This window comes from Ovis canadensis, chromosome 3 (genome assembly GCF_042477335.2).
Source record: "Ovis canadensis isolate MfBH-ARS-UI-01 breed Bighorn chromosome 3, ARS-UI_OviCan_v2, whole genome shotgun sequence".
Taxonomy (NCBI): Eukaryota; Metazoa; Chordata; class Mammalia; order Artiodactyla; family Bovidae; genus Ovis; species Ovis canadensis.
Window position 1 is genome coordinate 79,478,455 of NC_091247.1, and position 143,521 is coordinate 79,621,975.

The 143,521-nt window shown below is 48.5% G+C and overlaps 2 protein-coding genes and 1 long non-coding RNA gene across 4 annotated transcripts; 2 read left to right on the forward strand and 1 right to left on the reverse strand.

The window, feature by feature from the left end:
* The first annotated feature begins 3,121 nt into the window (after positions 1 to 3,121).
* SIX2 (SIX homeobox 2) lies at positions 3,122 to 7,648 on the forward strand. 2 transcript variants are annotated; one of them, XM_069583419.1, is made up of 2 exons: positions 3,122 to 4,274; positions 6,377 to 7,648. In XM_069583419.1, the coding sequence occupies exons 1-2, from the start codon at positions 3,715 to 3,717 to the stop codon at positions 6,705 to 6,707; spliced, it is 891 nt and encodes a 296-aa protein (XP_069439520.1). In that variant the 5' UTR covers positions 3,122 to 3,714; the 3' UTR covers positions 6,708 to 7,648. The 2 variants fall into 2 exon arrangements, with proteins under 2 accessions (XP_069439520.1, XP_069439519.1); XM_069583418.1 differs by having other exon boundaries at positions 3,393 to 4,280.
* A 17,292-nt stretch (positions 7,649 to 24,940) lies between these two features.
* Positions 24,941 to 55,233, forward strand: LOC138436983 (uncharacterized). The gene is made up of 3 exons (XR_011255704.1): positions 24,941 to 25,061; positions 35,806 to 36,003; positions 52,720 to 55,233. It is a non-coding gene; the product is annotated as an uncharacterized lncRNA (long non-coding RNA).
* A 10,028-nt stretch (positions 55,234 to 65,261) lies between these two features.
* SIX3 (SIX homeobox 3) lies at positions 65,262 to 68,060 on the reverse strand. Its single transcript, XM_069583417.1, has 2 exons — positions 67,279 to 68,060; positions 65,262 to 65,454 (listed from the first exon to the last, which is right to left on the reverse strand). The coding sequence occupies exons 1-2, from the start codon at positions 68,058 to 68,060 to the stop codon at positions 65,262 to 65,264; spliced, it is 975 nt and encodes a 324-aa protein (XP_069439518.1).
* Positions 68,061 to 143,521: the final 75,461 nt, after the last annotated feature.

The following is a 143,521-nucleotide window of genomic DNA, read 5'->3' on the forward strand; positions in this document are numbered from 1 at the left end:
GCAACGAACCCCTGCCCCCTTCTCTGCTGGCGTTGGAAATAGCCAGCTAGCATTTCCTTCTCCTTAGCACCCCCTTCCTTCCAAAAAGCTCCAACTCAAAGTGAGGGGAGCCCTTGGGAGGCTGGTTCCTCTGTTTTCTCCCTTTCTCTGAAAGTCCCTGGAGTGGGCCATGTGCCACCCCTGGGATGGGCAATGGGTGCCATCTGTGGGTACCCAGCCCCAGACTGTCCCTGACCAAGAGTCATGGGAGGGGCATTTGGTCAGTGTGGGCTCGTTAAAGAACACCCATCCATACCTGCGGCTGCCTTCCAGAAAGTCTATCCCAGGGGACTTCCAGCCTACTTGGAGGTGAAAGAGACATTTCAATAAGACCCAAATTTCCAGAGGTCTACAGAAGTTTTCTCCTCCGCAGCCATGGAGCTTCTCCGATTTGTGCGGAACTCTCGTGTGTCTTAGGGGAGGAATAGATTGCATATTTCATAGATTCCTTGGATTGGTGGGAAGGGGTGGCAGGGGAGGAAAACCCAAGGCATCTGGCAGCCTCAGGCTCTCCAGTGGGTGCTCTGAGCACTGGAACCTGGGGCTGAGATTGCCTTAGGGTCAGGCTGGCATCTATCAAGTCCTGGAAGACCCAGACACCTGCCAGTTGCTCTATCCTGTGGAGCAAAGGCTGACAAGGAGGGATGCAGAGTGTAAAGAGGCCCTAGCTGACCTCAGTAGCCTTTTTTAGGGCAGGCACTCAGGTGCTGCTGTTAGCAAAAGGTTTTAGCCCAGACCTGCTAGAACCAGTTTCCTACAAATATGGAGAAAGGGAGAGTGGCATACGGACATATATGCATGCATTGGGTAATGGTGATACAGGATTTCTGTGCTTACTCTTACCATATGACACACACAGTATTGTCCAAGATGGCAGGTGCCACGGGTGTACTCCTGGCAGGTCTGACTTGGGCTCAACACCCAGAGGCCACAAAGAGAGCAACACTAGAAAGGACAGTAAGTCTGAAGCTCCAGAAAATCTGCCTTAGCTGAACATGGGCAGGACCCACTTCCAAAAGAAGTTCAATCTTGCAGCTCCAAGGGGCCACAGAGGGGCATATTCCCAGTAGAAGCTGTGGCTGAGGGGGCAGTTTACCCACCTTTTCAAGGTTAGTATTCTTAGACTCACTCCAGTAACAGGGACCTTAAAAATCACACAGGCCTTATCTAATAGTGGAGAAAATGAGGCTGTAAAATGGCCCAGAGTCTCATGCCAGGAAGTTACTGCCCAGTCCCACTCGCCTGCAAGAGACCAGGGTGCTCACCACAGCTATAGCCTGATCATGCGGTGGCCATAGCTAGGACCTGCCTACCAGTTGTTAACCCTGTGGCTGAGAAAGGGGGCTTGCAAGGCATAGGTTGCCCTTTCTTGGGACCAGTAAGGTGGGCTCTGAACCTCACTGCAGCCGGGGATATGTATTTCCCCATGTTTTCCAGAGTCCTCTAAGCCCGACTCTGAGGTGAACTCAGTGTGGCAGCGCACAAGACTCTGGATAAAGTGGCCTGGACACAGCAGGGCTCCTCCCAGCAGACAGATGCAGGCTCTGAACATGCCACCTGAACTTTTGCAGGGAGCTATGGTCTCAATACACCTGGACAAGCCCCCAGAGGCAAAAGTCTTAGGGAGACTTGGGTTCCACTCATTCATGCCTGCAAGTCCCCCAGAGGACTGCTAGAACGCTTAGAGCAGGGAACTTTGGGAAATGTTGCTAAGGGTTAGACAAATAAATAGGTGCCTTGCTCAAAACCACCACAGAAAGTCAAAACCTGAACCAGGGGTTCTGGACTCCCCCCCCCCCATTCCAGTGTTCCTAGCACCAACTTCCGAGTAAATTTAAAGGGGTAGGAACCAACCGAGAAGCGTGACCTAGACAGACTGCACAGTTCTAAACTGAATGCCAAGCCCAGGCTGTTTTGGCTTGGGTCCTGGCACTGGGAGCCAGCGAGACTCCAGCCTCCAGGCGAAGCGGAGGTGGAAAGGACTACTCAGTGAAGGATCTAACCCCGGGGCTTTTCAAAACCGTAGAAACAGCCACAACACCCACCTCTTCCATCCAGCTCTCCCAGAGCTCTCCCAGCTCTGCCCTTCTCGAAGAGAACCAGCAGCACGTGTTTACATATGCGCCCTGACAAAGAAGTAAAAAAGGCAAGATTCCCTTTTTAAGCCCCTCATTCCGCTCATTTAAGCTCAGCGACCGGGTTCTCATGTTGGAGTTGGCCAGAGCCGAGTCGGAGTAGAGAGGCCAGAAGGGGGGTTGGATCTTGCCTCCACTCGGTGCTCCCCGACCACCCACAGGGGAAGCGCCACGAATTCAAGATTCCCTGCCCTCGCCTTCCCGTGGGCAGACCACCGGCTCTGCCCACCGGAGTTAACTTCCGTAGAGGCCGCACGGAAGTGCCGGGCGCATTTCGGGAGGTGGGACCCGTGGGGTTAAATCTGTGTCCCCGCCCAGGGAGAAGCAGAGAGTGCTCAGCCGGGCGGTACCGGCCGCGGGGCAGCCGGCCCGGTTACGAGACGAAGGAAAGGCGGGATCCTCCAAGAAGTAGATTGTCAGGCGTCTGCCTGTGGCCACTGCCAAATTTTCCCTTCTCTCTCTTACTCCCTCCCCCTTTCCCTAGCAGACCGGTCGGGTCCCGAGCTCCTAGGATGGGGGTGGAGCACTGTCAGCAGGAAAAGTCAAATATTTGAGGGGCGCCCGAGAGCATCCAAACTCTTCCACCCCACTGGTCGGCTCCTGGGCACAATCCACCCGGCAAACAGCTGCCCCAGAAACGGCGTGATGACCCAGGAGGCATCCGGAGAGGCCTTGCAAAAAGCTGCCCTAAGTTTCTTCCCCATCGTGGCTCCCTCCGCCCCTCTCCCTCTCCTTCTTCCCGGCACCCCCTTAAACAGTCCTCCGCCTTCTCTTCTCCCCTCTTCCCTCCCCACCACGGTCCTCCCCTTTTCTTCTCCGCGCGTCTCCTCTCCGCCCCCCCCCCACCCCACCCCGATCCAGCACCTTCCTTGCTCTTTGGGCGTCCGCCCCGTCAATCACCGCCGCCGCCAGCCCCAGCCCGGCCCTCACCTCCTCCCCGGCTTTTGGAGAGCCTCCGGCTCCTGTCTCGGGCCGCCCTCCGCTCTGCGCGGAGCCCGGCGATCTGTCAGCGGAGCCGGCCGGGGGGAGCCGCCTGGCCCGCCGGGGCTCGGGTTACCAGTGACTGACAGCGTCTCCATGGCGAATAATTTGACTCCGACTATTGTCTGGCGCGGGCAGGCCCCGGGTCAGATAACCAGACCAATCAGGGCTCGGGCCGCAGCGCCTCATGCCCGCTTAGAATAATATTATTAAAAAAGCAGCGAGCAAGCTAGACGGGAGGGAGAGAGCGAGAAGCGAACGAGAGAGAGGAGGGCGGGAGGGCGGGAGGGCGCGGAGCATGCGGAGCGGCGCCGCGGGCGGCCCCCGGGCTTGGACGAGGGCGCTGGCTAGACACGCGGCCGGCGGGGGCGTGGGGCGGCGCGGGATCCACGGCCCGCGCGGGGACGTACTACAGTGACTCCGAGTTCGCCGGGAGCCAGCGCCAGGCCAGGGGCCCCCAGTCCGCCTCTTGGCTCAGGAAGGTCCGGCGGGGAGGCGCCCATGCCGGACCGAGCGGCGCGCTGAGGGCGCGCGGGCGGGCGCGGGAGCAGCCGGCACCATGTCCATGCTACCCACCTTCGGCTTCACGCAGGAGCAAGTGGCGTGCGTGTGCGAGGTGCTGCAGCAGGGCGGCAACATCGAGCGGCTGGGCCGCTTCCTGTGGTCGCTGCCCGCTTGCGAGCACCTCCACAAGAATGAAAGCGTGCTCAAGGCCAAGGCGGTGGTGGCCTTCCACCGCGGCAACTTCCGCGAGCTCTACAAGATCCTGGAGAGCCACCAGTTCTCGCCGCACAACCACGCCAAGCTGCAGCAACTGTGGCTCAAGGCACACTACATCGAGGCGGAGAAGCTCCGCGGCCGGCCCCTGGGCGCGGTGGGCAAGTACCGCGTGCGCCGCAAGTTTCCACTGCCGCGCTCCATCTGGGACGGCGAGGAGACCAGCTACTGCTTCAAGGAGAAGAGTCGCAGCGTGCTGCGCGAGTGGTACGCTCACAACCCTTACCCCTCACCCCGCGAGAAGCGCGAGCTGGCAGAGGCCACGGGGCTCACCACCACGCAGGTCAGCAACTGGTTCAAGAACCGGAGGCAGCGCGACCGGGCAGCCGAGGCCAAGGAAAGGTACGAGTAAGTAGAGCTTCCACACCAGCTTCCCCAGGGCTCGAGGGAGAGGGGGTCCCGGGACCTCGACTCAGCCCCTGGAGAGGTCTGAACTGGGCCCCTGGCCCCAGCCAGGGCCCTGTTGCGGCCTGATCTAACACAGGCAGCTCTTTCGGGAGAACAGATCAGAAATTTGTCTAAAGCGGGCAAAGCAATCGGGCAATCGTCAACTAACTCCTTGGTCGCTTGTGCGCAAACGTGGAGAAGCAGCGAGCCTCGGGGTCAAGGCAAGACGGTAGGCCTGGATTCCAGGCAAGGGGGGCGAATACCGCAGGCAGAGCCTGATAGTTCGAAGGTCGGAGAGCTGAGAGGTTTGGCGAGGACTATCGGGGTTGCGGGTTTTAAGACTGCATGCGAGAATTCACCAGCTCTTCCTGGAACTTTCCGTCTGCCTCACTGAGCAGCACCAGGCCGTGTGATTAGAGGTCAGGACTGGGATTGGAACTTTCCTGATACAGCCTGGATGTAGAGGGGCCTAGAAGAATGTTCCTTGTCTGGATAACGGGGTTGATAGGGAAAGCCTTTTGTCCCGCATTGAAAGGACCAAGAGGCAAAAGGCTTGGGGAGGAAGTGTCAGCTCCTGGAGAGAAGAAAAACACATGTCCCCTTTTCTGCCTTGTTGGACCGAGCAGCCTTTCCCTGGATTGCCAAGCCTTTAGCTCCTCTCTCCTTAGACTCTACCCTCTCTGGCGGGTAAGTAGGTAGGTCTAGGGTGAGCTGAGAGCAACAGAAGGGCTGGGAGTCACTCGTCCTCAGGGAAACCCAGACTTCCTAAACTAGCCTTGCAGTTGACAGTGAGGCCCCTGTGGCTTTGGCCTCTCAGAACCCCAGTTCTGGAGGAGAAGATGGGAGAGAAACTGTGGGAACAGACTCCAACCTGAGTGTAACAGCAAAACAAGACACCTGGGGTCTGTAGTACTGGGTGTGTGCAGCCCAGAGTGAAGGGCGGGGGTCAGACTGGGGGTGCTGAACAGTATAATCTGAGGCGGGGAGGAGGCTTCCAGCTGACCCTGGTATCTAAGACCATGAGGTTGGGGTATCCACAGTTGTAAAGATTCAGCTGCCAGCCCTGTGGAAAGTCCTCTTCCAGGAAAACAGAAAGAAAAGGCCCTGGAAAGCCAGTACAGAGAGAATCTACCTAAGAATTCAGATTTCCAAATCTGGGTGAGGGGCTGTTGGTGAAAGACCCTGCCGGAGAGGGGTTCTCCCTGTGGAGGTCCCCCCCCATTCAGACTGGCGTGTATCCAGAATCCTGAAGAACTAAGTGCACAGACCAGCCCCCAGGTGAAGGCGGAAGAGTCTCAGGTTCTGGTATGGTGGGAGAATCTAGGCCAGGATTAACAACCATCTTCCCTCTCCCTTCTCTCAGAAGCCACCCTCCACACCCCCAGCCTCAGGCCCCAGCTGAAGCTTCCACTGTGCCACCTGGGAAAGGGCACCTTTGCACCCTTCGGGCCTCCTTCCGTAGGCCCCACAGGGAAAACTCTAACGCAGCCCCGACAATTTGGAACTAGAGGGAAAAGACCCTTCGCTCTGGAAACCTGTCCCTCCGACAGACTTCCCTCAAGCAGAGGAAAGCAAAGGGAGATGAGGACCTGTGAGATTTCTCAAGCTCGAGGCCTCAAGTGGACCCTCAGCTTAAAATCTAGGGTTCCTGACTCTCCTGGTACCAGTTCTCCACGACAGATCCTGGCTTTGTGTTCAGCCAGGAGTGATCTGAAAATCCAGGCACCTTCTCTCCTTCCCTGTCCCTCTGCTCTGGAAAAGAAAGGTTAACCACTCAGTGGGGGCAAGCAGGGAGGGCAGACACACGGAGAGCAGAAAGGTATTCCTGAGATTAAGAGCTGGAGAGGTGGGGAGACAGAAATGATACAGGGAGAAAGTATAGAGAAAGAAATCGGGTCTGGAGAGACTAAGAGAACCGCAGCCCAGACCTGGAGGAGAAAATGGTAGAAGCCGAAAACACCCGCAGGCTGCGCGCGGCGGCTCTGGCTCCCGGCGACACTGCGCCGAGCGGCCTCGGTTTCCCCGCTGACCTCGCTGCTTTGCTCCTGCTCTTGCAGGGAAAACAGCGAGAACTCCAACTCTAACAGCCACAACCCGCTGGCGGCGTCGCTGAACGGCAACGGCAAGTCGGTGCTAGGCAGCTCGGAGGACGAGAAGACGCCGTCGGGGACGCCAGACCACTCGTCGTCCAGCCCCGCGCTGCTGCTCAGCCCGCCGCCGCCCCCGGGGCTGCCGTCCCTGCATAGCCTGGGCCACCCTCCGGGCCCCAGCGCCGTGCCCGTGCCCGTGCCGGGCGGAGGCGGCGCGGACCCTCTGCAACACCACCACGGCCTGCAGGACTCCATCCTCAACCCCATGTCGGCCAACCTCGTGGACCTGGGGTCCTAGAGCCCCTCCTGCCTCGACGCGCTTGCCTTCTGGCCTGGGCGCTGGGGACCCAAGAGGGACCGTGTCCGAAGGGCGGCCCGCGCCGGCGGCCCCACCAGGTACTGAAAGGCCTGCGCGCTGAAAGGGCAAGAACTGCCGGCCCGGGTAGGACGGATAGCTCTCTGGTTTAGTCTTTGTTCGGGATTTTTTTGTTTTTGTTTTTCCAACAAGTTGCTTTGAAGGTCCTTTGGAGGCTGGGACCGGGTCTTGAACCAGGGAAGGGAATAAATTATACACCATTCTCCTACTCTTTCTAACTGCCTTCTCCTCCCCTCTCTTCTCTCTCTTCCTTTGCCTTCCTTGCTCATTGGTTCTTCCTCTTCCTTCCCCTTCCTTCTCTTTTCTCCTTTCCCTTTCTTCTTCTTTCCCCTTTTGCACTGTTTCCCTCTGTGCCTCTCACTAGATTTCTGTTACTCTGTTTTTCTGTCTCCTCTCCTCCAGCCTCTTGCGCCTGGCTAGCTGTACCCCTCAGTGTTTCTCCTTATGCCTGGCCATCTATGTGCCCTCCACCTATTCCTCACTTTCCCAGGGTTGGAGTGGGAGGGGAAAGAGCAAAGAAAAAACAGGGCCTTTGAACCGGGCTTTCTCCAGAGGCCCTTCCCCGAGGTGTCAGCTTTGTGCCCAGTAACTTAAGTGAAGGAGAACGGGCCACGGAGCAGAAGCCCCTGCACGCCCCCTTGCCTCCAGCCCCTCTGTCTTGGTGAGGCCCCGCCATGCTCTCTTATTCCTCCCCGGACAGTGGCCACCCGGCTCCAAGCGGAGCGTGCCTCCGGAGCTGCGGACTTGCCATCTCCCTGTTATGCCCTCATGTGAATGTTCTTCGGGAAATATTTCTGCTTTTATTTTATAATAAAATTAGAAATCATAAATATAAATATGGATATATACCACAAGGCCTGCCAGCCGGACGTGCAGCTGTGTCTGATTTCCCTACAGGGACTCAACACCCCGGGTGGACCGTTCTGGGCAGCCATGCCCCGTAAGTCATGGAAACTGGGAGATGCCTTCCCACATACACAACCTATATCAATAGCCAAGTGAAGGGACTGAATACTCTGAAACCTCCTGCCCCAAATCTCTCTGTCCCTTTTCTTGTCCCTGAAGCTCCCCGCAGGAGTGAGGAGGAGGCAGCTGTTCTTGGGGACTCCTCTGCCCCCACCAGCCCAGCAGTGTCCTCAGCCGACTCTTTCTTCACCTGGGAATGGGGGTAGGAAATGAGGGGCTGTGTGTGGAATGTGGGTACATGTGTTTGAAGATACCAAGACTGGGGAACAAGTTGGGCCGTGGAGTTTTCCTAAAGGGCGGACTCCTTAGTAGTGACCGCAATGCCCAGAACCAGGTAGAAGTCACTGGGCAGATGGGCAGCCGCTGATCCAGCCGTGAAGCCGGGATCAGGCGTGTGGCCGTGGAGCAAAGGTCTCCATACTTCGAAATCTGTTGGTTTGGGGTGGAGTCGAAGGGGCCTGGGGAGGAGGGGAGTCCTGGAGACTGGACAAGCCCGGCTCTTGGAACCCGTGTTCTGAAAGGGAACAAGCAGACGCCAGGACTTGGCTGGTCAGATCGAGGAGCCCCTGCCATGTGTGGTGCCTCTGCATCCATAAATTAACCAGCACTGCCCCCTCCCCTCTCAGGGATCCAGCTTCCCCGAGCCCCATTCAGCGACACGTCTAAGCCGGTCCTGGCAGATCTGAAGCAGGCGGGACTCCTCGCCAGGGAAGTTGTGGCTTTTTCGTGTCAGGTCTTGGGGAGCTGTTGGAACACTTGCCAGGACACCTCTGTGACCAGGACACTTTTAATTAGATCTGGTGGCCCTGGATGAGAAGGGATGGAGAGAATGAAGCGTTCTTGCAACCCGTGATCCTGGAGCTCGGGGAGTTACTTCTCTGGCACTTGACTCTTTGGTGAAATTACCACTAGAGGAGAACCCTTTTGCTCCGACTTTAACTACCAAGGATATTTCCCAGTAGAGACCCTTACAATTCCAGCAGCTGGGCATCTAATTTGGAGCAGGAGACTTTGCCCCAAACTTCGTTCTGTGCAGGCGTGGGGGTCAGGTTTTACCCAGCAGGGTGAGACAACATCAAGCATCCAAAGATCCCTGAACCCCAAGAGGAAGTCCAGCCCTGGCAGCTCCTGTGGCCTCTCCTGGAGGCTGTGCTCTCCGCCCAACAACTCAGATTTTCCTCGGTGGGAGTGGCCCCACCCTCACTGCCTGGCAGGGTGTAGAGCTGAAGATCCAGAGAGGCTCGAGGGATCGAGAAGCTGTCTTGGGTCAGCCAGCAGGTCGGTGATTATTTCTGGAAGGGAGGAAAGACAGTAGTCCCTGGAGCCTGAATCACCCCTATTGCCCCCCATTTTCCACACTCAAAATCACAGACAAACACACTCTACACCAGCTTTCACAAGGACACATACATATTTACAATTCAATTCACTGTGCTATGCACTGTGGCTAGCACAAAAACACTCACCCGCTCACACTTGGTGGCTACACAAGGAAATCCATCACACAAAACTCCATCACACATATAGTTCACATGCACACGAACAGAAACAAACACACATAGACACCCTAACACATGTCCTCAGGTGAAACACTCTCCTGCACAGATGTAAGTAGTGAGGTACCTACACAAACGAGCACTTCTCTCACGATGTATTCATGCACGCGAACACAAACCTCTGCTTCTCCTCAGAAACCTGCCTATCCACCCCTGTAGCCAGTACCCTTGCCAGCAGCCAATCCCAACACATTGACCTGCTGGGGCCAGAACACAGCCTTGAACACAGCTGGCCGGGAGAGCCTAGGCTGCAGGAGCTGTGGCCCAAAGAAAGAGATGATGCTAACCCATCATCTCTGCAGGTGGTCAGGGCTCCCGGCTGCAGCACCCTCTCTCCCCAGACCCGGATGGGATCCATGGAGTTAGCTGGGAGCTCTGATTTGGCCAGTAGGGGGCGGGGTGCCTGTCCTGGAGCTTTATTCAGGCTTAGTGGCGCTACTTGTTGCAACTTCCCTCTTTCCCTCCGCCTTGGAAAGTTAAGCCCAAAAATATTTATTTAAAAAGGGAAACTATGCAGAAGTTCTGAGAATAAACCTAAGCAGCTACTTGCCCACTGTATAAATCTATACAAGCCAGTCCTCCACTCCACACCGCACTAGATCTACCGCACCAACTGTACATAACTTTTGCACAGACGTTGCCAGGTGAATACAACCATTCCCTGTCCAGGCCTTCACCAAATGGGGTTCTCAATGACTTGTCACCCCTCCCCTCTGCCAGTAGTCGCTGAAACTGAGAGTTTTGCTCAGGCCACTTGAAGGGAGGCAGCAACTAGAAGCATGAGTCTCCCTTTCTGCTTCCCCAACCGCGCTTGCTGTTCATTTATTCCCAGCCAGGTTCCATACCCATGCACCCTTGAAGGTAAAACTCTAATGAAGAAGGTAGAATTTAGGCCTTGAGAGCAGCTGGCCTCTGCTTGGGGGACTTAAATGCCGAGGGCTGGATATGCTGCCTCCACAGTCTCCTTCCATGCCGGGCACTGGGCAGCCCTCTCCAGGCCTCAGGTCAGGCCTGGACCTGATGTCCCATCCTGAAGGGCGTCTTGAGGGAGTGACTCGTCTACCTAAGGAGCAGGTGGTGATGGTGCGCCACACAAGAAAAGGTTAAACAGAGCCAGGGAGATCTGGGGAGGCTACAAGTCCACTCAGTCTTCAGTTTAACCCAGTCCCTGTAGGACACACCATTTCAGTACCTGACAAAAACCGGGACCAGTCGAGCTGGGGTGCTGAGTCAGGACACAGGGAATTTGGCCTCCTGGATTCCAACAGCTCACACCTCTTGCCCAGAAGGGTGCTGGGGGCGGTGGAGGGGTGGGGTGGGGGGGGCGGTAAGGGGAAGCCAGCTTTGGACAGGCGATATGTGAAGTCCTCATATTGAGGGGTGGGTGGAGGACGGAGGGCTTGGGCTCATGACTGGGCCCCTTCCTTTTTTTCCACACCGCCCATTCCAACGCTGCGTCTTAAGTACCCTTGGCTGCGTCTTAAGTACCCTTGGCATTCGGAGCTGACTAGGGAGGCTGGAAAGGAAAGCGACCCAGTGCGTGAGGATGTACTGCCAGACGTGAGAAGGCTCATAAGAGTGCGTGAGCTCAATAGGGTGGAAAAAAAGCGCCGGTGGGCCTTGAGACTGCAGCTCTTTTGAGTACATAGGTGCGTGGGGGAGCCACTGAGCTGCCCAGGACGCTCGGAGGAGCCCAGAATGCGGCTTGTAAATAGAGGCGCCTGGGGCTGGAGGAGAACCAGCCTCTCCTCTCGCGCCGCGGGAACCCAACCCTGCCCGAATTGGTCCTGATTCCTGGACCCGCGGCTGGACGCAGGCAGCCTGAGTGAGGAGGAAAAGAGGGGGGCTGGGTTGCTGCTGCCGGGGGTGGGGGGGGGGCTCAGTGGAGCCCAGAAAGATCTGGAGTCCTTGTGTCAGGGTCAAGGCCTCGCGTGCGTCTTCTCCGGAGCCTCTTCTCGAAACTCCGTGGGTCCCTCCCTTGAGGCTGAAACTCAAAAAAAGGTTTCTCATGGGTTGTGGGGTAGAATCGGAGAGGAGAGGATCCGAATGGGTGCTCTTCAGAGGGGTGAGTTTTCCCTCCGTTTCTCCTCAATCACAACAGCAGGGTTGCTCCCGCGCTAGGTGAGAGATTAAAGAAGACCATGTGGATGGATGCGCCCGAAGAAAGACCCCGACAGGCGGCCCTAGTCGCCCCCAAAGGCTCCCTTTCTTGAAGGGCGCACAAACCCGACAGGCTGGCACAAGGGACGCCTTCTTTAGGATGCTAAGTCCTTTAGGATTTAGCCCCCAAAGGGCAGGGCTAAATCCAGAACTACCAGCCGCCCGGCCCAGCCGGAGTACCCCGTGCGTCCTCACTGTTTGACTAGCGCGCGGCGGCTGGGACTCTGGCAAGCTGCTCCGGGGCGGCTGAAGCCTTCGAAGACCCAGCCGCGCGCTTGATGCCAGGCCGGGAGCGACCGGCTTTCCCAGACAAGTGACCCGCGCGCTGCTGGAGATGACGCGAGGCTCTGGGGCCTGAGCTGCGGGGAGCAGGGGCCCGCGGGTCTGGGCAGCCCTCTTTCTCTGGACCTTGAGCTGGCGGCGCGGGTAGGCCCAGGAACCGGGACGCTTGGGACGCGCCGCGGGCGATAAAACCATGCGCAACTCCGCAGCCATCCGGGCTCGGGGCTGGAGGGTGGGAGGGCGCCTCAGCTCTGCGGGTCCGGGGCACTCAGGCCCGGCGAGCCCCCGCCTGAGATCCTGCAGTCTGCAGGCTCTGCTGCCTCGGGTGCCCCAGCCGGGGAGTCAGCCCCGTCGCCCGAGGTCCTGTAAAGGGAGCGACGGGTCAGACAGGAAGGCGAGAGCAGCCGTGGGGGCGGGCCTTGAAGAGCTGCAGGCCCTCGACTCCCTTCCTTCAGGGTTTTTCCAAGGGTTTGTGTTGGCTTCCCAGCCAGGACCTTTCATTAATTCCAAAGCTCATTGCTGGCAGAATCATCCGGGTAACCCGCCCTGGGCCATGGAGACGCGGCTCGATGTTGGTGACTTCCCTAGTGCCCAGAGTAACAGGTCGTACTTTTCCTTTCTTGAATGCTCACTCCACATCAGGCACTTTACACACCTGGTATCTGTTTAATTCTCACAGAGGCCACACAAAGAAGCTATTATTACTGATACATGAAACTGAGACGTCAGGTTCGGGAGCTTGCCCGGAGTCAGACACGTTTACAGCGGTGGGACCGGCATTTGAACTTGGTGCTTGCCAGTATGCAGCGCATGTTTGCGCGGGGCCAGGGATTGGAGATTGCGCGGGGTCCCTGGTGGCCCGGGGGGCGCAGATGCTTCCCAGGGCATGGAGGCAGCCCTCTGCCGCGGGAGCGAGCTGCGGCATTGGGGGCTCGCAGTCCCAGGGACCCGCCCAGGTCCGGTGCAAGCGTTTATCCCTTCAACCATCAGCGTAATTACCCCGTTCCCTCACTTGCGCTCGTCTATGTAGTTTTGAAGCACCATCGAGTACCACAAAGCAGATTTCGACCAGCGCGGGTCACTAGACAGAAAAGATAGAACCTTGGGATCCTAGGGTCAATCTGCTGCCGCTTCCCTCTTCGCCCTCCAGAGACTCCGGCCTCTTCTCTGCCATTCTGATAGGGACATTGAGGCTGACTGGAGACCCTGAGGGCTAAGACCTGAGTCTTGCGTGGGACACTCTACTCTTTGTCCGCCTTCAGCCCCACCTCCATTAATCCTGTGCTGCGGACAGGACTCTCTGGTGGGCTGTAAATAAAAAGCATCGTTCAATTAACACAGGTTTACTGCTGGGGTGCAAGGAGGTTAGAAGGAGGCGGAGTCCAGACACTATTTTTCAAAGACCAGAGCGCATCGGACCCATCCCAGTCCGGCTCCTCCCGCACTTCCGCAACGCACACCCTTCGGGCCCGTCTGGAAGTCCCCATGCCCTTCACCCGTGGAGCAGTAGATGGTGCAAGCGCTCAGATTCCACCCGAGCTAGGTGATTCTGTCAGTTTCAAGATAAGGTGTGTGCAATACCCTGTTGTCCCCAAGCAGAGCCATTGGCAACCTGAAAAGCTGCCCTGAGACACCTGAACTGATGAGGGAGATTGCTAGTCCAAGTGAATGAATGGGCTCAGCTTAATTAAGGAAGCCAGTTAGGTATGAGTCACTCCTTCCTCCTGCTAAGGGAAGAGCAGGCCCTGGTGGGACAGGCTAGGGAGCTGAAGGGGATTAGAAACAGGATGAGGCAGAATCGTTTCGAAAAGCAAAATAATATAGGTATTGCTAGTGTTTGCCCAGTCCTCAGTGGGCTCAGACTCTTTCTTCTGCATTCTGTTGTTGAGGTGGCTTCTTGAGTTTGGGGAAAATTGTTGTTGTTCAGTCACTAAATCGTGTCCTACTCTTTGTGACCCTGTGGACTGCAGCACTCCAGGCTTTCCTGTCCTCCCTATCTCCGGGAGTTTGTTCAGATTCATATACATTGAGTCAGTGATGCTATCTGACCACCTCACCCTCTGCCGCCCTCTTCTTTTGCTCTCAATCTTTCCCAGCATCAGGGTCTTTTCCAATGAGTCAACTCTTAGTATCAGGTGGCCAAAGTACTGAAGCTTCAGCTTCAGCATCAGTCCTTCCAATGAATATTCAGAGTTGATTTCCTTTAGGGGGAAAAAGCAGACACCAAACCAGCCCAAAGAATAGAGATTGTTCCCCTGGGATTGGGGAAGGGTGCAGAGAAATGGCCACCATCATGGAGCTCCAAATGCTGCTACAGAGACTTAAATGTATCTCAAAATCAGAACAAACCATCCCTGAAATCATTCAAAAGAATGCCTAACCACTGAAAGAAAGGGATCTGTTCTGACAGGCCACTTCCAAACCTTCCCCAAAGGAAGCAGGCAGAGCTGAGAACTTGAGTTTTGTTCTCTCACTGGGCCTGTCACTTAAGGCTCCCAACAAATGAGTTGTGAGCCAGAGATTTCCACAGCAGGTGAATACTGAATTTTGTGGGTGATTCCCAAAGGGATGTAGCTTTTTTTTTTTAACTGAAGAAAATGGAAAGAGAGTCAAGAGTTCTATTTACTCTGAAAGGCTAGACCTTGGTGTCAGTTCAGAGCTATAGATAAAATCAAGAGTTAGTTTATCATTTACTTATTATTTTTTAAAGAACTAGGTTAAGCAATCACCCTAAAGGCAGATAGATATTTAGTAGGAATATTAAATAGACAAGACTTCAGATGAAGGATGAAGGTCCAGAATGGGTGGAGCCAAGACACAGTATCCGGAGTTAGGCAGTCCTCCTTCCCTAGAGCTCAGGAACCAAGAGGGGGCAGGGAGGCACAAGTAGGTAATGCCACATCATCCAGAAGCAGCTGGAATGTGTTGGGCACCAAACTTGAGACCAGGAAAGAATCAAAATGTCACCGTACCTGGTAGCTATGTCAACAAAAGTGTGCCCCAGGCTCAAAGTCTATTCAACACAAGCCAGTTTCCAATCCAGATGGAGCTGAGGCACAGCCCAGGAAAAGAGACTTTATTACATATGTTTGTAGACAAATCCCAAAACAAGAGCTTATTTCTCATCCACATTCATAAGAGTCTGCTGCTAAGTCACTTCAGTCATGTCCAACTCTGTGCGACCCCATAGACGGCAGCCCACCAGGCTCCCCCATCCCTGGGATTCTCCAGGCAAGAATACTGGAGTGGGTTGCCATTTCCTTCTCCAATGCATGAGAGTAAAAAGTGAAAGTGAAGTCGCTCAGTCGTGTCCAACTCTTAGCGACCCCATAGACTGCAGTCTACCAGGCTCCTCTGTCCATGGGATTTTCCAAGCAAGAGTACTGGAGTGGGGTGCCATTGCCTTCCCCTCATAAGGGTCTAGTGGGATGTTTCTGGGCAACAGGTGGCTTCCCATGGAGTGATTCAGAAACCAAGCCTTCCTTATCAAGTGGCTCCACCCTTAGAGTCTTTTGTATTCTGTTGCCATATGGGTAAGAAGCATGAAAGACAGGCATGGGAGGGGTGGATGAGGTGAGGGGGTGGGTTTGGAGTGGTACACATCACTTCCGCTTGCATTCCATGGAACGGAACTTAGTCATTTGATCAAGTAAACTGCAAGGGAAATTGGGAAATGAAGCTACCTGTGTGACCAGAAAGATATCCCAGGAAACAGATTTACTGATTTTTTTATGGTTAATCAGTCCTCAGTGATTTTAAAACAAAGAGATCTGTATTCTGTAAATTTTCCCTTTTCATGCATCTATATTTATTTTTTTTACAATTATGAGTTAGAATACAGTTTTTTGTTTTTTGCCTTGCTTGTCTTCATTTTTCTGGGGTGAGGAAATACACATGGAGATACCACTCTTACATTATAGGTCACTTCACTTCTCTGGGCCTCAGTTTCCTTATCTGTTTCATAGTATATTAATTAGGGCAAGGTTCAGCTAAACATGATTAAAAAAAAAAACCCAAATCAGAATGGCTTAAGCATAATAGAAGATCATTTCTCTCACAGATTAGCATCTATGTAGGCAATCTAAGATTGATGCAAACCCAAGCTCTTCCTACTTTGTTGTTGTCTCTGAAGAAGTCTAGACATTGACTTATAAGATGGACACTGTAAATCACCTGTTTTTAACATTTGTGTCCACTTATTTATGGCTGCGCTGGGCTTTCTCTAGTTGTGGAGATCAGGGGCTACTCTCTAGTCGCAGTATGCGAGCTCCTCATTTCAATGGCTTCCCTCACTGCAGAACCCAGGCTCTAGAGCACGGGCTCAGTAGTTGTGCTCCATGAACTTAGTTGCCCCTGGGCCTGTGGAATCTTCCCGGACCAGGAATTGAAACCTGTGTTCCCTGCACTGGCAGGTGGATTCTTAACCTCTGAACCACCAGGGAAGTCCTAAATCACCCATTTGAAATATGCTCATAGAGCTAAAAGAAATTATATCTAAAGAACTAAAAGAAAGCATGAGAACTATGTCACACCAAATAGAGAATATCAATAAAGAGATCAGAACTACAGAAATAAATTATATAGAAATTTTGGAATTGAAAATTACAATAAATAAAATGAAAAAATTTATTAGAGGGAGTCAGTAACAGTTTTGATCTGACAGGAGAAAGAATCAAAATTATCTAGTCTGAGCAACAGAAAAAAGAATGAAGAAAAATGAACAATGTCTGTGAGACCTGCAGGGCACCAGTGAGCATACCAACCTATGCATACTGGGAGTTCCCTGAAGAAGAGAGAGAAAAGGGCAGGAAGACTATTTGAAGAAATAATGGCTAAAAACTTTCCAAATTTGATGAAAAACATTAATTTACATATCCAAGAAGCTCAATAAACTTCATGTAAGATAAATTCAAAGAGAGCCACAGTGAAACATATCATAATCAAACCGTCAAGACAAGGAGAATCTCTTTGGATATACTGTATGCAGAATCTTAGTTCCCCAACCAGGAATCAAACCCACACCCCTGGCAATGAAAGCGTGGAGTCTTACACACTGGATTGCCAAGGAAGTCCCAAGAATTTTTTTTAAAACTGAAGTTTAGTTGCTGTACAATATTATATGTTATAGGTGTACAATACAGTGATTCACAATTTTTAAAAGTTATGCTTCATTTATAGTTATTATAAAATATTGGCTATATTCCCTGTGTTGTACAATATACCCTTGTAGCTTATTTTATACAGAATAATTTGTACTTCTTAATCCCCTATCCCTATCTTGTCCCACCTCCTTCGCCCCTCCCCGCTGGTGACCACTAATTTGTTCTCTATATCTGTGAGACTGGTTTTGTTGTTGTTATGTTCGCTAGTTTCTTCTATCGTTCAGATTCCGCATATAAATGATATCATATAGTATTTGTCTTTCTCTGTCTGACATTCCATCTAGCATAACACAAGTCCATCCATGTTGCTGAAAATGGCAAGATTTCATTCTGTTTTTATGGTTGAGTAGTATTCCATTATGTATATATACCAGGCTTCCATGGTGGTTTGGGGTAAAGAACCCACCTGCTAATGCAGGAGATGTGGGTTTGATCCCTGGGTCAGGAAGATCCCCTGGAGAAAGAAATGGCAACCCACTCCAGGATTCTTGCCTGAGAAATCCCACGGGCAGAGGAACCTGGTGGGCTATAGTCCATGGTCGCAAAGAGCTGGACATGACTGAGAGACTAAACATCAACAACTATATATGGACTTTCCTAGTGGGTAAGCCGGTGAAGAATCTGCCTGCAATGTGGGAGACCTAGGTTTGATCCCTGGGTTGGGAAGTTCCCCTGGAGAAAGGAATGGCTACCCACTCCAGTATTCTGGCCTGGAGAATTCCATGGACTATACTGTCCATGGGGTCTCAAAGAGTCAGGCACGACTGAGTGGCTTTCACATATATATATATATATATCACATCTTCTTCATCCATTTGCCTTTTGATGGGCACTTAGGTTGCTTCCATATATTGACTACTGTAAATAGTGCTGCTATGAACATTGGAGTGTGTGTATCTTTTTGAACTTGTGTATTTGGCTTTTCTAGATATATACCCAGGAGTGGAATTGCAGTGTCATATGGTAGTTCTATTTTTAGTCTTTTGAGAAAACTGCGTACTGTTTTCCACAGTGGCTGCACCAGTTAACATTCTCACCAACAGTCTTCTACTGGAATAGACACTTACTCAGGATATGGATTTACTTTCCCTTCCAAAACAACCATCCATGGGCTTGTAGAATGCCTTTAGTCACCATCATGGTATTGCATACGGCGTTGCTTCTGATCAAGGAATACACTCCACACAAAAGAAGCGCAGCAGTAGATCCATGCTCATGAGATTCACTGACCTTACCGTGTCCCCCACCATCCTGAAGAAGCTGACTTGATAGAAAGGTAGAATGATCTTTTGAAGATTTAGTTACAGCACGAGCTGGATGGCAATGGCTAGGGCAAGGTTCCTGAGAAAGCCGTATATGCTCTGAATCTGCATCCGTTTATGGTGCTCTTTCTCCCATAGCCGAACCTCACAGGTCTGGGAATCGGGGTAGAAATGGGAATGCCACCACTCACTGTTCCTCCTAGTGACTCACAAGGAAAGTTTCTGCTTTCTGTTCCCACAACATGATGCTCTACTAGAGGTCTTAGTTCCGGAAGGAGAAATGCTTCCACCAGGAAACAAAACAACGATTCCACTGAACGGGAAGTTAAGACAGCCACCTGCCCATTTTGGGTTCCTCATGCCTCTGAATCAACAAGCAAAGAAGGGAGTTACTGTGCTGGCTGTGGTAATTGGTCCTGATTGCCAAGCAGAAGTTGGACTGTTCCTGCACTCTGGAGGTAAGGAAAAGGATGTCCTGGGATACAGGAGATCCCTTAGCTTATCTCTTAGTAGTACCATGGCTTGTAATTAAGGTCAGTGGAAAACTACAACAACCCAGACCAGGCAGGACTACTAAGGACCCAGAGCCTTGAGGAATCACCCCACCAGTTGAAGAACTATGACCAGCTGAAGTCCTAGCTGAAGGCAAAGCGTCAGAATGGGTAATGGAAGAAGGTAATTATGAATACCAGCTCCAACTATGTGACCAGTTAGAGAAATGAGGACTGCAGTTGTCAAGAGTATTTCATCCTTATTTTGCTATGTGTATTTTTGTGTATAATATATGCATATATATTGGGCTGCCACAGTGGCTTAGTGGTAAAGAATCCACCTGCAGTGCAGGAGACGCAGATGTGGGTTCTGTCCCTGGGTCAGGGAGATTCCCTGGAGGAGGGCATAGCAACCCACTCCAGGATTCTTGCCTAGAGAATCTCCTACAGAAGAGCCTGGAAGGCTAGAGTCCATAGATCGCAAAGAGCTAGACACAAGTGAAGTGACTGAGCATGCAAATGCGTGCATACGCACTGGCCTTCCCAGGTGGTGCAGCGATAAAGGATCTGCCTGTCAAATGCAGCAGATGCAAGGGACACAGCTTCAATCCCCAGGTCGGGAAGATCCCCTCGAGTAGGAAATGGCAACCCACTCCCGAATTCTTGCCTGGAAAATTCCAGGGACAGAGGAGCCTGGTTGGCTACAGTCCTTGGGGTCTCAAAGAGTTGGACACACCTGAGCAACTGAGCACATACACGTGCATATATATTAAGCAAATATCTTTGGGTTTTTTCCTCTCTTATTTCCTTACCATGTAGCATAAGATGCATTGACCTATATTATAGCACATAAATTTTCTTAATTTTACATCATAGTATTTAAGTTATGGGATATCAAGGAGAGGAGTGAACATGGTTCAAGGATTTTTCCTCCTCTTCTGGGGATGGGGTTGGTGCATTTTCAATCATACTCAGCATAGTTGAATCATGCTTGGAATTGTGACCTAGTTATTATCTTAATTTGCACATTAAGTTTGGTTTAAGGAGCTATATATGCCAAGTTGACAAAGGGTAGGCTTCTGAAGGTTTTAATTTCATGTGAAGCTTGGCTTGGCCACAAGATAGGTATCTGATTGAACATTATTCCTAAGGAAAATCGAAATGGCCACAAGTTATCATGTCACACTTGTTCGAATGACTATTATCAAAAAGGCAAGAAATAATAAGCACTGGCAAGGAGGTGGAGAAAAGGGAATCCTTGTACACTGTTGGTGGGAATGTAAATTGGTGCAGCCACTATGGAAGACAGCATGGAGATCCTGAAAAAATAAGAATAGAACTATCATATAATACAGCTATCACACTTCTGAATATTTATTCAAAGAAACCCCTAAAACACTCATTTGGAAAGGTGTATGCACCCCTATGTTTATCCCAGCATTATTTACAATACCAAGACATGGAAGCAGCCTAGGTGCGCATCAATAGGTGAATAAGTAAAGAAGATGTGATATATATACAATACAATATTATTCTGTCATTAAAAAATAAAATATTGCCATTTGCAACAACATGGACCTTGAGAGTATATGGTAACTAAAAGAAGTCAGATGGAAAAAGACAAATACCATATGATTTCACTTATATGTGAAATATAAAGAACAAGCAAAAATGAAATAAATGAACAAAACAAATGAAGACCAACATATAGATACAGAGAACAGAGTAGTGGTTACCAGAGGGAACTAAATCTATGTATATGATATGGCCTCCCTTGACTTTGCTTCTCTGGACAATGACAGGGACAGTCGCTCAGTCGAGTCTGATTCTTTGTTACCCCATGGACTGTAGCCCTCCAGGCTTCTCTGTCCATAGAATTCTCCAGGCAAGAATACTGCAGTGGGTAGCCATTCCCTTCTCCAGGGGATCTTCCTGACCCAGGGATCAAACCCAGGTCTCCTGCATTGCAGGCAGATTCTTTACCATCTGAGCTACCAGCAAAGCAGCTTTTTCTCTGGAGAACCCTGACAAATACACTTCCTGATGATTGTCTAAGGTGAGCCCAAGATAGACTGACCAGGTGACCCAAGGGGAAAAATATAAAGAATTATTTTTCACACTTTTTAGTACTTTGTATGTTATTGATATCATACAGTAGGCTATTAATATCAGTAGGCTAGTAATATCATTTACTTTCTGGTAATATACTATACCTTCCCACCTCAGCACCATCTGCTATTGACCCTTGTAATTTAGTCTCCACACCTTTGTTAATGATAGAACTTGCAATCTGTAGCTGGCCAAATGCTGCCCAGAATAAAGACTACATTTTCTGGCCTCCCTTGCAGCTAGACATACCACACAACTAAGTTTTAGTTAATGAATATTATTGAAATGTTGTATGTAAACTTTTGGAAGTGTTTTTCAAGGGAGAGGATCCCCTTCTTCTCCCTCCTTCTTGCTGACAGGAATATAGATGCGATGGCCAGAGCAAGCACAGCCTTCTTGGACAATGAGGCAACATGCTGAAGTTGGCGGAGCAGTCAAACAGAAGGAGCCTGATTCTAACATAACTTTGGAGTAGGTATTCTAGCCCTCAACCTCCTACTCCAGATTTCCTTAATATAAAAGAGAAATAAACCCCTATTTTATTTAAGCTCCTAATCCCGGGGGTTTCTCACATGTGTGCTGCTGCTGCTGCTGCTAAGTTGCTTCAGTCGTGTCCAACTCTGTGCGACCCCATAGATGGCAGCCCACCAGGCTCCCCTGTCCCTGGGATTCTCCAGGCAAGAAGACTGAAGTGGGTTGCCATTGCCTTCTCCAATGCATGAAAGTAAAAAGTCAAAGTGAATTCGCTCAGTTGTGTCTGACTCTTAGCGACCCCATGGACTGCAGCCTGCCAGGCTCCTCTGTCCGTGGGATTTTCCAGGCAAGAGTACTGGAGTGGGGTGCCATTGCTTTCTCTGTCTCACATGTGTAGGTATATCTAATTCTAACTGAAAACTACTTTTCCAAATCCAAAGAGTATAATATTCCTTCCTGGAACCCTATGGCTCTTTTACTTGTGTAATTTGCTTTTCTCCTTTCAATATTTCTCTGAGGTGCAGTATTTTCTGACCATGCCTATTTCACAAAAGCACAGGAAGCTTGCATTCAAAGTATTGCCTAAGGCAGAGAAGTGGCTTAACTGAGAAGTTGTAACTCCTAGCTCTCCAGGGCATGCTGTCCCATGCATTCACTTGTGAAAACATAAGTTCAGCATAGTCCGGGTAAGCAAATGAAGAAAGTTTCCAGCTACTCCTATGCCTAGATGAATTTGTCTGGACCCAAGAGGCTACCAGATATGTTCCCACTTTTATTTCAGGTCCTTTTCAGGCTGGCATACCCCTGAAAGAGATTTAAAAATACACAAATGTTCCTTAATAGCAATGGTGGGGGTGGAGCCTGTGATGAGCCTTTGGAAAACAGAAAATATTGACTTTATCCCCTTCCCAGACTTGGTAAAATCTTGGTATTCCCCAGGTTTGGTAAAATCAGTACCAAAACTATTTCACTTTTCTAAATGATCTGGAGGGCCTTGGTGAAACCGCTAGTTTCGCAAATGACACTGTGCTCTAGTAGGGAGTGAAGGACTCAGAGGCTGAGAACAAATTCAGGAAGATCTCATAAAGGCACATGAGTAGGCAGACCAGTGACAGGTAAACTGAGGCAAGCAAATAAGCAACTGGAGGTACATAATAATCTAAATTTGTGGGTTGGGGAGCTGGAGGTGAAGGCACAGGGATTATTATTAACTCCTCTCCAAAGACATTAACCAATGAACTTGTCTAGCTGAGAAGGTCAATGCAGTTCAGTTGCACAACATTGATCGAGAGTCTCTGATGTGCCAGGCATCATACCAAGTGCCAGTTCATAGACACGTGCCCGAGGTGGGCCCTGCCCTCATGGGGTGTGTGCTCTAGCTCCAAGTGTCACCATGAAGGGAATCGGAATGTTCTCCTTCCTGCTCTCTGGGACATTGTGTGCAAAATTGATCACTGTGCCCTGAATCCAAAACAGAGCTGGAGAAGGTTCAGTGAAGAGGTGGAACCAGAGGGCAGGCATCTGCCATCAGGCATTGGTTGCAGAGGTGAGGGTTCCGCTCTGACCCCAGATTATACATCACCTCCTCTGTGAAGACCTACCTGACTGTGTCCCCCAGGTAGAACTGACCTACACTTATTTTAGTTTGTAAACAATTGTGTCGTGTAACCACTCCAACTACTTTTTTTTTTTTAACATTTCTTATCTTTCCTTCCAAAATGCCTGAAAGCAAAAACCTGAAAGCAAAGGTTTTGAAATCCTTAGTATTTAGTATAGTATTCGTGTATAGTGCATGTTCCATAAATATATTTCATTGGTCTCTAAAATTTATTGTTCATATGCTATATCAGATAAAAAACATTTGATCATGTTCCATTTGTTTAAGTATATTGTATACTTATTCTGTACATTAGAAAACAAAAATACTGTGAACTGAATGGGTATAAAATTGAATACAGCATTCTAAAAATCTTATTTTTTAACAAGACATCAATAACAATAATGGATACAAATTCATATTTCAATTAGCCCTTGATAAGTTTGATTGTTTTTTTTTTTCATCTGACTGGGTCTGTCCTGATTAGAATATCATTGTTTTTACCCAATAACATAGCAGATGAAGTGTTACCAGATGAAGTGTCATCAGATAAAATGTCACTGAACAGGTGCCTGATTTGCCATTAGAATATATATATAAATTTTTTATTATTTTATTTTTTTGGCTGTGCTGGGTCCTTGCCAAGGCAGGCAGGCTCCTCAGTATGTGAGATCTTACTTTCCCAAACAAGGATTGAACCTGCGTCTTGTGTATTGGAAGTGCAGCATCTTAACCAGTGGACCACCGCAGAAGTCCCTAGAATATATATTTTTAATAAACTATTTTCAGAGCAGTTTTAGGTTCACAATATAATTGACCAGAAGATACAGAAATTTCCCACATACTCTCTTCCCCAACACAAGCATAGTCTCCCTCACGGATGCATCATTTTCACCCAGAACCCATCGCTCAGAGTTCACGCTCAATGCTGTACTTTGTACGAGTTTGCACAAGTATATATGGGTATGTGTCCACCATTATAGTGTTATGCAGAGTAGTTTCACTGCCCTGAAATTCCTCTGCAATCCCTCTATTCATCCTGCCCACCTCCTCCAATCCCTGATATTTTCACTATTGTTACAGTTTTCCTTTTGTGGAAATATCACATAGCTGGAATCATACAGTGTATAGCCTTTTCAGACTGACTGCTTTCACTTAGCAATATACATTTAAGTTTATGTATGGCTTTCCATGGCTTGATAGCACATCTTTTTAATGCTGCATAATATTGGAGAAGGAAATGGCAACCCACTCCAGTATTCTTGCCTAGAGAATCCCAGGGATGGGGGAGCCTGGTGGGCTGCCGTCTATGCGGTCGCACAGAGTCGGACACGACTGAAGCGACTTAGCAACAGCAGCAATGTTGCATTGTCTGGATGTACCACAGTTTATTTACCCACTCACCCATTGAAGGACACCTCAGTTGCTTCTGAGTTATGGTAATTATGAGTTAAGTAGCTATAAACGTCTGTGTGCAGGTTTCTGCGTGAACACATTTTTCAGTTCCTTTGGGTAAATAGCAAGGAGACTGACTGTTGAATCAAATGCTAAGAATATGTTTAACTTTGTAAGAAACCACCAAACTGTCTTCCAAAGTGGTGGTACTATTTTTCGTTCCCATCAGTAAAAATGAGGGTTCCTGTTGCTCCACATCCTTACCACTATCTATCTGCGTGTGTGTGAGTGTTCAGTCATGTCCGACTCTTAGCGACCCCATGGACAGCAGCCTGCCAGGCTCCTCTGTCCATGTGATTTTTCAGGCAAGAATACTGGAGTGGGTTGCCATTTCCTCCTCCATGGGAACTTCCCGACCCAGGGATCGAACCAGTGTCTCCTGCATTGGCAGGCAGATTTTTTACCACTGAGCTACCTGGAATGTTGTCTATGTTCTGAATTTTGGCCGTTCTAATAGGGGTGTGATATTCTAATAGTGATATCTCGTTGCTTCCTTTTCCCCCCATTGTTCTGCTTGCATTATTGTTTAGTTTTTCAACCTAAAGATTATTTGCAAAATTCTCTTGAGCTTCTTCAACCACTGGGGGTGAGTAACTTCCTTAAATCTTGCAATGAGCATCCTGGCACTCAAGCGTTTCTCTAACACAGGAAGACGAATGACTAAGGGCCTTGCTGACAGTCGTTTTGGGGAACATCAGCTCTTCCTTCAGAGGAGCTTGTAGACAGCAGGTAACATATCTCCATCTGAAACAAGATCTGAAGGTAGGTACCAGCCTCAACCTACATAATATTTTCTAAGCTTTTACTGGTTATTTATTTCTGGCTGTGCTGGGTCTTCATTGCTGTGTGGCTTTCCTCTAGTTGTGGTGAGCAGGGGATACGCTCTAGTTGTGGTGCGCTGGCCTCTCATTACAGTGGTTTCTCTTTGGAGCATGGGCTCCAGGGAGCTTCAGTAGTTGAGGCACATGGGCTCAGTAGTTGTGGCTCGCAGGCTCTAGAGCACAGGATCAATAGTTGAGGTGCATAGGCTTAGGTACTCTGCGGCATGTGGCATCTTCCAGGATCAGGGATGGAACTCGTGTCTCCTGCATTGACAGGTGGCTTCTTTACCACTGAGTCACAGGGAAGCCCCTCAATCTATATGTGAAATATTAGTAAAGTTCCACTTAAAATTTTATAGGTAAAATTAAAATATGACTGTAAATTCCGTTATTTTCTTGTCTCACCCCTAATGGATTATTTTGTGAACTGAAGACAGAATAATTTGAATAGAGAAGAAGGACGGTAGAGCTAGAGGCAGATTTAGGAAAGCTAATTTTGATTCACTAAGTGTGGTAGGTTCAAAACATGGTGGCAATTTTTTTACATCTCTTCCACCAAGAGGCGGAATTTGTCTCCTTTCCCCTAGAAACTGGATGGGCCTCTGACTACTTGAACCAGTAGGATGCAGTGGAAGGGGCATTATGTGACTTTCATGGTTGGAAAAGGCCATAAAACTTCCACCTTCATCACTGGAACCCTCACTTGTAGAGCTCTAAGCTTCGGTGTAAAATGCCCTACTTCCTTGAGGCCACATGCCAGAGTGCCAAACGGGGCTCTGACAGGTCCAACCCAGGCCAAGCAGCCAGACATACAAGAAAAGCTGCCCAGCACCCTGCAGATCAGCCCACAGCTCACCTAAATGCCACTGTAGGACCTCCGTCAGTGCCACAGAACAGAAGAATCAGGCAAGTGATCTCTGAATTCCCGACACATGAGGTCATGAGATATAAGAACATGGCTGTTGTTGTTTTAATTTTTATTTTATATTATGATACTATTGATCGAGGCTTCCCAGGTGGCACAGTGGTAAAGAACCCACCTGCCAATGCAGGAGACACAGGAGACTTAGGTTTGACCCCTGGGTCAGGAAGATTCCCTGGAGTAGAAAATGGTAACCCACTCCAGTATCTTGCCTGGAGAATTCCATGGACAGAGGAGCCTGATGGGCGAGCTACAGTCCATGGGGTCACAAAGAGTTGGCACAACTGAGCAACTGAGTACGCTTGCATGCATGGTTGATTTATAGCGTTGTGTTAGTTTCAGGTATACAGCAGGGTGACTCAGGTACACACATCCATTCTTTTTCAGATTCTTCTCCCATATAGCTTATTACAGAATATTGAGTGGGGTTCTCTGTGCTATACAGTAGAATCCTTGTTGATTATTTTATATATAGTAGTATATATATGTTGCCTCTAAATTCCTAACTTATCCCTTCCCCAACTTTCCCCTTTGGTAATCCTAAGTTTGTTTTCTACGGCTGTGAGTCTGTTTCTTTTTTCTCAGTCTTGTCTAGGCTGGGTCTCAGCTGCAGCATGCAGGATCTTTGGTCTTCATTGCAGCATGCAGGATCTTTAGTTTTGGCCTGCAAACTCTTAGTTGTAGCATGTGGGATCTAGTACCCCAACCAAGGATCAAACCTGGGCCCCCCCTGCATTGGGAGCTTGGAGTCCTAGCCACTGAGCCACCAGGGAAGTCCCTGTGAGTCTTTTTCTGTTTTGAGAGTAAGTTCCTTTGTATCATTTTTTTAGATTCCACATATAAGGGAATGTCATATGATATTTGTCTTTCTCTCTCTGACTTTACTTACTATGATGATCTCTAGGTTCATCCACATTGCTGCAAATGGCATTATTTCATCCCTTTTTATGACTATATACTATTCCATTGTGTGTGTGTATATGTATATATATATATATATATGTATGCATGTATATATCACATCTTTCTTTATCCATTTATCTGTTGATGGACACTTATGTTGCTTCCATGTCTTAACTATTGTAAATGGTGCTGCAGTGAACATTGGGGTACATGTATCTTTTCGAATTATGTTCTCCACTAGATATATGCCCAAGAGTGGGATTGCTGTAGCATATGGTAGCTCTATTTCTAATTTTTAAGGAATCACCATACTGTTCTCCCTAGTGGCTGCACCAGTTTACATTCTCACCAACGGTGTAGAAGGGTTCAACGTGGTTACTTTTTTAAGTCACTAAATTTGGAGGTAGTTGTTATGCAGCAGAGAATAACCAGACAATAAGGAAAGCATTTCTCAAAAATCATAGCTACCAAATAGTGGGACAGACCACACTGAAGGGAACAATTGTGGGCAGTATTCAGTCAGAGGTAAGAACTGGACAGACATTGCCAAGGGGGATTGGGAGGAGCTGGTCATGGGAGAGGGCTTAGCTGGAAGTCGGGTGTCATGCATACATCCTGCCACAGAGGAGCTGGAAATCCTTGGGCAAATCTATTCACCCATGTAGCTCCCGTGGTTTAAAAAGTCTTTAAAGAGATATGACATCATCGGCAAACCGGAAAGGGACTCGGCTTCCCTTGCGTTGTCGCACTACAGCCGTGCGTTGGTTGAACAGCTGTTAGGTGAATTAATTCTGAGATTCTATAAAAGGAGAGGGAGTTGTTCCTCATGTAGCATTGCATAAATGTATGCTGCTGTGGATGATTAACTGGTCAGGTTTCATCTTCCCAAAGGCAGAGTTCAACCCAGGGTGTGCTCTCCTCGCTGCCTCCCCAGCCCCCAAGATGTGAGAGTGTCAGTCAAGCAAGCTGTCTCATTCTTAAGTTGAAAATTAGACTGAAACTCTACATCTGGAGAGAAGATCTTTCTACAGGGAGAATGGGAGTGTTCAGGAGAAAACTCCAAATTTTTAGGGTGATGGAAAGCATAGTTAGGACTTGCCCCAATTCCTCCTCAGGGCTTCAGGAGGTTTAAGACAATAAATATTTCTGACAAGTTTGTTTATGAAGCTGAGATAAAGAATCAGAAGTATTGCGGGTATGGGGAGGAGAGTGATATGAAGAAGGCTGGTTGGAATTAGTTTGCTGTCCTAAGGGTTATCAAAGCCCCAAATACTGAGAAGGGGAGTCCCAGGTGGCGACTTACATTCCTGGTTTGCAAACTCAGAGCAAACTTCCCTGTCCATGGAGGCACCGGAAGGTTAAGTTATGGTGCCACCTGCTGGAGAAACATAGGCTTGCTTCCCTTTGCTGGTTCTGTTCCTCCCTGCCGCTGCTGCTGCTGCAGTCGTGTCCAACTCTGTGCGACCCCAGAGACAGAAGCCCACCGGGCTCCCCCATCCCTGGAATTCTCCAGGCAAGAACACTGGAGTGGGTTGCCATTTCCTTCTCCAATGCGTGAAAGTGAAAAGTGAAAGTGAAGTCGCTCAGTCGTGTCCGACTCTTCGCGACCGCTTGGACTGCAGCCTACCAGGCTCCTCTATCCGTGGGATTTTCCAGGCAAGAGTACTGGAGTGGGGTGCCATTGCCTTCTCCTCTGTTCCTCCTTACACTTGCCCTACAATTCAGTCCCCCAGAGACCCAAGACCTGGAAGGGAGCCACATTCCCGACAGGTGGGAAACCACAGTCCAGCTTATTAATATCCCTTCAGCCTTTCAAAACCTGGGCTCTTGGGGCTGGAGAATTAATATGTTATAGACCTAGCAGACCTTCTCAAAGGAGATGGGGACAGGATGAACATGCCCACCTCCCTTTAAAAGATAGGACCAGGGACTTCCCTGGCTGTCCAGAGGTTAAGATGTCTCCTCCCAATGCAGAGGGTGTGGGTTCGATCCCTAGTAGGGGACCTAAGATCCCACCTGCTTCACTAAAAAAACAGAATAGGAACAACAGAATCAATATTGTAACAAGTTCAATAAAGACTTTAAAATTGGTCCACATTAAAAAAATTAAAAAAAAAAAAACAAGGTAGGGCCAGAGGAGGGTTAGCTCCTCTGAGGTTGCCCTCAACTCAGACAGCCCTCCCTGTGAGCCCACCATGGTCAGGGTCCTCTTCTCTGAGTTTTCAGAAAGGACACATCTGTGGTTCTGAGGGAAGAGACATGGACCAGTGAGCCACAGAATGCCTTCACCAGCGCGGGATCCAAAACCCGTACCCACACTGATCACTTTGCCAGTGCCCCATTCTGTGTGGACCAGGTCTAAAAGGCTCCATAATGACCCAGTAATGGCCAGCAGATGCCTTGAAAATGGTTCCCTCCTCTAAGGATCATTAGAAAGCTATTAAGGGTATCTAATGATTCCCTAGTGCTAATAAAGGTGCTAATAAGCCAACCAAGTTTTCTCACTTTCATGGAGATAATTAGAAGACCAATTATTTTTTATGTACATAAGGGAGCAAAATCTTAGCTGCTGTTCCTGTAGCTGTATTTTATTCTGCACTGTGACAGAGGCTGCACTGTAGCCCTTCATTATGCATTAACAAGAATCTTGGATTTTTAAACTCCATACCACCAGCTCACCTCAGGTTAAGAGCTGGTCTGGAGGAAGTAGAGAGAGAAAACAGAGGAGGATTGATCGTGGGGAAGGGGCCACCTTGGCCATGCAGTCCACTTCAGAAATTGTGTCCTTCCCTGCTTCATGACGGAGAAGGCAATGGCACCCCACTCCAGTACTCTTGCCTGGCAAATCCCATGGATGGAGGAGCCTGGTGGGCTGCAGTCCATGGGGTCTCAAAGAGTCGGACACAACTGAGTGACTTCACTTTCACTTTTCACTTTCATGCATTGGAGAAGGAAATGGCAACCCACTCCAGTGTTCTTGCCTGGAGAATCCCAGGGACGGAGGAGCCTGGTGGGCTGCCGTCTCTGGGGTCACACAGAGTCGGACACGACTGAAGTGACTTAGCAGCAGCAGCAGCAGGCTTCCCTGATGGCTCAAATGATAAAGAATCTGCCTGTAATACAGGAGACCTAGGTTTGATCCCTGGGTAGGGAAGATCCCCTGGAGAAGGGAATGGCTACCCGCTCCAGTATCATTGCCTGGAGAATTCCAAGGACAGAGAAGCCTGGTGGGTGACAGTCCCTGGAGTCGCAAAGACACGACTGAGCAACTAATACTTTCACTCCCACTCCCACTTTATGACGCGGTTCTCAAACTTGAGCACATATCAGACCCACCCAAATGCTTGTTCAAACTCATGCTGATGGGTCCCATGCTGGTTGGTTTTTTTTAAAGAAATTTATTTATTACATTTTTACTTATTTACTGCACAGGGTCTCAGCTGCAGCATGTGGGATCTAGTTCCCTGACAAGGGATCAAACCCAGACCCCCTGCATTGGGAAAGCCCCTCACCCCGGAGTTTTTGACTCACTAAATTTTCATGGAGGGGCAGAGTTGAGGTGAGATTTACATTTTTAATAGGCTCCCAGGTGAAATACCACTGTAAAACAAGCGTTTCAAACTTGGAATACACAGATACCCTCCTTCCCTTCCCAACAAGAGATTAATGGATAAGCTTCCAAGGAGTCTTTGACTTTGGTGGGAAAAAATGACATCTTTCTCTTCACTAATTTCTCATTGAAATTTCCACCTTTTCTTAAGTTACAAATGTAAGCAGACAACCATAGCAATACTACCCATGATAACAGATACTTTCAAATCCCATCACAGTCTAACAAGTATCTTCTGTACATATCACTGCTTCAAAATTCCAATGGTTGTTAGTCCTGCTGGAAGATCTTATAATGTAATCCATTAATGCAGAAGTATATATATTACTATATCACTACTTTAAAAAAACATTTTGATCACTGTATTTCAATATGATTGGTTTCCTTTGAGGTCCTCTGGATTTTTTTTTTTTTTTTAATACATTGAAAATGTTCTTCAGGCTGCAGAGGAAGGAAGAAGGATGGGAAGCAGGAACTATAGCAAAAAAAAAAAAAAAAACCAGTTCAAACCTTCTTCTTAGGGTGTGCAATTCATTGTCAAGAAGAATTCAGAGTTTCTTTCCAGGGGAAAGTTTGAGAGAAGTGATGTTACCACTTGGATGGGCAAGGAGAGGTGTGGATCGGGTGGTGACCTAGAGGTAGGGTTCAGACAAGATGGCCATCTATGCTATTCACACTCCGATTAGATTAGGCCTCTTAAAACCTCACCAGCTCAGTTTGAAATAAGCAGTGGCAATATCAACAGTAATGCTGATGTATCATCAAAAACATGATTAACTTCTATCAGGCACCAAATGGTTTATTAAGGACTGATGCGTATGGTTTTTCCTGTGGTCATGTATGGATGTGAGAGTTGGACTGTGAAGAAGGCTGAGTGCCAAAGAATTGATGCTTCTGAACTGTGGTGTTGGAGAAGACTCTTGAGAGTCCCTTGGACTGCAAGGAGATCCAACCAGTCCATTCTGAAGGAGATGAGCCCTGGGATTTCTTTGGAAGGAATAATGCTAAAGCTGAAACTCCAGTACTTTGGCCACCTCATGCGAAAAGTTGACTCTTTGGGAAAGACTCTGATGCTGGGAGGGATTGGGGGCAGGAGGAGAAGGGGACGACAGAGGATGAGATGGCTGGATGGCATCACTGACTCGATGGACGTGAGTCTGAGTGAACTCCGGGAGTTGGTGATGGACAGGGAGGCCTGGCGTGCTGCGATTCATGGGGTCGCAAAGAGTTGGACACGACTGAGTGACTGAACTGAATTGAACTGAACGTGTGTGATACACTTTATTTGGGAGACTTGATGGAGGTCATAATTTTATGACGTGCTGAGACAGGGAGGCCGTCCACTCAATAATTGGGGAGATGAAGCTGGTTTCTCTACTCCCAAATCCTGTACCTTCAGCCGTTTGAAGGAATGGGACCAAGCGTGTGTGTCTATGGAGGTGGCAGCTGAGACATTTGCCCATGTCGTAAAACGCTTCTTTATTCCCCCTCTAGGCTCACAGATCCTGTCACTGTGGTTCCCAGATCCAAACCCAGTGTTTTTCTCCGTGTGGCATTAAGGGAAGAACCTGGGGTCTGGGGTCACTTAGACTTGAGCTCCACGCTGATTCTGCCACTGTGAATCTGGGTGATATATTTGATTTCCCTGAACCTGACTCTTCATCTGTAAAATGACTGTAGCTACTTTGCATTGCTGTTGGCACCTGCTGGGTGCTTAGTAAACACCAGCCATCATGGCTGTTTACACCTACCCTTGTTCCAGTGGCCACACACCATCACCTTCTCCCTCCCTGTCAATCTTCATTATTTCTGCCTGGCCACACCTCCTCCATCTTCTGCCCCCTTGCCCCAACCTGCTCACTCCTCCTAAATCTCCTTCCTTGCGATGCCCAATTCTGTGCATTGATGAACAGCTCACTGGATATCTTCAGCTTCGCCGAAGAGGGCCTGATTATGCCTCATTTGAGGGGCCAGGCTTCCTGCCTGAACAGAGGACTCAGTGCCTCATCAGAGGAAGAGACTGTGTCATATAGAAATCTTCCCTAGAACAGTTCTTTCCATCATATTTTTCTTTTGTTTTTAATTGGGGTATAATTGCTTTACAATGTTATGTTGACTCCTGCATGAATCAGCCATCATATACATATAGCCCCTCCCTTGTAAGCCCCCTCCCCCTGCTTCCGCATCCCACCCTTCTAGGTTATCACAGAGGGCCGAGCTGAGTTCCCTGTGCTGCGCAGCAGCTTCCCACTAGCTAGCTATTTTACACATGGTAGTTTACATATGCCAGTGCGACTCCTCGATGCGTCCCACCCTCTCCTTCCCCACCTGTGTCTACAAGTCCTTTTCTCTACGTCCACATTTCTATTCCTGCCCTGCAAATAGGATCATCTGTACCATTTTTCTAGATTCCACATATATGCATTAATAGCCGATATTTGTTCCAACATGTTTCTTAGCCAAAGATTGTCTGGGACTTGCTTTGATTGTGTTTCTTCCCTTCTCCTGTGTGGGTGTTGAGACAGGTTTCCCAAACCTGTGGCTTTGAGAGCAGCCCCCAAAGCTCTGTGTCATCCCCTGTCAACTCACTCACTCTTTCTGGCTCCAGAGAAACACACTGAAGCTTTGTCTGAGAACTGGGAGTCCCTGGCAATGTCAGTTTCCTCAGTGTCCTGCATTCCAATGTTTTAATCCTTTTATGTGCTCCGTGTCTTTAGGCAAGTCCCCTGTCCTTTCTGGGCCTGGGGTCGACACATCCTACAGAAGGAAGACACAGTCGCTCCATTTTCCTGAGTGCCCTAGAGGGGTGATGGAAGGTTCAGTTAAAGTTTAGAGAGCATGAGGGCTCTGTTGCTAGACCAAAGATTCACCGTGCTTTTCCATGGCCTCTTTCCTGCCTATCCATCCATCACTGATACCTGCCTTAAAAGAAGCAGAGACTGTGACCCTTAGGCCCTCCATATAGGAGAGAGAGACTTCAATCCTGGGTCTCCTGCATTGCAGGCTGATTCCTTACCATCTGAGCCACCAAGGAAGTCCCAAGTTAAAGTGTTAGTTGCTCAGTCGTGTCCGACTCTTTGCGACCCCATGGACTGTAGCCTTCCAGGCTCCTCTGTCCATGGAATTCTCCAGGCAAGAATACTGGCGTGGCAGCCAGACCCTTCTTCAGGGGATCTTCCCAACCCAGGGATCAAACCCAGGTGGCCTGTACTGCAGGCAGATTCTTTACCATCTGAGCCACCAGGGAAGTCTATAAACAAAAATTTTGTGCTAAATGCTTACCTGTTCAGGACTCCTGTGAAAACACTCCAGGTGCAGGTAAGCCACTGACTGACCCTTCCTGGAGCTGGGCAGCCGGACTGGGAGGTGGGTCTCATACTGGGCAGAGGGAAAGGGAGGATCCGGGGTGATTCCACATATTGGGGCATGATGGACCACTAGCCAAACTGGGGCACTTAGAAGAAGAAGCAGGCTTGCCACAAAGGACGCCGCCTTTCCTGGTAAAGCAGGCAAGAACCTTCCCCCTTTTAACATAATTTCATTCTACAAAGGTAATGTTTTTATTATAAGAAATTTAGAAAACAATAGAAGTTTACGATTTCACTACTCAAATGGAGTTATTTTGCATTTTATTATTATCTTAGTATCTTTATGTACATATATATTTTTAAACAGCAAATGTTCTATATTACTGTTTTATAATTGTTTTTGTTAAGCAATATGTTGTGATAACCTTTTTTTCTGATTATGAAACTAATCTATGTCAGAAAACTTGTGAAAATAAAAATTGTGAGTAATTACACTGCCCAAAGACCAAAAAAACACATAATCCATGAGAAGGTAGATGTGCCAGGTATCAGAAGGAGTTAGAGCTAGACTGTGACACAAGAGCTCCTGAACCCAGGGCCTCCCCGGAAATCCCCAAAGGCAGAATGTGCCAGAGGATAATAATAGACAAAGCAAAAATAACAGTTACACGAATCATAATAACCATTATTTATTGAGCACCTACTAAGTGCTAAGAACTTGCTTGGTGTTTTGCTCCATTTACTCTTAGTAACAAACCCACAAGGTGTGTATCACTGCTCTCATTTACAAAGAAGAAATTGCATCTCCAAGCAGATGGACCATGAACCCGTACCCAAGCCCTACTTCGGGACCCAGTGAGCACCCATGCAGGATCCCATGGAAGACTCCTTTAACTCCAGCTACTGGCCGAGGGACCACCAGCCACCGTGGTCTGAATGGCCCCTCCACTGTCCCCTCCTAAATAGGCTCCTAGCTTCAGTGCCTCCATCTGTAAGAACAAGAAAAAGCAGAATCATGAGCAAAAGTGAGAAAGTCCCAACTTGGGAAACAAGGCAATCAGCCCATTGGGTCCAAGCTATAGGTCCACATCCACCCCAGTGGGTTGCCCACAATGTGGGTGAGTCTCCCACAAAGAGGCAAGAAAGAGGCCAGAAAAAGTCAGAAGGGTCATCTCTCCCGCTGGAGATAGCCTGGCAACTCTGATTCCAGTTCAGCTTATTCAGACCCTCTTTAAAATTTTTTATATTTATTTAACTGCGCCTGGTCTTGGTTGCAGCATGTGGGATCTAGTTACCCAACTCCAGCCCCTTGCATTGAGAGTTCAGAGTCTTAGCCACTAGACCACCAGGGAAGTCCCCAGACCCTCTTCTTACTTGATTGGGGAATTATATATCCTTGCCAGGACCCTGACCCATTACTGAGTGGGGTACAGAGGAGCTAAAGAGATAGGAAGCAGACAGGAGCCTCAGTATCCCCCACTTTCTGCTCTTCCTCCTGTTAACTTGATGCGTACAACAGCCAAGCCACAACCAAATGTGAACATCACCTCCAACTCCACACCCAGTAAGGAATCTTCCAGTGTGTGTGTGTGTGTGTGTATTACCTCTGACATTTCCTAAGCTCCTCTGTCTTCAGCTCAGAGAGACAAGTGCTAGATATGCTAAAAACGGAGCTGAAAGCCAGGCAACAACCTAGGCAGCTGACTCCACAATCCCTGAGGGCCAGGCTAAGAGGCTGGATTCCCACGGGGTCTGGGAGACAGGCTAGACCAGCCCTGGGGGGCTGCTCCAGTCCACACCAGGTAGGGTCCTACCAACAGCTAGTAGCTTCTCCCCGAAGCAGTGCAGGTCCCCCTCCGTACACTCCCATCTCAGAGAGTCGTGTAGATTTCCTGAGGATATAAGGACCACCTTCTCTCTCCCCCTTCACTTCCTGCTTTAGGGAAATAGAGGAGCTGCTGCTGCTGCTGCTGCTGCTAAGTCGCTTCAGTCGTGTCTGACTCTGTGCGACCCCATAGACAGCAGCCCACCAGGCTCCTCCATCCCTGGGCTTCTCCAGGCAAGAACACTGGAGTGGGTTGCCATTTCCTTCTCCAATGCATGAAAGTGAAAAGTGAAAATGAAGTCGCTCAGTCAAAAGGTAAGATTGCAGTGGCTTGTGCTTACCCCAAACTCTTGTCAGGAGTCTTAGAATTTTAACTTCACACGGTCTCAGGTTTCCCATCTATGAAGTGGGACTAAGGCTAAGTAGGATAAAAAGTGAAAGTGAAGTCGCTCAGTCGTGCCCGACTCTTTGCGACTCCATGGATAGTAGCCTGCACCAAGCTCCTCTGTCTGTGGGATTTTCAAGGCAAGAGTACTGGAGTGGGTTGCCATTTCCTTCTCCAGGGGATCTTCCCGACCCAGGGATCAAACCTGGGTCTCCCGCATCGTAGACAGACACTTAACCATCTGAGCCACCAGCTCAGAGTGCCAAAGTAGGATAATACATGTACAAAGCCGACCACAGGACCTGGTCAACAACTGCTGGCAGCCAACAGCAGCTGGCGCCTTTCCCTCCCTTCCCCACACCCTGCTCTCAGCACTGCTTTCACTCTCCAGACTAAGAGTGAACAGGACCAACCAGGTCCCTGTGGCTGCTGCTGGACTGAAGTCCTAAGTCAGGTCTGGGCACGGAGTTCTAGAATTAACATTAAAAACCAGGATGTTCTATGCCTGCAATGCAGGAGACTCTGGTTTGAGAGGATCCCCTGGAGGAGGGCATGGCAGCCCACTCCGGTATTCTTGCCTGGAGAATTCCATGGACAGAGGAGCCTGGCAGGCTACAGTCACGGTCACAGAGAGTCAGACATGACTGAGCAACTAACACTTTCACATTCACCCTCAGGGAGACTGGTACTGGCCTGTAATATGCAATGGGGTGCTGCGCTTGGGAAAAGTGCTGACAGTCCCAAAGAGCTCCAAGGGGTAGATAATGGGCCCATAATGGAAGCAACAGGGAGAGAGTCATTGACTGGGAAGGAAGAGCTCTTCAGAGGGGAGTCCAGAGATGCTGTGAGCTGGCTTCAGTGGTGATGGTATATCCGGTGTTCAGGCAGAGGAAGGTGAGATCAAGACAACTGGGGGGTGAAAGAGGGGATGGAATAAGTAACCTTACTCCTTCCCTAGTCTGGAATTTCTGGGTCTGTCAAAATAAGAGGCACAATTTGAGAAGATCTCTTCACGGAAAACCTCTCTTCTGCCCAGAGTTAATGTCTGAAATTCCTTCACTGCAGATCCATTGCTTTGGGTTAAGATGTCCCTTGCAAAATGCCAGACTCCCTAGTTGGTATCACACACTGATTAATCAAAGCCCTTATGAAGGTTCTGAAGGCAGGAGGTAGGAAGCTGAGGATGAGGGACATTGGCATTACATCAACACATTTTGGGGAGTCAAAAAGCCCTACTGTGTTTTAAAAGAAAGCCAAGTATAAGCTCAGTACTGGAATGATAAATATATTGCATGCTTGGGTTTTTTATTTTAATCATTTTTGCTGATTTATTCTTACTTAGTTAAATAAGACACATCAAATATGTCTTCTTACAATAAGAAGACATATAAATACATGTATCTGATTTTATATATCCAAAGTGATAAATATGATGATAAAATACCAAGGCAGTTATAAAGACAACAGCCCAACCTCAAACATAGTATTTACCAGTCCAATCTAGAAAAAAATCCCAACACAATACATAAAAGTGCCACATATGAAAACAGGCAGCTTGTATATCTCCTCCAATACTGGGCTGATACTTGATAGTCTTTAAATACACAGTAGGTTTTTTTAATTCCCTAAAAAGAGTTATATGTGTGTGTTTGAGTATTCTCAGTCATGTCTGACTCTTTGCGACCCCATGGACTGTAGCCCACCAGGCCCCTCTTTTCCATGGACTTTTCCAGGCAACTATACTAAAGTGGGTTGTCATTTCCTACTCCAGGCGATCTTTCTGACCCAGGGACTGAACCCACATCTCTTGCATAGGCAGTGGATTCTTTACCACTGCACCACCTGAGAAGCCCTTGACAAGATGCAAGGCGGCTCCAGTTGTACCATCACTGAGGAGGTTCCTGCCCTGCCGTGGGAGAAGTCCCCATTTGACAGGAACATAGTGCCTGTTACAGGGGCCGAGGGAGGAGCCCTTTGGGAAGCATGTAAAATACACACTCTGGACTCAAACAGATACTTGTCCACCAGTTCATAGCAGTATTATTCACAATAACAGAAACCAAAAAACCCAAGTGTCCATCAGAGGATGAATGTATCAGCAGAAGGTGATACCTGCTTACAATGAATACAATGCCCACAGTGAATCCTGGAATTCAGCCTTAACAATGAATGAAATTCTGATACATGTTACAACATGGATGACCTTGAAAACATGTGAAATACGCCGACATGTGAAATACGCCCATCACAAAAGGCCAAATATCATGTGATTCCACTTATGCAGAGGTGCCTATAGTATTCAAAGTCACAGAGCTACAAAGTGGAATCGTGGTTGCCAAGGAATGGGCAAAGAGAGGAATGGGGAGTCAGTGCTTCATGGAGATAGAGGTTCAGTTAAGGGTGATGACAAAGCTCTGGAGATGGACGGTGGTGATGGCTGCACAGCCTTGTGAATGGACTCAATGTCACTGAACTGTGCGCCAAAAAATGATTCAAATGGAGAAGCTCATGTTACATATATTTTACCACAATAAGAAAATACACAGTCTGAAGTTTGGGGTTCAGACAAGCTCAGTGAGAAAAGCTGTGGGTTCTGCTTCCAAAGACATAGCATGTTGGCCCTTCGCTATGGGCTCCAGTCCACTGCCCCCCCATCCAGTGGCTGAGCTGGTGGTTGGGACCCAGGCTTTATGTTGATGGCAAAAGAGGTAGAGGGGCTTAGCAGAACCCAGTGAGGGGTTCCAGGACAAGCACTTGTGAATGAGGGGGTTCAGAGTGCCAGGGGCTATGAGGAAACTCACAGAAGCCCCACTCAGTACGTGCACAGGTGCCTGGGATGATATGAACCTGGCTGGAGTGATGGCTGCATGGAACAGAAAGTCGGTAGGTGTCTGAGGGGATAGCAGGGGCCACTGGGGGAGTGGTGGGAAGTTTACTGAGGACAACAATCCTGAAAGTCTCTCCTCACTAGGAAGAGTGATATCCTGTGGCCAGTGGGCGCTCCAGAATTCCGTGGATGGGGGGAGCTTGGAGCAAGCACTCTTTCTCTGTCCCTTGAGCAAAAGATTATTTAGTGCTTCACTGCCCCGGCTGGAGCTGCAGGCTGTGAACCATGACCCATGGGAAAAACAGAGTTTCTGCTTCAGTCAGTACCAAAATAATAGAGCTGTCTAGAACTGGAGATGGAGTGGGCTACCTTCAGAGGTGGTGAGTTCCCCATCACCTCTCCTAAGATAAGCTGTCCTCTGCAGATTCACAGCAGAGGACCCTGGGCTGCTTGGTTAGGAGAGGGGGCCGGAGATCCGCAAAAGAGGAGGTATTGTCTGAAAGAGTGGCTGCGGCTTTTTCAAGAGGAAGCCACTAATCCTCCCAGGGAGCCTTTCTGGCCCAGGGCACTGGATAATCCCAAACTGCCATTCTGGGGTTTCTTTCATCCTACTGCTTAGCGCAAGGGGCAGGGTGGCAGAGCCGTTCCCCACACTTCCTGGCAACAGTGCTGGGCGGGGGCAGACAGTCTGGCTCCCCATGCCTTTGCCCTAAATGCTGGGCTGGGAGGAGACTGGCAGCAGGATGGCAAAGAGAGAGAGGAAATGTCACCCTCACTCTCCCAAAGGATTGCTTCAGAACCTAGGAGTTGGTGGCCCTGGGCTGGCCTATGGGGAGAGGTATGGGGTGCAGCCCATTTCACAGGCAGGTGGGTCCTGGGTGGAATGAAATGAGTTTTTGCTTCCAGCGGCTTCCAGCCTTTGGAAAGAGAGAGAGACTCTACAGAAAGAGCTGCCTTGTTACGGGTTTCTGGAGGATGACACTTGCCCAGAGACTTAGGTGATGCTGCATGGTGGGATTTAAGGAGGGTATGGCAGGTTAGGCAAGGGAATCTTTGGAGGCAGAGGGAATTTTCTGGCACTTTTCCACCTCATCCTTCTGCCTGTCCTACCTGAGAGTCCATCTGGCCTTCAGAACAAACCTTGAACTGCCAGTCAGCACTTCCCAGGCAGAAAAGTGTATGTACTAGGAACATAAGGGTCCCTACTGGAAACCTGCGTCAAAATCACCTCCAAGATGTATAAAATGCTAACACTTACCTGTCAAGATTCCTTGCCTCTGAGGCTCATCTCTATTAAAAATATAGGTTCCCATAGCAAAGGGCTTCCCATGTAGCGCTAGTGGTAAAGAATCCGTCTGCCAAGCAGGAGACACAAGAGATGTGAGCTCAATCCTTGGGTCTGGAAGATCCCCTGGAGTAGGAAATGGCACCCCATTCCAGTATTTTTGCCTGGAAACATTCCATGGACAGAGGAGTCTGGAAGGCTACAGTGCATGGGGTCACAAAAGGTCAGACACGACTAAGTGACTGAGCACAGCACGCGGGAAGACCCTGGAACGAGAACCACCATCGCTGCGGAATTTTTGCTCTGCAGGGGCCACCAAGAGGACCTGTGTGTGCCCAGGTTCACAGGCATCCCATGGAGCCAGTTACTGCTCTGTGCTAGCTCCCGAGGACAGGACTATGGGAGAGGCAGAGCACACAGCCAGCAAACTGATGACTTCTCCAATTCTCTGGGTCCTGGTCACCCCATGAGCTACCACTCCAGGGCCCACCATACAACCACACATCAGCCAGGCTCCAGGGACAGCCTCAGTGGGGGATTAGTGACTCTCCAGAGATCCCCCCTCTCCATCCTTGCCCAGAACCCTCGGGCACCAACTCCTCCAAGCCTGCACTGGCCTGGGCATCTGGGGTTGGGTCATTTTGCCAGCTGATGAGTGTTCAGAAAACCCAGCAGGAGCTGTTTTCTCCCAGTGACAGGCAGACATCTGGGGGTGGACCGGTGTGGCTCATTCATACTTCTGTGGCAGTGATTGCTTCCAGCAGATTCCAACCTTTGGAAAAAGGAACAGACTGACCCCCAGGTCAGAGGTGAAGGTCAAAGGGAGTTCATTTTGAGAGCCCCAGCACAATAAGGATTGTGTCCTGATTGTATATTCCCCACAGTGGGGAATGATAGGGAGTTGGAGTGGATCGAAGTGCTCCTATTCCTAAACCGTGGGCCCTTTTCTCAGGGCTGATTAGATTTGCTAAGAGCTTAAACATTGTCACAGATGCTAGACTGTGTGACCCTGGTGCCTATAGAAAAAATGGTCTGCGGATGTTAATGATGGATGCTGCCTGCTAGGGCGACAGCTATACAACTTGATTCTCAAGATGCCTGCAATCCTGAGTAACCTTCTGATCTCTGAATAACTCAGATCTTAACTCATGCTATATTCCAACTCAGGCTCACAGAGGTTGTCTACAGCCAATGCACTGACTGATTGCCTCTGCCTTCTCTTATCAGTCCTTCTTAGAGTTCTGCCTGGTGCCTTAGTGGGGCATGCTGGGTGGACCCCTTGTAGACCAAGGCCCACCATGACCCTGTTATGGGCTTGCTTCACACATCTTCCAAAGGGCCCTCTTTTCTTGCCCCCTTACCAGCCCCATCTCCTATGATCAAGGGAGGGTAAGAGGCTAGGTCTTTTCAACACTTTAATCATAAGTCTTAAGAGACAGTGAGGATAAAGAGCACTCTTTCCTGATAGAAGTAAACACAGTACATTTTAAAATTTACAAATAGGTCCCCATGTTTACATTGCTTGGGCAGCCTCTCCAAATTCCTGCAGGGCTGAGCATTTGTCACTGCCCCACCAGCGTCACCCAGACACAAATGCCTGCAAAGATTTCTTCTCCAGGATGCCAGCAATGGCCTTGACCACTGGCTATCGGACCTCAGAGATGACTGTTGGTGACATCATTTAGCAGTTGCACATTTGGTCCAAATGCTCCTAGCTATTATTCCTCCTCTGCCCCCTGCCCTGACCGAGGAAGAGGACCCATTTCTGAAGACTTTGAAAACCACTTTTCCTCCATCTGGTTGGGGATGTGAGTGGTCTTGTCTGCCAGCAGAGGAATGGATGAAATCAGTGGGACTTTGGCTCTTACAGCCCGTAATCTCCCATGATAACCATGGGCCTTCATTCTCAGCTGCTGCTGCCACAATGGAAGCCCCTTTTCCCAAGTTACTACCAGCCTGACCACCAGCATGGGAGCCAGGGGGAATTAAACCCCAAGACAAAAGTATATACCGAAAGCCCTAAGGTGTGAGACCAGCCCACCATGCCCTTCACAGCAGAGTGAGTCCTGGGGGCTTCAGGCTCCGACCCCACCTCTTGTCACATGCCATTCACCACCCCCCCATCCCTACATCTCTGTGTGTGTAAGTAAGTCTTCATCACTCAGTCGTGTCTGACTCTCTGCGATTCCATGGACTGTAGCCCACCAGGCTCCTCTGTCCATGGAATTCTCCAGGCAAGAATACGGGAGTGGATAGACATCCCCTTCTCCAGGGGATCTTCCCAACCCAGGGATCGAACCTGGGTCTCCCACATAGTGGGGCAGACTCTTTACCATCTGAGCCCACAGGGAAACCCTGTAGATGAGTCCAATTAAACAGAACGGCCTCAGAGAGAAGAAACTGCAAAAAGATAGTCTGAGGGAAGCTGGTAGGAAGCAGTCTCTCATTCTGCTTTAGGGCTAGGGACAAAAAGAGTGGGGGATTCCGTATTCCCTGAATCCTGTGACTCTCTCAGGGGTCCTGCTAGTGGGTCTACCCCACGCGCCTTGTCTTGGGGGGACCACTAAATCACCTGAGATGTCCAATCTCAGGGACCACGACAGCTATCCCTGGCCTCCACACCCTGGAAACCTTTCAAATCCTTTGAGACAACAGATCATCAATATTTCTCAAGATTCTTCCCTGCCAGTAAGTTCTGTTTTATTCCAGGGGAAATGGGAGTATACTAACATTATTTCTCAAGATTCTTCCCTGCCAATAAGTTCTGTTTTATTCCAGGGGAAATGGGAGTATACTAAAAAGGCTTTATTTGTGTCTACCCGTTTATGCTGTGCATTCCTTTTTCAGGTCTAACCATCCACCCGTGGGTCTGGCTGCAGGAGGGCATTTGGCAGGCACCGAGCCAGGCCAACACGAGGGACGGAGATATCATCCCCTGACACCACAGGGGAGCAGGGGAGACGGGACCCTGCTTTTCTCTCTGAATCGATGGGTGAGGCACACTGTAACAAGAGCGGGGCACACTCTCAGATTCTTTGCTCTACCAACAAACCCGACATCTAGTCGGTATCAAGCTCCTCAGACTTTGCCCACCAGCTATGAACACAGAGGGCCAAGGGAGAAGGGAGGTGAAGAAGAAACTGAGGCAGGGGCAGAAGCGGGACTGGTGGGTGTCACTGCTTCCGAGGCAGCTAGGGAGGAGGTATTCCGTTTCCTGAGCTGTGCTTGTCCCATTTCAGCTGAGCAGATGGAAATATAGTTCAATGTTTCAACATCATTTGCCTTTCTCTTGCTAAAATATTGATAAGTGCTGCCCAGGCAGATGCCCCTGCGGTTCCGAGCAGTAACTGGAGCATGATGTGTACTGAAGTGAGACACGGCAAAGCCTTTAACGAGTGTTTAAAATTCCTGGAATAATGCTCAAAGCTGGCTTAGCTCATTCGGCTCCTGAAACACCCCCCCCCCCCAACCCCCCGGCCGCCTCCTAAGCGGCAGGAGGGGTGTGAGCTCGGCCGGGACCCCCTGCTGGTGGCAATTAGTGCGGCAGCTGCTCGTCTCCAGGATGGGAAACAAAGCGGGAGGTGCCTGCATCTGCCGCTGAGCCGCGCGGGGAGGCAGAGCCGCTCAGGGGCGCGGAGGCGAGGGGCGATGCTTCTGCCTGCAGGGGCCTGGCATGGGGCACTCCAGAAAGACGGGGCCCTGGACAGGGCTCTCAAGAAAGACAGGTGAGGGGAGAGCCAGAAAAGGGGAAGAGGGAGAGGAAGAGGGTGGGGACTTGGGAAAAGAAAGAGGAAGAAGGGCCGGGAAGGAGGGTTTTGCCAGGATCACCAAATCTCCTGGGACCAGCTCGCCAGACCCTGAAAGGAGAATCCAACACTGCCTCTAAGAGAGCCTGATGAGTAGCACCCCTGTCCTAGGACACTCATTTTCAGATTCCATTCATGACAAAGGCCCCCCGGATTGAGGGTGTAAAAGAAACCTACAAGAGCACCTGGGATGTCACCCCAAGACTCAGAACAGTGCTGGTTGCTGAGGTTCGGATCCCGTGGATCTCTGTCCCCACATGGAGATCGGATGGTCTAATTGTAGAGATCCCTCAATATTAGACGTCCTCAATATTTTAAGTATTAGGGTTTCAGAGTCTTGATTTAAATTAAAAACAAAACAAAACAAAACAAACCCTCCTTTGAGATCTTTGTGAGATTGTTCAGAAGAATGTTCTCCAAGGAGCCTACCTGAATCTGATCTGGGGAGAAAATGTCTGCGTTTTTCAGGAGTGACCCCATTAAAGTGCCACCCACGTGGGAAAATGCAAGGCTGTGTCCAGGCAAGCTGGGGGGCGCCCCCAAGAAGAAATTCTGGGCCGGTGGTTTAATAGGACTTAAAGCAGTGTAACTTGATGCCTCTGACCGAAGACTCCCAGGAATTATTATTGTCAATTGAATAACATGAGAGAGCTACAATGAGCTGGGAAACAGGGTCTAATGATTACGCTTTTCCTCTGCCTTCGGCGAAATCAAACTCAGTGAAGTCGTGCAACTATAACTATTCTGTTTTCTGAGATAAAAATTAAAGGGGGACGTGATCTGACACTCAAGAGGACATTCATGGGCACAAACCAGAAAACTGAAAGGGAAGGGACAAGAAAGGCTAAGACAGATATCTACCACGGATACCGGAGGCAGATTGAGTGGCTCCAGGACCCACCAGGGAAGCTGTGTGGGAAAAACCCTAATAGAGGAGGAATTGTTTGGACCCAAGACACACCATGCACTCCAGAGAGGCTGGCAGCAGTCCCATCTTGTTCTCCGTCCCGAAGCCATCTAGATGATTGAGGAACACCTCCCCTGGTGACGCAATGGTACCTCCCTCCACCCACACCTTCTGCTACAGGCACCTTCCCACACTCCTGTATTGTTTCAGCTGCTGGCCCCAGTCCAGCCATCCTCCAGCCATAAGCATCCTCAAACGGTGTGCCCGTCACACAGATCAACATCTACAAGGGCTGTTGCTGAGACCGGCACTGTAGCTCTGGGCTGAGGCCCTGGCCATGGGTCTGTCCCTCTGGCAGTGTGGTCTGTCTGTCATTGTTCCCCCGGTTTTCCTGTTGCAGAGCCTGTCCACTGAATGATGGGGCATCTGGCTCCCGTGGCCAGAGGTCTGTCAGCTCCGTGGAGCGGGGTATGGGTATGGCCAAGGTGAAGACCTGCCTGATGCTGACCACCCCCTCGAGGAGCTTATCTGCAGAAGCTGAGGGGCCTTGCCTGCAGGCACTCAGCCTGGGCACTGTGGAGGGGGAAGGCCAGCATCTGTGAGAAGACAAACAGGATGGAAAGTTCCAGGTGGCCAGAGTGACAGCAACAATAGCAAGGGCAGGGGCCAGACAACAGTAGTAGTCACCCTTCCTAAATTTTGTAAAATCCACTCTGATCATTACAACCCCGGCAGGTGTTATTAGTGCCAGTTTATAAAGAATAAAGCCAGGAGCTCAGATCAGTGAAATCACATGACTAAGCTTACAGGCCTGATTTTCCCTACACAATGTCACCTCCTCAAGGAACTAGAAACCCAGGGAGGCACTTTTTGTGGAAATCTCCTAGGGTTCTTATTAAATCAGTGTTGGGGGGATGTAAGACTCTTCAGTCCTAAGAAGTCCCCGGGTGATCCCAATGCTGCTGGAACCTCCCCCAACACATATGCGTGTGCACACGCACACACACACGCATGCAAACTGTGAGTGGCAAGGTCCTGCAGCCGTGTTTTCCTTGTTCACAAGCGTCACCTGGAGATTCTGACTCAATAAGGACTCAGGATGCTGACTGTCTGACAAGAGCCTCAAGCACCCTCAGATAAGCTTGGGAAATGCTCTTCAAGTGTGGGAAACATGAGGCCCCAGCTGGGAAGTTTCAGCAGGGAACCAGAAGCTGGGTCCCATCCCCTTTGATGGTCTCCTGGGTTTACCAGGCACCCTTCCCTCTGACAGGAGAATGCATGCCTTGACCCTGATGTTGCTTTGGTGTTCAGTCTTGAGCAAACTTCTTCCCATTTCTCTGCCTCCACACTCTCTCTGTAACATGGGAAGTGGTAGCTGAAGCCCAGCGCATGCAGAGGATACGATAGAGGGAGGCACCTAGAGAGTGGAGTGAGGGAGAAGCAGCCAGTGATGAGTCAGTGTCCTTCCAGCAAGTGGAAAAGAGATGGATGATGGTAAAAGGCAATGGGGAGAAAGCCACAGTTGTGCTGGGTGCTAAGGAGCAAAGGTAGGGGAGCGGGGATGGGGACACCGTAGCACTGGCTTCCCTGGTGGCTTAGAAGGTAAAAGAATCAGCCTGCAATGTAGAAGATCCAGGTTCAGTCCCTGGGTCAAGAAGATCCCCTGGAGAAGGGAATGGCTACCCACTCCAGTATTCTTGTCTAAAGAATTCCATGGACAGAGGAGCCTGGTAGGCTATAGTCCCCAGGGTGGCAAAGAGTCAGACAGGACTGAGCAACTAACACACACACACACACACACACACACACACACACACCACCCTGGCATTAGAAAACATGGAGCCAAAGGACCAAAGAGACTTTGGTCTCAAAAGCAGGAATGGAGAGGATTCTAGAGACCTGGACCATTTCCACCATGAACAAGTATGCAAAGCCATCACTTCTGTCCTCCATTTCACAGGAACAAAGAAGGGCTAAGGGGGTTTGGGGTGGGGTGGCCAGGGGCTCTAACTGGAATGGAGAAGAGGGCAGAGTGGCCTAGAACCAGAACGAGCCAGGGGGCTGGACACAGACCCGCCCAGCTTCCCACTCACTGGCTTGACCCCAATCCCAGTTGCCACCACCCCACCTGGGTCCTCTCCATAGACAGGTACTGAGCACCCACTGTATAACACGTGCTGGAAATGTCCATTATATCCTTAATGTTCTGTCCACTCTGGTAAGATATGTGTTCTTGTACCCATTTTACAGATGAGGAAAGCAGACCCAATGCTCAAGTACTGACATTCAAACCCAGGCCTCCTACTCTAACACTTCTGACATCTACAGTTCAGCATCTTTCTGAAAAGGGTGTTTGCACAGGGGCTCCAAACCCAGGGGAACCAGGGATATATCTATCCTTTCCCTCAAATAAAATTAAATGCATATTAGAGTGGTGATTTGGGCTTGCGGCACATGTGTAGGAACCTTTCACGGAGAGATATTGACCCACAAAAACTACTGCTTCCAATTCTAGGTTCATTTGCTGGGAATGGGCTTGCTAAGTATGTAGGCACATGGCGGTTTTTACCCTGCTGCTGCTGCTAAGTCGCTTCAGTTGTGTCCGACTCTGTGTGACCCTATAGACGACAGCCCACCAGGCTCCGCTGAGCCTGGGATTCCCCAGGCAAGAACACTGGATTGGGTTGCCATTTCCTTCTCCAATGCATGAAAGTGAAAAGGGAAAAAAGTCGCTCAGTCGAGACCCCATGGATTGCAGCCCACCAGGCTCCTCTGTCCCTGGGATTTTCCAGGCAAGAGTACTGGAGTGGGTTGCCATTACCTTCTCCAGGTTTTTACCCTAATGCACACCAAACACAGAGAGTTCATTCTCTTGTTTCCCTTCATGAAATCCATGACTTCACCAGGTATTCTGGGCCCACTCATTAACCAGCATTTACCATGCAAAGCCTACTCACCCCACACATCCACATGGAAAAAATGGGGATGTCAATTTAAGCACATATGTTTTTCCTATTTTTACAGTAAGGCAAATAGGCATGAAGATTTGAGTTTAAATGGATGGCTTTGAAATTCAATGAAGAAACTAGACAGGAAAAGACAAGATTCTAAAATTGGTCAAAATAAGATGGGTAGATTTAGAAGCAGATAAGAGCTGAGTACCACTGTCCAAACTAACCAGCTATGCTCAGACAAGGATATTCTAAGTCTCAGTTCCAGGTACTTGAGTGTGATGTCATCTCCAAGGCCCCCTTCTCCCCCTCCCCCTCCCCACCCCCACATGGCTTTGTTTCCAACACTTCAGGGGTTCCCCGCCCCTTTCTCTTGCTCTGTCCTGTCAACACCTCCTCCTTCAAGCTCCCTGGTTGCTTCTTTAACATCTGACCATAGAGAATCCTCCTGTTGGTCCAGGTTATCCCACCTGCTCAGGCTGTCCTCACCTCCACTCCCTTTTTAGGGATCTCTCTGACTCAGCATAGGGCTTCCCAGGTGGCGCTAGTGGTATAGAACCCACCTGCCAATTCAGGAGGCAGATTCAGAGGTTCAATCCCTGGGGCATGGCAACCCACACTAGTATTCTTGCCTATAGAATCCCAAGGTTGGGGGAGACTGGCGGGCTACAGACCATAGGGTCACAAAGAGTCAGACATGACTGAAGGGGCCTGGCATGCACGTATGCACTCACCGACTCAGCATGTCCTACATGGATCACCTGTTGATTTCTAGAAGCATATTCCACGGCAGCCTGGAATACCTGGCTTCGTTGTCTATGACCATGAGCTAGTATTTATCACTCACTCACTCATCAGTTCAACAAATATGTACCAGGCTTTGGGTTAGGAGCTGTGGGCAATACAAAGCTGTGTTCACTACGGCCCTGTCACACTCTAGTCAGACACAGCCATACACCCAAGGCACTGTCAGGACAGGTAGAGTGTGTCTTGGGCTCTCTGGTGACCAGGGTATCTCCGTGAAGACACTGTGTCTGTCTGGTATGCACTGCACCATAAACTTCCCCCACAGCCTCAGTGAGTCCCTCCTCCTGCTCTGAAAACCCCAACTCCCCTCTGGATCGCCTGCAGAGTTCCTGTTGCCTCTGCTTCTGGACAGGCCAGGATGACTCAAGTCTCCCTGAGTCACTCTTCCCAGCTCAAGAGACCATTCCCCACCTGTGTCTAAGTGGTTCTCCCGTGACTCAGGTACCCAGATGGTCCAGAAGAGTGCACTTCCAGACTCCTATCACTCCAAGCGTTTAGTGTTATAATAATTTACATAAACTTCACAAACAACACAGTCGCAGCTGGGGGGCAGGGAGGGGAGGTGTCATCAGGCTGACACTTTGTTGCCTATGGACTCTCAGGGAAAGGAGCTCCAAGGGGTTATCTTCAAGCCAGGCCTTCCTGAAGACACCCCCCTCAAGAGCGCAGGATCCTTGCCATATCCTCACAAGCGATGCTACCTCCCCATCAGGCCCAGAAGAAGGAAGAGAGGAAAGCTGATGATGAAACTCCTTACCTGCCTGCAAAGTGACTTCGGGCGATGGAGAAAACTAGCAAGCATCCTACAGTTCCCGCAGCCTTCAACTTCCTCAACTGTGAAGTGAGGATAAAGATACTAACCACCCACTATGCTGGGATTAAAAGAAATAAGATGGTAAGAAAACCCAGGACACTACCTGAGGCCCAGGAAGCCTTCAATCAATGTTCCTTTTCCTCCTTCCTTTGGGGCTGCTGTCCCTCGTGTAAAAGTTTAAAGCTTGAGGCACTGATCCATCTATGGCTTGATGGTAGAGATGGACTTTTCCCAGAGGGACCCAGGGGTGAGATTAATGAGTCCTTGGCTGTCCCCAACTTGACCTGGGAGGTGGAGGGTGAAGGCTGGCATCAAAGGGAAAGTCCAACTCGAGGAGACAATGGCCATGAAAAATGAGAGTTATGAACTTCCCTGGTGGTCCACTGATTAAGAGTCTGCGTGCCGGTGCAGGGGACCCAGCTTCTATCCCTTCCTAGTCCAGGAAGATTCCATATGCTACAGAGCAACTCAACCCATGCGCTACAACTACTGAAGCCTGTCCCATGCTCTGGAGCCCATGCTACACCACAAAAGAAGCTACTGCCCATGGGAAGCCCAGGCATCACAACTAGAGAGTAGTCCCTGCTTGCTGCAACTAGAGAAAGTCCACACACTGCAACAAAGATCCTAACACAGTCAAAAATAAATTGTTTTGTTTTGTTTTTAAATGAGAGCTGGCCCTGGCCAAGGGATCAGCCTAGCTGTTGATTCAGAGATCTAATCTCTGCAGAACTGCATACTTCCTTGAAAGGGACCTTTTTGCTTTTTCAACTGTGAAGCTTCTTGAATCAAGTCCCTTCTTTCCAGGGAAGGTGAAGATTGCATCTTCCCCTTGACTGTACAGTAAAAAGAAGGGGGAGCAGGCATGGGGAGCAGGATGAAGGACACCACCCAGCTGCCCGCTCTCTCCTTCCAGGCTGCCCCCCACGAGCCTTCCTGATACCCAGGTGGGAGTCGGCTGTCACCACCACCCCTCTGGCCCCAAATACCCGCAGACGCCCTCGCCTCCAGTCCTGGGCAGCAGTGAGCCCCATTTCCTCTTTTCATCCAGGGTGAGGATAGAATTGTTCTCAACAAATATACTGAATAGTAACAGGGTGTGCAGGGTATGTGTTGGGGGAGGAGACCCCGGAAAACTACTACAGCCCAGTGCACTCAGCTTGGATGACTCTGCCTTCTGTGGCTAACACACAGTCACTGGCGGGTCCTCCCCCTTTACCGCGATCCTCCCTTGGCAAGGGGCTATAATCCCCTTTCATCAACTGATAAATAGATAAGCAAAATGTGGCATGTCCATATGATAGAGAATCTTTCAGCCATAAAAAGGAATGAAGTAGGGTACAGGCGGGGCTCCCCTGGTAGCTCAGCTGGTAAAGAATCGGCCTGCAATTTGGGAGACCTGGGTTCGACCTCTGGGTTGGGAAAGTCCCTTGGAGGAGGGCATGGCAACCCACTCCAGTATTCTTGTCTGGAGAATCCCTATGGATAGAGGAGCCTAGTGGGCTACAGTCCATGGGGTCACAGAGAGTCAGACATGACTGAGCAACTAAGCACAGTAAAGGGTACAGGCTAGAAATGAATGAAGATTGCAAACATTTTCAGTAAAATAGTATAACACAAAAAGGTATGATTTAAGTAAAATGGTAAAACACAAAAAGTATGATTACATTTATACAAAATGTCCAGAATAGGTGCATCCAGAAAAACAGAGAGTAGACTGGTGGTAGCCAGAGGTTGGGGGCAGAGAAAGAGGGGACCCCAGGGAGTGACTACTTAATGGCTATGGGGTTTATTTTGTAGGGTGATGAAAATGTTCTAAAACTTGGTGGTGGTGATGGCTGCACAATGCTGTGAGGGTACTAAATGCCACTGAATTGTATGCTTGAAAACAGTTAAAGTGAGGACTCTTATTGTGTATTTTACCACAATTAAAAAGCTTTTCAGTCTTTGAGTATTTCCTCCTCCGCTTCCATCTTTCTAACTCCACCTCCATTTGGGAAAAAGAGTGTTCTAGAGCTCACTTGAATGAAAAAAGCAATTTTACATTTCTGTCGTTGTTTTTGAGGAGATAGTGTGTGTGCACTGGTTAAAACTCACCAAGGAGGAGAAAGGGGCAAGGAGGGGTAAATTAGTATTTTGGGATTAACAGATACACCCTGCTGTATATAAAATAGATAAACAACAAGGACCTACTGTATAACACAGGAAACTATACCCAATATCTTGTAATAACCTATAATGGAAAAAAATCTGAAATATATATATATTGGAGAAGGTGATGTCACCCCACTCCAGTACTCTTGCCTGGAAAATCCCATGGACGGAGTAGCCTGGTGGGCTGCAGTCCATGGGGTCTCGAAGAGTCGGACACAACTGAGTGACTTCACTTTCACTTTTCACTTTCATGCATTGGAGAAGGAAATGGCAACCCACTCCAGTGTTCTTGCCTGGAGAATCCCAGGGATAGGGGGAGCCTGATGGGCTACCGTCTATGGGGTCGCACAGAGTCGGACACGACTTAGCAGCAGCAGCGTATATATATATATATATAAACCGAATCACTTTGTTGTACACCTGAAATGAACACATTGTAAACTATCAGTTCAGTTCAGTCGCTCAGTCGTGTCCAACTCTTTGCGACCTCATGAATTGCAGCACACCAGGCCTCCCTGTCCATCACCAACTCCTGGAGTTCACTCAGACTCACATCCATTGAGTCAGTGATGCCATCCAGCCATCTTATCCTCGGTCGTCCCCTTCTCCTCCCATCCCCAATCCCTCCTAGCATCAGAGTCTTTTCCAAAGAGTCAACTCTTCGCATGAGGTGGCCAAAGTACTGGAGTTTCAGCTTCAGCATCATTCCTTCCAAAGAAATCCCAGGGCTGATCTCCTTCAGAATGGACTGGTTGGATCTCCTTGCAGTCCAAGGGACTCGCAAGAGTCTTCTCCAACACCACAGTTCAAAACCATCAATTCTTCGGCACTCATCCTTTTCCACAGTCCAACTCTCCAACTTAAAAAGAAAGTTCACCAAGGACAACCCCACAGGGACTTGACTGAGAGAGTGTCACCCTCAGACCTAGTCCCAGAACTAAGAAGAAGAGAGACGCACCCTTGCGCCCATTCCAGGCTTTTATCCTAACACATCTCCCTGGCCAGTCCACTCTCTTTCTCACCAGCATGGAGCTTCCCAGATGGTCCCTGGCCAGGGGCAGAGAAGGCTGATCCACTGTCTCTATCTTCCTCCAGGTCCTTTGGCTCCTGTAACAGAGGAGCAGGCAGGATGGAGCCGATGCTCATGAGGTCCAAGGACTGTCTGTCATCTGTAAGACCACACACGGGGCCTTGCAACTCACCAGGTCTGAACACAGCCTGGTCCCTGCCCCCATGCTGACCATTCCTACTGCTGTGGCAAGGCGCAGATGACCACAGGAAGCCTGGACCTCCTCCCTCCTCAGGGATAACATGGAACTTCACAAGATGCCACTCAGTTGGTTGTGGACCAAATCTGACCTGGGAGTCAGTCAGCTCAACTCGCCACGACACGCCCAGGAGACACCTACACTGGGCTTCGATGTGTCAAGGAGGAAGAAGATGCTTGGAGACAAGGGCCTGGGCCTGGGCCAGTCATCATCTGGATGGCAGGAAGGCATCCAGAAAGATCAGTGTTCCCAGAAGGCCCTGTGGCTCCTTCTTTCCACCCTCAATGCCAAGAACCAAGAGTAACCTGCTTCCTCCAGCTTGGGCAGAAATCAAGACACTAGCCCCTTGGGTCCTCCAGGATGCCACCAGCTTTGCTGGGTAGCCTCTCTGACCTTGTCCCACAGCCAACCTGACCTTCTCTTCCTGTGGACTTAAGCCTTTGTGGTTTATCCACGTACATTATTTAAATTCTAATTCCCCCAACTCCCTGTCCCACTATGGCCCTCTTTATCCTTAGACAATACAGGCTCAATCCAATAGACTGCAATCCCCTGCCCAAGACCTTTAGGGTAAGATGCCCTTGGGAATTCAGGATCTGTGGGATTTCAGGAAGGTGCATATAATGGTGCTTGTATTATACGTTCTATAGTACGACCCTGGGGGTACAGAGCCATACCTATAATCAAACACGCAAATATTTCCACAGTGAAATATCTGATATCTGTGCCAAATGGGACAAATAGAGACTATAAATAGCTTCATTTCAGCTTAGGTCAGATTTTGTTGCCAAATAGCTTTGGCAGCAAACATACCAAACAAACAAGCAAAAATAGAGCTTTCCAAGTTTGGGAATGGTTGAGAAGAGATTGAAGATCAGTATTTACACTGCTTAAGAGAGAACCAGGCAAAACTATCTCTGTGAAAGGAAAAGAGCCTGCGATGGAGACTGCCCCTCTCACCACCAGCCCCCTCCCACCACCTGCCTCCCCTCTGAGATCCTGGCCCTGGTGCCCAGGCTCCTCAGGCACTGTTTGGGACTCTATAGTGTTAGGGGTGCTTAATGTCAGAGCCTGAGCCATCCTGGGTCTGTTTCCTGACCTCTTTTAACTGAGAAGAAAGTGATTCCACAGGCTTCCTTGACCTCTGACTTTTTATGGTCCTACTAAAAACATTAGCCAGTGTTTGCCACACTGTACACAGGAGGCAGTGTCTTCACCGTCAGAACAAGGAGCACCCCAAGAAAGCATCTGTCTCTCTCAGCATGAGTGTCTTTGGACACACAGTGTCTTCCCAGTCCCCTGGATGGTTCTTTCCTCCTCACCAGCCTGGAAAACGTGTACTGAAGAACCACTTCAAAGGCCCTCCTCTGTGATCCTTCTTTATTCATGCTCCATGTGGGCGCTGAAATATGTATGGCATTTCTCTGCTTCTGGTGAACTATAACTGGGTAGCTGGAGCCTACCTTGCCACCCACTGTCCCAGAGGGTACAGCAGCACCTGGCATACAATAGGCACTCAGCAAGACATTGTGGAGAAGATGAGTTGGTGATAGGTCCATGTGACTTCTCGCCAGATAAGTTATCCTGGTGAAAGCAGGGCCCCTGTGCCATCTGGACGAGGCCCGGAGGCATTTGAGGGAGAGGAAGTGAACAGTGAAGGAGAAAGGAGACACACATTACCAGTCCAGGTGGACAACTCTGGGACCACATAGTAAAGCAAGAGAATGGAGCAGGAGTTCAGTTCAGTCGCTCAGTCCTGTCCGACTCTTTGTGATCCCATGGACTGCAGCATGCCAGGCTTCCCTATCCATCACCAACTCCTGGAGCTTACTCAAACTCATGTCCATTGAGTCAGTGATGCCATCCAGCCATCTCAGCCTCTGTCATCCCCTTCTCCTCCTCCCTTCAATTTTTCCCAGCATCAGGGTCTTTTCCAATGAGTCAGTTCTTTGCATCAGGTGGCCAAAGGATTGGAGTTTCAGCTTCAACATCAGTCCTTCCAATGAATATTCAGGACTGATTTCCTTTAGGATGCACTGGTTGGATCTCCTTGCAGTCCAAGGGACTCAAGAGTCTTCTCCAACACCACAGTTCAAAAGCATCAATTCTTCGGCACTCGGCTTTCTTTATAGTCCAACTCTCACATCCATACATGACTACTGGAAAAACCATAACTTTGACTAGAGGGACATTTGTTGGCAAAGTAATGTCTCTAATTTTTAATATGCTCTCTAGGTTGATCATAGCTTTTCTTCCAAGGAGTAAGCGCCTTTTAACTTCATGGCTGCAGTCACCATCTGCAGTGATTTTGGAGCCCCCCCAAAATAAAGTCTGACACTGATTCCACTGTTTCCCCGTCTGTTTGCCATGAAGTGATGGGGCAGGAGAGGTAAACCCAAATCCCACAGCCACGATGGACGGTCCTACAGACGCAAAACTGTGGATTTTGGTATAAGACAGGGACTCTCTAATAAAAAGAGGCGATCCTGGGGTAAGCGATGCTCGGAAAAACCAAGAGGAAAAGGAAAGGCCCGGCAGCCCATCTGCACAGTCAAAGCCCTCCGAGCCCGGGACTGAGACGCTGCGCGCCGCAGCCGCGAGGTGGCACCAAAAACCTGCCAATTGCCCAGAGCGCACGCTGCCTTCCCACCTCCGACCAGGTTCTGCTTTTGGCCTGGGCGCGCATATCCGAAGCAGAAGGGCATCCCTTTGCTTTGCCGCCCGGTGGAGGCTGAGCGCCCCGGCGAGATTTCTCGGACCCCGGCGGCGGAAGACAAGTCTTCCTCGAGTGCCCAGCTCAGGAAAGCTCCTAATCTGCCATCTGGAAGCTTCTCGAGGAACTCGTGGAATCTAGATGCGCTGCCCCGCTCCCCTCCTCCGCACCCCTCACCCCCCACCAAGGAAACGGATCCCTTCCCCTTCCTCCCCGCGTCTCTCCGAAGGCGGGCTCACGTCCTGAACTCTTCTGGGAACAGAACCGTGGTCCGCCTTCATCCTGTCGGGTTCCCACTCACAGCTCGGGTTAGGGCGTGAGAGCGATTCTGGAAGCTGAGGCTCCCCGGTCCTGTTCTGCTCCCTGAGACCTGTCACACCTTCGCACACAAGCAGTAAACACTTGCTGGCGAGAGTCACACGGAGGCTCGCACCGGGCTCGTGAGGGGCAGGAGTGAGAGGCCACGAGGATCGCTGGACTCGATGCCAAGAGACTTCCGTTTGACTTTGACTCACTTGTTTTCTCGGGGTCCCTTAAAACCCCATTCCTCCAATATCGAGATCTTAAAGCCGCCCGGCGGCCCCAAAGCCGACGCCGTCTCCGCGTCGAAGAGCTTGCTGCAGCCTAGAAAGCTTTCTTTAGTTGTCTCTCAAATAGCAGATTCCTGCGCTGGGCTGTCTGGATCCCCGGAGTCCAAGACCCGAACAACGCGCGGAAACGGTTTGCAGAAGGCAAACCCCCAGGGCGCACAGACGTTACGCGGAGCTTGTCGCGGTAGGAGGAAGACTCCAGGCCCGTGAGTCCTGGGTCCTCTGCTCCATGTCTGACTCTCTGGGACCCTGCGCCCAGGCCACCCTCCCATTGACCTAGTGTGCTGCTCTCCTCGGGCCCCACCAGCGACTCCCTCACCCTAGCACCCCTCCCACTCGGAGCGAATGTTGCTGGGGAGTGGCAGGCGGGTGGTGGGTATGGGAGGAGACCTGGCCATTAACATTCTGGGGAGGGGAAGGGTTTCCGAGAAAGGTACACGGCTCTGACTGGCCCTCGGGATCCACCCATAGAACTCCTCTAAGGAGAAGGTGTGAGCCTTTTAAGAAGTTGAAGGTCATGATGCTTCTGGAGTTAGAAGGTGAGAACAGGGACCTCATCACAGATCTATGAAATTGGGATCAACGCTGAAATCACATCATCAAGGGAGCCCAGAGGTCTCCCACTGAACCCTCATTCCTCCTTGGCACTGTCTTCAACCAGCCAGACAGCCTAAGCTCAGTCCCCTTCACCTCCTGCCTACCTATGGGAATAGCTTCCTGACCTGCCTTCCAGCCTACAGCCTCACTCCCTCAAAGTCTTGAAGCAGAGCTCTGAGTGTGATCTCTAAAGCTCTCCATAAAGCCTTATTTGGCTCCCCAGTACCCATGGGAGCAAGGCAGCACAACTTACCTGACCTTGAGCTGGATCCAGACCCACCCTGCCCCCCACCCCCTTCTCTCAGATTCCATTACCAGCTTCCCATGCAGGTGGGCACCTGACACATGACTGTTCAGCGCTGGAATCCAACCTCCTCCATGCCTTTGCCCCTACTGTTCCTGCCTGGAATCTCCTCCAGGGAGTACAATTCATCTTTCTGGTCAAAGCCATCTCTTCTGCTGGAACACTCCAAAGTTGTAATTAATCTCCAAGTTGCCTCCCAAAATGCTCCGTATGCAATCCCTAAGTGCGTCTGTTGGTTTTTCAGTGAGACTTCAACTGTGAGTTACTCCATGGTGAGTTACTTTAGGGCAAGGCTTGACTGTGCTTTGGCTCTCCCTCCCCACTCAGTTCTTATTTTGGACTAAGTTGGATGCAGTGGTATCCAAAGCATACACCACTTTCAACAATATCCCTCCCCCTGTGGTACATATGCAGGTAGAGGTGTCACAAGGGCACGAGGTCAGTATTTCTCCTGCATCTTGGGGGAATGTGGAGGGTCTCACTGCACACTCATCAAGGTTCACGTGGACACACACACTTCACATCCAAACACACATCATGGAGTCCTATGCCACTTGGAAGAGCTGGTGGTTGTTGCAGAGTCCTGTCCAGTCTGGAGGAGGAGCCCGATGAAATCCCACTCATCCTCTGGGCTTCCTGGGAATCCAGCCCATTGCCCTTTGCTGGGTGCTTCTCTCCCAACTGGGCCCTGAAGCAGGAGCGTTTGGTTGGGGCTACCTCCCTGCAATGTCCAAGTTCAGGAGCTTAAGAGAAGGTGCCTCCAGTCAGGCAGACCCTAGTGCCACTGCCCCTGGGCCTTCCCAACTCCTTTCTCTCCCATTTTTCCTCATCTTTTGAGCCCACCTAAGGTTCTTATATTTCCTCAGCTACCCGGAGTGCACGGGCTAGGAAGCCTGGGGGGGGGGGGGGTCATTAGAGACACAGGGTGACAGGCGGAGGGGCAGGCCAGCTGTGTGACAGTAACCGCGGCCCTCTCTGAGCTTCAGTTTTTCCTTCCCGTGGAATCAGAGCCGCTTCCATCTCAGAGGCTGTGGTGCCAGGGCTTGGATTCCAAAAATCCGCTGGCGTACCTCGGACCCTCCTTGCCCCCCAGTCCAACCTGACCCTGTGGCGCCAGTGGGACCCGGACCTGGCGAGGGCAGCGGCAGGCGACGGCGCGGGGCTCGGGGCGCGGGCTACCGAGCCAGAGGTGCGCACGCCCTTAATTAGCAGCGCGTTCAGTCATCAAGGGGCCCTGCTAGGAATTTCTGTTTAATAAAGGTCGCAAATTAGTTATGATGGTAAATAGTCATCTCAAAACCCAACAAACTAAAGCTATTGCCGGCCTGGAAGGGCTCCAGGCTGCCTCCCCAAGTACAGCCGGGCCCTCGCCCGGGACAGCCCAGCACCGCGGGGATCCCCCGAGGGAAGGTTGGGGCGAGGCTGCGGAGCTGGGGCGTCTGGCCCGGAGAGGCTGGGGCTTCGGCCACAGCGCCTCCCAGCGGCCTGAAAGAAGAAAGCCGGAGTCCGAGCCAGAGAAGCCGGGACAAAGGCCCGACGCCAGAGAGCGCCAAGAAGGCTGGGAGCGGGAGCCGGCCAGAGAGGAGCGGAGAGCATCCCGCAGAGCCAGGCTGCAGCCTCCCAGACTCTAAGGACCGCGTTGCCCCCGGACACCGCCGGGCTCCCCTCCCCGCTGGGCCTTGCCTCGGTCCCCTCAGACTTGTTGTGATTCCTGGGCTGAGTACATCCCGCCCCCCCACCCCCCCCGCCCGCTTCACCTCTAGAGGTCCAAGAACTTATCCTTGGCCCCAAGCCCATCTTTTCCTAGGGGAGAACACCTGCGCTCTGGAGGTCTGTAGAACGACTCCAACCCCACGGAGAGGCTCTCTGGAGTCCGGCAGTGAGAGCCGGAGGCTATGCATACAAGTGTCTGTGCCTTTCCGTGTGCCTTCCTTTCTTGCCAGCACGTTCTGTAACATCCTCAGTGTCTGAAGGGTTAGACTCCTGCAGGTTAAGGCCCTTCCCTTTTCCGAAAAAAAAGTGTGTGTATAAATCCGTGAGCGTCATGGGCTTCTCTGTGAAAAGTGCGGAGTTGTTGCTGGGAATGGAGACCCTGTTTCTGTTCTGCCCAGGAGAGTGGGAAGGCTCTGTGTGTGTGTGTGTGTGTGTGTGTGTGTGTGTGTGTGTGCGCGCGCGCGCGCGCGTGTACGGGTTTGCGGCGAGAGTGGGTGAGGCTGGGCAAATGGGTGGTGTTCAGGCACCTGGAGTCAGACTGAAGTTTGGAGGTTGCAGTGTCTCCCAGTGGCATTTCTATTACGTCTTTGGGTTGCCGCATGTATGTTGTGTGTCTGGAGGGTTCCTCTGTGTATCCTCCATGTGTTTTCTGGAAAATGTGTGGTGGCTGTGTTCTCTGACTGTATGGATCCCTCACCTGTTCCTCTTCTCTGATGTGAACTTTTGGTGAGCCCTAGTCCACTGTGCATCACAGGCTCCATGCCAAATGTTCTTGATGTGAAGACTATTATATGCAGATGTGTTTCTTTTGCGGTGTGAATAGCTCTGCACCGCTCCATAGGAGGATGCAGTTTTGAAACTGACCACGTTTGTGTGCATCTGTGCAGTTTGGAGTGAGCACACCCTGGAGAGTGTGCCTGCAGGAGAGGAGAATGAAGGGTTCTTGTGTTTGTGTCTGAGAACTGATATGGAATATCTAAAGAGGAAATCAGAAAGGCAGGCAGGCCCTGTGTTGTGTTGGGGAGGTTTACGCACATTGGGAAACTGCTCTCAGGGCATGCAGATGCCTAAGGCAGAGGCTCTACTGGGTTTGTGATGACATGGCTTGGAGTTGAAGTGTGTGCCTAACATGGGGGGTGGTATATTTGTGTAGATAAGTGTGTGTGTGTGTGTGTGTGTGTGTGTGTGTGTGTGTGTGGTGTAGCCTCTGTCAGGCTGGCTGTGCCTGCCTACTCCTGCAGAGCCCCGCCCGACACAGCCAGCTCAATCAGCCCCTGCATGAATACACCCGAATGGAAAGTTGTGCTCAGCTGACCGGAGAAATCAGAGCCGGCTAACACTGCTCCCCTCCTCCCAGCTCCCTCCTGCCCTCCCATAGGCCAGACACCCGCCCGGCCAGGGCACTGGGACAGTGGAGGCTCAGCTCAGCTGGGGCCGGAAGGGGCCCAGGCGGTGGGAAGTTGAGTAGGCCTGAGCCCAAGAACTTGGGGCAAGCATCCCAGGGGGCTGGACATCTCAGCGCAGTTCTTGGGGGTAAAGGGGTTAGGGGAGCTCGAGGGAAATTCCCCAAGGTGGCAGTGGGTGCCTCAGGTGACAGCCACACAAAGACCTAGGCAGGGAAGGAGACAGAGAAAGAGAGGAAGAGGGAGAAGAGACAGAGACAGCCCCTGCTCGGAAAAGCCAAGTCCCAGTGCTCCACAGACTTGTGATCTCTAGCGACTAAGCAATGAGCTGGATCCACAGTATTCCAGGCTAACCCATTCTCCTTTCAGAAGAAGCTGAGGGAGCCACTCTACCACCACAGCCCACACTAGGGTTTGAGTTCTACCCCCAGTTGGTTCACCCAGGCCTGGGCGTGGCCCTCCCAGTGATCACTGGAGCCCTCTGTGCATGCAAGTCCAGCCATCCCTGGCTAGTCCCACGGCCTCCAACCCCAATCCCAGGCCAGCCAGGCTCTTGTGCCTCCAACCCCACTATTGATCAGCATTCCCACTCTGCGCCGTGGCAGCTTCCAGGTCACTTCATTTTAATCAGCTGTACGACTCGCCAGGGATAATCAACTGCACTGGCACTGGGCAGTCGATTCCGCAGCATCCGAGGAGGGCCAAAAGAGGGGCCTGGTGGGGGCTCAGGACAGAGCTGGGGGCAGGGCTGAGGAGGGAGAGGTGAGCAGGCTGGAAAGCAGGTGGAATGACCTATCTTTCTTCAGGCAGGCAGCTTCTAGAGGTCAATGACTTTGATACAGATTTTCCTGGTTTTGCATCCCACTCTGCAAGTTCAGGTTTCCAGTGCAAATCCCGGATCACCATTTGTTTTCTTTGAGGAGGGCAGGAATAAAGAAAATCTTCCCAAATTGGCAGTTCTTTAAGTCCATCACACCCTAGCTACAGGTACCCCCACAGGCCCATGCACACAGGGAAGGTTTCCAGCCTGAGTGTGCTGGCTGGGGCGCCAAAGGGGAAGTGCACCGAGTTCAGGCAGGGTGCCCCCAGGGGCACCTGGAGCTGGCCCTTGGGCTGCCACGGGTCCAGACAGAGGAGGGCGGATGAACGTTGGGTCCTGCCTACCCAGTCTGCCGAGCAAGTACACACACTCCCCTTGCCAGGGCACAATCTGCAACATTCCCAGGTGGTAGAGACTTCCTACAGCGGCTGCAAGGCTTTTCCCCAGCAGGGCTTCAGCCAGGCCTTGCCCTTGAGCTCTGCCCCCACGACCCCTGGGACATTGACTGCCTTGGCTGTGGCTTTGAGGGACCCAGAAAGAGAAGGGGCAGGCAGCCGATTAAAGGAGAGATCTGTCCAGAAAGGGGTCTCTTTCCCTCTCTCTCTAATATTTAAAGGGGCAGGGGCCAAATCCAGTGTAACATCCAAACATGTCAGGGTATAGGGTGGACTGCGGAAGTAGAAGAGCCTGGCTCCCTCCACCCTCTGATTAAAGACGACCCACCAGGACTCCCATTCCTTAATGAGACAGGAAGGTGGATGAGGGGTGGGCAGCTGCCTGGTGCACTGACTAGAACAAGGGAACCCACACATGTCCACACCAGATTCAAGACTCACAAGATACCTGTCCACTGCATAGAAACTCCTGTACACACAGCATCCTGTAGGTGTACTTAACCCACTCCTTGCAGAACTAGGGACACAAAAACTGCCCAAGCCACCCCAAAATACCTACACTATAGGCAATAGGCATGAAAACACAGGGCACGCACTGACTCAGTGTATACACTTTTACATCAAACATCACAACAGATGCACACCTTTATATAGAGAACTTGACTGAATGGTGGAAATCAGCTTTCAGAATTACACACATCCACACCACTCACAACCAGCATTCATGCCTGTCCTGCAGGGAATCCATAGGTAAGATGAGACAGTGCAGAGTGGAGTACTGGTGTCTGTACAGACCTAGCAGAGATGAGGAGATGAGAGATAGCCAGACAGATAGCGGGCTGGTGACACCATGTGGGGCCTGGGCCCCCGAGGATAAAGTGGAAAAGGAGGAGTGGGCACTGAATGCCCAAATGCTTTCTCTGCCAGTTATGTTGAGAGAAGGAAGCATTTTAATTCCACTGGTTTGCCCTCTGTCCCCATATAAAAAGGCATCTGCTCCCTAGTGTCACCAGTCAAGGCCTTTCAAGGGGTCATCCTCCAGCAGCACCCAGTCTTTCTGTCCACCCATCACTTCTAATTGGTCTGTTGGGTGGGGTACATCCAGACACATCCAGACACTGTCTGAAGCAGCCACGCCTTGGGTTTCCAGGCCCAAGGTCTGGGTCAGGTATGTGACAGGCCATTTGAAAACGATAGGAAGAGACAGAGCCCCACAACCCCAGACATTATTCTGTGCATCTGATCAGAGGCCCAAGCTGAACAGAATTCAGGCAGCCCTTCCCCCAAATGCCTACCACCTGGGTCACTACTGCCAGAAATATGGCTTCATGAGGCACATTCCCACCCCCCGACCCCAGGCAGTGAACACAAGTAGAGATGCTGATAGTGGCATACCAGGCCTCCGAACTAGAAAGCTCTCAAGGTGGTTGTGGTCATGATGTCCTGATTCTAAGTAAGGATGCAGGCAGGAACCTTCTCCACACAAGCCGGAGCCCTAGGTGCACAAGGCCCCACTTGCGCCCAGGTCATCTCCTATCCTGGCCGCCTTCCTGCAAAGCCCACCCCACATCAACGCCATGGTACTGCCAAGGATGGGGACAAAAGGAAATCGGAAATCAAAATTAGTTTGGAAACTGGCACAAAATTCCAGGCACGTTTCTTCTTAATCCTCCTTGCTCTGGAATTAGGACTTTCAAGTGAAGGCAAGTTTTCAGAAATTACCTCTTTGGCTCCTCCTCGGGCACAGATCGACCTGGCCCAGAGCACCAGAGCAGCAGAGGCACCCAGCCAGGCCATCACAGGGAGGTGTGGGCCCCCACACTCACCCCTCCACCCTGTGCAGGGCGGGGAGGCCTGGGGTCAGAAGGAACCTGGTTGGGAAAATGCAGAGATTTAGGGGGCAGAGGGCGGATTCAATTTAAAGTACCTAACTCTGAAATGTTCGAGAGACTCCAGTTGATCCCGAAAGACAGAAATTTCAAGGAGACAGACAGCCATAAGGCCAAGTCATACAGTCACATAAACACACACACAGGTGGTAAGGAGGGGTTCCATCCTGATTCTAGGCCCTAAACTCCTCAAACTACCTCCTCACCCAGCCTACAGTAGTCCCCCACCTCCACCCCTCCGTAAAGAAGACAAAACCTATCAGTTCCACTCTAGATTTATGCTTGCATTTGGCGACCTTGTATATTTCCCCTTTAAATTTAAAAAAAAAAAAAAAAAGGGCAGTAACAACCAAAAGACACCAACTCGCTCCCAAAGACCCACCGGGGCCAAGACAAGGCTACAGTTCCCGGGGATCTAGGCCTGGCATCTGGTGCTAAAGAAACTGGCCGTAGTCCCCTCTCCCTGCACCGTCTCTGCCTTTTCTCTCAGGATTCAGCTTTGGGTCTTTTCCAAAGGGCCTGTTCCCATCTTTCCACCCCCTCCCCTTCTCCAGGAAAAAATTCAGATTCAGCCTTAAAATTCTGCCCCAGCTTCAGTGGCTGCGTAGCGGGAGTGGAAGCAAAGGCCAGGCCGCTGCACCCCGGGGGCTGCGGCACAGTGGTGGACAAAAACACCAGTCTCCGGGGAGTGATAAGAAAATGGAGAATACTGTATTTGCTTTAGAAAGTTTTTACATATAGATAAACACGCAGTTAAGATAACAGTAAAAGCGCCCTACGGGGAGTGAGAGATACCTCCAAAGCAGCTAAGAAATACTTGAAATAGCTTTTGCATAAGAATACTACAGTCTCACTCTCCGCTTTGCAAGCGACAGGGTCCCTCTTCCTCACCCAGCCCACCAGGCCACGCCTTGACTGCCAAGTCGACGCCAGGAACATCGAGTGGGAGGAGAACCCCAAAAAGGAAAGAGACAGGTGAGTGGGGAGGGAGGAAAAAGGTGGGAGAGAAAGAAAGAGAAAGGGAGAGGAGAAAAAGCAATATCATATACAGGCAATTTCTACACATATATTACAAACTGGGAAAATGACCGATCATTAAGATATACATAATTCATATAAAATTTTGAAATAAAAATAAAAATCTGTTACAGTCATAACTATTCTTTTTCCACATTTATAACCAGTACCCACACAGGCAGTGACAGAGTGGAGAGAAAAAGGTGCTTAACAAGAAAATGATTGTCTGCTGAACAAAAAACAGAAGATTGCATTTTGTTTGACCAATACTTGGACTTAAAAACAGAGAAAGAAAGAGAGCAAGAGAGGAAAAAAGAGAGAGAGCAACAAAAGGCAAGAAACATTTGCTATTTCCCTCTCGAGGAGTTCTTTTTTTTTTTTTTAAACAAATTCCGAACGGAGATAGCGGTTTTATTTTCTTCTCTTTTTGTCTGTTTTGCTTTTGGCGTCTTGTCGTCGTGGTGGCGGTCGTTTCTGTATAGTCGACTCTTTTTTAATCGTTTTTAACTAGAGAGAGTATTTTCCCAGATACAAATAAATCGTCATGCAGGTGGGGTGCCGGGTCCGTGGGAACCGAAAGGAGAAGCCGTGCTTGTCCTAGAAAGTATACAATTGTCACCTCTTTTACGTTGTCTGCCCGCCGTATCAGCGTTTGTGACTGTCTGTTGGCTGTCGCGGTCCTTTGGGGTGGCCGTGGTGGTAGATGGTGGTTGGGAGCTGTTGATGGTTTGCGTTTAACTTGTTATTTTTCTTGGTTTTTATATATTTTTGGCTGGAGTGGAAGTGTGTGTGTGTGTGTGTGTGTTTAGGTGTGTGTATGATCGTGTATCCTGATTTCGGTTTGTTCTGGGGGTGGAGGAGAAAGAGGAGGCGGTCAAGGAGGAGGAGGGGAAGGAGCGGGGAGAGGGGAGGAGGGCGGCCTCGGGTATCATACATCACATTCCGAGTCGCTGGAGGTTACCGAGAGGATGGAGGTGCCGGTGTCCGCGCGCTCCGTCAGGCTCGACACGCTGGTGGTGGGGCTGGCCGCTGTGGACGGCGACTCTGCCGAGCCATGCGTGGGGCATCCGGGCTCGGCCAGCGAGCGCATGCCGCTCGGTCCAATGGCCTGGTGCTGGAGCCTGCGGGAGACAGAAAACGGCGCGCGCCCTGACACCGCGGCCCCAAGGCCCGGTTCCGACAAGCCTCCACCCCAAGCCCGCGCTGCCGGGAGCTGAGCCTGCCGCCCCCCCACCCCCACCCCACCAACCCTTGCTACTCCGCCTTCCGCAACCCAGTGCCCTTCGCCACCGCCCCCTGACTCCGCTGTCTACGCTCATCCCCCTCCCGCGGCACCTAGCTGATCCCGAGCGCAGCAGAGCCTCCCCCAGCGCGGTCTGGGCTCCCGTCTCCCTTTCCCCGGGGTTCTCTGGGGTCTCCCAAAGCTTCCCAAATCAGGCTGGGCCTCGGAGGAAGAGGTCCAACCCCAGGCCGGCCGCCTGGGGAGGCCTGGGTTCTTGCTGTGAAAGAGGCCCAGCCCCAAAGGGGCAGAAGTCAGGGAGAGGCAGGATGTTTCTACTTCCCCAGCCCCCGGGACTCTTCAGACTCAGCTGGCTGTCCCTGGAGCAGACAGATCCCCTCCCTGCCTCCGGCTTCAGCTCCCCCAAGCACAAATCCAGAGCTGCCGGGTGCTAGCTCACTGGAGGTCCTCCCGTGGAGGACCGGTTGGCTTTGCTCTCTGGATCCCTGAGCAGAGCGCAAAATCGGGGGAAGAGAAAATGGTGAAGCTGGGAACAGAACAGCGGGGGAAGAGGAGCGAGAGAGAGAAAGCAGGCGACAGAGGAGGCAGGAGGAGACTGTAGAGCCGTCTTTGGCTGCCCCTTCCCCCCTCCAGGCTGCCAGTACCTAGTCTCTCTGGAGTTCTCCCCACAAGGAGGCCTTCCCCTGGTCCTGGGCGCTGCCCTCATCGGACGAAAATTTGGCTCCAAGGGCATGGGTGAGAGGGCCAAAGGTTCAGGCCTGGGCCACCTAAACCGGAAAACACTCCCTCCAGGGATTCACACCCAACCCACAGCCCAGGTAGCTGTCAGCAGCTGCGGCCTGGCTCCCTGCATTGCATTAGGCCGGGGCACACCCAGGCGGGCTCGGGGATACAGGCTTCCCCTCGGGGTTTCACCCAACTCTCTCCTTCCCCAGTTCCTCTCCACTTCTTTATTTGCCTCCCTACTTCCCCCAGGCCCAGCTCTGCTGACAGATCAAGCAACTTTGTGACTTTGTGGCCAACTTGCCGGGGCAGCAAGGCAACTTCTGTTCCTGCTTATTCCCTAACTTAGTGGACCAACAGCATGTTCCTTGGCTAAGGCAGGAGGGCTGCACCGACACCCACACCCGCTCCACTCCCAGCCTGGTCTCCAGTTGCTGGTCAGACAACTTGCAACGCCTTGAGAACAGGCCTGCTGCACGGTGGCCACCCCGGCCTTTCCCCTTTGTGGCAGGGACCCAGTTTAATTTCCTCTCTCAGACGTTCGTGGATTCCTCCCAGGGTTTTTGCAGTGCGTGGAAGTAACAGCCAGTTGGTAAGGAGCTCTTTCCTTCCTTCCCTGTCTGCAGGCTCCAGCGGAGCCCAGAGCCGGATCCCGGGCTGATAAGGCTGGCGCGGGTGCGGCGCGGGGCTAAGGCTCCCAAGGACACGACCCAGAGGTTATAGACACTCAGGACCTCATACACACTCTCCACACTGACAAGAGCCCCTTCAGGGCAAAAACAGCCCCTACGTTCACGCTCGCCCTTCTTCCGCGCTCCCAGGCAAGCGGAAACTTTCTCCAAACTGACCAAGAGGTCTAGGCTTCTCGCGCGCTCGGCGCCGCTCGCCTCCTGCCTCCTGTCCGCTCAAGCCTCTTTCCCATCCATCTCCCCCTCCCCGTCCCGGGAGACGGTAGCTAGGCCGCGAGGCCCCCGCCACTGACCTGTTCTTGGCCGCCGCGGCGCGGTCGCGCTGCCTCCGGTTCTTAAACCAGTTTCCTACTTGTGTGGGAGTGAGGCCGGTGGCCTGCGCCAGTTCGCGTTTCTTGCTGGGGTTGGGGTAGGGGTCCTGCAGGTACCACTCCCGCAGCAGGCTCCGAGTCCGCTCCTTGAAGCAATGCGTCTTCTGCTCGCCGTCCCAGATGGTGCGCGGCAGCGGGAACTTCTTGCGCACGCGGTACTTGTCCACCGGGCCGAGCGGGCGGCCGCGCAGCTTCTCGGCCTCCTGGTAGTGCGCCTCGAGCCACATGGCCTGCAGCTTGCCGTGAGACTCCTTGGTGAACTTGTGGTTCTCCAGGATGTGGTAAAGGTCGCGGAAGTTGCCCGTGTGGAAGGCGACCACGGCGCGCGCGCGCAGGATCGACTCGTGCTTGTTGATGGCCTCGCACGCCCCGGGGGCCACGGGCAGCGACCAGAGGAAGCGGCCCAGCCGCTCGATGTCGCCCGTCTCCTCCAGCGTCTCGCAGACGCTGGCCACCTGCTCCGGCGAGAAGTTGAGGGTGGGCAGCTGGAACATGGACAACTCTTCCGGGGGGGCCCTGGAGCCGCCGCCGCCGCCTCCCGCTCCGCCAGCACCGCCGCCTCCCACACCGTTCCCGCCGCCGCCGCCTCCCGAGCCGTTCCCGCTGCCGCTACTCGCCAGAAGTAGGGAGCGGTGGTGAGAATCGGCGAAGTTTGGCAACAAGAAGTGGGAGGAATAGAGGTCTAGGGGGGAGCGGAACACCATGGACTGACCTGAGAGGAGAGGAGAAAATTCAGGGAGAGGAAGAGAGAGGGGAGGAAGAGGAGGAGAGGGGCGATGGGGACCAGGAGGAGGGAGAGGAGAGGGGGGAGGCGGAGGAGGGAAGGAGGGGGGAGCAGGAGGAGGGGGAGGAGGAAGGGCGTAAGGGACACCCACACCCCGAACACATCCACACACACACACACCCGCACAGCCACATAGAGAGGGAGGAAGGAGAGCGGCCCGGTGCGCGCGCGCAGAGAGCGAGCCGAGACAGAGAGGGAGAGGGGGAGAGAGCGAGCGAGAGCCAACCACCGCCGAGTCAAGATTCAGCGATTCCACAGCAATCGCCCTAATGACAACAGCCTCATAATATCTCCCCTAAATCCACAGTGAGTGCAGCATTGAAACATTTTGTTTCGCTTTTCTATTGGTCTGCGGAGTGTCGTTGTAGCGTTGCCACGGCAACAGCTGCCAATCACTGTCAGCCCTGCCAATCAATACCGAGAACGTAAGGACGGTTTTACCACTTGGGGGGGGGGGCGGGTGGGAGGGGGAGAGGAGGGAAAAAGGGAGAAGGGGGAGAAAGAGAATTTTTTTTTTAATCTTTGCAACTCTTAATCTCACCACTTCCCCTTCTCTCTCTCTCTCTCCTCGTTTCTCACTGTTTCTGAGCTCTTTCCCCTTCTTCCCCAAAGAAGTTGGTCCAGAAAATTTACAAGCCATGGACATATAGTTGTTAAAAGGGATGAGCAATTAAAGGCGGGGATTTTGTTGGGAGGTGAGAGGCTCCCCACACTGCATGAAGGCCGGGGGCCAGCCCCCAAGGAGAGGCCGAGGGGCAGAGGGGCCAGCACGGTTTGCACACGGTGTGCACGTCGGGCCGCCTCTTTCTGCCTATGTGAGCACTAATAGTGGCGAGAAAGAAAGGAGAGATGAGATCATGGGGCCCACCGCGCGCCGACCCTGGTTCCGCGGGCTGCGGCGCCCCAGGATCTCGAATTTTGGGGGGTATATGGCTCCGGGGAGCCGGATCTCAGGATCCAGGGCTCAGGAGGCCACTCTGGCCTCCCTAGGCTGAAATTTTCAGCCACATTTACCCCCAACTTCCTCTGCATTGAATCTGGTTTCTCTTTAATTGTTTCCAGTCAAGGAGCCTTGATTTCCCCTATTGCCTTATATTTTTAAATAGCAGTAGAAATAACAGTACCCTTTTCATCATAAAAGGCAGCCCACCTCTTTGTTTCCCCCCAGGTTTCAGCTGCCTCCCTAGGAGTGGTGGAGAAGGTTGGGTTGAGACGACTGAAAGCCCTCTTCCCCCTTCCCAAGATGCCAGGTAGCCCCACAACCCCCAAGGGGCTAGTGGATCTGGCTACCAACCCCAGAAGGCACTCAAACTTTGGAGGCTGCCCTGAAGAAGCAAGCAGGCCTGAAAATTGCTTGTTTGCTCACACAGTAAAGAGAAAAAAAATCCATGTAACATCATAAGCCTAAAACAAACCCCCAAAGGCCCATGAGATGAAGAGAGCCCTCCCTCCCCCTGGCCACTGCAACCTCCAGGCCAGGCAAGGGTTTTTATTCTAAGGTATATTGCGTTAAAGAACATGTAATCAGCATCTTGAGCCGGGCCTCCCTTTGTGAGGCTTCTGTAACTAGGGAAGTGTGATTTACGCAGATTTGTCGGGGTCAGTGATGTCTTTCCCCTGAGCACTGTGTATATTTAGACAGGACTCGGTTTGGTGTTAAAAAGTGTATATTTTGAATGAGTTCACACACAGTAGCCAACAATGCCCACATTGTCGGCCCGTGTACAACGTGTATTGAAAACGCAGCGTCCAGACTTCAACTAATCTGCCCTCAATAAAGCTGAAATAATTATCCTAAGCTGCCTTTCCAGAAGAAAAATCATTGAGGAATTCAAAACTTTTTTTCTTTAAAAAAAAAAAAAAAGATCTTTTCTACATTCCGATGCAGATCTGGGGGTGAGGCACTGAGACCACACCACTTTGCAAATCTCAAAGACGGAGGCGAGAAAGACAGACTGTGAGAGAATTTAAATAGGAAACCTAACGCGACTAAGACTGTAAGTGTCCCAGCCCCTAAACCCCTAGTTCTGGCCTCCTTAGGCCTTGACTCCCCCAACACCAGGCTTCCTGGGTGAGACATGCAAGCTGCTTTGGAGGCTCCACTGCAGCTGGGAGGCTGTGGGCTGGGCGAAGGGGCTAGACAGCGGCCACTCAGCCCCCAGGCAGCTAGAGTCGCTGGTCTTAAACTCGCTGACTCAGGCAGTTAAATATTCGCCCAAAGGGAAAACCTGCCAAGCCCCACTTTGTGGGGCTCCGTGTATCTCTCCCCTCCGTGAATCTTCCTCCCGGCCGAGTCCTTTTCTGCTCAGCTGAGAAGCTCTATGCGGTCGCTCCTGCGGGCCCAGAAAGAGCCCTAAGATTGGGACACAAAAACAGACACTTCATCTTTTCTTCCCGACCCTTTCTCTCCTTTCTCTCGTCGGGGAAGGATTATAGGCTGAGGGGTGGGAGGGGGAAGGGGCAGGAGGAGGAAGCGGGGGAGGAAGGAATGAAAAAGGGGAGGGGAGTGGGTATTGTGCCGCGTGTGGGGGGAGAATTCCTACGGGTGGGTTTCCGAATATTGTGTTCAACTTTTTGAAAACAGCTCGTGACCCCGAAACAGCATCCCCTGGAACCGAGGACCCAAGGCGCCGGGCGGGCGGGTGAACCCAGCCAGTCCCCTCCCAGTCCCCGCAACCCCCGCCTCCGGGTTGGGGCGACCCGGCCTCTCCCTGCCGCTGCTGGGCCAGCCCCGGAGGGAGGCTGGGCAGGTGCCGCGGGCTCTGCCGAAAGCGCTGAAATCGAAAACCGTCGCCACTCCAGGAGAACTGAAGCAAGTGGGGCTGAGGTTCAGCTCGGCGGCACCTCTGCCCCCAGCCTCAGCCAGGGAGCCTGCCGAGCCGCCGCACCCCTCCGGCGGCTTGCTGGGTGCAAAGCCGGGCGGAGGGCGACAGACAGGCGCGCAGCTTTGTGCGCCGGTCCAGGGCCAGGAGCGGCGGGGTGGGCGCGCAGCCCGGGGCTGTCTGAGCCTCCCCGCAGAGCCGAGCTCCGAGCAGCCCACCGAGCCCACCCCGCGGTCCCGCAGCTGCCAACGGCTCTCCGCTCCGGCCTGAAGCACCACGCCTGCCGCCGGGAGCCCGTAAGTTGAGAGTCCAGGGAGCTGGGGAGGGAGGCGGGGCGGCTTGTCCGCGGCACGGATGGCTGGACTGGCTCCCGGCCGAGCTGGGAGGACAGACTCGGCAGGATGTCGATCTAAGGTGCTGATGGGAGGTTGGTGGGGAGGTGGAGCGGCAGAGCTTCCCCTCCCAAATTCCTAGACGCTGGGCGTTGGGGAGGGATGTTAGGAGAAGGACCTCGGGTTCTGGGGCCCAGGCTGCGTGCCCCGCTGCTATGGGGATCCGAAGTGCTGGGCAGCGCGAGAGCCGGGAGGTGGGCCTGGGGGACGCCTGGAGGAGGTGGTGCGCAGGGGGCTCCTGCTCCCTGAGTCTCTCAGAGAAGGGAGATCTTGACGGCTAGGTCGGCCGCGGGGTCTCTAGGTGTCTTCTGCTCTCTGGCCGCTCAGACGCCGGGATCTGGGATATGGCACCAGTACAGGCCGAGGTCACAAAATTGTCACCATCGTCTCTGCTTTAATCCTGACCCAGGCGATGGGAAGGACAGCAGCACAGCTGATGAGGGGAGAAAGGGCTTTTGGGCTGGAAGTTAGCCTTCTCTTACCAGGACCTACTGGGCATTTACTTACAAATGTCATTCCCAACCGAGGCAGTCTCAACCACCAGAAGAGGTGTCTAAGATAGTCCCACGCTCTCCTAGTTTCTGTTACCGGCAAAGCCAAGGGGTCTGGAAGCCTCCGAGAGAGGAAGACCCGAGGGCTGGGGCAGCGGCACCCACTTGACCTCGCTCATCTCCATAGGCCAGTTTGTCCTGGGGGGCAACGCTTGTCCGGCCCCCAAGACTTCGGGAGGCGGGAGCTGGCCCGCTGTCTGGGCCTCCCCGCAAGCTGCAAACTGAGGCGCTTGGCGCCGACGGCCAAGGAGGGCGCAGGGGAGCGCAGCACGCAAGCGGGGAGGCCGCGAAGCCCTTCAAGGACCCCGGTTACTTTCCTTTGAATGGAAAACAACAACAACAACAACTGCTCCCTTTCCCGCGCCCCCGCCCCTCCTTAGCCGCCGGGCACCCGCGCTCCGAGTAATTGTCGACCAGGACAGTAAACACAGCTCCGTTGCCTCAACTTTCTCCATACAGAAAAGTTCCCGGCGTGCGGGGAAATTTGAATATTTGATCAGCCCCTTTGAGTGACCCTCATTAGCCTGGCGCCCTGCTAAGGCCCCGACATTGCAAGAAAGCTGCTGGGCCCGGCATTTGTATGCCTTGTTAGCGCCGCTTAATGAAGCCGCCCCGACCGCTCAAAGGCGGCCTCCCGGCTGGCGGCGCACACCTCTCGGCACCCCGCTCTGCCTAATGAGCCCCACCGCCAGCCGAAGGCCCCTCTGCCCCCCACATCCCCAAACAAGAAAAGTTTGGCTCCGTCTTGGGCCACCGTACCTCCCACTGTCAGGCCCAGGAGAGTGGGCACAAACAAGGCCTAGCTGGCTGTGGTTACCCAGCCACAAGAGAAGAGGTGGGAGACTTGGGGGGGGGGGGCAAGGGGTGGTTTGTGGCCTTTGGTTGTAGCCTAAGGAGAGCGCTGCCAACATTTCTCAAGAGGGTCAATTTCAAATCAGTCACCCCAGTTCCTTAAAGAACTGCAAGTGGACTAACCTTGGTGTGGCAGAGAGTAGATGCCCGTGGAGGGTCAGCTTTCCATCTCTTTCCTCCTCCAAATTCCTTTGGTCTCCACTGCCTAGGAGGCTGCTGCCTTTTTTTTTTTTGCAGAGATCCCGGGTATAACAGCCAGAACTGGTGTGCTAGGGCTTGGAGTTAAGGGGTGGGCACACCATCATTGCTCCCACCATCCACAGACCTCAAGCACAGTCAAATGTTATGATAGTTGACACTAGGAAAGGCAAGGTACCACAGTGCACCCTGTCCTTGCCCCCAATCCTAGCCACCATGTCTCTGCTTTTTTTCTTTCATCGCACATCGGGTCTCCAGGAGGCCTGAAAAAAAGCACTCCAGGCAAAAGGCCACTCTGCACAGGATCAACCCGCTGCTAGGGTAAGACTAAGGCTAAAACAGGCCTGAAGGAGAAAAAGAGAGGGAGACATCTGGAAAGAAGGAGGACTAAAGCACCATCTACTTCTCCTTTTCTTGGTCGGACAAGTGACATTGTTGACCAGCAAATGTCAGGAACCTTGTTAGCAGTTGGGCTTCAGTGCTTTGAAAGAGTAGACTCCTTCCCCTCTCTACCCCCTCTCTCCCCTGATGTCCCTTTCCCTGGACAGTTGTTACTCAAGGCCCCTCCTTGCTTACCCAGCTCTTGGGCTTTTAAGGGTTACTTATGGCGGGATTAATAGACAGAGCCTGGAAAGCAGGTTGCTCTCAGGTCCACACTCTGGGCATTCTGGAGGTGCCCACTCCCACACCCCCATGCCCACGATCTCTCAGACACACATGGGCTGGCCAGACTGGTAACCTCTGGATCCCATTCCAGAATGGCCACCTCTAGGAATGAGTGGCTCCATCCAGCTCTCATCCTCTGCCAAAAGGCCAGGTAGGCCTTGGGATGGCACAGCCTTCTGAATCCATCTGGCCTGCTCCTCTTCACCTCTCTCCCCCAGCTCAACTGGCATGCTCCGCCCCTTTTTCCATTCCACGACCTCCTAATTCAAGCCCAAACTGAAATCATCTCTGCCTTAGGCAAGGCAGTGCTCGGGGCCTTGATCCATGCAAAGACCAAAGGTAGGAGCCAGGAGGAGAGGAGTTGAGGCTGTTGGAGAGAAACGGGGTCCTAAGGCGGAGGGTATAACTCAGCTCTGTGGCCCCAAGGCCAGGCCCACCAACTGCTCAGGGGAGGAGGCGAGAGGAGGGGGCTAGGAGTCCGCGGGCCTCGGGACAGGAGGGACCTGAGGCGTCGGCGTGGGGGGCTAGATCCATAGGAGAGGGGCGGGGAGGCGGGGGTCGGGGGAGCGCGCAGGGCGAGGTGGCGAGGGTGGGGGGAGGTTTGCGGTCTTTAAGAGCCACACTGCTGGCAGGAGAAGCGCGAGGCCGGGTGCTGGTAGCGCCTTGACCCCGAAGGGGATTTAGCGGGAAGGGAGCGGCCGGGCTCCGGGGGCTTTGTCCCGGGGCAACCAGAGAGGCCGAGGCACAAGAATAAGGAGCGACCGCGTCTTTAAAGGCCGCGAGGAGGCGGCGGGGCTGCTGCTCTTGACTTCTGAGCGGGGCTTAGAAAGCCTGTCCCGGCTTAAGCCGAGCTGCGAGTGCTGGGCCCTGAGCGCCGAGTCCGGGGGCTCCCAGCTCCCGGCCTCGGAACCGAGGAGGCGTGGGATGAGGGGGACACTGTGGTGGCTAGAGACCTGGCAAAGTTGCTTTTGGCTCTGCAGCCGCCGGACCCTGTTGCTGAGCTGCGAGCCTGACAGGCTGCGCCAGGCATGGCCAGAGAAATAATTTTCTTTTTCCAACTTGGGCGTTTGGTTTTGTGTGTACACCACGCGCAGCTCCGGAGCCGGCCGACCCCACACGGATTCTCAACAGGTGGCCAAGTAAGTCCATTTAAGAATTCTGGTTCTCGCACCAGCTCCTCCCCGGCCCCCTTCCCTTTTCCCCTCCCCGTCCCCCCCCCCCCCCGGCAGCCCCGAATTCCCGCTGCTCCTCCCGCGGGCGAAGGCGGGAGGAGGCAGTGAGGGAGGGACTGAGTGGCACTCTCTCCCGGGGGCCCTCCGGCTCCCAACTGCAGACCAGCACGGCTCCACCCGGGACCCGCGGGCCCGATCACCCTTAGGTCGGTTATGGGCCTCGGTGCTCCGAGGCATGTAGGTGGCGGAACGCGCCGCAGCACCTCCAGAGTGTAGCGGGCCGGATGGGGACCCGGGACCCCGTGGCCGCGCGGCCTTTGTGGGGAGGAGGTGGGGACAGAAACCCACCTATACACCCTTTCTTATGAGAGCCCGGGATCCAGCCCCGGGGGAGCAGTCGCCAGCTATATACAGCAGCCTGCAGAGGAGCGTCTTGGGGGCCAGGGCTGGGGACAGGTTGGGGGAGGTGGAGAGGGCAGAAGCGGGAGAAGGAAGCAGAGAAAGGCAAAGGCAAGAAATCCGGAGCGTCCGAGTGAAAAGTCAGAAAAATGTCCTCAGAGCGCGCGGGAAACAGGCGCTCGCGCCCGCGGGTGCACATCCTCTCCCTCTCACACACACGCACTCGCACCCACTCCACACAGGTAGCCCACGCACGCGGCCTTGGCAGTGCCGGGTCTCCTGCGCCGGCGCCCCAGCCCAGCCGGGAGGGAGTCGCCCTCCTACTCCCCTTCCTCGGCTGCCAAGAACCCCTCCGCCCCGCCAACTTTGCCCCGAGACTGATTGGGGAGCTGGGAGCACCCCCACCCCTCCCAGGTCTGGGAATCAGGGAGGATCTTACCTGCGGAAAGGTAAGGGAAGCCGGGAGCAGGAAGCAGCGGCGGATAAATATTCATTAGGAAGTGTGTCTCCTTTTAAACCGCGCGGCGCGCGCTCTGGCTCCTATCTGTCTCCCTCCCTCTGTCCTCTTGTGAGGCTCTCTCCCCCTCTCGCTCAGTCTCCCCCCAACCCCCACCCTTTCCTGCGAAATGCCGGGTGGATCCCTGTCTAGCTAACCTGTTGGGAAGCCTGAGCTGCGGGCAGCGCCTCCACAGCTGTTTGCCTTCGCTCTTGGGGCGCGTGTTCCCCATCCTTCCTCCCTCCTTTCGCCCAGCCCCTTACCCCCTCCTAAATTACTACATCATTAGCTTTATTTTCCGGTGGGGGGGGGGGGGGTAACGGCGCAGCACGATGCACCTCCCCAAAGCAGGGCGAAAAGCCGGAGATTTCAGAAGCTGCCCAACTCCATCTCAACCAAGTGTAGTTTTTTTCTTCTCCATTCTTTTCATCTCCACCTCCACCCTGTACCAGCACTACTCCATCCGGATCCCCGGCTGGGTTGGCAGTGAGACTCCAGGTCCGCAGGTCCAGTGCTCGAGCTTGGGACTTCACCCTGCACTGGACGTTGGGATAGCTCTCTGAGTCCCCCTTTCCCACGTAGGTTTTCTAGGTTGACCCAGTGTGGGCAGCTGGGCAGCTTGGAATTCATGATCAGAACCCCGGGGGCGTATAGCAGGAGCCTCACCTCTCCAGGCCTCAGGGGCCCCGGGTCTTGGCCCTTTGACCGGGCCTGGGAGGCTGTATGGAGGGTGGGAGAGAGGTGGCCTCAGTTTGTGCGAATGCGCAGGAGATAGGCCGACGCACTGACAACAGCCTTTCACGAACAAACTGACCTGAAGTTAGCCGCGAATACTCATCTTTCTCACACTCACGAGAAAACACATCTACAGGATTCCAGGAACGCACCGGTCCCCGCACCATCCCTGCGAGAACAGCTTCCAGTCGCCTGCTAGCCACCCGCATTCCCATCCCAGCACGCCGGAGGCCAGCGCTCCCGCCGGCTTCGGGGACTAGAAGACGCGCGGGCCAGCAAGGCGGCGCCCGGCGGAGGGATACATCGCACGGCGGTCGCGGCCTGACCCTGACCACCCCACTTGGTACCCTTCCTGTCCGCTCCAGGCCCTTAGGCCTCTCCGAGGACTCTAAGAGATGGCGTGGCCCTTTAGGGTGCGTGGCGGTGGCAGGGGCTCAGGGTCCGGCAGCCGGCTGAGCTTGGAGCGCCGAGGTGGGGGCGGGAGGAGGGGCCGAGGGGGCGGTCCCAGGCCAGCTCCCAATTACAAATACAACCGGTCCCGGGAGGAGGCCGAGGAAGAAAGTTTCTCCCCCAAAGACGTAGATTACTCACCCTCGAGGCGCCTGGACTTTCATTGTTGGTTCCTAAAAGGTCCCCAGGATCCCGGGGCTCCCTGGTCCAGTTGGTGGCCTGCGTGGAGGGGTGCAGTGGCGCGCCTCCAGGCGACTTCGCGGACTCCCCCACCCCTCCCATTTGGCCTGGCCCGGCCGAAATCCACCAAGAGAGATCCCAAAGGCCGTTTCGACCCTTCTACCCCCTCCCCCCACCCAAGGAACAAGGCTCAGGATCCTCGGAGGATCGCCCTCTTCCTGAAAAGTTAAGATGGGGAGGTGTAAGATGTAAGAGAGGCCTAGAAGGCCCTGGGGCCGGAAAACCGTATTAACCTCGCGCCCCACCTAAAGCCCCGAATTTACACTTGCACACTTCCTCCTCTCCACGCAGACTCAGGGGGTCGCATACGTCGGAGCTCAGGCTTTAAGCTGAGTCACCTGACTGTACACGGAAAGTACATGCAATTGTACCCGAATGCACGGGAGAATTAGAGGAATACTAACAGCAGGATTGGGGTGGGGGGGAGAAATGTCCACAGACAGTATTATTTGAATGAACGGGGGCACACCCAGTTGTGCAGATGCAGACAAAAGCCGCAGTGGCCGCGCGCGGAGTGACCCCAGCCGCAGGCAGGTGTGCAGGAAGCCACATACAGGGAGAGTGGCTCGAATGAGGATGCGGAACGCGAGGCCAAGGGCTTCCTGCTAGAGAGACGGACGTTGGCTCCCCGAAGGAGAAACTTTGTTAAGCCGACTGGGTGAAACGTTCCAGATCAAGTGCTGGAGACTAGAAAGAGCACCGCATCCACCCCAAAGCTGCCCCTTTTACCTTCTTCTAAGCTGGGCTGGAGACCCCCAGAAGAGGGCAATCCAGAAAAGATTTATTTTGACCCGGATTATTTGTTATTACTGTTGGTTTATGAGATTGTGTTCTGAAGGATGAGGTGGAAAGCATAGACGCCTTCACGCAAAAGCTGGGAGATTTCTAATAGGAATGTTCAGCCCCAACCAGGGTTCAAGAAGCCAGGGGGCCCTTATTTTGCCCCCTTATTTCCCTTTATGCCAAATTTAGTTGTTAAAAAGAGCTTTAGCTAGCTGCATCCTCTCCTACCTTCACCTCCACCCCAATTCCCTGTATATCAAATCCACAAAAGAACACTCCAAAGCAAACTGAATTATTTGGTTTGTCAGACTGATTTTCTTGGTGAGATATTGTGAAGTTCTCACTCCCTATTGCTCAGTTCCAAACAGAACCTACTGTCCTGGTCAACTTGGAAGTCAGGAAGGGGGATTTCCAGAGTAGCTCTCCCAAAAGGCGAATGCACAGGCTTGATTGTGGTTTCAGCTCTTTTTGCTTGCCCCCGTCCCAGTAAACCTTCCAGATAGTAGCCACCATGGTTTTCCTGCAGAAGAGGCTAGCACCCTGGGTGTAATGGTGCCCTTACATCCACTTCACTTCCCTCCCTAAATCTCTCTCTAAAAGTAGAGAAAAATAGGATGGGGAGGGAGGAAGAGGGTTTTCTGGGCTAGCAAGTAGATGTCCATCCTGCAAGGGGGTAGAGGAAGGTTCCTCTTGTGAAAAAGAGATGAGCTATTTTGTAAACAGGGAAGGAGGGCAGGTTGAAGCAGATGTAGTTGCCCTAGAAATGTAGAGGGTAGAGTAGGGATTTGAATAGGAAAGAATGTCTTCCCTTTTGGGGTCAAACCCTCTGCCCTTTCTCCCCCTTTACTTAATTCCTGGAAATTTTAGCAAGAGTTGTTTTGAACAATAGTGAATCACTTTAAAGTCTGTTAATGTTTCTTGGAAGGGCAGTTCCTTTCAAGACCTTTTTCTTTCTCCAGGTCTGTTTTTCCTTATTCTGTAATAAGGGTCCACCTGCTGTTGTACCTCAGAAGGAGACTGTGGCAGAAGGGGTCGGGGTGAATAAAGGGACCATTGCTCCCACACCCGAAGCGTAACTTCCATTCCCTGTAGCTGAGATTCAGGACATGTGGAAGCAAACTCCTTGCCCTTGGGGCATTTCTTTCTCCCCTTTGGATAGTTTATTTAGACCCTTTCCAATAATAAATAACAGTCAGCATTTTAGAGTTGGAGATGTTGGCTATTACTTACCAATGAATTCTACAAGATTCTCCAGACTCTGCTTGTTTGATTTAGAAAACTCCGGTTACATAGCTAAGCTCATTGCAGCATTTATCACTCAAGCAGAAAAGCAGCTCGTTTTCTCATAGCCCCACATGCCCCATGTACACTCACTGGAGCGAATTTATTTTACTCTGTGTTTCCTAAACGCCCTTGTCACCGCTGCCCAGCCACCGGGCTCAGGGTAAAACTAGGGAGGTTTGTGACCTCTGGAATGGGGGTGCACTGTGTTGTTAGAGTTTTTTGTTGTGATGAGTTCTTAGTGATTGTGAGCTCCTCTCCCTCCCTCCCTCCCTCTCCCGCCCCAGCCTCTCCCTCTTTCTCCCTTTCCTTGGTCCCAAATGAGCCAACGGTGGTTGCACGCGTCTTCCTTACGAGAAACCCGCCGCTCAGATGGAAGCAAACCATTTCCGCTGCCCGGGGCAAAGGGCTGAACTTCGTGGTCCAGTCCAGTGCTGCGGTGGGAAAGTGTGTGTCGGGGGCGGGGGATGTCTATGCGGGTGGAGGAGGGGCAACCATCACCTTCCACAATAAAAATAACCAGATGCCCCTTTAATCCCTCCCGTTAACAGTGTCCTTGCGCCAGAGAGGCCGTCTCACCTCCAAAGGCGTCTTCACCCCCGGAGGGCCCAGGCTTCCAGCCACAGCCCGGCAACTTTGGGCCCGCGCGCCCAAGAGGAGGTGCTCCGACGGCAAAAATCCCATACCTTTTTAACTACAGTGATTACTAAATTAATAGCAGGCACTAAGACAGATGTCAAAACGTCTTGAAAATGTTTATCTGTGAATAATTGAGAAGGTGGTGGGACGCATTATCTGATTGTGTAATGAAATATGTATGAGGAACAGCTGTTTGCAACAGTCCCCTCCCGCCGCCTCCTCAGCCGGGGCCCTTCTCTTAAAAGCAGGAGTCTCGGTGAAGTTGGTTGCCCACTTCCGAACACTTGGGAGCCCGCTGGGCCCCTTCGGGGCTGCTGGCAGAGCTGTGGTTCCAGCGCGCGCCGGGGACAACTCGCTTCTTGGCGGAGGACATCAACGAGGAGTCACCCCTCGGCCTCGCTCTTTTGGCTTTGGTGGCGGGGTGAGGCTGCCCCGCCAGCCGACCTGGCCTTCGTGCCTTCGGGGCGGGCAGCGGGCTTGACTTGCCCGACCCAAGGAGAGCGCGGGCTCCGGCGGCGGCGGAGGCCCGACCCTGGCTTGCGCCCCGGAGTGGGGCGGCCTGCTCCGAGGCGAGGGCCTGGAGTCAACGTGGGGTGGCAGGGCTCCCAAGGGGGCTTTGTTTGGCGCCGCGGCCACACCGCGAACTTCCTTCCAGTCCCCAGCCGGTCCCCACCCCAAACCCGCGCGCCGGCCGCGTTCCGCCCAGTCCCACGCCCTCCACTGGGGCGCGCCAGCAGTTCCCGGGCGGCGTCAGCGGCTCGGGGCTGTCGCCCGAGGCAGGCCGAGTCCCGCTGGGCCCAGCGAGGAGAGTTCCGAACGCGCAAGGCGCCGAGAAGGAGCTCGCGGTCTTTCTGAAATTCTGGGACAGGGGTCGGTAAGGCCGGGGAGGGGGCCGAATGAGGCGCATGGCCTCGGCGGGAGGCAGAGGCCCACGTCCTGGTCTCGGAAGGGAGCGGGCGGCCTGCGCCGCCGCCACTCGCCCCGCAGCCGCCTGGCCCCGTCCCCCTGCCCCAGCCAGGCAGAGTGGCCGCGGCACGGGACTTAGAGGACGGCTGACCCTCTAGACTTGGACCTTGAACGCGGCGTGGGCAACATCCTAGACCTGTGACCCCTTGTGGGCGTGATGTTTCCCTCTCCGAGTTCCAGGCGCCGCGTATCGCGGCGAAGGGTGCCCTGAGCCCGCGGCCGCTACTCGCGGCCCCCAACCGGGCTATAGGCCCGCCCGCGCCTCCCGCCTTTGCGGCCTCCCGAACCTGGCGACCCCGTCATTCGTTCCCGGCGTCCAGCCTTTGGCCCCACCAGCCCTTCGGGCACCGCCGGCCCTGACCGCTCCGGGACCGGAGAGCGGAGGAGCTGCGGCTCCCGGGCAGCGAGCGTCTACGAGGATTCCACCCGCTGCCTCTGAGTCGAGATGCGCTCGGGCGTTATTTCTCGGGCGTCCCCCCCCTTTTGCCTAATCCCTATGCTTTTATTCTAATCCCACACATTACTGTTAATCTGTAATGATACCGCTTCGGAGGTACCTGTTGCATGGGAGGCACGGTAATTTGTAGCCTTGGAAACAGTTTGAAATAAAGATTATAAACAGTGATGTCAACTGTGTTTATTTTCAGCGCGGGTGGTGGGGGAGGGAGTTGGGGGCCTGGCAGGCCCGGGGCGGAGAGGACGGAGTCTGGGGAGAAAAGGACCAAGGCGCGTGGGGCAGAGCTGGGTGAGCAGGAGTCCGGGGGCGGGCGAGCACCTGACCCCGCTCCACTTGCTCCCGTCGGTGCCTGGTGTCTTTTTGAGCTTTTCCTTTTGGCAAATCGCGTGGTCTTAAATCTTGAGGCATAGCGAAAGAGGAACAGTTTGCAAAATGAGGAAAACTTGGTGAACTTGAACCACTGTGTTTTATGAATTAGCATTCAGCCCGGGCCCTGCGTCTCTAGGAGGGACGTTGAAACCGCTGAGAGCAGAGAAAGCAGAGAAAGGGCGGCTTGCAGGACCCTTCAGCTGCAAGAAGGCAGAGCCGCGTCGGTACCGATTACTCAGCGCTCGGAGCTTCCTCCTCTATTAAACACACCGGCAACTGCAGCAACAACAACCAAAAATTGTTCGCACACCGAAAGCAAAATTAAACATAATTGCTTTTATTTATCTCTTGCTTTTAAATCATTAAAATATTTTTAGTTACATTGTATAAAATAGCATCCACTCTGATTATTACCTGCCATATCTGTTGATCCGCTCCTTGAGTATTCAGCCCAGAAATATTAACAAGAAAAAAGCAGATCTTATATATTGTATCTGTCAAGATATGTTACAATTTCCATTAACAAAAAAACATTATTCTTGTTGAAGAAGCTATGAAGCATATCTTTCATGAGCACTTTATTAATAATCATAGTTGTCAAAAAGAATTAGATATGCATAGATTGTAGATGCAAAGGAAATATTAGATGCACAGAATAAAATATACAGTGGGACTGAAGCATAACTATTTTTCTTTTTAAAATAAAATTTTACCCAGGTGAAAAAAAAACTGAGCTATTAAGCTTACTTAAAAGATGGCTTTGTTGGTTTAATTATACTGTAGTTATTTTATAAATATGTTTCAAAGGAAGCTTGCCATATTGCATGTCAATGAGGACTGTAAAGAAAAGCTCACAAAAGCTAATGCATACCAAATACCAAATTTTAGTCATTAGCATTCCTATTTATTACAAACTAAAGAAACCTATTAACAGACAAGAATTTCTATTTAGCTAGCATTACAATGTTTGGCCATTAAAATAAAAAGGGCAAAGTATATACGTATTTTTTCCCCTTGGAACTATACTTTCTTTTTTTTTTTTGCCTAGAAGCTCTGGTGAAATTGGAAAATGTTTTTCATTGGGGAAATACAGTTCTTACAGTGGGAATGGGCTAGAGGGACCAGAACCACTATTTTTAGTTACCGAGCTTAATGCTATTCATTTGGGAGCAAGAGCAGTGCAGGGCTGGGTCTGTGCAGCTTGTGGAGGGCTGCAGAGTTACCACAATCTGTGAGGGGGCCCTTTGTCTTTAATTTGTGTCTTGAGCATATGCAAATTATTAATTGTTTTCCCTCTGGGGGAGGGAATGGATAGCAATGGTAATACTGCTTTTGTTTGGATATTAACATTTCCTTAAATGCTCCCCAGGCAGGGTACTTCTCCCAAGGCGGATCCCCCTAGTTGGAAAGCCCACCACCTCAGTGAATACAAGTGTAATAATTCTAGAAACACAGAGAGACAGGTTTGTGTCATTTCAAAAACCTTTTGCGTTGAGCAAAAGCGGCAATTCTGTTCTCACAACAGTAGTAAATGGGTGTATAAACATATATATTTTTGAATGCTGATTTGAGAGGGGAAAGAAACTTCAACCATTCTTACATTCAGAAAATTTAAAGATCTTTTTTCTTCCTAAAATCGGGGCAGATTTTTTTTTCCTAATTGGGTAGGGAAAGAAGTAAATATTACAGGAACTGAAATGAAATGTTTGGGATGATAAGGAAAGGTTATTTTGAATTAGGTGAGGTTTTGTTAAGTGCCCAATAGGAAAAAAAAAAATAGTTATATGAGCTTGTTAAACCAAGCAACTTGAAGCATAGGTTCTTCTGGCCTGACGTTGGATTCTGCCGGCATTGGTGGACTTCTAGCATTTAAAAGCCTGAAAAAATGTAAGACAAGTGCTTCCCCAAAAGACCCATATGAAAATAGCAAGTATCAGAAGGAAGGAAGAGAATATGTGAATTCTTGATTTAAAAAAAGAAAATCTCTCTGCCAAAGTCATCAACATTTGCAAACCCCACAAAAAATGTTTAGCTTTCCAATAGTAAAGTTCACTGTGTTATGTTGGTGGGGGCAAGTTATCTCTCTTGTGATTACTCGGGCAACAATAAAGGGGGGAAAGTGTAATGATTCCTACACTGCAGACTTTCCCTGAGGGCAGTAACAAAAGTCACTGTATTAAGCAGGAAGCTTGGTGACTTAATGCTGGCAGTTTCAGAAAAAAAAAAAAAAAGTGAACTCTCTCCATTTCTACCTCGTTATGTCTGGACAAAGTGTCAGCCCCCAAGTTTCTAAAGCATATTTGATCCAAAAGTGGGGAAAATTGTTTTACATACCTAAGTGTATCAAAAAGGATGACAGTTGCCTCAAAGGCCAGATCTACAGAATTATTTGGATAATTTGACTCATCTTATTCATCCCAAATGATTAAGTCTGATTTTGCCTCCACTTCAAGAAAGCACATATTATCTAGAGGGGCTTCCCACTTGCTTCTCCCTTATCTGTGTCTTTCCCCAGCATCAAATAGCCAAGGAAGAGAAGGCTGTTTCCCATCAGTTGTGTCTGACTGTCTGTGATTCCATGGACTGTAGCCTGCCAGGCTCCTCTGTCCATAGAATTCTCCAGGCCAGATTACTGGGCACCAGGGGATCTTCCCAACCCAGGGACTGAACCCAGGTCTCCCTCATTGTGGGCAGATTCTTTACCATCTGAGCCACCAGGGAAGCCCATATTTAAACTAAGGTCATTTAAATCTTAACATGAGTGAAAGATAACCCTGCTTTCAGTTCTCTTAAATCCCATTCCAAAGAGCATATCAGGGAGACCATCTCAGTGATAAGATGGAGACCCTTTTCTCAGGGAGCTAATACTCATCTTGGGGAGAGGAACTTAGATAGGTCAGGATGGCACAGAACAGTGCTGTTCTTATGGTTGTCCAGTCTGGGAGCCCACAGGAGGGAAGCATGAGAGAAATCTTAGAAGGCTTCCTGGAAGAGGTGGGCTTTGAGCTGAAGCCTTGAATACTGAGTATGATTTGAGATGGTGAGGAGGATGATTTATAAACAGAATTACTCTACAGTTAAGATATAGTGATAGCTCTTACATAAGCAGGCATTCAAAAGTGCTTATTTAAATAAATGGGTGGAATTATTTAGAAGCCTAATAATAAATTCCTCTAAACTTTTCTCCTTTGGATGGCCCATCTACCATATTAGCCTGTTAGCATGTTAAGCTCTCTTATTTCTCCACCCATTTAATGTTGTATTTCCCCCTCATTCGGGCTGAAAGACCTTAGTTTGGGGTTACTGATGTCTAGGGCTGAATAATACCCATTGGCACCAGGCAGTGAGTGAAGGTTCTTATTCAGAGGAGACTTCTCCAGTCTTGCAAAAATGAGGGGATTCCTGCAATCATAAGGAGTTTGGGGTTTTCTTTTTAACAAATCTTCCTCTTAGGGTACCAATTTAATGTATTGTTTGAAACATCCTGGAATGCAAAATGATGAAAGGGAACTTTTTAGGTTTTTATACACAGAGCAGATTCCACTGAAAATGACCTCTGGATTAGAAACAAGGAACCCAGTTAGTGTCACTAATTAGTGGATGCATAATGTGGTTCACTCAATTCAGCTTGACTTTTTTTTCCCCTGAGAGATAGGGACATTACTGGCTACATTTGTCTATGTGGTAAGACTTTGTTTTTGTTCTTTAAAGAAAAAACAATAAATAGGAAGGTAGGTTTTTTTCATAATTCTGGCTTCCAGCAGTTGCAGGATTTGGGTGATATTAATCAATTACGGATAGTTTTTTTTTCCTCCCTTGGAAACAGATGCTTATTAGTTTAATCTTTAAGATACAAAGTTTTAAATGACAACAACCAGAAAAATAAACAATACTGCCAAGCTGGGAAATCTACACCCATAGTCTTTTCTTCCTAATGTATTTTTATGCTTTAGTAGATTCTGGATGCCTAGGACATACAAACCACATTAGGATATGGCAGAGATTTGCTCTTCAGAAAGTATTAATACCTTCGCTGAGCACAGTGGTGCCAGACTTTATCATGCACCAGGCTGAATATCTCACATTGCTGTTCTTTCTGCCGAATCTTCTCTATTCTGCCCTCACCTCCACCTCTGCTCCAGAAATCTGACTTTCTTCCCGTTCTTCTTTTCTTTTTTTCCTAAACAAGCCATTGTTTCTTCCTAAACTAAGCATGAAAGTCAACAAGTTGAGGGCAATTCCATTTCAACAATAAACAGATGTCTTTTGAGTTCCCGAGACCCAAGTAAAGGCCCTTCCATGGGAAGCACCTTATTCAAAAGGAGGAAACACCAAGGATTATGAAGGATTTGGCTGTCAGTGCAGCTGAAGTGGAACCAGTCTCCCACCCCGACGCTGCGTACAGTCCCTCTGAGCTCATCCGAGGGAAACTTGCTTTCCCAAGAGCCCATCTTTTCCTGGTTGTAAAATGTGTTCCGTCCTAATATACACAGGCTAAACATATGGTGAACAGTGTGAAGAGAACATGTGTCCATTATCACTTCCAAGGGCAGAGCCAGGACGTGTGTTCAATAAAGGAATTATTGTATGGGAGCCCTACACCATAACTCTCCAATGAAAGCTGAACTGACCTCAATTTGTGTGGGCAACCTGCTTTGTGCGTGTGTGTGTGTGTGTGTGTGCGTGCATGCGTGCGTGCGTGCGTGCGTGCGTGTGTGTGTGTGTGTGTGTGTGTGTGTGTGTGGTGTGGTGTGTATTTACAAGGCCAGATGAATTCAGGCCACTCAGTCTCTTGGTACTGAGGAGGGAAAAAGTACTGGATGACCTTGTGTGTATGTGTCGAGAAGGAGGGGTCCCCAGAGATTAGAAAATGAAGAGGGGCTGGAATTTTTATTTTAATTAGTCTCATATTTCCCTGGAGAGCTTTTCTGAGTATATGATCTTCTTTCTATTTACTTGTCTGCAGCCCAGTGTGGAGACTCACCAGGCCCAGGAGAAAGAGTGGACCATCTTGACCTAAGCTGAATTATGAAAAAAAGTTGGCCCTGGTTTCCAGAAATACTAAGTCACATGGAGGCAAAGTTAAGGGCGGGTCACCAAGGATAAAACAGAAGCTGCTTCCATGACTCAAAGGTTCACATTAACCAGAAGACACATTGAAAAGCCTCTTCTTGTGTGAGACACGGAAAGCCTGCCTCAAGGGTGGACTTCGCTTGATACGACAGTGAGGACTGCATTCTTCAGTCCTGGTACCTAGGTCACATCTTCAGCTCCTGCCGGATCACGCTGTGAGGGAGGGTGGACTGGGGACAGGGGAGGGACCCGCAGCATCAGCCAAAGCAACAAGAATTGGGGCGGGAAGAACCTGTCAACTTGCCTTGGAGATGGCAAGTCCCTCCACCCACAAAAGGAAGGCACCCACCTGGGACAGAGAGGGTTATTAAGTCCTCCCCTGGGTCAGAGCACCGATGTCCCCAGAAGATCTCCAACCCTCTGTAGTAATCTATAGTACGAATCAGTTTGGGTGAAAAAGCTTCTATCAAGTTTAACAACTTTCTGGTGTAACTTCTGAGAGGGTTGATTGCTTATTCATGTGGAAGCAAGACGCCCAGTTCATTTTGCCTGTTTTTGCTACTCTTTGTTGGGTTTGGGAGGCTGTTATGGTAGCTGCAAATGGCTTCTCAAGTGACATTTGCTGACAGTCAGTGAAGTACATTTATCAGTATTCAACAGCTCACCTCTACACATGCAATCCATTTTGTTTTGTTCTTCATAGCAACCTCCTTTCCGACACCCGTGCCCTGAAAATGATAAATGGCAAGGTGGCATATTTCTCAAGCTGCACTCAAATGTCACTGTGAAAAATCTTTAATGGACTAAGTGTAGCTCTTCACGTTACAACTTGTCAGGTATTGGGAAATTCTAGAGTTTCTCCCTAATCCACAAGTCTTTGGAACCGCACATCTGCAAGCAGAGACTAATTATAAGCTACACCAGTCAGACCTGGGCAAGCAGAAACCAAGAAGAAAACATCTGATATCAGCTAATTCATCTTTATTGTTATTCTCATTCCATTTTTGCTACTTCCCTTCCTACTCAGAGACCATGCCAGGTATGAGTAATCTGTTACTCTAATTAAGTGGGTGACAGCCCCCACCCCCATGCCCCAGGCGGGCTTGTAATCCAGTTGTTCAACCAGCCTTCTCCAGAATATCTTCACTCTTCTCTTCCAAGACTCAGAATCTCTAGGACCTCTTCCATCCCTCCACCAAATCCCTGATTCCAAATCATAAATCCTGTCCCCTAACTGTTGACCATAATGAGATAATTCAGAGGTACCTAAGATGACTGGCTAGAAGGGCCCTTTCTCCTATCTCCCTAATTTTTCCTTTTCAGACCATCCTTCCAGAGAGCTGAAAGTTTTACCTCACTGCCAAAAAGGTCTGCCTATTTTTTTCATCACCACCACACTGCTCTCAGGGGAACAGCCTACAGGCACTCATTCACCCCTCAACATGGCTTGCTCACTCGGATGCTATCTTTGCAAGGGGTCTCTATTCCCTGGAGTGTGGGCCAACCTGGAATCAGCCCTTGCCCACTGTGGTTGGGGGAATTTGCTGATTTGCCTTTACTTGAGATGTGTTCCAATGAGAGAACCATTATCAATTAATATTGATTTTATGATCAATGTTTGAAAGTCAATGAAGTTGGGAAAAGGTAACCGAAAGCCAAGAGAAAGAAGCAGTGCCACGCCAAACTGTGCCAGTAAGTTCATCTTTGGCCAGATGCCGAAGACTGGGATGTTTTGGTTTTCCTCCTGGCCGCTTAAATCTCACCCAGTTTCTAATCTTGGTATTTGCTTCTAGACCCCTTGGTTGGGCACCTCCCTGGCTCTCCTATTTTTTCTCTCCCATCGTCCTTGGCCTTTTTTCTCCCTTACTAGCTGTCCCCTCTGGCTCCTAGACCTCAGGGACCCCTCCAATAAGTACAGGTCTTTGGTCATATAGAGGCTCAACAATCTAACACTCTCACAATCTAAAATCTGTAAATGCCTCTATTTCTATGCTTTTGTGTTTATTGTGTCTTGGTTTTCAGACCTTTTCAAAATCTTCTAGCTATGCCGGAAACTAGCCTAAGAATTTTGTCATTTCTCATATCTTAGAATAAGAAAGGGAAATAAGTTGTGACCCTAGTGGTCAGGGATGGTAGGGCACAAAGAGTATAGATAACCTGCTAGGTATTACCTGCTAGGTATTACCGGAGAAGGCCACAGCAAGCCATTCCAGTACTCTTGCCTAGAAAATCTCATGGACGGAGGAGCCTGGTAGGCTGCAGTCCATGGGGTCGCAAAGAGTCGGACACAACTGAGCAACTTCGCTTTCACTTTTCACTTTCATGCATTGGAGAAGGAAATGGCAACCCACTCCAGTGTTCTTGCCTGGAGAATCCCAGGGATGGCGGAGCCTGGTGGGCTGCCGTCTATGGGGTCGCACAGAATCGGACATGACTGAAGCAACTTAGCAGTAGCAGTAGCAGCTAGGGATTAAAAAGCAGAGACTTTGCTTTGCCAACAAAGGTCCATCTAGTCAAAACTATAGTTTTTCCAGTAGTCATGTATGAATGTAAGAGTTGGACTATACAGAAAGCTGAGTGCCAAAGAATTGATGCTTTTGGACTGTGGTGTTGGACAAGCCCGTTGAGAGTCCCTTGGACTGCAAGGAGATCCAACCCGTCCATCCTAAAGGAAATCAGTCCTGAATATTCATTAGAAGGACTGATGCTGAAGGTGAAACTCCAATCCTTTGGCCACCTGATGTGAAGAACTGACTCATTGGAAAAGACCCTCATGCTGGGAAAGATTGAGGGCAGGAGGAGAAGGGGATGACAGAGGATGAGATGGTTGGATGGCATCACTGACTCAATGGACATGAGTTTGAGTAAGCTCCAGGAGTTGGTGATGGACAGGGAGGCCTGGCATGCTGCAGCCATGGGGTCACAAAGAGTCAGACACGACTGAAAGACTGAATTGAACTGAAATGCCTGCCCAGCAGGGCAGAGGCAGAGGACCCCAGGTAACTGCCTGGGGATGGCACAGATATGAGACCAGTGAGAGCCCCGCCATGCTCGAACCCATGACTCTTAGCAGGCTAGGACATATCCCAGGGAAAAGATGGTGTGTCAATTGTCCCTTTAATTTGATCAGGGCAGACAATTAAAACAGACAGCTGAGGGGGGAAATGTGTCATAATTTTTGGAAACTGCTAAAAAACCAACACAGGGTTGAGGCTGATTTTTGGAAGCAATGATTAAATCTGTATTTTCATGGCTATTTTGTGCATTTGTATAAGCTGTTTTAGATCTAAAGGTCAAAAGATAGGAGACAGCAATATCTTATTTTCATTGTTGACTGTTGGCTATTCAATTGTTCCATTATTGCTTTAAAAAAAAAAAAAGAAGAAAGAAAGAGATGCTGGAGTAGTTCTTTCTAAAATCAGTGGCAATTCCATTGTCTCTCATTTGATCAAACAATACCTGGGTTGGGTGTTGAACCTCAGATGACATATGTGACTACTGGGTACCCTGTGTGTGTGTGTGTGTGTGTGTGTGTGTGTGTGTGTGTGCGTGCATGTGAATGTGTGTGGGCAGGCTCTTGAAGGCTGGGGAGTAGAGGTGAGGGGGGGCACTTTTCAGAACCTAGGAAACTGTAAGGATGCTGGCATCCAGTTCTCTCACCTGACAAATAAAACAAACTTCATTACAATCCATAATTACAGTCTGCATGCAGTAATTAATACAAGGTTTCTTTTTCAGACAATCTCATAAATTCTAGCTATTCTTCCTTTGATTTAACCATTTCAGAGCCCAGGTTAGGAAGAACTATGTTCACATCGTTTTGGTTGGGTACATTCTCCGAGGGTGAAACCATTCCACAGTGTGGAGCCTGCTTTGCCACCTCTTGTCACCTCTCAAGGTACATCCTAAGCTAAGGCTGGGGTCAACATTCTTTATCCATGACCTCTTTATTAGCCTCCATTGCAGAGATGGATTGTCAAATACCTTCTTTGGAATGTGCACCCTTCCTGGGCTTTGGCTGTGCTGTTCTCTGTGCCAGAAACTCCACACCTTTCTCCCCCGACCCTACCTGTCTGACCTATAGTCCTTCAAGCTCCCTCAGGCATTGTCTTCTCCAGGAATTCCCTATCTTCCCCTCCTTCCACATCCTGCAGCACCTCCCTCCATCAATCCTCCTGTTTATCGGATCTTTCACATCCACATACAAGCATCCTCTGTAACCTATTAGTCAATGCAGCCAGGGGTCATACCTCGGCTGTAGTTGTATAGTAGACTTGTCCGCATTTGCTGAGCAAATCTGCCACACTTCCTGAGCAGAGGGACAGGTAAGGGTGCAGAGGACTTTGTTGGAAATGACAGGGACGTGGAGCGCAGGCAGAGCCCAGGTATGTTCGGTACAAAGACGTGAGTTTAGTCTGAATCCATCTGCCCTAACTCCAGGCCCTGTCTGGCCAGGTCCTTTTCTTCCGAGCTCTCCAGGAAACTTTTTTTCAGTTTCCCCTGTATTGCCTTTTCTACCACTGCCTAGTGGGGCAAGCGCTCCCAGAGAGCAACTAGGTCCCACGTCTGATTCAGGTCAAATGGTCTCTTACATGTTCGTCAGCTATAATCCCTCTCCTCTGGCACCATCTTCTAGGCTCTTCTTCACTGTCACGATCTATCCCCTTTGGTTCAGATTTTACTCTCTCTTTTCTGCCCCCTACCTACCAGCATCTTCCTCGTATCTGAAGTCGCAACACAGTTTTACTGACAGAGCAGACTGTTGCTTACTCCATAAGAGGCTACACATCGCTCTTCTTCAGGCGAACAATTTCAACAGGTGATATCCACGTACACCTGTTTCTGCCTTCACACCCGTTCATTTACCTGTTGTCTGTTACTGCTTTCCTACTGAAACAGCAATGCTGAGTGGTTGTGACTGAGATCATACAGCTCAGAAAGCCTAGCATTTACTCTTCGGTCCTTTATGGAAAGTGTGCTGATCTCTATTTATAGAGGACGCTTATATGTGCATGAGAATGATCTGGCAAAGAGGAGGAATTGATGATATTGGAGCTAGGGAGTAGAGGGATCACTGGGCCAAAATCCCTGAGAAGTGAACAAGCAACAGGTTCCAGAGCTCAAGGGAAGAACTGGATTCTGATGGGAGTCAAGACATGCCATCTGCTGAAACAGACAGGAAGATGGAGCATGTGTACAGGCATAGGCAGGTAGGACAATGAGGGCGTTCCTGTCAATTGCCTCTATTAGCTCCATCTTAAGTGTGAGGCAAGGTCACAAGCTAGAAGTTTAGGGGATAAAGGAGGTTTAAGGACAACGGAGAAACTATAGATAGAGGGGAAGTGAGCATCCGAGAACATTAACTAGGATGCCTGTGCAGTGTTGTGGCCACAGTCTAGATGAAGGCAGTGAGCACGACCGTGTGGTATTCTCCAGCAGTGTCCACAGGCTCCAGTGCCAGCAGGGGAGGTCAAATTTCATCAGCGGTGGGGCTTTGCCAGGTGCGTCAAAGAGGTGAAGGGAGAAGGGAGTAGTGATCTTCGGTGCAATGGGAATGACTAAGGATCATAGCAGGTCACGGAAACTCATTGGTGAGAAGAGCGGTAAGGAGTGAGAAAGGGGTAAGGTAGTGGGAAAGTGGTAGGGTCAGTCCATGGGCTGGAGGTCATGATGAGGTCACTGCTCTTTTGGAGAATATGAGAGCTGGAAGGATCAGAGGTCAAAGAATGGGGAGCATGATGTCCAGATTTCCGAGGTAGAGCAGTTCCTGGTGATGGTAGGATATAGAGTGTAGCCATGGGGGTGGGAGAGTGAGATGCGTGAGAGTCAGGGAGGGCAAGACACGGAGAGGCCATCCAAGAGCATGTGCTCTGACACTCAATCGTGTCTGACTTTGCAACCTCAGGAACTGGAGCCCGCCACACTTCTCTGTCCATGGGATTCTCCAAGCAAGAATCCTGGAGTGGGGTACCATTTCCTCTTCCAGAGGATCTTCCCAACTCAGGGATCGAAACTGCATCTCTTGCATCTGCAATGGCAGGCAAATTCTCTACCACTGAGCCACTTGGGAAGCCCCAGGGGGGGCACCTGCAGTTAGCCAAACTGGGGACGGGAAGCGATGTGGAAAGGAAGTGAATGAATGAGGGACGCAGTCTTCAGTTGGGTTGGGGGTGACTAAGATGACAGCAACAAGGGACGAGAAACAGGAGACACGGTGTAATTGTCAAAGTGTCAGGGGCCTTTGAAGTAGAGCAGAGAGTGCTCTAGAAGCAGCAGTGGGAACAAGACGGACCCCATCTCACCTCCGACTCAGTGGTTTAGGGTGTGTGAGGGATAAAGGAACTTGCAACTCAGAGGACTGCCAAGTGAGGCCTCAGGGAGAATGAGCTTCAGTGAACGTAAGAAGGTTTCCAGTGCACCTCCTTGGCAGGGCTAGGGAGGGTGGGGAGGGCTGGGTAGGAGCCTGAGTCAGATTAGGGTGGACAGAGCTGTACGGTGTAAGGTCTGGGAGGCGAACTGGAAGACTTGAACTTCTGGGAAGGACCAAGTTGGCAAGGATGTGTAGATAGACATAACAGGATTCACCTGTGAAAGCCTCTCTGAGGTGGGAGGGGTGGAAGGACAGGGCGGGGGTGGTCCCCAGATGGTCCCCAAATCTACTGTAGCTCAGGATGTTGTGTAGTCTGGGGGGTCGTGAGAGGCTCCCCAAGGATCTGCCATTTTAGGCAACATGGAGGCGGAGGGCGCCTGGGTTGGGAGGAGCCATGCCAGTGAGACTTGAACTTGAATCACTAGGTTGCAGTGACCCTTCCATGGAGGTCAAGAGGCGGGCGAGGGGGCGGACCAGGCCTCACACGGGAGCTTGTGCCGATCATTCTTATCAACACACTCCAGTAAAAATAAACGAACCAAGTCACAGCCGTCAGATTCCTCCCTTGAACCCGCTGACCTCTCCAGCCCCCACCCCATTTACCTGCTTCTCTTCATCATGAAACAGCCCCAGAGAGCCGAGGATGTTGTTGTCTGGTCTGTGTCCTGACCCCACCCTTCGCTAAGATCGCTCTTCTCAAAGACATGCACGTGGTAGCCACGGAGGCCTTCCGTCTGTTCTTGAACATGCAGAGTCCCCTGAACCCCATCCCCAAACCGTCCACCTTAATGCCTTTGCACAGCCTCTTCTCTCTTCCCAGAGTGCTTTCCCCTCACATTTCTGCTGTGGCTTCTTCTGTTACATCAGTTCAAATGCACCCTCTGAGAGAGGCTTTCCCTGTGGAGCCCTCTAACTCAGCTCCTGAAGTCACTCCATCACATCGCCCTGTTTTATTGTCTTCACGGCATGTCATGCCCTCAGAAATGATCTTCTTCATTTATTTGGTTAATTTATTTATGTCTCACTTCCTGGATCTAGAATGGAAGCCAAATGGAAGCCAGGACCTCATGTCTTCTTCACTGCTTTATCTTCAGCATTGGAACATTAACTTTTTCCTAGATGTCCAATAATTACTTGTTAACAAAATTAGCCTTATAAAGAGAGCCTTAAAAGACAACTTGAACTCAAGAGTACACAATTTGTCTACAGAGATAATTAAAACCCCTTCAGCCCTCTGCCAGGATGGCCTAGGGATTATCATAAAAGTACAAATCCATGGGACTCATCATAGACTAAATCAGAATCTCCAGGGGTGGGTCTAGACTCTATATCCTGAATCAGCTCCCCAAGCAAGCCATTGGCAGTCAGCAGGTATGGGTGTGAGGAATGGACATTTGAGAATCTCACTCATTTTTTCCCCCACAAAGAATCATTGAAAACTTCATGGTGCCCAGCTCTGCGAGGGACTCAAAGAACATCCTGGTTACAGGTAAGAGAAACCCATTCAGACTAGCATCGTTAAAATAATGGGGGACTTTCAGTTATGGATGCAAGAGTATCTCAGAGAGCCAACAAGCAGGAGTAGTTGCCTCAGAGAGGTCTCAGGGAACTTCCCTGGCGGTCCAGTGGCTAGGAATCTGCCTGCCGATGCAGAGGACACAGGATGGATCCCTTTGTCCTGGAGCTAAGATCCCACGTGCTGCAGGACAACCAAACCCATGCACCACAGCCATTGAAGCACACACGCCCTGGAGCCTGTGCTTTGCAACAAGAGAAGCCACTGGAGAGAGAAGCCAAGCACTGCAGCTAGAGTGCAGCCCCTGCTCACGGGAACTAGAGGAAGCCCCTGAGCTGCAAGGGAGACCCCGCACAGCGCAGCCAAATAGATGGGGCACGCATGAGCGAACTTTCAGAATTGTGAATGAAAAAAGAAAGGTCTGGGGCCAGAAGTGGAAGAGGCACCAGGAGAGGTGGCCATTCTCACGCTTACTCACTCTTGCCTCTGCTTTGTTCACACTCCACTGCTGGTTGATGGCGCTGCATCTTTGTATGCATGGTGGGCCAAAGCCCCCTCAGTTCTAGGACTTCAATCTCCTCCCTTCAGGTGACCAGCAGACAGTACTCTCTTCCCTTTTGGCCAAGTCCAAAATGCCTGGAGAGAGAGTTTGGCCTAATGGGTCAGAAGTTGACCCAGAGGACTGATCCCTTACATGAATGGAGCCTTGTTCTCAGAAGGTTGTGGGTTTGACAGTCTACAACATACCAGGAATGAATAGCTACCACTGGGGTATGGAATCTTTGATTCGATCTTCTATGGGGTGGAAGTGGCATTTTTTTTTTTTTTTAGTTGCTGCCATCTGTTAGTGAATGAGTTTATCAAGTTCTTTCCTGAGGAGAGGTCTTAGAGAAGTCTGGAAATAACCCTGAAGTCACTGAGTACCAAAGAGACGGTAGGGAAGATGTCACGAGGGTTGAAAAGGTTGCACTGCTCTTCCAAGAGCTCTGTGAGGCATGTAGACAATCTGAGGTAAGGGCAGCTGTATGTCATGAGAGTCACTTGAACTTAAGGTTAGAAACACATGAGCTCCTTGAGTGACTGAATCCACATTGCCTGGTACTTTCAGTTGCTTAGGTTGTTCATACAAGAATGTAATAGGATTGAGGACCCAGGCGTGCTTTCTGGAAGCCTGTTCCTCATGGCCCTGGGAGATTACCTTGACCATCTGTTTGGAAACTTATAGACAATATTCCCCTTCCCTTTCTTCTTATTTCCTAGAAGGTCAGCAGGCCAAGCCCAGGGGATCAAGGGAGAGGAGGGCACCTCATTCAGATCAAGGTGTCGGGGTTCCACAGATCTACAATCAGAAGCTGTGAGGAGCAAGACTCTCTTTTCAGCTTCACAGGGCCCAGTAATTTCCTCTGAAGGACTCATCTTCTTAGCATCCTCCTCCTTAGAAATCCCCTTTTCCACGACCTAAGTCTCAGCTTCATTCTCTCCGTTCACTAGCTGAGCTAAGATTATTGGTCAGGGAATCAACACCTAAAGAGGGGGCCTCACACAGTGCTGGGGTCTTTGAAAGCTATAGAAACAGTTTCTAGTGGGGTTGGGGCCTGCTGAGTCCACCGGGTGAGGGATGGGGAAGCCAGGTTGTTCCATGACTTGGGAGTAAGGCTGCGGAGGTAGGGCTGCTGTCTCCCTAAGGGCCAGGCCACAGGATATGTTTCTAGTCCCAGTCATTGCCTCCTCACACAGCAAGAACCAGGAGGTGGTCCTTCTCCTAGTTCTCCATCCTTTCTCAGAGCAAGAGGAAACACTGATGGAGGAAGAGAGAATGAAGAGACTTTGTTTCTAGTTCTAGTTCATTCCTTCCATCATTCAGCAGATATTCACTGAGTGCTTACTGCAGCACTGGGGTGAATGTAGGGGACGTGCCATGAGTGAAACAGGTCCCATCCCAGCTGTGACCAGAAGTACAGCTCTTCCTGGGCCTCCATTTCCTCCTCTGTAAAACGAGGTGGTTGGCCTAGATCAACGGTTCTCAAAGCTTAGCATGCATTCAAATCCCCTGGAGGATCTGTTAAACCCCAGCTTGCTTGGCCTCACCCCCAGAAATCCTGATCCAGTAGATCTGAGAATTTACATTTCTAACAACCCCAGTTGAGACTGATGCTGCTGGTCCGGGGACCACACTTTGAGAACCACCGCACTAGACCTCTCAGACCCCTTCTAGCTGTGACATTCAGTGATATGACTGGCTTGGTGGTCGCTGGAGTGGCCTAATCAGAGATGGACTGTGCAAAGTCAGGCTGGAAATGGAAAAGTCCCATAAGTTTCCTGAGCTTAGGGGTAAATGGATCAGAGAAACCTTCACAGAGCCACTAAAGCATCTGCCTCATTATTTTTTTAAAAAAATGATTAAAAAGTAATTTTCTAACATGAAAGTTCAATCAGATGCTGGAGAAATTATTTCAACTTTTCATTGGGGAAAAAAAGGCTCCACTAAAAAGCTACAAGGGTATTGATGTCTATTAAATATTTGCTTTTCTCTATAGCCAACACTAGACTGAGTAATTTGTATTTGGCAGAAACCAGCTGCAATTACATTAGTCAATCCAAAAGCCCAACTTGCTCATACAAAATGCAAACAAATTAGTTAAAATGGCCTAATTAGTGGACTGTAAAAATACAAACTGAGGCTGGCAGCCTGGTGTGTGTGAGTCAAGAGCACTGTCTCCCCACATGGGGAGCCCAGAGCTAAGGAGACATGAGACTCAGCTTTCAGCTGATGGAGGGTCTTCTTCCGGGACCTCTGATAGCCAGTGACCCAGATGAATCCCAGTTGTTCTGTCTCAGGAAATGCCATCCTCTCCTGACCTGGGGCACGGCCTCAACTTTGGCCAGGTGGGTGCAATAGTAGGAACATGGGGTTTGGATCCAGATAAACTCAAGCTTGACTCTCAACCCCACCAATTCACCAGTTAACCCTTTGGTCAAGTCACTTCACTTCTCTAAGCCTCTTATTTCCTTTTTAAAATGGAAAGGATGCATCCTGTATTGAACAGTGGCTGTGAAGATTAGCAATTAGGTATATATGTATCTGGGCTTCCCAGATACTAGTGGTAAAGAATCCACCTGCCAATACAGGAAATACAAGAGACTCGGGTTTGATCCCTGGGTCAGGAAGATCCCCCAGAGAAGGAAATGACAACCTGTTCCAGCATTCTTGCCTGGAAAATTCCATGGACAGAGGAGTCTGGCTACAGTCCATGGGGTCTCGAGGAGTCAGACACAATTGAGTGGCTTAGCACACACACACATATACATATCTGGTGCATAATGTATAGTGTGGCTGTGGGTTTCCTTGGCCTTGACATACCAGAATGGCTCTATAGACCAGGATTCTGGTTTCAGTTTAGGGCACCAGTGGGAAGTTTTGTAAAGACTGGATGAGACCGAGGTCATGACCCTCAGTGCACTGACCAAGGTCAAGGACTGTGTTGAGTATTGCGGTGTGACTCAGCTCATCTGTGCTCTCTCCCCAGGGGCTCCAGGCTGCAGCCCTATAGATGCATGGGTCACAGAATCAGAGAGCTGGCAGCGACAGCAGACACCTCCCAGTCTAGGGTTCACTGTGCCTCAGGGTCCCTCGGGGAGCTTCTACAAAAGGCTGGAGCCAGGACCCCACTCCCAGAGAGCCTAGCTCCGGCAGCCTTGGAGGGGCCCAAGTGTCAGTGTATTTTGATGTCTCTCCGGATGATTCTAAATGAAGTCAAGGTTAAGGGTCATTCCTCTAATCAGACCCTTTATTTTGTGGGGGAAAAAGAAAAACCTAGCAAATATGCAATGAATATTTAAAGATGATCAAAGCAGCTAAACAGCGACAACTCAGAAACTCAGAGAGATGTGAATTATATAAGATCACACAGAATTAAATTTTCCTAAATTGTTGGACCACACTGTTGGCTCTGATAGGCAGAATGTGTGCACGATGCCCACAGAGTCCTGGGGCTCTTTACCAGGCACTTAAAGAAGGTTAGACTTTGGTGACACTCAACATCTTGTATTTCATAACACCTTCTCGCCTGAGCACATTTCCAACTCAATTATAGTCGCAACATCAGCCAGCTTGAGACTTGGGAGTCTCGGGGAAGTGCTACACCATTTGTTTCAAGATCACACAGCCAATCAGTGTTGGACACAAGACTGAGAAACCCAGGGGATGGGTGTTAGAGAAATAGAGAGTCCACGGCAGTTCTGGATGCCAGACTTTGTGAATCACGAGGGTGGTCCCTATCCCCTACTGGATTCTACCGAAAGGCAGACAGCAAAGTTACACACTTACACAGAGAGGACCAGAGATTTGAGATGTCCTGAGTAAGTGGGAAAACGTTTAGTCTCATTAGTTACAGTGTGACTCTTAACTCAAAAATAGAATCTAACCCTTCAGGGACTGTGTCTCATTTATACTTAAAAAAAAAAAATCAGTTAATTATTTTTGGCTGGGTCTTCGTTGCTGCACATGGTCTTTCTCTAGTTGCAGTGAGTGGGGGGTACTCTCTAGATCCTGTGTGAGGGCTTCTCATTGCAGCGGCTTCTCCTGTTGCAGAATTATGGGATCCAGGGAGCCCAGGCAGCAGCAGCTGCCCCCAGGGCACGTGGAATCTTTCCTAACCAGGAGTTGAACTCATGTCCCCTGCCCCGGCAGTGGATCCTTACCTACTGGACCACCAGGGAAGTCCCTCTCAAAACCCCCTTACTTTTGTATCCCGCATTTAATGGGGGCTCTTCTGAATTTTCCTGCCTCTGTTCTCATGGACCTCTGTTCCCTCTGGAGTCAGACACCTGGACTCAAAGCACAGGCAGAATGTAAGGGCTTCTCAACTTGAAGGAAAGGGCGAGGAGGGCTAGTCCTTCTCCTACCCCCATTCTCCAACTCCAAGCTGCCCCTCTGTCCACCCCAATGCCCAGAACCAAAATTCTAGAGACACGAAAATATAGTGTCATTTCTGACACGTGTGGCCTTCAGTGATTTCATCACTACATATGTTCAGACCTTTCTAAGTGCTCTGAGATGCAATTCACTCTTTGACATAATTATCTCAAATTGTGGCATGGCATCAGGCTGAGGTTGGATCCCTCAGCTTTGACTGTCTTAAGTCAGATTAGTACTTAACTTCTACTTCTTCATTTCTAATCTCATTTAAGGTTAAGCATTTCCCTCAAAGAACTGTGTTAGATGCTTCCCATAGCTATGGGTTTTATTGTACTGAAATGTTGTATTTTATCTTTCAGTATTTTTTTTATGCATTTATTTTTAACTGAACGGTGTCTATGGCAATACCACCCTGAATTGATGCTTTTGAACTGTGGTGTTGGAGAAGACTCTTGAGAGTCCCTTGGACTGCAAGGAGATCCAACCAGTCCATTCTGAAGATCAGTCCTGAATATTCATTGGAAGGACTGATGCCGAACCTGAAGCTCCAATACTTTGGCTACTTGATTCGAAGAACTGACTCATTGGAAAAGACCCTGATTCTGGGAAATATTGAAGGCAGGAGGAGAAGGGGATAACAGAGGATGAGATGGTTGGATGGCATCACTGACTTGATGGGCATGAGTTTGAGTAAGCTCCGGGAGCAGGTGATGGACAGTAAAGCCTGGCATGCTGCAATCGGTGGAGTTGCAAAGAGTCAGACACGACTGAGCAACTGAACTGAACTGAATTGAATTGAAGGGTAATTGCTTTACAGTGTTGTATTGGTTTCTATCAAACATCAACATGAATCAGCCATAGGTTTGCCCATGTCCCCTCTCACTGTTATAGGTTTTATTGTACTGAAGTATTGTATTTTATCTTTCAGTATTTTCAAACTTTCCTCAGTTGAAGGTCTGTTGGTAGAAAAATCAATTTGTCTGAAAATGTTTCGAAATGTATATTTCTTCTAAGTATAGACGTTTAGGTTACCAAGTATTTTCTTTCAACACATTGATAACATCTTTTTCCAGTATCTTCTGGCTTTCATTGTTGGTGTTGGGAGGCCAGCTGCTACTCTAATTATCAGTCCTTTGAAAATAATGGTTTTCCTCTCTGGCTGTTTTTAAGATTTTTTTCTTTGCCTTTTGTGTTCTGTGATTGCAGTGTGATTTGCATGGGTATGCACATTGCCACATACATGGGTATATGCATTGAACTATACTGATAAATATCAGTTGTAGGTTTGGATTGACAGGAACTTCACACATGGACCTGGATAATTCAGATGAAGTTTGCTTATCTAAAAAATACAGGTGAAAGTCAACACCAGGAGAATACACAGCAGAGAGAGACAGTGGTATAAGCTTTAGGACCCCCGTTTCCATAAAGGAATAAATACATTGTTGTAGACTGCAATATCTAAGTGAATGAGCATCCAATCAGACTTCTTGAAAAAATATCTTCTTCTTCCAAGCTTAATCTCATGTACAATCTTGGTGTTATCTGGCGTGTAGTATGCCCACACAATTCAGTGCTGTATAATACAGTGTACTGGAATAGGAACACAGTCACCTCAGTCACTCACACTGTGGTCCTGGGAAAGCTGTGATAGGAAACTAGAACAAATATCTAACCCAAATATCTGTATAAGTTCTGCTTACTCTGCCATATAATTAAATCTTTTCTTTATCCTTCTTGACTTTTTTGCTTAGAATCTGCGGGAAATTCCTATCCTTTCAAATATTGCCTCTGCCCTATCCTTCCTCTCCTCTCTGCTGTAGCTTTCTTGATGTATGTTAAACATATTCACCAGATCCTGAATGTCTCTTAACATTTCTTTGATGTTATCCTTCTCACTGTCTTTCTGAGCTGCATTCTGGATCATTCTTTTCAGAATGTCTAATCCTCTGTTGAAGCTATCAACTGAGTTTTTAATTTCAACAATTTAATACTTTTTATAGCTTAAAGACCTATTTGAATTTTTTTTCTAATCTGTTTGGGCATTTCTACAGCCTCTAACTACTAATGATACTTTTAATCCTTGCCTTTACTTTTAAAGTTATTAAACATACTATTTCATAATTATACCTGGTCATTTCAATATCTGATGTCTCTGTGGGTTCAGTTCTTCTATTTGCTGGCTCTTGCTCATGGTACTTTGTTTCCTTGAATGCTTTATAATTGTTGACTATAAATTTATATCTTTGAAACTTCATCTATATGGGAAATATTTGAGGTTTGGATTAAAGTTCCTTCAGAGAGGTAGCATCTTATTCCCCAGGTCTCTGGAACTACTGCTAATTTACATTCACTTCCTTAACTTCTTAACTGGAGCCTGCTTGAACCACTGGGGAGTAAGCATTCGATGTATAAACTCATGGAAGAGCTGGCATATGTTTATAAATTCTCAGAAAAATTCTCCCCTCTGTTTAGAGTCAGAGCTGGATACATATAATTTTTCTTGTGCACCCTTTGGTAGGAACAGAGCCTAGGTTATTTCTAAGTCACTTTTATGATGAGGGGGCAGTGATATGGAATTTCAGTTTTATGCATAGGGGATCTCTACTACATTCCCCCAGTTTAGATAAGCACTAGGTTTTTTCTTCTTTCCCCTCTTGCCCTATAAGGTTGTGATAACTAAATCAAAGTTTACATGATTCAGCACATGCCCTCAAGGCCAAAGCCAACTTCAGCGGTCCATTTATTTCTCTGCAATTTCACTTTACCTATTTTTTATCTAGGACTATTCCCTCGTTTCTTTCCAATTCATCAGTACGTTGAAAAGTGTTCTTTTAATTTTGCCCAGAGTTTATAGTTGTTTTTTGGGGAAGATTGATTGTCATTTAGTCCACTGTCTTGTAAGAAATGGGCATGGTTACCTACTATCCTTCCAAAATCCTTAGCAAACAATTGATCTCGTCAAATCTCAGTCTCCTCACCTAAAAAATCATCTATTTCCTAGAGTTATTTGAGGATCAATTGAAATATTGTATGAAAAAGATTTTTTAAACTTAAAACAGTTTATCAATATTAGAGCATTTTGTGACTCTGTATCTGATTAAAAAAATGATTTCTTTTTCATGAAAATGAGAGAAGAAAGCTTTGCACAGGCTATTTATAATCCAGGTCAATATTCACCTAGTTATTCACCAAGCATTTTCCAAGTAGCTTCTATATGGCACTTTCCTAGCCTAGAGGTTACCTGATTCAATTATTTACCTGAGGTGTTGAACCCAGGACAAAAATGTAGTTTATTCAGAAATTTTTAAAAAATCCTCTGCTGTTTGCTTATATGAGCCTTTTCTTTCTTCTAAACAACAGACACAATACCAATATTTCTTTTCTAGGCTGTGCTTAGTCACTCAGTCGTGTCCAACTCTTTGTGACCCCATAGACTGTAGCCCACCAGGCTCTTCTATCCATGGGAATTCTCTAGGCAAGAATACTGGAGCGGGTTGCCATGCCCTCCTCCAGGGGATCTTCCCAACCCAGGGATTGAACCCAGGTCCCCCACATTGCAGGCAGATTCTTTACCCTATGAGCCACCAGGGAAGCCCAAGAATACTAGACTGTATTCAGATAGTATTCTAGAATACTAGAATACTATCCTTTCTCCAGGGGAACTTCCCAACACAGGGATCGAACTGGGTCTCTGGCACACAGGCAGATTCTTTACCAATTCTAGCACATCCTTATTTCCTCTTCAGGTCTAAAAGATATTTGTTTCTCTAAGAGTACTTTTAAAGTTCTGATTCCTTCTGGGCATTTCTCTCAAGGACTGTTTTCAACTCAGATTAAATAACCTGAGTTATGTCTGCGGCCTGGGCCAGCCCTGTGAAGGCCTAGGCTGTTGGTCTAGACAGAGAAAACCTGGATTCTAATTCCCTTCTCCCTTGCTTGGCTGTTTAGCTTGGGAAAATCACAGCCCTCGGTTCTAAAGACCATATCCCCTCTGTATAAAAAAAAAAAGGAATGCTTATCACATTGTGAGGGTCACATGAGGGTAACGCATATGAAGATACCCTGGATATTTCCAAGATTTCCACAATTTAAGGGAAAGGAATTATTATTTCCTAGCATTAGAAATGATTTCTTCTCATACTACCAACCCCCACTAATAATATCCCAGGCCAGAAAAAAATTTGCAGGGCACATTCTTGTGGAAGCCAGAATTTGGGAATGCTCACCACTGCGTGTCATGGCGGGACACATCCCTGCTGGTTCCAGGGAAAAATCGCATTCCCTCTGCCTTTGGCTGCAGCAGCACCCATGTCCCTGCTTCTCCCCAGCTGCCTGCCTCGCTGGGGCAGCCCTCCCAGGCCCAGCTGTGGGGACTTGCCTCCTCCGGGTCGGGCACAGAGTGCCAGAACAGGCTGATATGCCAAGAGCTGTGGTATCAGGGGTCAGTGTCAGGATGTGCTGACTGCAGAGGACACGGTGACAGGCTGAGCTGGGGCAGTAATTAGACAGTGAGAGCTTCCTCCAGCAAGCTGCAATCAATAGGTCCGCTTACCGAGGGGAGAAAAAGATTAAAGTAAAGCAGATGGCGGAAGATAATAACATCGCCCACTTAACTCGTGTTTCCACTCGTTGAAGCACTTTCATCACCGTTTTCTCGTCTGGTCCACAGCTTCTCCCTCCTCAGATCCTCTGGTGGATGTAGCTTGCCAGTTTTACAGGCAAGGAAGCCGAGGCACAGGCATAGAAGCTGGTTAACCTTGCTCTAAGAGCTGAGACACACATTTCCACTCTTTTGTGCTAGCCGTTCCATCATCAGTACCTTGGAGAGAATGCAAACATGTTCACTAATGCCGCACATTTTTATTGAGTACCTACTATGTACCAGTCACTGTGCTAGGGATGATGGATTCAGCAGCAAATGAGACAAAGTCCTATTCTCATTGAGGCTCCCATTTAATAGGAGATGATAACACAGAGACAAATGAACACGATAATTTCAGTTAGTAGTATGTGCCATGAAGACAATAAAGTATAACAACAATTCAGTAGAGAGGAACCAGCAAGGCTAATTGATCCTGGAAAGAGCTCTCTGAGCAGGTGATCTCTGAGCTGAAATCTGAATATCAAGAAGTTGCATGAATGTCAAGAAAAGGTAGAATAATGAAGAAAGAGCAAATGCAAATTAATAGCAAATTAATAATGTTTTAGACCCTGCAGTCTCTCAGGATTGGAAAAGGAGGCTGAGGAAAAGGAAGTCCTCTTGTGAAGCACAGGGAGGCTGGCCTGGAAAGTTTGAACTTCCCTCTGGAGCTCCCTTCTCAGGTTACCAACTTTTCTTTACTCCTGGCCTCAAGTTGCCCATCCGTGAAATGGATGTAGTGGCGGCAGTCATTACTGTAGACCTCAGGGTGAAGAGTTGTGAAGTGTTAGACCCATAACCACACCAGTAAGAGGTTGCAAAATTTTTAGACACTTAGTGAATATTAACTATTTCCTATTTTCTTTATTTATTTGGTTGTGCTGGGTCTTCACTGCTGCACCAGCTTTCCTCTAGTTGTGGTGAGCTGGGGCTACTCTCCAGTTGCAGTGTACAGACTCCTCATTGCAGTGGCTTCTCTTGTTGCAGAGCAGGGGCTCTAGGGTGCATGTGCTTCAGTAGCTGCAGTTCCCAGGTTCTAGAGAACAGGTTCAGTACTTGCGGTGCATGAGCTTAGTTGCTCTGCAGCATGAGGGATCCTCCTGGATCAGGGATCGAACACATGTCTCCTCCATTGGCAGGTGGATTCTTCACCAGTGAACCACCAAGGAAGCCCCTGCTACTTTAAATAAGGTTACCAAAAGATAGCTAAAAAGTAAACCTCTCTATTCTACTCACTTGAATTAAATTCAACTGGTCTACACAGACTTGACAATGTCAGCTTCCTAAGGCTTCCTGTCAATGACATCACTGTCTCTTGACTTTACAAAGGACTCTCTACTGTACAGAACCTTTGGCAGCTCTTACTAGACATCTACTAGATTATAAGCCCCTTGAAGGCAAGGACTACTTACTTACTATAAGGGTGCAATAAATGTTTGTGGAATTAATATGTGAAAAACACAGCTTTATCCCCATCACAATATCTCCTCATGTGGACAGGGTCATTATTAGCATGATAATGTACCAGCTGGGGCTTCCGCGGTGCTTCAGTGGTAAAGAATCCACCTGGTGCAGGAGACAGGTAGACAAGGGTTCAATGCCTGGGATGGAAAGATCCCCTGGAGGAAGAAATGGCAATCTGCTTCAGTATTCTTGCCTGGAAAATTCCATGGACAGAGGAGCCTGGTGGTCTACAGTCCATAGGGTCACAGGGAATCAGACACGACTGAGTGACTGAGCATGCATGTACCCATGTATGTACTAGGTGAGGAAACTGAGGCTCAGAGAGTTTGAAAGACTAGCAGTCTCTAGCCAAACTCACCGACTTTATTGGAAACTTTCTTGGTACTTATATCGACAGTAGCAGCAGAAGCATCAGTCAAGTTTTCAGAGACAGACACAAAGGGAGAGATTTCTTTTTGCCTAACGAGTCCAAATCAGGGATCTCAAATCCTCAGATCTAAGAGGACTTGCCTAAAGAGACCTTACCAACTGAGGGCTCAAGTTCTGCAAAGGAAGAGACTGATAAGATTATTTGGGCTTGGTTTGCAGCTGGATAGCAAGGACAGAGAGTTACTTGGGCTTGTCAAGGTCACCTAGGTAGGTGAACACTTATTTTTAGTGCAGCTATGATCCAGATGACCACAATGGTATGATCACTCACCTAGAGCCAGACATCCTGGAATTCGAAGTCAAGTGGGCCTTAGGAAGCATCACTTTGAACAAAGCTAGTGGAGGTGACGGAATTCCAGTTGAGCTATTTCAAATCCTAAAAGACGATGCTGTGAAAGTGCTGCACTCAATATGTCAGCAAATCTGAAAAACTCAGCAGTGGCCACAGGACTGGAAAATTTCAGTTTTCATTCCAATCTCAAAGAAAGGCAATGCCAAAGAATGCTTGAACTACTGCACAATTACACTCATCTCACACGCTAGCAAAGCAATGCTCAAAATTCTCCAAGCCAGGCTTCAACAGTATGTGAACGTGAACTTCCAGATGTTCAAGCTGGATTTAGAAAAGGCAGAGGAACCAGAGATCAAATTGCCAACATCCGATGGGCCACTGAAAAAGCAAGAGAGTTCCAGAAAAACATCTATTTCTGCTTGATTGACTATGCCAAAGCCTTTGATTGTGTGGCTCACAACAAACTGTGGAAAATTCTGAAAGAGATGGGAATCCCAGACCACCTAATGTGCCTCTTGAGAAATCTGTATGCAGGTCAGGAAGCAACAGTTAGAACTGGACATGGAACAACAGACTGGTTCCAAATCAGGAAAGGAGTACGTCAAGGCTGTATATTGTCACCCTGCTTATTTAACTTCTTTGCAGAGTATATCATGTGAAATGCCAGGCTGGATGAAGCACAAGCTGGAATCAAGATTGCTGGGAGCATAACCTCAGATATGCAGATACACAGATGATACCAATAACCTGAATAACCTCAGAGACACAGATGATACCATTCTTATAGCAGAAAGTGAAGAAGAAATAAAGAGCCTCTTCATGAAAGTGAAAGAGGAGAGTGAAAAGTTGGCTTAAAACTCAACATTCAGAAGACTAAGATCATGGCATCTGGTCCCATCACTTCATGGCAAGTAGATGGGGAAACAAAGGAGACAGTGACAGACTTTTTTTTTTTTTTTGGCTCCAAAATCACTGCAGATGGTGACTTCAGCTATGAAATTAAAAGACGCTTGCTCCTTGGAAGAAAAGCTATGACCAACCTAGACAGTGTATTAAAAAGCAGAGACATTACTTTGTCAACAAAGGTCTATCTCGTCAAAACTATGGTTTTCCCAGTAGTCATGTATGGATGTGAGATTTGGACTATAAAGAAAGCTGATTGCCGAAGAATTGATGCTTTGAACTGCCTTTTCAGTGCCTTGCTTTAGTGTTTAAGCTTTGGTGTTGGAGAGGACTCTTGAGAGTCCTTTGGACTGCAAGAAGATCCAACCAGTCAATCCTAAAGCAAATCAGTCCTGAATATTCATTGGACGGACTGATGCTGAAGCTGAAACTCCAATACTTTGGCCACCTGATGCAAAGAATTGACTCATTAGAAAAGATCCTGATGCTGGGAAAGATTGAAGGTGCGAGGAGAAGGGGATGACAGAGGATGAGATGGTTGGATGGCATCACCCACTCTTATGGACATGAGTCTGAATAAGCTCCGGGAGTTGGTGATGGACAGGGAAGCCTGGCATGCTGCAGTCCATAGGGTTGCAGAGAGTTGGACACAACTGAGCAACTGAACTGACTGACTGATCACTTCCCTTTACAAAGATGCCCTGTGGCAGGGCCTTGGGGTTTCATGTCATCTGCATTTGGATTGCCTGATATGTCAATCAGTTCTAGCCACTTGCCAAGAAAGTTGCAAACCTAAGACTTTATGTAAGGAGGGAGAGGAAAAGGAGTGATAAGAGCCCTCCCTTTGGCACTCCGTTAACACAGTTAAGCTGTTTTAATGAGGTTGAAAAATTGTAGCTCAGTAGATTCAGATAACACGTTTGGGCATCATTGATTTTATCCAAACACAGACTCCTTTTGAGACTTCTAAGAGAGTTTAGGCTGCTGGATGCTCATGCTTAGTCACTTTAGTCACATCTGACTCTTTGCAACCCCATGGACTGTACCCTACCAAGTTCCTCTGTCCATAGGATTTTCCTGGAGTGGGTTGCCATTTCCTCCTCCAGGGGATCTTCCTGATCTAGGGATCGAACCGACGTCTCCTGCATTGGCAGGTAGATTCTTTACTGCCACCTGGGAAGCCTGGGCTACTGAATGGATGCAACCAAAGAGTGCTTGATTCTCAGAGCTCTTTGAAATTCCTTCTCCCCTGCACTAGCTGTCAATCTGGGTTGAACACTGGAATCATCTGGAGAACTTTAAATAGCCTGGCTGCCTGGGTCCTCCCTCTAGAGATACTAACTCAAACATTCTGGGATGTAGCCTAGATATTGAGATGTTTTAAATCTCAGCAGACTGATTCTACGATGCAACTAAGATTGAGACCAGTGATCTGAAAGGGGTCACTCCCCAAACACAAGAAAGAAAGACACTAATATAATAAGGAAGACAAAGTGTCATTTCCTCAATAGCTTCCACCATCTGGGAATGTGCTGGGACAGCCTTTTTCTCTGAGGTGACCAACCAGCCAGTGTGTTGTCCCAGATTTAGCACTTAAAGTCCTGTTTTCCAGGAAACCCATCAGTTCCAGCCAACCTGGGAAGCTCAGTCACTCGACCCCTACCCAGGCTAGCTCAGTTCTTTTGCATAATAGAGGGAGGGGAATCCAAGGGAAGGAGAGAAACTTAAGGGAGGGTTTGAAGGGGGTCAGAAAAGAGAGCAAAGAGGCAAGTGGATAGAAGACTGTACGATGATCCCCTAACTTCATGAGGGTCCACCAATTCAAAAATACTTGATATAGATAACTTCTTTCCTTGTAAAAACCGTAAAGGTGGCCAAGTTTCACTTCAGGGTTGAAATTATGGGAAGTTGAAGTGGCCTTGAGGTGAGACAGCCTCCCAGAAATTTGCACAAACTTTGTCAGAGGTCTTAGGTCTTGGGGAACCGGTGTATATTGAAGCCCTTTTCACCTAGACCTTGGAGCAAGTGGCTCCCAGGTGACATGAATCATATTGGCATCCATCACACTCTGAAACTTTTTTGGACACCATTTTCCACAGACACTATAGCTGGGCTCACACCCAGGGTGAGTGAATGTGGTGGGTGTAGGCAGAGGGAGCATGGAGTTCCTGCAGAAAAGGTACTGTTAAGTGGTTCTTTGGGGTGAGGCTGAGAACAGTTAGACCGGCACAGATGGGGTGTCTGGAGAAGGGAAACCAGCTTAGCTAGCTTCACAGAGGACAGGCCCCTGTTTTATAAGATTATAAAAGACGAATCATACCAGCTTGAAAAGTTAGCCATTGACCAGGAATCTGAAAAATTAAATGTCCAGAAATCACTTGCAAAATGACCTCACAGGCCCCAGTCATCCCCAAAATTGATCAGACAAATGGATGGAAACAGATCATTTCACATTCCTTGTTGTTGGGTTTTTTTTTCCTTACCCCACCCAGGCCTCTGCTTCACTTCCTCCTCACCAACCGCAAAGAACCAAATTTGGAAAGTTTTCGATTGGTTTTTGGAGCTCTGATTTTTTTAGAGGGAAGGAAAACACCTATTAAAAATGTTCGTTCCAGGTGGATGGTTGCTTCCAGCAGCCTCCAGTGCCAGGGAAATGAATTTAGAATCCCCAGTCCTTTGCCCAAATCTCAATGGCTAGTAATTAAATTTCCACTAACAGTTTGTTTTATCACCTCGGTTAGCTTGTTGACATATAATAGGTGCTGCTGAGAGGTAGAGCTAGTTAATGATTTTCTTTTACATATTGATATTAGTACCTGGAGAGGGAACATCTCCTCTTCAGAATATGATTACTATTTTGAAATCTTAAGCACAGGAGGGAAATCCGCAGCTATAAATTAAACAAGAAGTTCTGAGAACTTATATCTTCAGTTCCCATCCAGACACTAATGCATCTCATTTACTTTGTGCTGTTCCCCTGAGTTATCTGTGTCACACAGGCGACTCTTGCATGTCGCGTTAACTATCTATTGAAAAAAGCTCGAAGTGTGCTTGTAACGGTGCCCTGAGCCAGGAGACAAGGTAGAAAGCTGAAGAGGAAAAACTCATCACTGTTTCAAGTTGCTTGGATATTTTAATTCGAAGAGGAAAGAACCCATGTCAGCTAAGGATGAAGCTGTAATTAAACTGATTTCACATTCACAATTGTCTCCAAATCAGCTCTCATTGATTCTTCTCATCTTTAAACTACATGAAATCAATTATCTCTGCAAACCAGTGGTAAGGATCATACGCCAGCCACTTACTCCCAAAGTGAAGAAATGATTTGGAATTCATTATTGATATGAACAACTCTTCCAATGGAAACCTCCTTCTGATTCTCTGGGGGTGGGTTCAGGAAAGCATGGCCTGCCCCTGGCCTCCAGTTCGGATGCCCAGGGCAAGGGTACAGTCTTTCTGTTACAAATGCTGGGGGGCAGGAGAGGAGGGCAGGACAAAGCAGACTTTGCCTCCAGAGTGGCCAGCCTTTAACATGTGAGGCTTTACACACAGTGACAAACGTGTTCCTGGCATACCCCAAAGTGACAACTACAGGGGGATGGGGGGATGGGCGTCCTGGCCTGAAAATACCTCTTGTGAGTGGAGGATGCCAGCCACCTGGAGCTGTGACAGGCACTGGTGTGTACAGGATCTGAAACGGAGTTGATGTGATGTCATTTCGGCTCTTCTATAACCTGGTTATCTCTTGCCAAGACTTCACGTCTGATTAGCCTGCTCAGAGGGGACAGCGGACTTTATCAGCCTCGCTTCCCGACACTGCCGTCAACTTCAGAAACGCAGTGAAGGAATTTAAGATGAGGTGTCATATCTTCCTATCAGATCCTTCTGTGAGCCACCCCTGAGTCCGGCGCCTCCTTTGGGAAACATTCATAAAGGACGGAAATGAAGTTTCAGCTGGCTTCAACCTGGTGATGCATTCGACGGTTCCATCTTCCCGGGTTAGCATCTCCTGGCTGGTTCTGGGTTGTCTCCCGTGAGTTCTCTTTGTCAGCCACCAGGGTAGGGGGCAGGATGTTGGTCCGACAGTGAATACCGCTTGTTTGCAGCTTGCAGGAAGGGTGAGGTCTGCTGGAGACAGGCAAGGCTGCTCCTATTGAGATCTTTGTCTGAGCGCGGGGAAGTCAGCCAGTGGACTGCTGACAAAGTAAATCCTCCCTGGCCGTCACCTCTTTACCTAGTCGGGTAATTTTGCCACTTTAGCTCCAGGGGCCCTGGCAAGGCCCAGACCACACAGGGTTTTTTAGGGGTCCAAGCCTGCCAAGCTTCCTGGCAAAGGAAAGGAAGCTGGCTTCTCTGCAAGTGTCATCTTCTCAAATCCCCCTCTACGCCTGCTCTCCACCCCCACCCCCCACCCTACGCCCCAGCTGCAATGACTGTCCCGACAGCAGATCTGTGACTCTCTCCCACCCAGGAGAGAAGTGTGGAGACGGGGTCAGCTGTTAGAAAAGTTATGATGTCCAAGAAGTATAACACTGGCATGGGTGATACTTTTCCGGTAAATGTCTTCTGAAAGGTGTCTCCTACTCCCCAACCCAGTAGGCAAAGACTGCTTCTATGAGGCTGTGTCCTTCTCAGAAACAAAATCATGAGCTCATTTACAGTGGCAGAATAGGAACTCAGGGTATGGCCCTCGATCTTAGAGAATCTGATTTTAAAAGAAGATCCCATAGACATCAGTGCTTCATCCAAGAGGAATGAGTCTCTAGTGAGAGAACTGAAGGCACTGAGAGATCTCGACATTTAGGAACCTTGGGTCCCTGGCATCATACTTTCTGAACATTGGTGTCTTAATTGGGAACGTGGGGATTAATACCAGGCTTGCTTCTTACTCCTGTCAGAGGTCCAGGATGTGATGACTATATATGGGTATGCAGGAAGTGCCACTCAAACAGTAAAATGGACAAGATAATGCCATTATTTTCTGTAGGAGGACGTAGCCCAAGTTAGTTAGCCCAAGTTCAATGATTTGGTCCCAGAAGGAGAATCTGCCAGCTGGCTTCAAAACACTATTCTGTTCCACTGAATTCCATGCAGGTTCCAAGGAAAGCTTCTGCCCTTCCATGTATTGTCCTCAGTAGGAATAATACATTCAATTTTATCAGAGTTAAGCTGCAGGAGGCAAAAGCCCCTTTCTGGCTTTTAAGCAGAAAGGTGTTTAACACAGGGTCCTTATGAAACCAAAACCACAGGGACTGGTTTTAGCCTGGCTCCAGGAATGGCTCCCAGGATAACCCCACAGAGCTGACCCTCCAGGGAACTGCTGCTTCTGCCACCATCCGGAAGGCAGAGGATCAGGAGGCCAGTTCTGGAATCAGCCCAACAACACATCATCCATGGGTGAGCCAGGAATTAGGGAGCATTCTCTAGCCATTTGCCTCTCAGCTCCCTGCCACAGAAAAGCCTCATAGCTCTATGACTGTGCATCCAGCCACAGGATGACATGGAACATTATCTGGCATATTAGTGTTTCTCAATCACCTCTTCCGCCTTGATTCCCAAGGAATCAAGACGGGCACCAACCTGGTAGATAACGTTTTCTGGCTGCCTTGAATGCACCAGGTATCCCCATTAGAAATGCAGGAATCTGCTGTTATTTGGGAGAATATGGACACTGACAAACAGGTTAATATGGAAACCTACTGTGTCTGTACTATTTAAGGTACTGTGGCGGTGGCAGAAGAATGGGAAACCAATGGTCTTTGCTTTTAAGGAACTCAACCTGATTGGCACAATAAAATTTGTTAACAAGGATCCAGGGAATCTTGTCTTTGGGTCTCCCTGGCCTCTTATGATCATCTAGATCAATGTCAAAGTGAGAATTGTACTGTCTTGTAGCTCTGCCAAGGATAGTCACATAGTCATATGATGTGTCCGTTGAATGCTCCTTTACTTTGAACAAAAATGTAAAGTTAGCCAGGTGTGACTGCAAGGCTTCTGAGCATACCTGTCCTCAGGCACCTATGCCTCCTAGAGGCCTCTCTCATCATTTTCCTTCCAGCCTGGTAACCAGGGAGCTGCTACATACAAACATTATTTAGCATCAGATTCACGGACTAAGGTGCACACGTGCTCAGGCACTTCAGTCGTGTCCCACTCTTTGTGATCCTATGGACTGTAGCCCGCCAGGCTCCTCTGTCCATGGGATTCTCCAGGCAAGAATACTGGAGTCGGCTGAGTGGAGTGCCAGGCCCTCCTCCATGAACTAAGGTATTAGAAGTCAAATGCTTAAGGGTTTCTTTGCCTGTGATATTTGGTTCTTAATAAGACTCATTAAAGACTCAAATCCTTGCCGATAACTCTAATTTCATTGCCTCTGAGTTGAGACACTTGTGTATACCACCAAATTTGGCCAAGGAAATGATGATGAGGATGATAAGGTTACTAAAAATAATTGCTAACATGTATTGAATACTTGCTATGTACTAGTCACTGTTTTAAGACCTCTGTATATATTAACTCTTTTAACTCTGATAACAACCTTATCAGGAGACAGGCTCTATTATCATGATGATTTTATAGTTATTGAATTAGAGACCCAGTACTTCCTCAGGTTCACACAAGTAGTAAGTGGAAGAGCCTGTGTGTAAGTCCAGAGCTCAAGACCTTCTCTCCTCTCCAGTCTCCCTGTGAGATATGATGGAAAAATCTGCTGTGGTTTATAGGGAAATTTTTCCTCTATGACAAAATAGCAGCACAAGGAGAAAACCCTTTTGCCCCTTTCCCACCTTTCCTTACATGTTCTTACGTTAGGGAGCAGTGGCAACCATCTTGTGACCATGAGGGAATAAACTTGAGAACAAAAGCCAAGAAGCTTAAGATAGCAGAATAAAGAATGCAAAGAGCCTGGTCCCCTGATGATAAACCAACTCTTGGACCAATCAGTAGATAAGCTTTTATCTTTTATGATTATGATCAGTAATAAAAATAGAGCTTCCTTAACCAGCTTGACCCCAGATCCTGCAATGAACCAACAGAGCATCACTGTGGAGGTGGCGATGGCGGGGAGGGGCAGGGCAGAATCTAAGAGCTTCACCAGAGCACTCTTGTTGGGGACCACCATCAGAATTTTCCCTAAGGTTCATTATCCAAGAGAGCAAGGCTCGAGAGAGTTCTGAAGAGTCCTTGTACTTCTTTGAATTTCGGGAATTCTTGTTCACAGACTCACTTGCCCCCTCTGGTTGAAACTGGGAACATCTACATGCTTTTTATATCTGCACTGAGGACAACTATGAATTCAGCACAATTCACACAAATTTGACCTAACTCTCGCAAATCAATACAGGACAATGTAATATAACACAAGGAACCCGACAATCAAAACAAGAGCCGGTGTGTGTGCACACACATGTATCATGCCTGTATGGGCTTCTCTCGTGGCTCAGTGGTAACGAATCTGCCTGCCAATGCAGGAGATGCAGGTTTGATTCCTGGGTTGGGAAGATCCCCTGAAGATGGAAATGCCAACCCACTCCAGTATGCTTGCCTAGGAAATCCCATGGGCAGAAAAGCTTGGCGGGCTGCAGTCCATGGGGTTGCAAAAGAGTCAGATACGATGGAGGGGCTAAACAACAACAACGTGCGTGAATGATTTATCATGGTTACATGCTCTTTGTTTCCTGGTTGACTTTTACTACCAAAAGATTGTCTCATCAGAAGCGCTTTCCTCCAATATACAAGGAAGATGTGGCAGCTAACAGGAGAGAGATGAGTCCACTCTCCGTGAGCCTTGCCAAGGGCCAGAGCCCAGGGGCCTTCCAGACTGAATATCACCAGCCCTTTCATCTCCCTTGTATAAACTGATCACTCATCTTTCTACACAGATATTTTAAAAACACTTGACTTTTTACAATACAGCTCATCATTCAGTCCCTTTTTTCCCATTAGGATGTTATTCTGGGAACGTCTCTTTGCTATTTTTAGGACCATTGATTTCTTTTTGAATCATTCTGCCTGCGTTATTCGTGATGTCCTCACACAATACTTCTGGGCTGACTCTTCTATCGACACCTAGCAAAGGCATCCTGCCGATCAGTTAGCAGACACGGCAGGAGGGACAAAGCTGGGGAAGGAACCTCCACCCCCCTGGCCCCTCCTCTCCTTCCCCTGCAGAAATAATCATGATAACAATAACGACACCACCGCCCTGCATTTATACGGAACATTGTACTTTCCAAGGAGGGTACACCTTTCAATGAACAACACATAATATCTTTGAAAGGATGAGAACAGAACAGTATGTTGGAGGAACTCTTTTTGATTGGGGTAGGGAGGGTGGGGAGCAGTAGCAGTACTCTGGGCTTTTTTCTTAGCAGCTTTGCATTTCTCTTGAGGAAAGGAAATCTATTCTGTTGATCACCTCACTTATTCCCAGGCCTGATCCTTGTAGTTATGCCGCCACTCTGTACAACTTGGTCCAAAGAGGGGACAACTGCCTGCCCACCCACCTCAACAGAGCTGAGAGCCTAGAATTTTCTAAAAACACTCAATTCTCAAAGCAAGCAATTTCTCTCTTCACTCTCTAGGTAACTTGAATTGCCATCAAATGCAAGGCGTAGAAAACAAGACTTTTCCTGGGAACTTTGGGAGAAGGTATCTGTTGGAAGGTAGCTGTGGGTACAGTGAAAAGGGAACTGATGTCAGGCAACCTGTGTTCAAATCTTGGTTCTGCCAGTTACCAGCTGTTTGACACTGGCAAGTGGAAATGGCATGCCTAGCTCTGCTTGTCATGAAAATTAAATGACATAAAACTAGATGAACAGGCACTTGGCACATTGGAAAGTGACAGATAAACACAAGTTTGCAACATGAGGCAGAGGAAAGAGCTTCGGTTTTGTGGCCAGGCCCTCTTGGTTATGAATGCTGGCATTGCAAATTGATAGTTTGATCCTGGGTAAGTGACTTAGACTTTCTGAACCTTAGTTTTCACAGCTGTGAAATGGAGCCAACAGAATGGAGTTAAGCAAGGTGAGGGGCTTAGAACAGTGGCCAGTGCTTGGTAAGTGACAGCTGCTTCTACTGCTAGTATTATGTGTCTTTCAAAACATGGTCCAAATGGGGAGTTTGCCTTCAATGCAGGGAGTTTGATCCCTAGTCAGGGAGCTAAGATCCCACATGCCTTATGGCCAAAAAGAAAGGAAATAATATTGTGACACATTCAACAAATAACTGAATTTAAATTTAAGTCAATGATTTTAAAATGGTTCACATTTAAAAAAATAAACTTTAAAAAAAGATAAAAACAAATTGCAAGAGGAAGTGAATCTTGCTTCCAAGGGGATAGAAAGTCTCCAAAACTTCCATCTTTGCTCCATGGCTCTCCATCTCCATCTCCATCAACTTAGTAAGGGTTTGTTCAGATTTGACCTCCTTTTGTCTGCTTAGAACTTTGGGGGTCACAGTCTAAAATTAGTTTTTCCAGGCCAGTTGAATCTTGATAGCAAAAAAAATTTTACTCTGATTTTTAAGTTGCTCTGAGTTTGATGTAGCACATAGATTCAGAATTCTGCACATGACTGCATGATGTATTATACATCATGAATAGCTTTCCTGAGTGTATGCTGGGTACCATTCTCTCCAAAAGTTGGCTGTAGTTTCAAATATGTTGAATAGAACAGAAGGCAATATGGAAAGTCTTTGAGTAGAATGGCTGCTCCACAACTTACTACAAACTGCTGCTGCTGCTGCTTCTGCTGCTGCTGCTGCTGAGTCACTTCAGTCATGTCTGACTCTGTGCAACCCCATAGACAGCAGCCCACCAGGCTCCCCTGTCCCTGGGATTCTCCAGGTAAGAGCACTGGAGTGGGTTGCCATTTCCTTCTCCAATGCATGAAAGTGAAAAGTGAAAGTGAAGTCACTCAGTTGTGTCCGACTCTTTGTAACCCCATGGACTGCAGCCTACCAGGCTCCTCTGTACTGCAAACTAGTGGAATCCAAAGACACTTTCTTTCAGTTAGGAATATAGACATTGCTTGAATCAAGTGGTCAGAAAGACCCATTTCAACTTGCTAAACTTAAGAGAATAAGTACCTGATATAAATGATTGTTTATGGTACCAAAAAGACATTTAAAAGAATATTCACAGCAACTATATTTGTAATAGTTCCAAACTGGAGATAACTCAGATATCCATCAGCAGTAGAATAGAATAGGTGGTATATTCACATGCGGAATATTATATAACAAGGAAAAAGAACAAACTGCTGATAAACCCAACAACATATTTTGGAGTAAAAGAAGCCAGATACAAAAGAATACACACTATATGTAGGATTCCACTTATATGAAGGTCAAGAACAGAAAAATAAGTTCTGGGTGATAGAGGTTACCTTTTGGTGGTGGTGGAGATGGTCTGGGAAGGTACATGAAGAAACTGTTCATGGTGCTCAATTATAGATATTATTGCCTTTCTGATATGGAATCTGGAAATGGAATACATTTAAGGTAGCCCAACAGTCCCTCTAAGTTTATGGTTTTACATTTTAGAAAATATATCATGCTGGCCACATGAGCAAAAGAACCCAACAGTCATGTTAATTTCCAGTCAGCCTCTAGAATTCCATAGTGCATGACATTCATTAATAGTTGTTGAATCAAAAAGGAATGAATGAGGTCTTTTCAGTTATTCATATAACTTTATGTGGAAAGAAGTTGTTTGCCAGCCAACCCCTACGTTCTAATTTGATTGAACCCACAGCAACCAAAACATCAGCGATCCAGATTCAATAGGCAAGATCCAACCAAAGCCTTCTCAGAGGCTAAGATGCCTGGGAGACTTGGGGGCATAGGGCTAGACCGTCTGAGCATTCGAGGCCTCAGTTCCTGACTCCAGCTGAACTTACTCTGCTCTTTGGACTTGAGGCCTTTGAACTAAAATGTGCCCTTGCAAGATTTCCCGGCTTCCTTGTTTGGACTGGACAGGAATGAGAAACACCATTCTTACGGTATTTCAGGACCTTGCCTTCCTGTGCAGTCCCTAAAGGAGGAAGTTCAGAGAGGGGCAAGGGTTCACTTGAGTCCCACCATTTACAGGCCATCCGGCCACCTCTTTGCCCTCATCACGTCTCCCCTGAGAATTTATTCCCTTCACCGACCTGAGCCCCCTTCTCATTGTTTTTCTTATACTAGTCAGAGCCTTTTTTTTTAAATTTATTATTATTATTTTTAAGTCTACCAGAAGGATTTTCTATTCTGGTTTGAAACTTGATCATCTTTTTGTGCAAAAATAATTATCTTGATAAAAACCTGGTGATTATAGCTGCTAACACTGTCTCATATAATCGCACTTTGCTAGGAGGGTAGAACTTAAATGTTCTCAACAAAAAAAGGGAGTAGATATGTGAGGTGATGAATGTGTTAATGAACTCAACACGGGGAGAGGAATCCATATATATATATCAAATCATTACATTGTATACTTTCAATATTTTATAATTTTGTTTGTCAATTACACTCAATAAAGTTGAGAAAAGGGCTTCACAGGTGGCTCAAGTGGTAAAGAATTCACCTGCCAATGCAGATACATGCAAGAGACATGAGTTCAATCCCTAGGTTGGGAAAATCCCCTGGAGGAGAAAATGGCAGTCCACTTCCATATTCTTGCCTATAAAGTCCCACGAACAGAGGAGCCTGGCAGGCTACAGTCCATGGGGTCACAAAGAGTCAGATAAGACTTAGTGATTGAGCCTACACAAAGCTGAAAAAATAAAATATAAAGTAGAAACTTTGGGCATTTGAGTGGATCCTGCTTTCTTGTAATCCAACAAATAGATTACAGCAGGCATTCTTTTCCCAACTTAAAAATGTGCAAAAGAGAGATTCAGATAAGTCACCAGGATCAAGGTCCTACAGCAGTTGCAGGGACTGGAATCTGCGGGTTGGAATTGTGCGCCCATTTCCACCTCTCCTGGGCTTCCCTCTATCTGACTCAGTCCACAGCCTCTGACTCTCATCTCCCACTTTGGTAATGGAGACTTTCATCAAGAGCGAGAAAGCCCCAAAGTTACAGGGAGGGTGTCCTAAGGATGGGCTTCAGTACCTACCTAGAGCCCAGGGTGGCTCCTGGGGCCTTTTCTCCATCGCCAGAGCCCAGCACAGGGCCTGAAACAGAGGGATCCTCAGTAAAAGGGTGCTAGAGTGGGTTAACTACTGGTGCTGCAAACTTAGTATGCTTGAGCTTTGAGCACATAAAGCCATAGTGAAGGGAGGATGCGTTAGAGATCCTGGTGTCCACTGGGCATTTTCTACTAATAACAATCCTCATTGTTAGCATTCATTGAGAGTTTACTGTTTGCCAATGACTTGACACAATTTACATGAGTTATTTCAGTACAGTCGTCCCTCTATAACCACAGGGAAATGGTCCCAGGATCCACCATGGATACCAGAATCTATGGAGGCTCAAGCTCCATAGTCAGTAGGTCTTTGGTTATCTGCGTTGCCCATTCACAAATTCAACCCACCTGGACTGTAAGCATAGTGTACGTGGTCTGTGACTTGTCGGACTCACGAATACAAAGCACAGGCTGTACAGTGATCCTGTAAAATATGTAGTGTCTATCACAGGTTTACAGATGAAGGAATCAGAGCTCACAAAAGGGGCTTGCCTAAGGCTATTCAGGCAGTATGCGGAAGCGCCGAGGGCCAGCATTCACACAGGCAGCCAAGACCAGAGACCACACTCTCAGCCTTGGAGCAGATCCCCTCACAGAGAACCAGTTTCAAGGCCCAGGGGATCCTCAGACAGCATGAGGCTTCCTTTTGCCTACCCCTGGACTGACACCCTCATCCCTCAAAATGTCCACTTCCTTCAGCGTTTGGCTCTGTCTTCCATTCCTCTCCCCCTCTTCTTCTCACTTGCTTCTTTAACTTTCTCATTTTTCCCACTTTCCACATTTTATCTTTTTCTTTTGAAGTTACTTTTTATTGGGGTATAGTTGCCTTACAATGTTGTGTTTGTTTTCTACGGTGCAGCAGGATGAATCCACATTTTAAAAGATAATCTCTCCCTTTTCTCCCTTTCCCTCTTCTTTTGCATCAGGTTTTTTCTCTCACCTCTCCTTTGTCTCTTTTCCTATGCTTTTCCTCCACCGGCCCCCACCATCTCTCTCTTTCTCCTGTAGCAATGTGGCATACGTGCTCAGGCAATCAGTCGTGTCCAGCTCTTTGTGACCCCATGGACTGTAGCCCACCAGGGCCCTCTGTCCATGGGATTTTCCAGGCGAAAACACTGGAGTCGGCTGCTACACTGGCACAAGCGTAAGTTGTAGGAGAAAACCATCTAGGGGGAGCTCAGGTGTCCCCAGATTTGTCCGTCCTTTCTCCTTCACAGAATGAATCACTCAGCCCAGGAGGTCATCTGTTCCCATTCCTGGGCAGACAGTAGTTCGAGAAGCAGACATTAACCAAATACCACTCTGCAAAGGCAAACTGCAACTGGATGAGATCAGTAAGGCGGCAGGAACTAGCCTGGAAATAATCAGAATGGTTAGCAAAGTCTTCAGGAGGACTGAACTCTGACTCTGACACTGTTGTAGTTGATACTGATGTCTCAGCTTATCCAATACTTACAACCATCCTCTAAGGTGGGTGCTAGTATTTGTCCGTTTTACAGATGAGGAAATTGCAGGTTGGGCTTCCCAGGGGGCGCTAGTGGTAAAGGTTCTGCCTGCAATGCCGGAGACATAAGAGATAAGGGTTCGATCCCTGGGTCAGGAAGATCCCTGGAGGAAGCCATGGAAACCCACTCCAGTTTTCTTGCCTTTAGAGTCCCATGGACAGAGGAACCTGGGGCTGCAGTCCACAATTCAGATCCTGATGGTGGGCCTGTGTTCTCAAGTCTTGTGCTATGTCACTGAGAAGTTAAGGTAGGCTTTCTTGAGGAGGTGACAATGAGATGAGATCTAAGGCTAAGCAAAGCTGTGTTTGGGCTGAGATAGTAAAACGCCATAGACTTGGTGGCTTCTAAACAACAGGAATTTATTTCTTATGGTTCAAGAAGTGGGAAGTCCAAGATCAAAGTGCTAGCAGAAAGTGTCTTCTGAGGGCTTCCTGGTCATAGACAGCAGTCTTCTCTCTGTGTCCTCACATTGCTGAAGGAGCATGATATCTCTCTGGGGTCTCTTTTATAAAGGCATTAATCCCATTCATGAGGGCTCCACCCTCATGACCTAATATCCTTCCAAAGACCCTGCCTCCAAATACTATAATAGTGGGGATGAGGGTATAGCCTATGGAGTTGGAGCAGACACGTTGAGTCTAAAGCAAGCTGGATTATTGAATAATTACCAAACTCTTGCCCTCATGCCCATGTCCATGGCAGACATCACTAGTTGATTACAGCACCCCTTTTCTCAGATGGGGACTCTTCAGATTCCTCAGGAAGGTACTCCCAATTGATTGATCGGAATTGGTTCAAGAATTGAAACCTACTTGCCATCCTAGGCTTTGCTAATTCTAAACCACCAGGCAATGTAAAATCACTTTGATTTAGCTTTAATATGCGCCAGTGAGACAGTCAGCATTGATTAGGCACTTGCTGTATACAGCAGTTTGGCTTCCTCAAAATAGCAGTTATTGAGTTACCTGGATTGGCTCTTCATTCTCTGGGAACAAAGTGACAGGGAAGGTAGGGGACCTGGAAGGTCAGTGAGCTTTGAGGGGAGTTATTTGGGGAATGGAAATCACACCTTGCCTCACACAGAGGCCTCACATGGGATTCACAGCCTGTAAAGAGTTTCATTGTTGGGCAACAAAGGATCCATCCTGGGGTCTCTGAATCCTCTCTGACTCACAGCCAAACAGAAATTATGCTGAGAATGGCCATTGTGTCTGGTCCTAAACATCAGCTTCCAAGCCGAGAATTCAAAACATCTGCTCAAGTGCTGACCTCCACACAACATCCCTCCTCATATTCCCGCCCTGACCAGCTGTGGGTCAGCAGAGCCCGGCTTTCAGCGAAAACCCAGAGCAGAGGGCAACGTGCAATAGTGAAGGGGGGCTCAGCTGCCCAAACAGGCCCCTAGAGTCACTTACGCCTTAGGTGGCTCCTCCATTTTACTTAAGTACCACCACTGTTTCAGGCACTCACGTTACCTATTGTCTTTTAAAAAATTATACATTAAATATGGTTAGACTTGTATGAATAGACCAGTATGATATAAGTGATATTTAGTAACCGATAATTACTGCATGTTAGCCATCTGCTATTCCTGAGGTTTTCACCAAACCCTTTCATAAAAGCAAAATGATACTCCGCAGCCAAATTATATAACATTAACGGGATATTTTATATGCGAAATGCTGTATTTCTTTACTTTTCATTCAACTAAAAATGTACACAGTCAGTAGCAAGCCATTTCAGCTGCATATTTATCCAAAACATTTCATAGGCAAAAAAAAGTCAAGTGAGAAAAATAACAGTTCAGTCACATGAGGGCTAGAAAAAACACATTAGAAAAGGGATCCTCATTACAATAATAAACGAGGGTCCAGTCAAGGCTGCCACATGCAGGGTGGGTCCATACTGGGCAGGGAGGTTCTGCCCTTGACTTTGAGAGCCTCTGGCACCCTAACTAGCATTCCCAGTCTGCGGCTGCCACAGCTGCCACAGGGCAAGCATCGACATCTCCCGCCACTTTTCAGCCTCACATTCTGGAAAGGTTTTCTTGGGTGTAAGCAGATACTGCTTTCCAGATGTCTGGGCCCCTGTCTCGCCACCCTATAATCCTCACCATCCTGGAAGTGCAGCCAGACAGACAGTGCTCGAGGAGGAGAAATGCAGAGACTTTGCATTCCACAACAGGTCCATGAAAGACACATCTCAACATCTGTGAACCTGAGCTCCAAGTCCCCTGGATGGGGGAGACGCTGGCTGGTGGCATTTGCCAAGTAAGTGTGATGTGTGGAGCCCTGACAGGGATGGAAGGGAAGAGCTTGCACCTGGCTCTGGCAGAGGCCACGTCCTGCAGACGGATGGAAGTGTAGCTCTCAGACAGTACTTACCTTCTCTCAGCCTCAGTGTCCGCATCTGTAAAATGGGACTAGAATACATTTGAGGATTAAGTGAGATTATTGTGCCAGGTGCTAAGAGCAGTGTCTGGCCTATAAGTCACACTTGCTAAATGTTTGCTATTATTATTGTTGCATGTGTGCTCAGTCGTGTCCGACTTCATGTTGTATCAGGTTTATGATATAACTGAGGAAAGAAAATAGAATCAAACGAAACAGCAGGGAATAATTATGGGACTATATGGCAGTGAGAAGCAGAACGCTCAAGTACAGACTGAATTTGAGGCATTGAAAGGCTCATGTGGGGGGAGGTGAGCAGAGGACAAGAAGAGCTGAGTAACGAAGGTAGATTTCACATCAGAACGTCTCTGTTTCAGATCCGACATTGCAGTCCCTGGCAAATACATGAAGTCTTCTGCAGGCAGATTTATTGCTCAGATCTTAAGCTTCCCCTGTGGGCTCCAGCAATCAGGTCAACAGTGGGGTTTATTTATGATAACTCGGGCCCAATAGAATAGGCTGTCTTCCAGGGTGGATAATTGAGAAGGGCAGGGACTTCATGGAGGCACTTAACGTCCCTGTGTCAGCAGTTTACTTCTAATTAATCTTCTCTGAATTGCTCTATCCTAGCTTGCAAGAGCTTCCAATATTTACCTCCTGACTTCTTAAAGGGCCAGGGTCTTTTTCATATGAATATTAAAGAACCTCCCAGATAATAGAAAATCTGTTTTTAACACGGTTACTTGGCTATTTCCCTTCTCCCATGCATATCCACACAGACAAGGGAGGAGGAGATGGAAGAGAGACAGGGACAATGGAGGGAAGAGAACATGTCAAGGGAGAGGCTGGGATGGCCAATAGCAAAGCAAGGAAAGCAGTGGACAGCATTCGGTCTTGACTGTTGTCCTGAGAAAGCTGGTGATGGCAGAGCGTGACTGCATCCCAGATGAGTGGGGCACAGTGCTGACTGGGCTGTCTCCTACCTCCCACATTTTTATCTGGAGATCTGGCTTCCTTGAGCTGCTGCGTCAGCAGACCCATGTCTGTCCATTCATCCAGTCAACTTGTGTTTGCTGATAACTCCTCAACCAAGGTTCAGACTCAGGACCAAAGTAGTGGATCTTCAGAGATCCTTTCCCTTTGTAAAGCAAGAGAAGTGCATGAGGGCCTTATTCTCTGCAACAGACATGTGGCTGAAAATTTCAGTTTAAATACACAGCTAACATCCAACCTTATCATAAATATAGTAGCTATTTAAATGGCCCCTGCTTTTTAGAATGAATAATTCATGTTAGTTTATCTGGTTTGGGCAGTCGGCATATTAGATCTTCATAAAGCAGGATACCTGTATGTAGTGTATGTTGGGAAATGGTCAGTTAAAACAGGTGCTAGACAGGCTTGTACCAAAGATTTTAGAGTAAATATTGGAGCGATGTTTTTTCCAAACAGATGGCCTTGCTATTTATTGAGCATTTACTATGTATCCATCCAATACAGGAAGTCACGGAATACAAAAGAAAACATATTTTGCCTCTGCAGACTTTTGTTTACTCATGTATAAAATGGGGTGTTAGATGAAAAGATGTCTAACACAACTTCTAGCCCTAGACATTTATGATTCTATAGTGTGATCTTTGCCCTAAAAGGCCTCAGAATCTTGCTGGAATAAAGCACAATACACACCATCTAATGAAATAACAACGTGGCAGTGACTGGAGATCAAGGAGAAGAGAGGCCATGAGGGTTGGGAAAGGTCTAAAAGTCTTTCCCCCAGTTTGTGGGACATGGCAGGGCCTTGTAAGCTGGAGAAAGATTTCCAGGGGACTAGTGGAGGGATGAGTCAAGCTGGAGAGGACAAGCTTGGTGATGGTAGGGAGCCCAGAGGGTACCTGCCTCACAGGATTGTTGGAAGATTAAATGAATTAACACCTAAAGAGTCCACACTGTGCATAATGCCTGGTACACAGTAAACACTGAACGCAAGTCTAAACACAATTGCTAGGGAGTGACCGACATGCTAGGTTATCTTCTGCTTCAACTTCTCGGGTGTAACTAGAAAGATGAGGGAATCTTAGAGGAGCGGCTGGAGCGGCTTCAGCAGTGGAACCAACATGGTGGCCAGCCTGCAGGACAAGCGTCCCGAAGAGATGGAGTAGAGGGTGGGTCTGGCACCAAGATCCATCGCTAGTTGCTTTTGTATGAAAATTCCTCACTAGGCCCAGGTAAACAGAAGCTCTGCAAGTTTTAGAGACACAATTTGGGTTAAATTAGCCTTTGGAATGATCAGGAAAAATTTTACTTTGAAAAATGAGGTTTACACATTTTGGGGTCTGTATTATTTATTATCAACCCAGGCACAAAGCTGTTTATTGAACTGTCTGTGCCCTCGATGCTATTCCCAAGAGGATCGGTGCATCCAGCAAACACAGTTTCTGAAGATGTCCCCAAGCCAAAATGCTAAGAGGCTTCTTTAAAGAACTTGCCTGGCCTTCTGCGGGGCAGCTCTCATGACATTCTATGACTCTGGATAGATTCCCAGCCAATGATATTCCCAGCCAGTGATTGCTCTTCTTTGAGTTCCAATTAATGTTATTATTAACCACAACTATCATTTATTGAGCTTTTGTTGAGCATTTATTGATCTAGGTACATATATAGATTTTAAAATCAGATTATAAAATACCTTACATTGGTCCTAGGAGATAGGTTTATTATTATGTCCATTTTACAGATAAGAAAACTGAGGCCAGAGGGGTTAAGTCATTTACCCAAAGTCACACAGCAGACAAGTAGCAGAGCTGGGACTCTGACTGAGCTCTGTCTGATTCTAATTCCTAATAACTATATATCCTCCAGCCTCCAAGATGATGAGCCAACTATGTATAAGAAGTAAAAAGGGCATGTGAGGCAGACAGATGAGAATTAAAAAAATGGGAGGGCTTTCCAGTGCTGCCTTAGAAAAGAGGAAGGAAGATAAGGAGAGCAAAGAACAGAACTGCACTCCTTTGACTCAAGGGCAAGAGGCTGGTGCCACATGCTTGGAAAGATGTACCATGGACAGAGCCCACACCCCACATTTCTAGTATGTAAGAGTCACGTGAAATTGAGAAATGCCTAAACACAGGGTATCCTCAGCTTTCGCTATCTAAGCATCTAGATCCATCAGGGTCTTAGGAGAGAGATAAGACTCCCATCCCAGAAAATCAAGGCCTCAGAGATAGGAGGCAGCTGCCCATGACAGGAACATCATAGGATGAGAAAGCACTGGATATCTGAAAGGAGGACAGCATAGAAAATAAAACCCCCGTACATTACCCATCCACATTTGTTGCATTATATACAACAAAGTAAAGCAACTTTACAAGCATATTATGGAAACTGTAGGAGAGAGAAATTATAGAAAATTTCTAGTGGACAAGGAAATAGGAAATGGAAATTGGGATCTCCCAGTACAGTGCCAATTATTACTAATTCGCATTATGTAAAATGTTATTGATACTGTCTTTGTTACTATCTTCTTTCTGTTTTATCTTCGTGATTACACAAATATTTGAAAGGCTTCCAGGGGCTCATTTTCAACCTTGTTGCCCCAATCCTGTTTTTCCTATAACATCTCACATCTCTTAAATCCCAATCTTCCTCCTGATTGGAAGTTTTCTTCATGCCTAGAGAGAGCCTACTGCATACATGGTGGGCTCCTGGCAGGCAAAACTGTGCTTTCCTATCTCTGGAATCCCTTCTAGACTAAGCCTGGAATGGGCAACAGCAAGTGCTCAATAAATACCTGCTGTGTGATGAATATGTTTCAGTTTTGCCTTCCCTGGTTGCATGTCGTTCTGAGAGTCCTGTTGAAAGGCAACAGGAGAAGCCAGTTGGGTCTCAGCTGCTGCCAACATGGGGCCTTGAGCAAACTGAGTGTGTTGGAGTATGGTGGGACTGGGTTGAGGGGTGCGGGGGTGTGGGTGTGGAGTTCTGTAGGCTGGGGAAGAGCCTGCCAGGATTTGCCTGAAATCTCTGCATTTTCCCTGGACAGACCAGTTTGGACGTGGATGGGGGTGGGGGAAGCCTACCATCCAGGACAATGGGAAAAAAAGAACAAGCTTGCATGTCCTGGACTAAGCTGACACCCTGTGAGAAACAAAGATGGCTCAGGGCCTGCCTGGGAACAATTCGCTTGGTTTGGACCCCAAAGTTAGAGGGAAACTGAAGAGCAGAACAATTTCCCATTCATGGAGAAAATGAGGAGGCCGAGGATCTTTTCAATGAGTCAGCTGTAGGCAAAGGGATTTATTTACAATATTATTATTTGGTAGCAAAGAACTTACTATGGCCGAATGTAAAAAGTATTTTTTTTGATAAGTTAAAGAGATTAAGAAAAATCGGACGATTTTGACAGAGAATGGTGTGTAAACGAGAGGTGTTATCAGTGAGAATCTGGCACCAGCTCCATTTTGTTATGGTGAAAAATATCAGTATTATTTACTAAGAAGATTAGGGTTGAATTGGAAGAGAGGCTGGTTGTTGTGTGCAGATGGAGATAAGATAAGGATTTTACCTTCTCTGCGGAGCCAAATGCAGCACACAGGCGCTGTTATCTCGGGGCTGGCAAGCAGGGGGATATTAAGATGTACGTTGTAATTACCAGTGGCAGGAGCAAATTTCATAGCGACTATTTTAAACCCTAATAAAATGCCGGCCTTTAATTATACAGCTTTGAAATATTTTTCTCCGTTAATTGCAACGGGGGAAAATAAAATCAACCTCATATTTGAAACTGATTCTCACAGGGAAAGCCCTCGCCTGGCGCTCCAGCTGCCTCTGAGCGCCGCGCTGCGGGGCGGAGGGGCTGCCTCGGTTTTTGAGTTTCCGGGTTCCATCGACCTCCCTCACACACTGCCTGCACCGCCAACCTTGTGTGGGAGACAATAAAAAGGTGGAAGTCTTTCGGTGTAGAATTAGATCCCCTCCAAGAAGCCACATGTTCTTCCCTTCTGAGAATAAAGTCTGATTTCTAGGAGCTGGAGGCAGACGGGACACAGGAGAGAAGAAACGGTTCAAGTTGGGGCTTCTACGCTGCAGAGGCACCGCCTGCCCGCACCGCCCCCCTGCCCCCGCCCCCCCCATCACGGGCTCCAGTCTGTGGCGAGTCCCACCCCATCAGCCTCTGCACAGGGCATTTGAAGGCTGCCATCCGTCTTGGTCCACACCTCTACCACCATTACTGACATTTCTCCCCCCAAACCCCACCGGCCACACCACTTGGCATGTGGGATCCTAGTTCCCTACACTGAACGCACAGAGTCTTCACCACTTGACCACTGAGGAAGTCCTATTTACATTTCTGAGTACTGTTTCTGAGGTCCAGGGAGGTCACCCAGGGTCGCCATCATGGACCATCTGACCCCAGAGCATCCTTCCTCATCTCTCAGGAAAAACTCACCTCTCCATCTGTCCTTACCTTTCCCTCAGCTCACCAGCTCCATCTGTGACTGTGGACAGTTACCTGAACTCCCTGGCTCCATTGCCTTCAGAGAGCTGCACCTACTCCATGTAGGCACCAGGAAAATTTCAAGACCCCCTCACTGCCCTCAGGTCAACAGGCAACCATCCCAGCTGCCCCTCGGGCCCTCCACTGTCTGGTCTCCATTACCTTTCCTCACTGTCATCCCGAGCCACACAAGCTCATCTTCTTCCTGCCTGGAACCCCGTTGAAGCTTCTCTCCACTTGACTGTTCTTCAAAGCCAAGTTCAAACTGCTCTGCTTCCTGACCGGACCCCAGGCAAGTCCCTCAGCACTCTGGTCATGCCCAGGTCAGACTCTCTTTCTGCCTGGGCCTTCTTTGCATCATTTAGGACGTAAGCTCTCAAGGGCAGACAGTCACACAGACACTGTCTGAGGCCCTAACGTGATTTGCTGAGCAAAAATTGTCAGTTACCATTTAGCATACACGTTTTGTTTTACCTGGTGGATTGTAAACTTCCTGACGGCAGGAACTATGTGTGAATTCCCTTGGCAATCCCAGCCCTGACTTTCCAGAGGTGCCCTTGATGAGAAAGGGGCTCCTTTTATATCTGGGTCCCATGAGACGGAAAAACCTGTGGGCAAGAGGCCAAGAGATGGCACAACATAACTCGCTGGTGTCACCTTGTATTTACATGACCCTAATCTCCTCCCATGTGAAATGAGGCCAGTAACACCCACCCTCTAGAGCGTGGGTTTTGTGATCCAAGCATTATCGGAGATGAGATGGGCAGGAAGTACACAAACATGGCATGTTGGTAGATAACACCTCCTTCTCCCAGTCATTTTGTTGGCTGGCCCCAAAACAAAAAGGAAATCTCTTACCCTCCAGCATTGACCCCATATCCTGTGGCTAGGTAAGGGGAATCCAACCCAAGGGAACCATAGCATGAGCTCTGGAAGGATTGGGAGGGTCCTCCCAGAGTGTTCCCTGGGGCTAGGCAGAGAGAGTGGGGTGCAGAGGGTCTTTCCCCAGAGAAAAGAGTCAGCCCAGTGGGATTCTCAGCTATTTGGACCATTTCTTATCCAGGGTGAGGGATGGAAGCAGGCCCCTCCATTCAGGAAAGGCACCAACCTCACAACAAAGGGCGGCTTTATAAAAACCACCAACAGGACCCCCTAGTATGCTTCTTTGCTGCCAAACTACCCTTCTTAGGAGAGTTGCCTTCAGGTAGAAAGCACAGACAATCTGATGTACTGTGGTCTTAAGGTCTCTCTCTGTTTAGAGCTGGGCATAAAAGGAATTTTCATAAAACTCCTACTTCTCCATTAAGTTACACTTTACCTTCTCAGAGTTCATCTATTTAATTTTTTATGGAACCTCTCTGTACCTCGTAGCTCCAAACTTCCCATCAAATAGTTAGTGGTCTGAAAACAGATACTTAAATATACTAGGAACCCCTTCCTCCAAGAAGGTTTTGGGAAGACATTCCATAAAAGGGTAGAATTCTTTGATCCACAATGGTTCTTACCATCAGTATGAACATTTATCTAGTACTGACTAAATATGCGAAGAGCCAACCCATTAGGAAAACACCCTGATGCTAGGAAAGAAGGCAGGAGGAGAAGGGGACAACAGAGGATGAGATAGTTGGATGACATCACCAACTAAATGGATGAGTTTGAGCAAGCTCCAGGAGATGATGAAGGACACGGAAGCCTGGCGTACTGCAGTCCACAGGGCTGCAGAGTCAGACATGACTGAGCAGCTGAATGATGACAATGACTAAATATGCCTACTTGTAGACTTCAATTTTTATTATTGATAATAACAGCTAACATCAATGGAATTTTTTTTTCCTATGCAAGACACTGGGCTAGAGAGTTTTACATATGGCTTCATTGAATTCTTATAAAATCCCCTGAGGGGGGTGCTATTATTATCCCCATTTTATTGAGGAGAAAACAGAGGTTTAGAGAAAAAATTGATGGCTGAATGTTGAATCCAGTCTCCTTCTGAAGCTGTGGTGCTTCCCACGATGTTGCACAGCTTCGCATGGGGCCAGGCTGCGCTAGCTAAGCGTGTGTCCACCATGAGGAGCATTTGATTACGGGTATTTAGTGCACGTTCGTATGTGTGTGGGTGTGTTTGCAGCAGTCCCATGCTGTTCCCAGCCCTCTCAACAGCAATGACCAGGGCTTTGTGATTCTCTAGCTCCAGGAGGTCAGAGCCCACTCTGCCACCGTGCCTGGGTGAATAGCAGGAGCCCGCCGGCACATGCTCTGGGTCACAGAGTTCAGAGATTGAATCCCAAGCGGGTGTCTGTCCCGGCTGACGGCAGTTGGCCCTGGGGTTGCAGCCTTTGTGGGTGCTGGTTGGTTCTGGGGCTCTCACTATTCCAGAAATGATTAAGACTCTGATACTATCTTGATAGCTTTAGGAGACACCCCTCCGTGGATTGGGATGCTACTGGTTGATATAAAATGATTTTTTTTTCAATCTATTTCGTGGTGGCAGTAATCAGACGAGGAAAGGTCTTTGCCTTCTACAGGAGCTTTATGCTGCTTAGAAAGAAAAAAAGAAAATAATCACTGAAAAGGATGAAGAAAATTTTTCAGAGGACCTACTACATCAGTAACTGGGAGCTTAGAATATGAAACACTTTCTAAATTTCCAATATTGAACAATTGGCTTTCCCTCCCTCCTGAACAGTAACAATTATCTCTCCCTCTTCCAAATGTCAGGCAGCCCAAGGGAAGTACAGTGACAGAGAACACAGCCAGGGGAAGGGCTGAAAATATTATAGTGTTTCTCTGATTTTTCACCCAGAAGCAGATCTCTGTATTGTTTTCCTTGAGCAGTTTTCCTTTATTTTGCAGCCTGCCCCAGAGGGATAGAACGCATGATTTTAAGCCATAGACAAAAACTAATGTTTAGATTGTGTTGTGGCTTTGTTTTCCCCACATTTGCAAATTTTCTAAGTTGCTCTGTCCCTGGCTAGAGCACACTAAGAGCAAACTTGCTACTTCCAGGGTCTTCTTCCATACCAATTTTGCCTTCCCTAGGTTGCATGCAAGCCAAGGCCACCACTAACAGTAATATTTTAAGAAATCTCACCAAGATTTTTTTTAAGAAACTCTGATTTTGCAACAAACGTAGATTTTAACAAAGTCAGAGCCACTCATTTGCCAGTGCCAGTCTATGGTCTGATATAAATGACCAGCCAGTAGCTAGTAGATAGTAACTAGAAGAGTCTGAGACTTTGAGGGGATTTGGTGACAGGGAAACTGATCAGAGAACTAAGCTTCAGCATTTACTATAAATCTTTGTGGAACATTATTATTATTATTTTTATCAAAGTTATACAGGTACATAGTTTCAAGGTAAAAAAATGCAACTCTATAAGGCTCATTCCCAACTCTTTTTTCACAGTCCCCAGAGATCACAATTTCAAATCTAGCACCTTCTTCTATTATTTAGTTCCATTTATCTAAATGACATGCTTATGCTATAATTTCTGCACTTTCCAATCTTAGACCCTGTCTACTAACTTTCTACTAAGGAAGATCTCTTCCACTTCCCGCCCACCCCATTCACACTTCCTCCCTCCCCACCAACATTTTATCTGCCCCTCAAGATCATAAGATAGTTATATCATAATTTTTGAAATGGTTAATGTTTGGCATTTAATTACCGTGACTATGAAAATAATAATTTACTGTAGAGCTATATGTATTCTAGGTTCTATTTCCTTTCTTATACTTTCCTTGTTTTTGGTAGAGTCAATAATTCTCTTTTCTTTAGTGTACTATATACTTATTAATTCATCCTTGAATGTTATAAATCTCTCAATGCATTTAAAATATTAGGAATTTTACCAATCTTATTTTTTCTGTAGAGATTTCCATTTCATAACTGACTGTCTTGCTTCAGTCTGAACTGGCTGTTCCCTGGGCTACTGTGAAGTTACTGTCTTAGGGTCTTTCTTATGATTATATTCTTGATTCCCTAAGCTTTGCCCTTGTATTAGACTCCATTTCTGGTGTCCAATGTCTTCCTCTTTCTTGATTTACTCCTTCAGGTACTTCATGGTAAAAAGACATGAAGGACAAGTGGGAGGTGACTTTTCTGAGCTCATATGTTAATGAAAATGTCATTGTCTTGCACTTATGCCTGATTGATAGCTTGCCTAGGTATAGAACTCCAGGATGTAAATAATTTCCCTTCTACTTTAAACAAAATTTTATTTATTTCTAAAAAAAATTGTTTTTGGCCACAGCATGCAGCTTGTGGGAACTTCAGGGATTGAACCTGGGACCAACGCAGTGAAAGTGCCAAGTGCTAACAACTGGAATACTAAGGAATTCCCCCTTCTGCTTTTAAAAACATTTCTCTGGGCTGCAAACTGATTCCAAAAATATTAAACCAGCAAAATGGTATGATGATCATAGTGGAACCTACTCATAGAGTTTAAGAACTGTAGAAAGTTAAAGGGTAGGCAATCGCCCATTAGCAAGTGTATATTGATTATGTTAATAGGAGTGATAACATTAGTTTATCTTCTTCAAACTCCCTTTCCTGACCTTCAGTGTCTCTCCCACTCCCCTGCTTATTGAACCAAGTTAAGTCTTCTCTAAACAGCCTTCCAAACTCCTACCTACCTCCTGCCTTCCTATCATGCCTACTCTAGTCCAGATAAGCTATTCTTATTATCTCTTGTTCACTTTTCTTCTTCACCAACCAGCAATTCTCCTCCCTGAACATTTCCCTGGATGTTCCCTGAACATTTCCCTTTAAAAACAAATGTTACACAATTTCAAGGCCTATTTCAAAGCCCATCTTCTCCATGAGATCTGGTTACACTGATGGCCAAATACTATGGACTCATCAACCTTCTCTCCATTCATTCTCTTTGCAGTTGGAGAGATTAGAAAGATGAAAATTAGGTTTCTGAATTTTTCTTGTAGCTAGGGTTCTAGATTTGAATTACGTTCTGCCTAAGTAGATACATTTAGGATTTGGAGTTGAATCGAATTGAATGGGCATTTGAAATTAGATTATTCACCATAGTATCTGCAGAAGAAGAAAATGAATGAGGTCAAATGTAGAAAATAATTTCCCTCCAAGCTGATGCACATGGGATCAGTGTGTCACCCTTGAGACTGACTATTTGGATGAACCAGGATTTTCCTAATCTTCATTCATTAGCCATTTAATGCATGTTTGCTGAATGAAGAAAAATTTAATGATCATTAGAAATCTGCTAGAGATTTCAAGGACTGAGGTACTCATTAACCCCATCCCCAAAGAAAAAGAAATAGAAACAGAAAATAGAAATAGAACATATTTCAGTAAATAGATCTTACCCTAGGGAGTTCAGAATCATCACCTATAGCAGTGGCCAAGGGGTCGATGGGAGAGGATGGATGGTTAATCAACTTTGAACATCCCATATACAGAATCCCCTGGGCAGTTCTTCCTGTTTGGAGGAATTTTTGTTTTGCAACTTTTGGAAGCAAGTTTTTCTGCCCCCAAAATCCCCTTACCTTATCTGGTGTCCAATTCACTTCCCACTTACAAGTGTCACGGGAATATCACTCTGTAACTACAACACGTGTGTCATCTTCCAAACTGAGTTCTGTGAAGCCTCTCATTGTTCTTCAGGGAACTCAGGCATATCTTCCATTCTGTCACTTCTGACACAGAGAAGAAAAGGAGGACTCTGATGAGAGCAACTGACAAAGCAAGGATAACATGTTCCCAAGTCGGACAGACCAATCTTACAGCTGTTCACAAGGATGTCTATGAAAAATGGCATAAATTTAAATACCATCTATCTGTAATGAGGCCACAAACACACAATCAAATACACAAGTAAATGTTTCAAAACTACATGCAGCTATTAGTGAAATGACCATTGACTAATTGTACTCATCAAGAATCATGGGGACCCAAAGGGACAGAGGAAAGAAGGGGAACCAGAAGCAGAGGTAATAACTAAGTTACATTTAAATGTACAAACATGGGCCTTCCTGGTGGTCCAGTGGTTAAGAATCCACTTTCAAATGCAGGGAACATAGGTTCGCCCTCTGATTGCGAAACTAAGAGCCCACACACCACAGGGCAACCAAGTCTGTGTGCTGCAACTACCGAGCGCACGTGCTCTGGAGCTAAGGCTCCAGGACCGCAGAAGCCTGAGCACCACAGTGGAGGATCCCACGTGACACAAGGAAGGTCCTGTGTGCAGCCACTAAGACCCGACACGGCCAAATAAGCAAATGACTCTAAAAATGTACAAACATGATTGAGCATCTATCGTGTGCTGTTTTCTAGCATATTATCTCATGTATTTCATACTTTGTAAGTTATATATTACTAACCTCATTTTGCAAAGGAGGAAACTTAAGTCAGAGGAGTAAAGTAACTTGGCTAAGGCCACACTGTTGGTGTCTGAGCTAGATTTGGATCCAAGCCACTTGATTTCAAGTCATGGGCTCACTTTCAGTCTTGGTTTTATAGGTTATATAGGTCCCAGACCTATAGTTGGAGAAGGCGATGGCACCCCACTCCAGTACTCTTGCCTAGAGAATCCCATGGATGGAGGAGCCTGGAAGGCTGCAGTCCATGGGGTTGTGAAGAGTTGGACATGACTGAGACTTCACTTTCACTTTTTACTTTCATGCATTGGAGAAGGAAATGGCAACCCACTCCAGTGTTCTGGCCTGGAGAATCCCAGGGACAGGGGAGCCTGGTGGGGTGCTGTCTCTGGGGTCGCGCAGAGTCGGACACGACTGAAGCGACTTAGTAGCAGCAGCAGCAGCAGACCTATAGTTATGTAGATCCCAGAATACAAACAAATGGTGAGGACCAATGAAGGAGTTAGAGACAGAAGGTGCGTTAATGGTTTTAGGATGAATGCTGAGGGGAAGGGTAAGTAGATAAGAGTTGTTTTTCCTGGGAAACGGAGTATCTTATGACTGGTCAACTCTTTACTACAGAGACCCAGATGAGATTTAGGGAAGCAGAAGCTCCAGGAAGAGTTATATGAATTCCTCAGGAGACATTTGACCCTGGAAAAAGATTCTTTCAGTCTGGAGCAGATCAGGGAGTCTTCCAGAAACTTGGAGGCAGAAAAGGGCATGAGTTCCTTTACCTCAGCTCACCTTGAGTATCTCCACCATACTATACTGGTTTTCTCTGGACAAAATAGTTTGAAACCCAGTATGGCACTGCAAGCTTTGAATCAAGTGTCTCATTAAGATTTCTGCCATGTACTCATATATTCCTTCACACAGCTGGTGAGTATTTATTACGTTCCAATTAAATACTCAGCTCTGTTCTTAGTCTCATACCTCATCAAAGAAAAGAGGCTACATGCTCTCTACCTCAAGAAGCTTATCATCTTAGAGAAAAGACTAGATACACACAAGTCAGTTAAGGAACAGTCCAGATCAGGAATAATCAAGTGCCCAAAATAATACTATGGGCTATACAAAAATAAGACTGGGAGCTGACTGTGGCTCAGATCATGAACTCCTTATAGTCAAATTCAGACTTAAGTTGAAGAAAGTAGGGAAAACCACTAGACCATTCAGGTATGACCTAAATTAAATCCCTTACAATTATACAGTGGAAATGACAAATAGATTCAAGGGATTAGATCTGATAGACAGAGTGCCTGAAGAACTATGGACAAAGGTTCCTGACATTGTACAGGAGGCAGGGATCAAGACCATCCCCAAGGAAAAGAAATGCAAAAAGACAAAATGGTTGTCTGAGGAGGCCTTACAAATACCTGTGAATAGAAGAGAAGTGAAAGGCAAAGGAGAACAGGAAAGATATACCCATTTGAATGCAGAGTTCCAAAGAATAGCAAGGAGAGATAAGAAAGCCTTCCTCAGTGATCAATGCAAAGAAATAGAGGAAAACAATAGAATGGAAAAGACTAGAGATCTCTCCAAGAAAATTAGAGATACTAAGGAAACATTTCATGCAAAGATGGGCAAAATAAGGACAGAAATGATATGGACCTAAAAGAAGCAGAAGATATTAAGACTTGGCAAGAACACACAGAACTATACAAAAAAGATCTTCATGACCCAGATAACCACAATGGTGTGATCACTCACCTAGAGCCAGACATCCTGGAATGCAAAGTCAAGTGGGCCTTAGGAAGCATCACTTTGAACAAAGCTAGTGGAGGTGATGGAATTCCAGTTGAGTTATTTCAAATCCTAAAATAAGATGCTATGAAAGTGTTGCATTCAATATGCCAGCAAATTGGAAAACTCAGCAGTGGCCACAGGACTGGAAAAGGTCAGTTTTCGTTCCAAAAGAAAGGCAATGCCAAAGAATGTTCAAACTACCACTCAATTGCACTCATCTCACACTCTAGCAAAGTAATGCTCAAAATTCTCCAAGCCAGATTTCAACAGTACATGAACCGTGAACTTCCAGTTGTTCAAGCTGGGCTTAGAAAAGACAGAGGAACCAGAGATCAAATTGCCAATATCCACTGGATCATAGAAAAAGCAAGAGAGTTCCAGAAAAATATCTACTTTTGCTTTATTGACTATGCCAAAGACTTTGACTGTGTGGATCAGAACAAACTGTGGAAAATTCTTAAAGAGATGGGAATACCAGACCACTTGACCTGCCTCCTGAGAAATCTGTATGCAGGTCAAGAAGCAACAGTTAGAACTGGACATGGAACAACAGACTGGCTCCAAATCAGGAAAGGAGTATGTCAAGGCTGTATATTGTCACCCTGCTTATTTAACTTCTATGCAGAGTACATCATGAGAAACGCTGGGCTGGAAGAAGCACAAGGTGGAATCAAGATTGCCAGGAGAAATATCAATAACCTCAGATATGCAGATGACACCACCCTTATGGCAGAAAGTAAAGAGGAACTAAAGAGCCTCTTGATGAAAGTGAAAGAGGAGAGTGAAAAAGTTGGCTTAAAGCTCAACATTCAGAAAACAAAGATCTGGCATCCGGTCCCATCACTTCATGGCAAATAGATGGGGAAACAATGGAAACAGTGACAGACTTTATTTTTGGGGCTCCAAAATCACTGCAGATGGTGACTGCAGCCATGAAATGAAAAGACACTTGCTCCTTGGAAGAAAAGCTATGACCAACCGAGACAGCATATTAAAAAGCAGAGACATTACTTTGCCGTCTAGTCAAAGCTATGGTCTTTCCAGTAGTCATGTATGGATGTGAGAGTTGGAAAGACTCTCACATAAAGAAAGCTGAGCGCGGAAAAATGGATGCTTTTGAACTGTGGTGTTGGAGAAGACTCTTGAGAGTCCCTTGGACTGCAGGGAGATCTAACCAGTCCATCCTAAAGGAAACCAGTCCTGAATATTTATTGGAAGGACTGATGCTGAAGCTGAAACTCCAATACTTTGGCTGCCTGATGCGAAGAACTGACTCATTGGAAAAAAAGACCCTGATGCTGGGAAAGATTGGTGCAAGGTGCAAGGAGAAGGGGATGACAGAGGATGAGGTGGTTGGATGGCATCACCAACTCTATGGACATGAGTTTGAGTAAGTTCTGGGAGTTGGTGATGGACAGGGAAGCCTGGCATGTTGCAGTCCATAGGGTTGCAAAGAGTCAGACAGGACTGAGCAACTGAACTGAATTAATACAAATACTATCTTGTATCTACTTATTTATATTTTTGTTATGTGGAAGGTTTGTGTTTTTTTTGGTCACATCCCATATGCTACCACAACACAGCATGTGGGATGTTAATTTTCTGACCAGGGATTGAAATTGCGCCCCCTACAGTGAAGTGTTGATTCTGAACCATGGGACTGCCTATGCTATATTTATTTTTAAAGCAAATGGAATGGTTTAAGTGGCAAGTTTTTTGTCATATATATGCACATTTTTAAAAAGCACACACGCCACATACATACAGAGCAAATGGAAACTTAAGTCTTCTATGGAATCAAGACAGAAATTCTTAGTAAAGACCAAACTGGAGTCATTGGTTGTCCTAAAACCATCATGGACAATGGTTACCTTAATTTGGAGACCCCAACTCATATCATATCTAACATATTAAAATTCACTCACACTCATACTAAATATACGAGTGCTTTCCCCACATGAAACATTTTTCACAAAATGTTTCTTATACTTATAAAATTTAGCTTTTAAAATTATTTGGCTAAGAGTGACTCATTTAACTCATAATTGACAACCATTTTCTGGCAAGATGATATCTACTCAGAAATTTGGGGAAAGGGTAAAATCTAATTTACAGATTTTTTTCAAATATTTTCAAATTATTTTCAAATAAGATATTTTTATGAATAGTAAATTTAGCAATGACAAATGACAAAAATAAGACATATTGAAGATATTTACTTTAGCAATAATAATTTTGATTTTCAGATTTTCTTTCAGAATCAGAAGCCAATAAATACACTTTACATATGATTGTTGAGAAGAAACATGTGGACTCCAGGACTGTATTCAAGTGCCCATGGATGAAAATATACAAGCAACTTATGCAGCTCAATTCCAGAAAAATAAACGACCCAACACAAAAAATGGGCCAAAGAACTAAATAGACATTTCTCCAAAGAAGACATACGGATGGCTAACAAACACATGAAAAGATGCTCAACATCACTCATTATTAGAGAAATGCAAATCAAGACCACAATGAGGTACCACTTCACACCAGTCAGAATGGCTGCGATCCAAAAGTCTATAAGCAATAAATGCTGGGGAGGGTGTGGAGAAAAGGGAACCCTCTTACACTGTTGGTGGGAATGCAAACTAGTACAGCCACTATGGAGAACAGTGTGGAGATTCCTTAAAAAACTGGAAATAGAACTGCCTTATGACCCAGCAATCCCACTGCTGGGCATACACACCGAGGAAACCAGAATTGAAAGAGACACATGTACCCCAATGTTCATTGCAGCACTGTTTATAATAGCCAGGACATAGAAACAACCTAGATGTCCATCAGCAGATAAATGGATAAGAAAGCTGTGGTACATATACACAATGGAGTATTACTCAGCCATTAAAAAGAATACATTTGAATCAGTTCTAATGAGGTGGATGAAACTGGAGCCGATTATACAGAGTGAAATAAGCCAGAAAGAAAAACATCAATACAGTATACTAACACATATATATGGAATTTAGAAAGATGGCAATGATGACCCTGTATGCAAGACAGCAAAGGAGACACAGATGTGTAGAGCAGACTTTTGGACTCTGAGGGAGAGGGAGAGGGTGGGATGATTTGGGAGAATGGCATTGAAACATGTATACTATCAGGTAAGAAACGAATCGCCAGTCTATGTTTGATGCAGGATGCAGGATGCTTGGGGCTGGTGCACAGAGATTATCTGGAGGGATGGTGTGGTGTGGGAGGTGGGAGGGGGGTTCATGTTTGGGAGCTCATGTACACCCGTGGTGGATTCATGTCAATGTATGCCAAAACCAATACAGTATTGTAAAGTAAAATAAAGTAAAAATAAAAATTTAAATTAAAAAAAGAAAATATACCATAAATATTTAGTGTATCATTAAAAATCTTAATTACTAGATACAAAAAAAATGAGCTGGATTTGATATAGAGAAAAGAAATAGGAGAAATGTTCCAATAAATATACATGTATATAAATGTATATAATATGAAATGAACACTTCCTCTACTCACTCTTTTTTCCCTCCACTGAGAATCACACAAAATGTGAACACCGCAGAAAGTATAAAGGGTACTGATTTTCACCAGATTGGCCCTTCATCTCATCTTCTTGGAATTACTTAGGAGTGGTGATGCTCAGAGGCAAGGGGATGAACTTGGTGGCCGTAAGGGCCCCTGTAAAGACTGAGTGCTCATAAAAAAGGGAGGGGCCAACATGGAAGGACATAACACACATTGCTTGGTCATCACAGACAGCCTATAATTTCTGGCAAAATAACAGGGGGCCCCTTCCCCCACACTTGTCCCTCAACTCCCCACCAGTGTTAGTCCCTGTAAATCAAAAAGTTTCTTCTAAACATGAAATTTTAGACGTACCTTAATAGCACTCGCCAGCTAAAATATTTTATATTTAGAATATCTTACATTTCCAGCTTGGAATTATGTCTGAAATGAATGCCTCTGCACATCTTCAGGAAGGCACAGGGCTGTATGACCAATTGTCTACAATGCTTTCCATTTACCATAGGCAGGGACACAGAGAGAGGGGGAAATTGGGTGAGGTCTCGAAGCTCAAGGCTACTGTTTGCATTTGCTGGCCAGAAGTTGGAGAGTGTGAGCTGATAGAGAAGAGAAATATGGGGCACAGTTCTACCCCGAGGGGGCTGCATTTCATTGGGGAGACACCTGCAAGGACTGAATACAGCCACCAAGAGGTAAATAAGGCAGTCCTGGGTTGTGAATAGCCCCAGCAATTCAGAGTGGAGAAGGACTGAGCCCCCATGGAAATGATGGTCATGAACCAGGCAGGCTTTGCCCTCTTGCAGGCATGCTTAAGGCTGATTATCCACCCTGTTGAATCTCTCAGCTTTTCCAAGTCTCTGTATCGTTGTGGACTCTCTCTCCTCCCTCCCAGAAATACTGGCAAGCTTCTTTAGTCATTTGTGTTTCTTTACGTTATCAAGGCTAGAGGTATATCTTCTCTGATAGATAATGGCCCTCAGTTAAGACTAGCAAAAGCTATTTTTCTTGATGTATTAGCGCCCTATTTTAGAATAATCCTATTCCCTTGATTCTTTAGTATTTACAATTTTTGTAAGTACCGATTATATTTTCTAAGTCAAAGTGGGGTAAAATTAGTGCATTGTATCCTGTCGTTGCCGCTTTCTGGAGCAGTCAGTCTTACATATTTGAACAATACCACCCCAGTGTAATTTTAAAAGGTAAGAGCTCAATTCTTTAAAAAACACTTAGACGGGCAGTGTGAGCTCTGAGGAACCTCACATTAGGAGTGTTTTACATATATCACACAAAAGGAAAATGCGTTTGGAGGGGATCTGGGCTCATCCGAGTGTAGAGCCGGACTGGCTGAATGGTAGCAAATGGGCCCGTTTCTGCCAGCTGCACACTGTCAGCCAGTGACACTCGACGCTGTCTTCCATTAATGAGCTTGTGGTCTGGGGAGTGACTGGGTGGGGGCATGTAAGAAGTCAGGGCCACACAGATGCCGTGACCCTCCTCAGTGTTTACCCGCTAATCAAGGCTATGCATTTACCTTGCAGTCCCTGTCTGTTTTTGCAGCAGCTCTGTAATGAATTTGATATGTATCCAGCTAATGTTTTTGTATTCTTTAAATGTATGTTTTTGTTGGCCTTATTAAGGATTATTTCCCTTAATGTTTTTATCAGAAAGTGGGCGTTGCAGGTATCAAACTCAGAACTGAGGATTGGCTGAACAGAGGTAGTAGGATAGAGGAAGCTGGGACCCTAGGGTTGGGTTCATCAAGTGTTCCCCATTGCTCTTTGGGACATAGGCCACATGCCTATTGAGGCTGTAGTGTTAGGAAGAAATTCAGAATCTTGGTGTGTTAGCTACTTCTTACTGCTTTTGGTAAAGTCCTATCAGAATTAGATGGTTAAAGGCAGTCCCACAGCACAGAAAAGATGGAGATGGAACAATAGGAATATCTACTTGCTTCCTGCCTCTCCCATCCTCTTCTGGCAAACTGGGGTTTTGCACTCAAGACAGATAGGGTTGGAGGACTTCCCACATGGTTCAGGGGCTAAGACTGTGCTCCCAATACAGGGGGTCCAGGTTCGATCCCTGGTCAAGGAACTAGATTCCACATGTCACAAATAAGAGTTCAGATGCTGCAACTAAATATCCTGCATGAAGCAACAAGGACAGACAATCCCATGTGCTGCAACTAAGACCCAGGGCAGCCAAATAAATAAATATATTTTAAAAGGAAGATGGATAGAATTGCTTAAGACAGAGGCCAATAGATTGAAGGTCAGGAATTGGACATGGCTAGAAGGCAAAGAATCAAAGATTGTAGCTCATGGAACTCACTGGAAACAAACAGGAAACCTGCCAAGGAACCTACATTACCAAAAAAACCACCAAGGCCACTGACAACAACCTGGGACTGATTGTTGTGTCTCCACAGTCATCTCCTAACTCCCAACCCAACTCTGAAAGTATGTATCCTTAAAGCTGCAAAGCCGCAATAAAGAGCTATTTCCTCTGATGCCCTCCTTATATGGCCATAAAGACAAAGAGCAAGGAGATTCTCCAAGAGAGCAGATTTCAGATAAGCAGACAGAACATCTCACAACATTCTCAGCACAAGGAGTCCGGAAGACCACCATGTGTGCCATGGGCCTTGCATCAATGTGGCTCAGTGGTAAAGAATCCGCCTGCCAATATAGGGAACACGGGAGCCGTGGGTTCTATCCCTGGATTTAGAAGATTCACCTGGAAGAGGAAATGGCAACCCACTCTGGCATTCTTGCCTGGAGAATCTTGGACTGGAGTTTGGCAGGCTACAGTCTATGAGGTTGCAAAAAGCTGGACACGACTGAGCATGTGTGGGTAACTTTTTTCCATTTCCCAAAGTTGGTTTTTTTTTTCATGGTATTGTGGGTATTTGGGGGATGTGGGTGTTTGGGAGGAGAGTGAAAAAGTTGGCTGAAAACTCAACATTCAGAAAACTAAGATCATGTCATCTGGTCCTATCACTTCATGGCAAATAGATGAGGAAACAATGGAAACAGTGACAGACTATTTTTGGGGGGCTCCAAAATGACTGAAGA

Coding starts and splice junctions, on each gene's coding strand:
- SIX2 (XM_069583418.1), top strand. CDS start 3,715: ATGTCCATGCTACCCACCTTCGGCTTCACGCAGGAGCAAGTGGCGTGC. Junction 4,281..6,376: donor GAGGCCAAGGAAAGGTACGA/GTAAGTAGAGCT, acceptor CTGCTCTTGCAG/GGAAAACAGCGAGAACTCCA.
- SIX3 (XM_069583417.1), bottom strand. CDS start 68,060: ATGGTGTTCCGCTCCCCCCTAGACCTCTATTCCTCCCACTTCTTGTTG. Junction 65,455..67,278: donor GCCGCGGCGGCCAAGAACAG/GTCAGTGGCGGG, acceptor TGTCTCCCGCAG/GCTCCAGCACCAGGCCATTG.